Raw genomic sequence first — 144,179 nt, forward strand, 5'->3', positions numbered from 1 at the left:
AAACACCATGAATATGAACTAATATCCACTTTTAACATTCTATCTCTGTCTTAAAAAATTATTTAGTTAACACTTGTTTTAAACTTGAACTCAACTTTCATACAAAGATAGGTTCAAGTTTACTTCAAGTGGTACCTTAATACATTTTTTAAAATCAATTTTTAGCACATCGTAGTTCATATTTATCATATTTGTCTCAAAATTGCACAGTGAAGTACACTTAGATGTTCGTAAAATTATCTTAAAGTCGCAATGAAAAGTAAAATAAAAAACTGTAATTTGTTTTGTAATATTGTGTTTTTTTTTTTTTTACAAATGATTTATATGTGAGCTTCATACATTTTTTAAATTCATGTGCCCTCATAATCTTTAAAGTGCGTTTTGCAGGTAAAATTTTTCCACGAATTTGGGCAATTTGCTTGTTGATAATAAACATTTAAATTGTTATCCATTGTATTTTATGTTGTTGGTTATCATAAAACGGAATAAAAAACGAAAAAGTACAGCGGTTTGCAAGGATTCTCCTTTCCCCCTCAACGCACTGCATGACGTCACGTTGGGGAGAGAATTTGCCTTAAGAGCATTGAGAGTGACTAGAGAGATGAGTAAAGTACAATATTCAGATTATATCAATGCAAATTATAGATAAATACATAGATATAGATAGACTAGATAGATAGACTAGATAGACAGAACGACAGATAGATAGATAGATAGATAGACAGACAGACAGATAGATAGATAGACAGACAGACAGACAGACAGATAGATGGGCTAGTATAGAGAGATAGGCAGAAAGCCAGATAGCCTTAGCATAACTTCGTGTAGAAAGTAAACAAACAATTAACATACTCGTGCATGCTGGTTTGAGGGGGACCATAATCCTGCTGAAATGGGTGTATGCGATCTTCAGCACAAACGAATTCAGGCAGCATGACTCAAATCCTGGAAGCTGAGTGAGGCGTCACGTCGTCACATCTGGTCGCGAGGTAAGAGCCTCGAACACCGATCAAAACGCACACATTTCCCTACAGCCAGTAGCGGAGTTTCAGTCGGGAGAGTCGGGACTTTCCCGGTTGGCCGGTCTGATAATAGTTATACATTGGGAGTTATATTAGCAACACCGTCTGTCGGTCTGATGTGCGGCCAGTTCCCGCAGCCCGCTGGTCAAACTATGCAGCCTCTCTGCTCAACAAATATAAAAGTGCTCAACCCGTTCGGCCGGTCCAATCATGTCCAGGATTTATAAAAATACGGGGATCAGTGATTGGTTTCTAGCCTGTCATCCTTTGATGTAAAAAGCCGCCGAACGCCTGTTTATTGCAGTATGCGGTTGGATTCAAGCCCGCTGCAGCTGCTGACCGCTGCTTCTGTGTATAAAATGATCGTGTGATTCGTTATGATCGCATAAACAATATAACAAAACTTCCTTTTATTTCACATAAAAATATATTTTAGATATTATATGATAGACTAGTAAGTGTGGATTAAGGATGTTTAAAACTCTCTAGCCTGGTGGTCAGGACATGAATGGATTGAATCAGCAGATTTGCAAAGTTTTATTTATCTCCACATATATCATAAATAATAATTAGCAGGGTAACTTTGCAGTATACCACATTATATATTTCCTATTATGTATATATGATTTCCATATTATAAACGTAAGTATTAATAAAACGGCAATAAATGTCTCATCTATTTCTATGGCTCTGGCTGAGGCTTTCATCTACTTCTACCCAACGTGACGTCATCGCCGAATTGCTTAAAAAAACCGTTAATACCAAAAACATTAAAAAAAGGGTCTTTAAGACCTTTTTTGAGACATTTTAAAAATGATATACATATCTTGAGTGATTTATGTACCCATTAATCAACAGTGGTGGTTAACCTGCAACACGCCCTTTAATCAAAAATGCAAATCTCCTCCCCTCCTAAAAACGATTTCTCTTTACTTCCGGTCAAAATGTATGGCAGGAGGGCAGGGTCCGGGAGAATATCGCTGTGATTAGCAATTAGCAACACGACCCAACTTTAAATGATCCAATCAGATCTCGATGGACAAATTCAAATCCAGCCCTGCCTTAATTCATTTCAGAGGCCGGTTTTACTCGGATACACGTCACCACGGGGAAAATTAGGCAATTGATACTTCCGTTTCATGGTGACTTTAAGAAGTACTAAAGAAGATTTTTTTTGTATATTAAGTACAAAATTAGTGCACAAAAATAGAGCACTTTAAGTACATTTGGAAGTGTACTATTTTTTCACCTGGAATTATTCTGTTTGGAATGCACCATAACATAACTGGATAACCGTCACATCCAGACATATGTCAGTGGCAGCCATATCAGCCAGGGGTGCGTTTCCCAAAAGCATCGTTAGCCAACTACGGTCGCAAGTTCCATCGTTTCAACATAGTTCAAAGATGGTTTCCCGAAACCATTGTTCCAGCGTACAATCGCAAACTGCATCGCAAAGTTCTTCACCTGTCATTGGAAGCATTGAATATCTTGAAAATAAACAACAGATAACTAAATCACGATAACAAAATCAGTCTTGCAATATATGTTATTTACAGCAATAAACTGACATTAAATCGATTTGCACAGATTAATTATAAACGATGCTTTCGGGAAACAGTCATGACAAGCTAGTTCGTTTCTCCAACTATGCATCGTACTATGTTGGTTCAGCAGCGAGTTACGTCGTTGTTCGGAAAACGCACCTAAGTGCAACATCAAAAAATATTGACCCTGCATCCGAAATCTCATACTCTGACACTACGTACTTTATTCAGGCCAAGATTGCGTAATCACAATAATAAAAGCAAGGATTTCAGTCTCAGAATACACAGCTCAGTGGTGTAATGCAGGGCTTCTCAAACTATTCCAAAAAAAATCTTGAAATAAGATTTCCGTTTTCTTATACACTTAATTCAAGCTACATTTTCTCACCCCATTGGCAGATATCTTTGCTTGTTATAAGCACAAATTCACTTAAATTGTATATTTTTTTTGTCTAAAAACTAGACTTATTTTCTCATGTCATTTTACTCATCAAGAAAATACATCTTTATTTAAGAATTTTTAGATATTTCTACTGAAAACAAGACAAAAATACTAAGTTAGAAAGTCATTTTTTACAGTGTAAAAGCTTTGATAAAGTCAACAGTATAACAAACCTGGCATAGTTCGTATGTTCCCCATAAGCAAATATGCCCTTTTTAATAATACAGCACAATTGTGTAATTCATAACACATTTTTTGTGGACCCCGAGCTAGGGATCATGGACCACCAGGGGTCCCCAGACCCCGAGAACCCCTGGTGTAATAGTTACCAAGTGCCAAAACGTGCAAAATGGTAACACAGATTTAATATTACGATAAAGAAAAATAAATCAAAACATGTAAAAATCGACCGCTTGTCATAAAATCCTAAAGTGACCTCTCTCATTATTCCAGGCTTTAAAACACTGCCATAGTCTGGTCCCCACAAAATTGAGTGTTGGTTGTTCATTAGTCTTTATTTTTTTTTTTCCATTTCCTGTTTATCATTTCTTCCACATTCCGGTCTGGCTTTTCAAGCACTTTGTAATGCTAAGCGATGCCTGCCATACATTAAATAAAAAACCTTAATGCACCGCCGTTACTTATACAAGCAGTAAACATAATAAAATCAAAACGTACAGACACTATATTGTGAGAGCTCTCTATTTCAGTCATTGATCTGACCCTGTCCCCTCTTATCATAAAACATGTCCATAGTGTCTCCGTCAACAGCTTCCTCCTTAATGTGATATCTCTCTGATTACTGCATCCACTCCCCGGCCCTCCCTCCAGCCCTTTAATGCACACAGCACTTTCAAAAAGCATTTGTTTCTCTCAAGATCAAAATAACACCAGGCCTACCGTGGGGAAAGAGGCATTATGCTTCCTTTTTTTAAAGGTGCTCTCCGGGGACCGACATTGATTCATTAATGAATGGAAGTGGGCAGACAAAATGGATCTCTTCCCCATCTCAGATATGTTTGCACGCTTCCCCTTTAACATGGTCCCTCGTAGCATTGCATTGCATGTGATTACACAGCGGGAAGAGGGAGATGTTTGCATCTTTATAAAATATTCATCGCCAGGGCTGGAAGGGTTGCCTGCGTGCATCAACCCACACGGAGAGGAGGATTAAGGCAAAGATACTGTGAAGGATATTGTTTTGTTCAATCACATGACCCTTGAAACATTGGAAATGATAAAATGTATTTATTTACTCATAGGTGGGGGTGGACAATATGCCTGTGCCTGCGGGGTTGACTTTATTTACAATTAAAAATGTTACCGTTCAGTGGATTACTAAGAATTAGCATGCATGAAAACATGTGAAACATGGAAACTCTTTTTATAGGATGATATTTTTATGGTTAAACATATTTAAGCACATCATTTGGTAAAAACAGACATCATCATTAATTCATTCAAACATGTCTTAATGTGTCTTTATTGATGTGTTAATTATGATGAGTATTTAAATGTGAAACATAATCAAATTAATTGCATGTTTCCAAATGATGTCCATAATTAAAATAAATGAGAATTATAATATTTGGCAAAGATATCACTGCTTTGTTTATATTTAAGACATTAAAATGGAAGATTAAATTGAACAATTCCTAAAAAAAGACTTTTAACTCATAAAAACAAATTCAGTGTCATACCTTGATTCTCCATGAGGTTTGTTTCGTTTTCTGAGAAATTCAACATATACTTATATCTAGTATAAAATTATTTGTGTCTCAGTCATTTTTCACAATGAATAATGAAAAATACCTTTGTTCCACATTTGTCTGTTTTAATATTTGTTTTAAGGACATGCCAGTAGATGTCACTGTTCCGATAACAGCAGAACATCAAGTTTTACTGTACACAGATCTTTTGTGTGGTAAATAATATTGTGATGATGTAAATATTTAAGTTTTACAAAACGTACTTGCATTGATGTAAATAACCCGACTGATCATTTAAAACATTGCTTTGTAAATCATGATTAAAGACTTAAGCAGATCGGCATCTTACGCCATTGTGGCCTCTCTGGACAATTTCACATTATCTTGACAATCTCTAAATGAAGCACTTGACAGCTAACCCTGCTATCACTGCATATTCTTACCTTTGACAGTGAGGAGTGGGTGAGTTGATGGAGGGAGAAAAAGAAAGCAAGGCAGAGAAGCTTGTCAGTGGAATAATACTGCTGCCTTGGTATCTTCTAAATTGACTGGGTGACAAACATGTCTGTCAAAGCTGTGCCAATATAGTTTAGGGCCTCTCGTGATGGGGCACACACCCAATGACAGAAACAGGTCATTTCCACCGCCTGGCCACATAAATCCACAGTCTGGCCCTTGTCCTACTGCTGAGCCTGCAGAAGACATGTTTACAATGAACATGCATGCAGAAAGACAATGTTTAGAAACTACTGCGTCACTAAGAATACACACGCTGGGACTTGTAGATGGAAACAGGAAGTGGTGAAAACTGTTGGGCATGAAATGCACTTATTGTCATTTACAGACGTCTGTCATGACCTTTAAACTTAATTCAACAGACAAATACTGTATATAATATTTATGCAGACGTATGTAGTATAGTGTGGAGACTGGGGCTAGTTGTCACAAAGGCTAATCATAACAAGTGACAGAATGGGGCAAGTTGTCACACAACAATTTACAAATTACAATAGTATTACATAAAACAAATTGTCGACCCTTATATTTAAATGGCAGGTTTGATTGCGACAACTTACACCATAAACAGTATGCTACAACATTGTGTATAGCCGAGGTCTTAAACCTTTTTTAGTCCAAGGACCCCTTTCTGGATAGAGAGAAGAACCAAGAACCCACAGTACTTTATTTATTTATTTATTTTTGTTATGATGGTTACATTACAAATATATAAAAAAAAAAAAATTTGTATACATAGATACATACTGTTAACATACTTTATATTTGCATTTAAAATTATATTTAAAATGATTACATTTTAGTGAACCTTTCTTTTAGTAAAGTTTTATAATATTTGTGTTATTAGCCTATTAATGCATTTTTGTTTAATGCCTAATTTCACCCCCCCTCCCAAAAAATAAATAAATAATAATTCAAATAATATTTGGGGGGACCCCCAGTAAAACCACCACAGACCCTCAAGGGCCCCAGACCCCTGTAGTGTATAGCAATGGTTCTCGAACCGGGGGCCGGGGCCAGGGGGACCCAGTTTTATGACATTTTAAGCCCACTATCCAACATCACAAATTTAATATGTTTTGTTTAATTAATATGTTACATTTTATAACTGTTTTTGTCCTAAATTTTCTTTCGGGGGGGGGGGGGGGCGAAGGAATGCACCGTACACAAGGGGGGTCACACACGCAGAAAACGTTTGAGAACCACTGGTGTATACAGTAGCATTAAATATTTTTATAGGCGACAATAGTTTAAATGTGTTCAATGGATATATGTATAAATATATATAAAGTATATAAAACTTTGATTTAAATACTGTCAGTATTAGTTGTGTGTTGGAAAAGATAAGCATAATGCATTCAGACTTGTTAAATTTGGATTCAATGGTATAAAAACACCCAATTTTATTCTGTGTCAAGGTGACCAAGCAAACCAGAATCTGAATGGTTAAATCAGACTCTTTTATTCAACTCAAATAATTCTTGAGTGATAAACTGAAAAAAAGATGGCACAGATAGTCCTTATAACTCGCTTTAAAACACACATACTTACACACACTCTCTGAAATGCTAATACCTCTCCAGGTTTCACGGCGCTCCTACAGTAACACACATTGACAGTCTGTGTAGCCCCCTTTTCTCCGGAAGGCTGAAAAAGCCCACTGCAGTGCTTGTGTTTAGAGCGGAAACGTATTAATGTTTCAGTATGTACGGGCCATGATCAAATATGCGCTTAAAAGATGCCTGAGCCAGCGGCTGGTGTGGAATGTTAAAACACCGTACATCTTCAAGGTTATCTGGGAGGACAGTGCCCCTTTCTCCATATCCGCTTATTCCTTTGAACGCACGCATTAAGTTGCTTCCGAGGTTTGCGGAAGACGGCTGAAGGTGACTTTTACAAAGCGAAGCCAAGTTCCTGTCTGTGCCCGCTGCCTTGCGCACTTTTCTAATGGCGAGTAGATGGCACGAGTGAGTCGTTTACGGGGTCGGGTTGCTGTTATGGGGTTTAAAGGTGGGTCAGCTTTAGGCGGTCCCGCATACGGTAACTGTGAGGCTTTCACCCACAATAGCTGTCATCAGAGCAAGGGTCACTTTCTCAGCTTGTGCCGCGATATTAAAATTAGGTCATCATCTTTGCACGGGCCGCTGCCATAGATCACCACAGACCCACTCCTGGCTCCTCATTACACCATATTTGGTCAATAAACCATTAACATGCCGCAGAGGATGTTAATAATAAGCATTTCGCATGAGATGGGTGCAAAAAATGTGCTTGTGTCAGTGTGTATGGTGGGTGGGGGAGGCTGGTAAGAGGGGATTATTTTCTGTAAACGAGAAGATGTGCTGTAAAGGAAAGCATGGCCAAAGCCATTTCCAAATCCCTTCAGACACCCTCAGACCTGATACAACACCATGCATTTGTGGTTAAATTTGACACCAAGAAGTCACATTCTGTGATTGTCATTGGTCAATGCTGTTGACCTTTCACCCCTTTTACCAAGCAATCCATGAAACAGGTTGGAATCAGGTTTAGTTGGCTCGGTAGCGTTGTCTAGAGTGCCTTTGTGGCATTTTAATTTTATCTGGGAGAAGCAGAGTACTGCATAAACAAACAGCGCCCCGAGCTATCACAGACTGCTTACACAACCCCAGGCTCTTCTCATTTAACTGCTCCTGCACAGTTTAACCACACTGCACTTCACATTTGGATAAAAATATTCGGCTTATGCTTAAAGGATGGTTTCAACAGTCCAGTGTTTGGATGAAGGGGGCAAAACTTAATTTTCAAATGATATTGAGGCCTGCGGGAGTTCATGTAGCTACTGTATATTTGATAAATTGTCAATTTTGAGACTGTGACAATTGATTTTATGCAGGAATTTGATTGACAGGCGACCTGACCAATCATAACACCGATATTTTGCATCACCAACGCTTTTCAGCATTTTGTCTGACATTCAAACAGTTAAACCGCCTGTATGCTAAATGATTTTAAATAGCGTTTTTTGCGATATTAGAGGTAAAATCTGATCACAGTTTCTAAATCTGACAGAAACAAACCACACTAACCACACGTTATGTCGTCACAACAAGCAGACTATAGGTTAATATTACTGTATTTAACTAACGCTAGCTAGGATGACCTTTTGAATGTGACGTTATTGATGCATGTTTTTATCTTTTAAATGATTGCAATTGTGAACAGAGAGCTATATACTCAGCTTTACCCGAAAAGTGTTGCTCTTTAATGTTGTTATCCTTTGTCTCAATGGCGATGTGGTGCGGTAGATCAGTTTTACCCCGTGACTTGTAGGCAGTAGCTTCAATCTTTATTTTATTTTAATTTTGAGTTACGCTCACACATCCTGGATATATCCCTTAAATGTAAATTGCAGACCTTTCTGTCTGCTTCTGTTTGAAATCAGCATGTCATTTTCTCAGAAATTAGTCACTATTTGCCCAGGGAGTGCACAAATTGACGCTGGGAGGCATGGCTGATACAGTAAGGTTGTCGGACATAGAAGAGGGGCAAGGCTTTGCGAAAGGCCAATTGTAAAGAAACTGTGTTCATCTGAAGGGATAGTTTACCAAAAAATAAAAACCCTATGATTTATTCACCCTCAAGCCATCCAAAATAATGTCCATATGGGCATCTTCTTTAAGACGAACACAATCAAAGTTATATTAGATAATGTTCTGGCTCTCTGGTTCTCAACCCTACAGACAGGCTATAAAAACCGCCAGATCTACCTATCTCAGCAAGCTTATTGAAGAAAATCATAATAACATTAGTTTCCTCTTTAGCACAGTTGCGACATTGAAACAAAAAACAAACAGCAACTGATATTAAACTCCAACATAATAGTCGTGACTTTATAAACTTCTTCACTAACAAAAATATGGTTATTAGGGAAAACATTGAAGCTACGGAAGCAGCCACCAATCTACCCAATAGTACATAGAACACTAGATTACCACATGAACATCTTGAGTCATTTAAATAAATCACACAATCTTACTCAATAGACTTGAAAACCATGTTGGCATGGTTTAGATTGTATCTAACCAACTGCTATTACTTGGTTTTATATAAACGAGGAAGAGTCATATCACACCCCAGTTAAATACGGCGTACCGCAGGAATCAGTTCTAGGTCCTATCCTGTTCTCATTCTACATGTTACCTCTAGGAGACATCATCAGGAAACACAACATAAGTTTTCGCTGCTATGCTGATGATACCCAGCTTTACATCTCTTCACATCCTAGCGAAACCCACCAGTTTTCTAAGCAAACAGACTGTATTTGCGATATTAGTGACTAGATGGCAAATCATTTCCTTATGCTAAACTCCAATAGGACATAGATACTTTTTATTTAACCAAATCGCTCCAAACAAAATATGTCTGATAACAAGTCACCCATAGATGGCATTACTGTCGTGCCGTTTTCAACAGTCAAAAACCTATGTGTGATGTTCAACAGCAATTTATCCTTCAATAGTCATATCTCCAATTTCTGCCGCACAGCATTCTTCCATCTTAGAAATATCTGGAAAATACGCCATATGCTGTCTGAATCAGATTCAGAGAAGCTTATTCAAACTTTTATGACCTCAAGAATAGACTATTGTAACTAGTTACTCGAGGGATGTCACGCAAATTAGGTAAATAAGCTTCAGCTGGTTCAAAACGCCGCTGCAAGAGTGTTTACTCGATCTAAGGAGTATGACCACATAAGCCCAATTTTGGCATCTTTACACTGGTTACCAGTTAAATATTGCATACATTTAAAAATACTACTAATCACTTACAAAGCCTTAAATGGCCAAGCACCTTCGTATCTTCGAGAATTATGTCACGTACACTGCGGTCGCAAAATTCTGGTTACTTAATTATCCCTAGAGTATCTAAAGTATTGAAAGGTGGTCGAATCCTTTACCTACTTAGACCCTAAGCTCTGGAATGATTTGCCAAAAAAACATTTGGGAATCAGACACAGTCGATCAATAAGTCGATCTATAACAAAGCATTCACATAATTTATCTATTAAATGTACTTATCCCGCAGTAGTCAGCATGTCCGGAAAAATTATTCACATAACTCGTCTGTGTAATATACTTATGCCGCAATAGTTAGACTGTCTGGAACCCCTGAGGACAATGGGAGTAGCATTTGTGTCTTGGTGTCAATTTCCACAAAAAAATAATCTTGACTTATCACTCATTTTATAAAAACAAACTAAATTTTGTTTATAGTATACACTTATAATGTTTCAGTAAACACCGAAGGGTTAATGTATATAAATCCCCTTTTACTGTTTGTACACAATTATGATGTGGCAACGTATGCGCGCGCTTTTTGGCAACGGAAGTATGGCAAGAGTCAGCAGTGAAGCAACACAGACAAAGTTAATTTAAAAAGTTGACTTTATCAACTTTTTCAACACGGCTACCAGATCCGTGTACAATAGTGGAGTGGATAAAAGACGTTAGCAGATGCCCAAATATAAAGGGGCCAGATACATATATACCTATATTAGTATATAATATTAGTGCAACCAAACGCAACAACCAGACATTTTGATGCTGGGAAACCATTTTGATAAACTTTCTGAGTTGCTAACACGTTAGAACCACTGAGGAACAACACCACCTCCGTTGCCAAAATGCACGCGCAGGCTATTTGATCACGTGGGCTGTAAAAGGGACTATATCTACATGAACCCTGAACATTCCTTTAAATCATGTTCTTTGTCTTTACATTTTTTGTACAGTAGCTGTGTACAGTATGTAGAGTGTTTACTATTTCAGAATAAAGTGATTACACATCAGCTGTCATATAATAACCTGTAAGAGCAGCCGCAGGACTCAGGCCAGAGCAGCCATCACCTGTAACAACAGTCATTGTCATGACCCATGTTCTCGTTTTCTTTTAACACAGTTACACACGTGAAGCATAACATTTTACGACCGACTCCATCCAACACGGTTGGATTACGGCAAAATCAACCCAAACCTGGTTTGCCAACTCCCTTCGTCTGATGACTCGCTCCCGGAACATAGCACAACAACGAAAAAGCACATTATGAACACTGCCCTGTTATTTTATTATATTTTCTTCTCTTTGATTTAATTTATTTTTCCTTGCCTTTTTCCTGAGTGCCTTCTTCCTGCTTGTGAAAATGGGGTTTATATTGATGAGCTGGGTCCCAATATTGATTTCCCATCACTCTGGTGTGGACATTTTCTGGTCTATTATACTACACTTGCAGCATATTCCCACAGCAGCTGTAAACTGGATATATGGACAACCTGACCTTGGCAATATGGAGATAATGAAATATCCTTAATGACCCTCTCGCAAAGATTTTACAGGCAGCGCTATAGACTGCCTGCCCATGTACAATAATAGCACGGGGAACAGTGGCTTTCTCTTCCAATAGCCCAACAAAATTCAACAGCTATAAGTACGCTCATAATATTTGTCTATTAAAGTTGGGTGACTACTGGAGGTCTTGATTGTGTATTCATCTCATTACAAATGCTTTGACATATATGTGATGTACAAAAAAGCTAGGCCGAGAATATACATTTGTGTAAACTAATAGCATGATGTGCAAATGAAATGCCCCGGTTGTCAAAATTATACCTCGTTCCTTAACAAGCATTGGTCGAAAAAAGCAGGGAGGATAATGATAAGGTATTTCCGATCCTATTACTATCGGGAATCTGTGAATGAGAAGCATGTTGAACGCGTCTGTGCCTTGCTGCGCGAGTTGAAAACTCGGCATCGGGTGTATAGATCATTACTTGTCTGACTGTCTGACAGGCCCCTTCACTGCTCCGTGCCTATGGAAGATAATCATCGGCAGAGCGGGTAACAATGAACTCGTTCCCGTACTCCAGTATTTCCAGGAGAGCACTTCAAACGCACCTCTTCTCCCAACACAAAAGAAGCCATCTCCTTTGATGTCACTGTCAAAGACTGAGTTTTGTTTCCGTCGCCTTCCCAAACTCCACCCCTTTCTCTATTTCGCTCTTCGTCTCAACTGGAAAAAAGAAAAGTAAGAAGAGATGCGCGGTTCTGAATTGTGAGAAAGAGATTTTCACATGAAAAGTGCACCTGCGTTGTTGTAGAGGCTCCTGGATACTCCGCTGAGAGGCAATCAAACAAATACTTCACTTTTAACGTGATCGTCTGGGGACTGTGCCAGCATTGTCCGTCAAAACAAATCTGTATGGTTCAGAGAAAGAATTTTATATCTTTTGAGCCAATTAAACCTTCTGCTAATTATTCTAAGCATTTTATAGGTTGATGGAGGAGGTATTTGTTTTATAGATTGTTGTTTATTTTCTTTTTAAAAGCCAGAAAGTAGCAACAGGAGAACAAATAAAATGTAGATCTCACAACCACAAAAACAAGACAGATCCTGAGTGAAAGGATCCATAATTTTTTTATTAATATTTGTATAAACTGTTTGTATAAACATGACGTGCACATGAAAGATGCACTGGCTGTCCAAATTATACCTCATTCCTTATTGGTCGGAATAGAAGGATAATGATACTGTAAATAGTATTTACGATAAGGCCCAAATGAGCCATTTATGTTATGCACTTTTAAAATCTGCAACTTAAAGTATTTCTATAATATGGTGTTAGGAACATGCTCAATATCAGTCAAACACTTACAATTGTATTATACCACAGGACTGTTGAATGCTTTATTCTGATTGGTTGAGAAATCTTCCATGGGTGTTGATTATTTTTCAATAACTGCACACCTAACCTTTAAAATGTCTTAAAAATATATAGGCACCAGGGCCATTATTTAAAAATAATGCACACGCGTGGTGTGCTTCACGTTGTGCCGCATTACCACCTTGGGTGTGCATTATTTTCTACCTAAATAGACGAAACAGAGAACTAAATTTAGCCAATGCTTGGTAAATTAGTTCAAATTAATTTATATAATATCAAACTAATTTCTACAAAAACAGAATAAGTGTTTAGAGTTTTAGAGTTAAAAACAAGTGATAGTTACCACAAAAAAAACTGAGAATAAAAAAATCATTGCTAATGCTTCCTGACCTTAGTACTGTTGTGCCCACCAAAAATGACATCACTTCTTGGAGGAAAACATCAAGTAACCAGCTTTTTTAAAGGTATACTACAAAAATAATAAATAATTCACTAAATGAATTAAAAGATATTTCCAGGATAACATATTTTGATCTGAATATTCAGGCACATAATTTGAACTAATAATAAACTACCAACTTTTCATAATAGAAGGTGATGCACAGCAGCCACAAAATGGCAATATTAGTTGTGATAATGTAAACTCATAAGTAAGGGATATAGGCAGATGGCTGTTATAGCAGAAATAAGCCCCAAATTTATATATGATAAAAATGTTTATTTTATGATAACAACCGTCTGCCTGTACATTATCCCGCAAATTACACAGCTATTTACCTCATAACTAGAAAGGAACTAAAGGAACATTAAATATATATTAAAGCACATTTTTTTAATAACCAATTATTTAATTTGGTTTAATCATATGTTAATATATTGTAATGTTATTAATAGACACATTTATATTACAATTTTTTGTAATATTAAACTGTATTAAACTTTCAAAAATATTTGCAGCATCCAGGTTGCCGTGTGTTATTAGTTTTGAGCGGTTGTTATCTGGGAATAACAAACCTGCAAATGTTGTGACTGGCCAATCAGAATCAAGAATCCAAAATATAAAGAAAAAATATATATATTTAAACGTATATTATAAAATATAATAATAATAATAACATGTATTATGTTAATGCATAATTGAATTGACCAAGCTGCCTTCTGACTGAAATCTGGATTAGAAGTACCAAGAGAAGGAATGAGAGAGGATGTTTTAGGAAAAAGAGGAAGAGGAAGTAGATTAACTGATTCTTTCAGCCGTGGTTTAGGTTTAGAGCGAATGACATTCAGATCGCACGGGTTCCCTGGTTTTGCAGGAGTAGATATTACATTGAGCACAATGGATGCTCTCAGGCTTAGCATCCGGCTCAGATGAGCAAAAGACTAGAAAACTGTGCTCAGCCCAGCAGGCTGGATAGACCTCAGTTACACTGGGTATTATCTCAGATAACCAAGAGCAGTGTTGTGCAAAGATTAATTAAATGCTATTTTAAAAGATATACAAATTCCTTTGCTTGGATAGGGAATTCCATTCTTGAATGTGGACCTATGACTCCAAGGTTTTGTTCATTCAGCATACAGTACACGATTTTAGCATATGATCTAAAAGTCTCTTTTGCAAGTTATAAAATCTAATCCATTTGTTGTAACCAATATCTAACCGTTTGCCGAAGTTTGATTTTCGCTTCTTTTCTGCAAGGCACAGCAAAAAGTGCATTTCAACTCAGACATATTTTCATGTAGTTAAAACAAATTGATTTTTGTCGGATATGCCAAAAATTCAGATTACTGCAGCCTGTTTCAACTAAGCCTAAACAGTCTGCACCCAAGAGCTCTCATTAGTCTGTGCACCCCACACATCATCTCTCTCTTTCCCCTCGCCCACCCCACCCTCTGTCCTTCTCTCTCGTCGTGTTTTGAGCGTAAAACAGCCCGCTGCTGATATTAGAGAGATCACATATCGGCCCGCTGACATATTTCAAATGTATCACAGATTAATAGCGTATCACTGTGAGAGATCTACAAAAACCATTAGTAAGCCTGACACTTTGACGTCAGATTTTTAAAAATTCCCAAGTAATCTTTTTGATTTATGGAAGTGTGTCCAGGTTCATCGAGAGTGATTTCAGATTTATCATGTCCTGGTTAGAATTATTAATGATTTTCAATTTGTAAATCTGATGCTGGCGGTGTCTGTGGGAGCTCGGTTGAATCGGTAAGCGCTGACACCGGGGTCTGCTGCTTGTTCCTGGAGCGCCGATTACTTTATCAAACTATCGCTCGCTTTGATTTACATTTTACTTCTTTTCTGCTTCTTCTACCTCTGTCTAACCTTTCAGTGTCTCGCGCGCATTTTTATTCATCCACCCACCACCTCAGTGTACTCCGCTCTGGCTTCTTCTCTTGTGCTGTAATTACAGTGTCATCTTTAATTGTATCTCAGGAAGCCTCCAAGTCTTTAAAGTCAAATTTTATTCTTCAGAGCCTTGGGGATAAAGATTGGCTTTTGAATTTTCTGGGCATATAATAATAGGGATTTCCTCCTGAACAAACTTTACCCGCATGGGCTTCATTTATGATGGGTACTGTACGTCTCTGCTGCTTTAAACCATGGTAGATTTTGTGTCGACCGGATTATGAATAAGCTTGTGGCAGTGATTTATCTAATACAGAGTAACCAACTGTCGAGAAGAAGTATACATCTACTGATATTATAGGTGCCATTTTGGTTTATTAAAATAAGATTGTATTTAGGAAGGAGTGAAACTCAGAATCCACAAAGAACTGAAATTACTAAAGCAAGGGGTCTCCAACGTGGTGCCCGCACAGAGTTTGTGAGGTGCCCGCCAGAGCACATTCAATTAATAGTCAATTGTAATATTTATTTACTACATATTCTTTATATTAGCTTGGCTTGGTATACTATGTTAACATGTTAAACAATACTTAAACATATCAAAAAGTATAATAAAATAAAATCAACAAGTAAAGCAAAAAGTTTTGAGTACACTATATCAAAAAGTAGCCCTCCAGAATGTTTTATCAGTTAAAAATATTGGAGACCCCTGTACTAAAGTATTACCACAGGAAGGTCATAAATGCTTCTTACTCTTTCGCCGCCATTGACGAGTTATCTCATAAATCAAGAGAAAACACTTCCCTGCCAATGACGACTATTTCTGGCTTTCCGCAATACCGCTATTATCCATAAGGTGGCAACGTATAAGACCGGAAGTATCGCCCTAGGGCAAGCAATTGCATGTCTGTTTATGTTTTGAGGATCTCCCTGAATCTGATCTCTATCAAATGTCCTTCAAAAAATTGAATTATATCTAATTTTATTATATAAAATGTTTGTGTTTTTGAAGAAACCTACCCATATTTAAGAGGGGATTAAAAAAAGAAATAGTGAATGTAGGATGAAACTTTTTTTGTTCAAAAGCAGATGGTCTGTTCTTTCATTTAATATATTGTATGTTTATATCAACCTGATCTCACAAAGTTACGTGGGATAGTCATTTTTGTGTGGCATTCTCACGGATCTCCGCATTTTTCCGTGGCCCTGCTATGGACTGTCTTTTTCCGTTGCATTCTCACGGATTGGTTACTCAACTGCTTTTTCCTATTTTCAAACCATTTTCGCTTCGGTTTAGGGTTAGATTTGGTGTTTGTATGTCACTTAAACTATTGGTTTATACTATTTTTTTTCTGATTTATTCTTTTATATTTTCTAAACTTTAAACAATTGTCGCCTGGCGTTGGGGTAGGGATGTCATTTCATGTAAATCTAACCCTAAACCGAAGCGAAAATGGTAAGAAAATAGGACAAAACAGTTGAGTAACCAATACGTGACAATGACACATAAACAGAAATTAATGATATGATCACGGAAAAACACGAAAATTTGTGACAATATCACGAAAAAGATTTTAAAAAATACGAGACTAAAGGTACATAATTTCATGTGACTGGGCTGGAAAATCATGAAAAATGCTGCCGCTGGCTGGCAACTTAAAAAAAAAAAAAAACGCTGGCGGTGAAAGCGTTAATATAATTATATTAACACTTATGCAAAAATTAAGATCTCATTTTATGTACAAATATCTTGTACATCTTGATATTTTGATGTTATTGGGATATTTTGTAGTGATATTGTTTTTATATTTTTATATTTAAAAATGGCCAAATTTAATACAGGGGCCTCATTTATAAAATTCTTACTAAAAGTCTATAGCCTACGCACAAAAGCCAAAAATGGCATACGCCAAAAATATTAAGACTTATAAAATAAAGAAATGTTCCCTGTATAAATGACAGATCACCTGCAAGTGTGCATACATGGACCATCCTTATATCCCACCCTGTAAGCCCATTTTTCCATTAAGTTTGTGGGAACTGGCGTACCCACAAAACGGAGCTGGAAACGTGCATACACCAGTTCCCACGCAAAGTTTGCATGATTTATAAATGAGGCCCCTGATCTCTAGGAAAGGACATCTATTCATGAGAAAAGTATACATTTCAAATGATTTATGCATTGCCTTAATACTCATACTTAAATACTCAATAACTAAGCATTTTTGTGTCTCCAAATTCATACTCACACGTAAATGCAATCGTAAACCTGTCCATGCCTCATCATTACAACACAGCACTGAGTTTCCTAAGGCTTGCAGAGCATGGGCACAGAAACTAAGATGGCAGCCAGTGGCACAACACCCAGTCAACAGACAGACGATGATGCTCATGACAAGTCAACACATTGGTGTTTCAATCTCTCTCTCTCTTTCTCTAACCCTCTCCTCAGTCTGTGACTTAGTGCTGTATTTACTGGTGATGAAACATGCAGCGAGAAAGTGTTTACAGCAAGTCTTGTGACAGACGTGAGCGTGGATGGCACTTTAGCGAGGAGACGGTTTATTTCTTCCATTCTAAAGTCTTGCGTTGTTGTGACACTCCAGCTGAAATTTTTTTTTAGAAACCATACAGTGCTAGTTGCACACGGATAATCTAATCTCACTTTTGGTTTAAGTTACACTTTTTTAATATTTTCATTTTGAGCAGTGTTGTGAGATCTGCTTTGAATTTGTGACTTGACATTCCATAAATAAAAAATATTTTAATTATTTCTCCTAAACATCAATGAGATTAAAAGGAGACCACTTTTGCATCCCCTGCGTCTCAGATATTTCTCCTGAGAAAAGATCCAAAAAATCTTACAAATGTATCCTTAACAATATTAATAACAATGTCACAAAACAAGCTTATTTTTGAAGAATTTGCAGATATGGCAAAAATCAATATTATCCACATTACCCAAATGCAGATGAATTATTTTCTAACACTTCTCAAGGTAATGCAAGTATATCTATATCAACAACAAAGTCAAGGTTACAGTAACCAGTGAGTCTTTCCGCTAATCAAGAAAAGTGTTTTATTAAAACCATCATCTGTCAAGTTGTGGCTGCTGTGAGAGGTAAAACTGTAATGTCCAGCTGTGAAGTATTTCTGCACGGTTTCTTGCTTTTCTTTCTTCAAACATTCAGTCTGCATGAAGAGATGAACAGAAGTTTCAGGCTGTGCTGTTGACATGAACCGTTTCTTATTTAAATAGGGATTTGGTCCTATCACACGTCAAAGGTTTTGACCTTCTCAGCTGTATCTTTCATGGAAATCTGAGATTTAAAAAAACATTTATTAAATGCATGTATACATATCTAAAAACCAACCTTTAGTTCCAAACTGTGCTAAGCTCTTACTGAGTGACAGCTTAATTTGTGCTAAATTTGAAACCTTGTTACTTTCAACCTCTTTACTGATTTATTTCACCAACCATATGTTGAAAAGCAGTTGAAGGCATTTTGTACTTTGTTGGAATTCTTGGAATGTGTCACATCTATTAACACTGTGTTTAACATAGTGAATTTTCACTGACGTGCAATTGCATTATGAGCCGTTAACATGTGTTATGCATGTGATGAAGTTCTACAGGGTCGATCTTATAGCATGCAAGAACACCAAAACTGAAAAAAAACTCCACACACTTTTTCTGAGCTTCACTTCATACAGTATGACAACCTGACTGACAGTTCTCATGTGATAAACCCCCACAAACACAAACGAGTACACCAGTAGCGTCCCCATACTTACTGTATCTTTCCAGCTTGACTCCATCTCTGTGATTTTTTTTTGTCTTTCAGTCAAGTGACATTTTCTCAGCTGTATTTCTATTCTTGTCCTTAGTCAACTGATCTTCTCTCAGGAGGTGGTGTGAACTGTGATTACATTAAATTGAATGAATGTTAATCACTAAACCTGATTCTCACAGACTTTTCTGGCCGATTGCCATGTGTATAGTAAGATTTGTATAGACTGTAAAAAAATGTCTGTAGAAATTACAGTATGACTGGGTATTACTGGCAACTAGCTGCCAGTAACTTACTGTAGATTTTAAATCTATGTTATTTACTGGCGACAGTTTGTTCAAAGTTAAATGAACATGAAACATTTTCAGTCTTTATCTTCTACAGTAAGTTACTGGCAACCAGCTGCATAATTACAGCACATTTTTTACAGTGTTAGTTTTTTATAAAACAAAAGTGCTTGTGTTGGAGGGGATTTACTGTAAAAATTTAAATGTCTACAACCTTTATTAATTTGCAACGATTTAAACTTGAAAAGTATAAGCACTTTTGAGCAATCTGTGTGGTAATTGAAAATGGATTTGTGTATTGTCCAGGATTTTAATATATATAACATGAATAACATGGCCAAAACAGTACCGTTTTGAACCTTCAAAAACTAGAAAATTATTGCAATTGAATTAACTGAAATCATTATATCGCTTCACATTGAGCACAGTGTGATTATTTCATTATGGTTTCAACTGGATTTCAAATAAAACTTTCAAATTTCCCACATATAAACATGTTGGGGGTAAAGCATCACAAGTAACGCACATTACGTAATAATATTACTTTTTTGAAGAAACAAGTAAAGTAACGCATTACTTTATAAATGTACACATTAATATCTAAGTTATTTTTTTTTAAAGTAATGCGAGTTACTTTTCAGTTTAATTAATTAATTAATATTAATAAATAAAATAATGTACTAAATTAAACTGAAAATAATAACGTAGAATTACGCAGTCTCTGTGCCTGCGCCGGAACAGTTTGAGTCAGAAACAGAAATGGCAGGCCAGAGCTTGACATTTTTGCGATCGTAAAAAACACCTGCAAGGCCTGAAAGAGATCAAGCCTCAGCCAAGTAAGAAAAAGTAACGCAAAAGTAACTTAAAAGTAACGTAAGCATTACTTTCCATTTAAAGTAATGCAATTAGTTACTTTTTTGGGGAGTAACTAAATATTGTAATGCATTACTTTTAAAAGTAGCTTTCCCCAACACTGCATATAAATTATGTTTAATGTCATGAAAACCCAACATGAGCTCACGGAAAGTCGTGTTATAGTCACAATTATTTTTATTAATTTACTAATTTCCATGGCGCAAAATTCAGCTTTTATTCGTGCCTTGAGCATGAATGTCTTTTTCATGTCACTTGCACAAATTTCTATATATATATTTTTTGTGTCATTTTATGTATTGTTTTCTCATTTATTTTTTTTTATTTTTTTTAAATCATTGTTGCTTGGGGTTGGGGTTAGATTTGGGGTTTCGGTTAGGATGTACTTATGTATTGGTTTTTTACATGTTTTTCTTTTGCTTTTATAATTATTTTTGCTGGAGTTGGGGTTAAAATGTCTAAAAATGTTACAGAAAGTGATTCTAACCCCAACCCTAATGGTAAAAAAAAATATGAAAAAACAACGAGAAAACAATACATAAAATGAAACAAAAAAGAAAGTGGTGCAATGAACACAAAAGACAAATTTGTGTGAGTGACACAAAAAAGACATTCGTGCTCAAGGCACGAAAAAAGCTAAATTTCATGCCATGGACACCAATAAATTAATCAAAATTTTTGTGACTATAACACGACTTTCCGTGAGCTCAGTCTGTAAAAACCACACGCACTGAAACTTTTAAAATGAAAGGTACAGTATATTTTTGTCAATGCAAATATCAAGTGTTATCCAGACCCATCCTGATGGTAATTCCATGTATTTTACGAGTTGGCTAATTCGTATGAATTTGGATAAAGTGAATCATACAAATACTTATGATTATTATAAAAACAACAATGAAACTCCTCACCTAACCCAACGTCACATGGGTGAAATCAAATTGTAAAAAATGTAAGAATGTGGTCGTATTAATACCTACAAATTGCCATGAGATTATGTTGTCCATATCACAAAAGTCATACTTAATTTGTTACACATGTCACAGGGAGTGCAGTATAACCAAACTGTGTATAATAAGGGGAGCATCTATTTATGGTTGTTTACTTGGATTTGCATCAGGACATGTCAATAAAGCCTCTTCTGTATGGAGAGGGGATAATAACAGCTGTACTGACAAATGTTAATTACATTACCTGTGAGATATTATATCTGCCATTGGCTTTGCAAACAACATTCACACCTGTTAATAACAACAGATTTTCTCTGTACAGCTGCGCTAAATATAACTACACCACATCTCCCTGTAATGTTGTAGGAATGGAGTGCAAGGGTGATAGACATTTTCTCATTAGGGTGAGCAGACTCACTCTTAGTTAGTGCTGGGTTAATGAAAGACCCTCAGCCTTCCTCATATCCTCCATGCAATCAACTATTCATGAGACTAATTTGTAATGCTTAATCTACATGGTAATTCATTTCACGTGACATGTCAAGGTGATAGCAATATTTACATGTAAATATAGAAATCCACACTATTTACTCAGTGATGGTGTTGATGAATTACAAAACTCATTATTTAAGACATAATTATGGCAAAAAGGAAAAAAAAACATATGTGTTCAAGGTTGTCAATATAATCAGTGACTTACGGGTGGTTTCCCGAACAGGGCTTATCCTAGTCCCAGACTAAAATGCATGTTTGAGCTGCCTTAATTTAAAAACGTCTTGCACTAACATATCTTAACATACAGTATATCAGTGCCATATATTTTGTCTCAAGATGCACACCAGTATTGTTTTTTTGTTTGTAAAAACTGTCCCAATATAACTCAAGGCCTAGTCTGGATTAAGCTAAAGTCTTTCCGGGAAACTGACCCTAAATGTCTAAAATGTATTATTCTGAGCATTATTGTTAACTGGTGGTATCAAGTACAAGTTCATACCTGTCTGAGCTTTTGTTCCCATAAATCTCCTTAAGATCTTTAAGATCCTGCAATCATGGACTATTAGTTCTGAAGTCTCGATATAAAAACCGCGCAGTATTTCACAAGTATTTTTTGTGATATACAGATTTCTACAAAAAATCATCCTGAACAATTGTCAAAAATGGTCTCTAGCTGTTCACTGTAAAAAAATATATATTACTTAACAAATTAACAAGCTGTTTCAACTATTTTATAGGGTATGTCCATGTTATGACAAGTCCAAACTTAAAATAGTAAGTTGAAAAAACAAGTTGTTTTTACAGTATAGGGCAGTACCATTTAAAAAGGTCCTAATGTGTACCATTTATGGTGCTTTTCTATTGCATAGTACCCCGTGGTTTGGGGTTTCTTACTTTGGAAGTTTCCACTGGGTGCAGTACGTACCCGATACTTTTTTTTAGTACCACTTCGGTTGGGGTTCCAAGTGAGCCGAGCAGATACCACAACATGACGCAAAAACACTGTATTATTGATTGGTCTGAGAGAATCGTCACTACCAGCGTCATCAATATAATGTAAAAGATCCTTCGTGCTAGCTTGAGAATCAGGAACACCATACCAGTTTTTTCCGGATTTGCAGTTTGTGGCGGCACATTCGCGTTGCGCCAGCCGCATATATTCTTAAATGTAACTTAAATGAGGCTCAGCGGAGCGCATAGACTGACGCCACGGGTGTTTGTACAGAAACTGTCATGTGAGACAGAGGTAGTGATAAATGCGGTGTGCAAACATCTATTTGTGGTGGTCAATTTTAATTTTGTGGCGGACTGAGAAATAAATTAATTTATGGGGATGTATAGCATTCATATGATGTCATGGCAGTAGGCAACGCAAATATAACAACACGCCTATAATCCCTTCCATTCCAAAGTGTTACTTAACTACTAAAGTGAGGTGAGCTGACCCAACCTGTCTCGATTTAAACCGTGGGGTACTATATAATGGAAAAGCACCATTAGATACAAGTATGCACCTTTCAGGTATTAATATGCACTTTTTGGCATCAATATGTAACCCTCAGGTACTATGATTAACTCTATAGGTACAAAGGTGAACTTCTTGAAAGAGTACCACCCCATTGACAGAAGCATCCTTGACCATTTTCTTCTGACAGTGTAATGTAAAGAACACTGTGAAAATATAACCTTGATATCTTTAAAATATATAGTAATTTCATTACAAAGATTGAAATCAATGACTGAAATCAAACTTTAATGCTCCTAATCTTATAATTAGATTATAAGATATTACCCATCCATGGGCGGTAACAACCCAAAATAAAGCCTACTGTACATCTGCTAAAAGACAATTTCCAGTTTTGGTTTCATTGTGTATTATTGTAACTATAACTATCATATTTTTAATACTGATGTATTGAGATATAGTTTTTGCATTTTTCTAGTATTTACACGGGGTCATATAGATCCACGCATTAGTGTGCTGTTAAAACCACCAGTTCACATTCCAATCCTCTCTCTTTCTCTTTCTTTCTTTCTTTCTTTCTTTCTTTCTTTCTTTCTTTCTTTCTCTCTCTTTCTCTCTCTCTCTCTCTCTCTCTCTCTCTCTCTCTCTCTCTCTCTCTCTCTCTCTCTCTCTCTCTCTCTCTCTCTCTCTCAGCCTGGGGACATGAGACCATTAACCTCCTGCAGCCGACGCCTTCTATCCTTAATGAGGGGCTGCTAGTATGACCCACTATGTCGTTCATATTTCTCCTCTCCTCAGTCCACCACTCTGAGGTGATCTGTCGCTCTTCTGAAGAGGGGGATGGGATGTGTGAATACATCCACAGGAGAGAGAGAGAGAATAAAGATGCGTTCTATACACATGGACCTGAATTAGTAATTGACTGCTACATTAATGTTCTGTTGATTGAGGATTAATTGTGTCATGTTTATTTGGGAATTCATCATGCTGCTACATACTGAATGTAGAGTTTCCTCTATATCTAATTTCCCCTTTTATGATGGATGTCCCCGATTTGTCCTCTGGTGTCTGTGAGGGGGACCACACAGGCACTATAGGAACGTTCATATTTGAATAGCAGATGCCTTTAAAGATAGACGTTGAACGTCCGCGTGAGAGGAAATCGGATGCATTTTGTCAGGGGACTTGCCATTATATCCGACTATTAATAAAATAACTGCTATCCCTTCTCACCACCTGTAGATACGAGATCGAGAGCTTTTAATAAATACTTAATTAATATTAGTCCCTCACTTCTTCACTGCCCATTGTTGACATGTTTGCATTGTTATTGCTCTCTCATACCTCAGGATCCGAGACTTAATTAAATTCTCAGTCGTGGTTTATTTAATTATCAACTTTATGAAATAACTTTGAGTAAATAAAATAGACACAACTGTTGACATACATTTAGAATATAGGGGTGTAATTAACAAAGATGCTATTTTTGGAAGGATTCGATGAAAAAATTTAAAATCACTGATTAAACTAAGCACAATTTATTCCCGAGGATACACTACGTTCTCAGGTCTCCATTTGCAAATCTCATATCTCATTGCCGTCTAAGAGAAACAACTGAGATATTAAAGAGTTCTCATTTGTTATTTTCCTTCGGGCTCTCCTCTCCAGTCAGCCCTGGCTCCCTGACAGAGAAACAAATCTAAGATGGCTGATGATAAAGTATTGTGGTTTGAGAAGGTAGGCTGAAAGTGCCAGGACTTCATTTGTGTCAGACGCTCCATGATAGTAATGAATTTCTGTGGTGAACCCGAGACAGAGAAACAGAGAGGCTTGCAAGCGGTACATGCATGCGGCACCAGTCAATATCTGCTGATTTTATCTGCATAGCCTTGTCACTCCATATACCATCACACGACATGGTACACCTGTATAACGCTTGCATGAGTAAGAGCAAAACTTTCCGTTTTACAGCTCAGGCCCTGCCAAATCACTTTCAAACCTGCATTTTAGAAAAGACGCATATTCATATGCTCTCAAGACTTTAAAAGGTCTATAAGAGCAGAGAGACTGACTCTTTTATCCATCTCATAAAACCCTTTTGATTCATATTGTCGATGGAGCGTATCTGGTTACTTAGGTGGAATCTGAGCAGCAAAGGAGATTTAATTGCTCCCAGCGAGTGCAGTCGAAAGACTTGATTAGACCCGGACCACTTCTCATGTTCTTCATTTGTGTGGCGACGACCTTCTGCAGTGATGGACTCGAGCACGAGGGCATTGACTCAGGGTCTCCTCTGGGAACAGACCTCTTTAAAAAGAAAGAGCCAAATCACTGATAAACTAAACTTAGTTGGGGATTTATTTTGATGCAAGAGGAAAATTATATTCATGAATTAGGAAACTTCTCTCTTAGTTGTTCAATTTTTGTTGAGAAATATACACAAAGATTAGTTCAGATTGTTTGGTCTTTAATGAATTTGAGGAGCACTATTTGATATATTTCTAGAAACAACTAAGAAGCAAAAATCTTCATTTCCTCTTCATTCAAACTCATCTGAAATTATTAGCTGCTTTAAATCTAAAATACATAAAGTAGAGGAAAACTCCAAACCAAACTTTCCAGCTATGAACTGTTTCATTGATTTAAAACTTTGAAGTACTAATGTACAAAATATCTTCATCCTAGAACATTCAAACTGCCAAATTTATAGCCCATAGCTTCAGCTATGAATATTTTGTCTGTAATCTCATGAGAAAGTGTCTGGTGAACTTTCATTTGTCAAGCATAACATATGATGCTCCTCCCTTGCAAAATTTTAAGACTTTAATAAGACTTTTATTTCCAACTATATGCAAGGCAAAAATCAAGCTAACATTTTGACACGGCTGTAACATAGTCATGAATTTTTTATTCACATCATTTCATGCAGCAATATTTTTTGGGAAAAATCCACTTTATGTATCGTTTGACCATTATTAGACATTACATACACAAACAGCTTGATAGCTAAAAATAAGATTTTTATGGGTTAGGCATTGCTAAAACTGTAAAAGTGAAAAAAGAAAAAAGAGAGGTAAAGCAGAAAAAGCACTCAACCTAGCTGCCTGCCATTAGCAAGATGAATTAACCAAATTCATGCAAGTGACAATGGCTACAGAGGGAACCTGATACTGGAGCCTGAACAACCTGAAGTCCCAGACGCCAAGGAGGCAGACGGGGCAGCCCCCTTGAGACCCGGATATCAAACACACACGTATGTATTTACACAAGCACACAAATGCACATCTGCAACACATGAACATAGAATTGCAAAGGAGTTATACTTTCAACAAAACAACATGGAGAATGATGTTTTTACACATTTGAAATATATGTGGTCTTTCTGTAAGGATGATCCTTTGATGTGTTTAATGTCAAGTACTCTGCTACTCCAAAACAAATGCAGTTAGACAGTGGTATAGCATTAATCATTTATCTCCATCTTTAATCACAATATTATTTATTTATTTCGTTTTAGTAATATTCAGTACTGTTTATTTACAATTTAGCATGTATGATCGGTACTGTTTTCTGAATGTGTATATATGTGTATATAGACTTTAAACTGAATGTAAAGTAAGTAGGACTGGTTTTAAGGCCTTTCTGCTGCTCTGCACCGTTGCACAGGCAGGGGTGGTGACACTGACTACAAATGAGTTTAAATATTGAATTCAAGACTGGCAGACCCTGGACCCCACTCCATTACCCTTGGGAACCTGGCAGTCACATGTAGACATGTGTATCAGATCACACTGGAGAAGTTTTAGAGAGAAAAGAGAGAGAGAGCGAGATTAAGAGATAGGTAGGTAGTGAAGTGAATCTGTGGATTTTTGTAACAAGTGCCAAACAATATGACATTTGAAAGACTTTATGAAAGGACTGTTAGAGGTAAATTGAAAATTAATATTTGATTTCTTATTTTATTTTTGCATACTTTACGTTCCACTGAAATATTTCCTCTTTTCCCATTACAGTCCTAGATTTGGACAGCAGGAAAATACAGTTTACAGTCACAGTTTAACTCATTATTTACGCAAATCTTAAGGAAGGAAACAACATCGATGATCATAATTAAACATATCAGTTGTACAAACTTATATATAATCCATAGCTGCACATCCTTACCACAATGCATGTGCTAGCTATCACAAAAAAAAAATGACTTGATAAGAGTAAACCCCAGCACTTTGTCTCACACTCTGTTTAGTCTCTGACACATTGTGTCTCGGGGCCAGCGTGGTGTCAGTTACGGTGTGTTTGATATTAACACATTGTCTTTGTCATAATGGCATCCTCCTGGTTTGTGCCGCACCGCTCGATCATCTCCGATGGACAACGGGTCTCTGATGAGCCTTGACATGTGAAGTATGACATCATGCCAGTGGGTGGCCTGTCGGACGGCCCGCACCAGTGAGGTCACGGGTCCTGTAATGACTTCCTCGGGGTTCAACAGCAGCTGTGGTAGAAAACCAGGGCCTTCGATTCTTTCTGTGTGTTTCCTCTTTCTCATTTTCTCTCTTTTTGTACTCAGGTGTTGGCCTTAACTCAAATCTCTCTGTCAATCGATCGATTGACAGAGAGATTTGAGTTAAGGCCAACACCTGAGTACAAGAAATAAACAGTATCGACAATGCTTTATTTATTCATACATTTTTGCAAAATGCAAACCAAGATGGACTAAGTGAGTAAGGTTGACATCAATGATTATTTTTTTATCTCAAAGTGTCCAATAAACAATTTGCAGAACGATTGTTTTATTGTTTTTTTTTTTCTATTGACAAAATGATAAATAGTCATTAAACTACAAAAATTAAATATGTATTGTTGTTCAATTTTTTTGTTTGTAGCTTAACTCATATATCGCACTTGTAGTTTTAAGGTTGTGGGTTTCATTCCCAGGGAATGCACATACTGATACACTGTGAAAATTAAGTCATTCAGATTTGCCTCTTTTGTGACGTAGGTAGCAAGTTTAGTTAATAATACCGCCCCTTAATCTGCACTATCCAATCACGGCACTGCCATTTAGTGCAGTTAGAAAGAGAGAGATAAAAAAATAATAATTGACAGCACAACTGAGTTTTAATTTCAACAAACCATGATCAATGCAAACGGTGTTTGCATTTCATTAGCTCATTTGCATTTTAAAAGACACACCCAAAAACAGCACATTTGTGCCCACACCTACAAAGTGGCAATTTTAAAATGCTGTAATAAATTATTTGTGGGGTATTCTGAGATAAAACTTTGCATACGCACACTGTTGACACCAAAGACTTGTTTTACATCTTACAAAAAATCTCATGATATGACCCCTTTAATACCAAGGTGTATGTTACACTGTAAAAAATCTTTGCTGCATTGAATGTTTTGTTGAATCAACTCAGATTTACAAGTCATGTCAATTTACTATTATTTTATCATATTATTTATAGACTTTTTTCAACTATATTTATTTATAAGTTATAACAACTCATCTTTAGTTATAACAACTCATCTCTAGTCAAGATAAATAATTAACCTCTTGAGACCTGGATGTCAACATATGTGGACATGACATTTATTTTATTGTTTGCACCATAATACTTAATTCTGTATAACTGGACATGGATAATTACACTGCTTCATGTTCAAAGGAAAATATTTGGTTATTATATTTATTGTTTCTTCCTAACCCAAAATAGCTGAAAGAAATCTGAAAAAAAAGACAAACTAAAGCTCGGGCCTTAGGAGGTTAAGTAAGTAAGTTGAAATTACGTGAAAATCTGAGTTGATTCAACAAAAAAAAGGCAGCAAAAATTGTTTACTGTACAGTGTTTAGGTACTATAATATGTATTGTTAAGATAGTTAAATATAAACTATTTAGGCGCAAGTGTAGTTTTTGAAACGGTACCTCGCCAGTGACAGTTAGGGACAATTTTTAGACCATTTTTTCTGACAGTGTACAAGAATAGTAGATAATTGTAAAAAAAAAGGCTGAACATACTAAATGCAGATTTAAAGCATCTGCAAAAATCTCAAGGACAATATTAAAAAATATATCCTCAAACTGACATTATCTAAAAGTTCAGTTTAGTGGTGTTTATGTCAGCGAGATCATGTGACATTTGCAGCAAAGACGCATCTACAGGTCACCCTCGCCGACTTTCATCTGGATTTATTCTGGGCTGAATCATAGCAGGCCCCAGGCTGTCTTGATAAATAGCTACTACAGGCAAACGGAAGAGTGTGCTCTTTGACTTCGTAGGTCATGTTGCCTTGTTGTGGGAACATACTAATGCGATCTGAAGTGTTAAGTTATTATGGCGAAAAGCAGACCGGCGCTCTGTAAGCGAGGAAGTCAGCAAGGAGGAAGGAGGCGGAATGGTGGATGAGGAAAAAAGAGAAGGTCACCAGTGAAGGAGAGATAGCGAACAAATGAGCGGCTGAAGAGGACATGTAACGCTCTGATGGTATTAGAAAGAGGTGAAATTGCTACCTGATGACTGGAGGGCAAGAGATAGGTAGAGGAAAGAAAAAAATTTGAAGGAAGAGGAGACAGTGATATCCATAGAGAAGGCGAGTTTAAATGAAAATTGTGAGCCTGTACTACACAGCGTTGCCTTGTTAGGGTGCATTGTTTGTCGGAGGAACGTTGTTTGTTTATCCAAGCTCACTTGAATAATGCAGTAGTAACTCAACTCTCTGAGTCTCCAGAGCAAAAGCTTCAGCACCTGTCAGAGATCTGCTTTGCCTGTCGAGAGAGACGCGAAGACGAAAACACGCCATTGTTACAAAGCCAAATAAAGTCCAAGTAATCGCTTACAGATGGCAAAAACAAATTGCAGCTGTTAATTCTATGTGAAACAGAAAATATGAAATATAAATGAAGCACGGGGGGAATTCGGAAAGCAAATCCAACGCCGACGTATCTTTATTACATAGGAGAAAATGTGATTGACTGTGAGAAACACAGTTTTGCCCTTCAGGCACTTTTGGTTTTTAATGTCAGTGGCCTTCTTGAGGTACTATGAGAGATGTAGTATGGATAGAATGACAGAGTAATTCTTTCAAAAATGAAACTTTTGTCAGTACTGTATTTAATCATTCTGTAATTTTTTTTTTACCATAACCGAATTTTCATAAAGACATGGCATAGATGCTCTCTATTCGGATGTACAGTATAGTGTTAGAAAAGCTTAAAAAATGACAAGAAGTACTGTGAAAGTATTGTAATCCAACACAAATTTTCTCCATACTGCTTTTATGAATGATCCAAGCCTTCTGAAGGGATATGATAAATTTAGCACATTTTTAATCGATGATCCTCTGCTGTAGCTCAAGAGCGCAAACCAATAAGGATGTTTGGTTTTTAACTCTTACGCCGCCATCGACAAGATATCTCGTCAATCAAGAGAAAACGCTTCCCTGCCAATGATGAGATTTTCCGTCTTTCCACAATACCGCTATTATCCACCAGGTGGCCCTTCCGCAACTTTTTAAACCCGGAAGAATTGCCCTATGACAAGCGGCTGCATGTCCGTGTTTGTTTTAAAGATCGCTCTGAATGGGATCTCTATGAAAAGTCCGTCAAAAAAATGGATTTATCTTTTTTTTTGCTCAAAATGTGGTGTTTTTGCAGAAACCTACCCATATTCAAAAGCTGATTACAAAAGAACCACTGAAGGTAGGATGAAAGTTTTTTTTTTTTTTTTTTTTTGAAAGCAGAGGGTCTGTTCTTTCATTTGGTATATTGTATGTTTATATATTTAAAGAAGAACATTTTCTGGAAGGCATTAAACTTTGGTGAAAATCATGAAAAACGCTGGCGCTGGCTGGCAACTTTTTTTTTAAAACGCTGGCGGTAAAAGAGTTAAGACAAACAACAACTAGAGGTCTGTGATGTCCACTGTGGTTGTAACCCAATCTCACTGAAATTTGTGTTATAGTCACAAAATATTAGATTCATGTATTCGTGTTATCGACACAATTTTCCGCTGCTTTTCGTGTCATTTTATATTTTGTTTTCTTATTGTTTTTCCTATTTTTTTACCATTGTCGGTTGGGGTTGGGGTAAGAATCACTTTCTGTGACATGATAACCCAACCCCCAATTCTAACCCCAACTCCATGCGAAAATAGTTTTAAAAGAAAAACATGTAGAAACCAATGTATAAAGTTACATCCTAACGCAAACCCCGATTCTAACCTTAACCCCAAGCGACAATTATTTAAAAATAAGAAAAAAAACATAAAATGACACGATAAAGGAAGTCGTGTCACAGACACGAAAAACTATTTATGGAAATTTGTGCTGAGTGACATGAAAAAGACATTCGTGCTCCAGTGGCACGAAAAGCAGCGGAAAGTCGTGTCAATAACACAAAAATTGTATTACTATAACACGACTTGCTGTGAGATAGGGTAGGTGGTTGTTCGTTTTCTAAAAAAAAGTAAAAATAAATTATGAGGTTGTAACATCACAAGTGCATGTAAATAATGACAACTTTTTTAAGTAAATAAGAGACAAATCTGGTAAAATTGATGGAGAAAAGTGAAAGAGTTGGATGGGTGTTGTGCCTGTGATGTCAAGAGGATTTTAAAGCTTTGCTGTGCTGTCTGAAAAACCTGTTTAGAGCTAAAAGAAACACCTGTCTATGTACTGTCACCAGACTCCACAGCTCTCCCATTGTCCAACACATGAAGATAAGTCATCAGAACAGTAAGAGTCGTCATATACTGCCTATCATATTGCTACAACATGTAATACAGCTAAGGGTTGAGGGTGAGAGATGCCAAGTGAATTGCTGTTGAAGGGAATTGTTTAAAATCTATTAGAATACATCACTTAGAGAAGGAAGATGGTGGCATGTGATAATTAGCACATATATTTACATGAGCCTGAAGAAAACAAAACGAGGCGTTTTCAGATCTTAAAAGTTTTAATTGGACTCTTGTAACTGTGTATCCCTTAGCAAGTCTTACAATCTTTGTTTGGCAAGCTGTGAAATGCACCTGACAGATAACATTAAAACATGTATACATGTGAAAAATCACTAGCAGAGGCAAGAAGGCTATGACTACCGAATTCATAGTGTTTGAGACGAAAAGTATCTGGATGTCCTATTACTTCTGGCTAGATATTTAAGTGTACATTCAATGGATGCTTTATCCTGTGAGGACACACAAACTGAAGAGACGCCAAATTCAAAAAGTGATTATAATAAAAATATCTGTAATATATCAGTTATATTTAAAAAATGTCTGGGTTATTTTTGACCCAAAATGGGTAAATTTTGGACAGAACACACTGCTGGGTTAAAAATAACCCAATGCTGGGTTTTATCCTAACTGCTGGGTTATTATACCCCATGGTTGCATAACAACAACCCAACATTGGGTCATATTTAACCCAGCATGTGTTCTGTCCAATATTTACCCATTATGGGTCAAAAATAACCCAGACATTTTTAGAGTGTATTAGTAACAGTGATATCTGTATTTTATTTATTTTACAGTTCAAGAATTTATCTTTTAGAAGTGTAAGGCCTATAGGTTTTAAATCATCAGCCCTAATTTCACTAGTTCAACTGCGCATTCAGTCTAGTGAATAATGGTAAAGGAACTTGGCCTGCTGTCCTCGGGCTCGAGCCCCAAATTCAAATCCCCCCATGGTAAGAGAGAGGAAAGAGCAAAACGAAGAAGGAGATTGGGAAGGAGGAGGGCTGCCGGATTAATCGTCACTGGGAAAGCGTGGAGACTGACTCGCTTGAATAGGCTCTTAGTGTGATTGACCAGCCCAGTTTCACAAAATTACGTACCTATAGTCGCATCATTTTTTTTTTTCGTGATACTGTCAGGAAAAAGTTTTCGCGTTTTTTCATGATCGTATAACGAATTTCTGTTTACGTGTCATTGTCACGTCTTGGTTCCTCAACTGTTTTGTCCTATTTTCTTACCATTTTCGCTTAGGTTTAGGGTTAGATTTACATAAAATGACATCCTTACCCAAACCCAACTCTAACCCTAGCCAGGCGACAATTGTTTAAAAATCAGATAATATAAAAAAATAAATCAGAAAAAATAATATAAACCAATACTTAAAGTGACATCCTCACGCAAACACCAAATCTAACCCTAAACCGAAGTGAAAATGGTTTGAAAATAGGAAAAGCAGTTGAGGAACCAATATGTGACAATGACACGTAAACAGAAATTTGTGATATGATCACGAAAAAACAATTCGTAATTTCATGAGACTGGTTTGGATTGACAGGCCGAATGTTAGGCTATACCCCAAACTGCTACTTCAGACACTTTGTCAAAACACACCTGTCCGTATCCACAGTCATCCAAACTTAAACATTTCTCCAATGTCTTTGACAGAAACTCAGGGAACATTACCCATCCACTGTATCCATCAGCCCGGATGTCCTCCATCACATTAATCAAACAAACTTTGACACCATACAACAGCAAGCAAAGTGTGAATTGAACTACGTACAGTAGCATCAAACTTCAGAGCTCACTTCAACTCCCGACCCCAAAGTATACTTAATTTGACAAAGTATCTGTAATAAATCACACACTCATTTTAAAATAACCACTCCATTTATATTCAGATATTAAAGAGCTGGACATTCTCCTTTAAAATGTAGGGTTCACTTTGAATGGAGAATAAGAGAGTCCACTGTAATGACTTCCAGATAGCTGTACTTTTTGAGAGAGCCATACATCATACTTTAACAAGTACCAATCAACACATCTCCTCTCCGTTCGCCCTCGCCGTTCCTTTGTTCAGTCTGCTGGCTAGGTTGTGGGAAGGTCCAGATGATGTCCTTTGTGTTATTGCTGTTGATATTTTTATAGTGTCAATGAAATGGACAAGGGTACAAGCGTATAAGCACCTGTTGGAAATCTGTTCTGTCTGTCTAGAGAGACGCCGGAGTAAACATATGGTATTGGTACAAAAACAGATAAAGCGTAATCATTTACAGATGATAAAATAGGGAGGAATCTCAATCCTGCACCAGTTGGGGTGCAGGGGGACCCCTGTGACGTTGGGGTTAGGGGCGGGGTTAGGGGGTTCATTTTCGATGTTGTTGTTGTTTGTTTCATGAGAATTGTACAATTTTGCATGATTAACTTCGAATGAAATGATACAAATTAGCCAACTCGTAAAATATGTACCGTTTCTTGTGAGATCAGGCTGGATATTTTCATGAAATTTGATTAAAATATGTTTGATTCAAATGTAAAGTCATAGCAGGTGGCGGCTTTAACTTGATGCAGGCTATGTGAGGTTAACCAAATACATAACTTGCTGAATTAATAAATACAGTTCTGTAAGTTTGTAGTATTTTTTTTTTTTTTTTGTCACACTGAAGTCTGAAAATACATAAAATATTAAGGTTTGTTGTCAGAGAGGTGACATTTAGTTACATTTATTTCACAACAATATATTGTTTGGCTTCTCATGAATGTTGAAGCGTTGTTACAAGGAAAACAAAAATATAGTTTAATTTTAAATATATTTTGAAGAAAGAGAGTGAGAGAGCGAGAGAGAGAGAGATAGAGAGAATGAGAGAGAGCATCAGTGGAGTGAATGAAATATTAAAGGCCTCTAATGAAGAATAGGAGGTTTGCTTTTTCTTTTGCACTTTCAAATGTGTTTATTAATTTATAGTTTTTTAAATCACAGTCATTTCATTTGGAGCAGAGGAGCATCAAGCAAAAAAGATGGTTTAGAATTTTAATGAATAAACAATGTCCTTTCTCTGAAATGTTACATGGGTCTTTGAACAACGCACAACCGGCAATTAATCAATAAGAGAAGAAAATTACATTTCATATTTAACAGAATATGAACTCTGGCTTAATAAATGATATCTTCTTTTAATTTAATTGGCGTCAGCTCAGATCCAGCAGATTGCTAATAAAATTCAGGATTTCCATATTTAATGATGCATGCTTTTCATGGTGAATTTTACAGGGGAAATGTTGTCTTTAATGAACCTTAGATACAATCCTAATAGACATTGTCTTTAACAAATGTAACTTCCCTTACATTAAAGGTCTTTTGGCCGATTTTGCTGATTTAAACACATTTTGCCTGTTAAGGAGGAACGGAGAATTATGATGTTATTTTGCCTGCTGTTTTTGTTTGCTAAATTACTGCAGCATTATCCATTATTCAGATAGCAAAAAAAATAAAATGGAAATAAATAAATAAATAAAAAATCCTCCCTCGAGCTGCTTCATCCTTTCCTCGGTTGGGTTAAAAGGCATTGCTCATTTTAAAGAAGTCTGCAGTGAAAATGGGAATAAATGGTTGTCAATTTCCATTTTAAATTGGTAGCCAATGACCCATGGAGGAAGCCCTTTCCACCACAGACAGACAGAATAACTCGAATTAGAAGCGGCTGACATTTCAGTTAATTGCTGCGAGTGTGGCCGGCTCCTGCAGTAACCTCCAAACCTCCAGGTTCAATTAAGTCCTCACCTTTCCAGCCGAGAGTTTGGAGGGAAGGCGAGACCGACGGCACTCAGATGGAGGAAGACTGATGCTCGGACCATCGATAGTGACAACTCGAGTTTCTTCCACAATGAAATCTCAATAGATGTTTCGAAGCGTGAATCTCGCAGTTTGCCGAATTGGGGTGGTGTGAAAATTGACGCCTCGGATACGGCAGCCTTTTTTTAATCATGTCTTAACTTTGTTGACAGCGTATTTCAAACACGACAACATCTATCACATTCCTTAAAATTTTGACGGGGTGAAGTTGAACGCTATCCACATGCTGTGATCTGTTCCCAGTTTAAACTCAACTAATGCAAGCGCTTTAACCACAAACAGGCGACGTTACAAACCAAGCACCATCTATTATACCTAATAAGCTACCGTGCCACTTTAAGCATGTTTCTTTACCAATAATCGCCTTTCACTCGGGAGAAAAACACTCATTTTCTTTAAATGAGCACAAACAGACACAAAGACCCTCTTGTAGAAGTCAAACCCGTCTCTGTTCCCACATTACGTTAATATACAAAAACACTATTGCGACAAATGAGGCTATTGAAGGCTTGCATTGGCAGGTAAATCATTCTGGTAGGATCAGAGGGGGAATTGTTTAAATTGGCTTTCATTATTCAAGGTCTGTATATGATTTGTACTGCCCTTTCTAATTACTAGAGGTACTGACCGCTGGGAGCATTTGACTGAGGCGATGCTAAATAGGTTTACCTGCAACAAGATCTGAAGGTCAAACTGTTTATCGCCCGTGCCTCTCAGATTGCCATCTGAGGAAAAAGATAGACACGAAGGGAAGATGATGTGTTGAATATGTGCAGATGGTTTGGCAAGCTATAGATATGTTTGGTTGTGAAATGATCAAAATAGCCTTACATTCATTATGGCATAAAGCAGACTTATTATATAGGCTCATGTCTTCCAGGTATTAGACACATCCAGTTCACTCTTTCCTCAGAGCTATTATTTCTTTCTCTGTTCGCAAAGTCAATCAGGTCATTAGTCAGACAAAAGGTTTTGTATAAGTGCATACACTACCTGGTCTAAGAAAAGACTACTTTAGGTTAAATGTGACACGGTGGGGTGGTGCATGACCTTAGTAATGATAGCTTGGTAATGGTGCTGTCGTTTTCCCAGCTAATACTTGGTACAGTCAGTATTTGAACAAGGTTGTTTAAAAATCTGCTCTGCTTTCTGGAGTTCATAGGATTCACAGCTGATATGGCAGTTTTCTCCTGTCCCTGTCCAATCCAATCTCATTTAGTTACAGTTTTTGTGGTTTAAGTTTGTACTTAAATTTTTGTATTGTTGTTTAAGTTTGTACTTATTTTTTTTTTTTAACTTTTATTTGTGCATTTTGGATAAAAATGTGAACCAACTCAGACCACACTTGCTTAAATCGCAAAATGTTAATATACACTATTAAAAGTTGAATGGCAAATTTGAACACATGATTTTTATGTAAATTATGGTTCAGTGCGTAACAAACATAACAAACCCATCAAAAAGAGTTGTTTGCAGCAATGTCATACAAAAACTACTATTTCCTGCAGAGAACAGGTTCTTAAAATAATAATTTTCTTTAAAAAACATCTTTCTTACAATTTTATATTCTGTACAACCTTTACCTTTATTACAAAAAGCAACAGAACGTTTCTGTGGATGTAAAAGTTCCTGTAATGTCAGATATTAAATGTGTTTCCAATCAAGCTGATAAAAATAAAATCGTGGAAAAATAGGCAGCATTCTTTGCTCTCAAGCGGTGGGGGCGTGTCCCGTGTCTGTGCTGAAGCCACGCCCATTCTCTGGAAAGCTGACGTCTCTCTTAACTTTCAAATAGCTCTACAACCTGATTGGATGCTCGCGATTGTATTAGGGGCAGAGCCATGCGTGATGGCTCAATAGGGTATATGCACAACTTATGTCTGCATTCATGTTAACCAGAGTACATCGCTTCGGCTTCTCTATGCTCTAAGCTGACATGGTGTTGTTTACATACATGAAGCCAAAGACGGAGCTACCAAGGATGAGAATACAGTAACTGATGTTCATTGGATATGCTCATTAACATCTTAAACCTAAGTAAATGTATTTTTTTAATACTTTATAGCTTTTGACATTTTCTCCTCACATACATTCATTAGAATAAAAAAGAACATAACACAACAAAACATAACAAAACGAGTTAGCACATGCCAGCAACCGGAAGCGATCAACTTTGTTTTCCGATTTTCCGACATATACCGTATTGCATCATTAAGCCACCATTATAGGCCCGTCTTAAAAATTCCGAATTTGTAAAACACTTGTTTAAGGATCTAATTTTGTACTACATTCAGTACTACAAAGACTCTACAGTCTTTTTGGGGCGAAAGTAGCATTTTTCAGAATAACTTCATTTTTAAAGCTAATGTTTTAGATAGAAATACATTTTTGCTATGGTCAATAACTCACAAGTGTGGTCTATCAATACCAGGTGGAATTATGAAGAAATGGAAAACAACTTCAGTATAATTTCAATTTGAACACAAGTAAAGAATTGATACTTTTGACCCTGTCAGCTAGGACGAAGGTAACACAGGTGGGTTAAAAGTAACACAACAAAACGTCTCGGTTACGTATTTAACCCTCGTTCCCTGAAGGAAGGGAACGGAGACGTCACGTCGTGACCGACGAATTGGGAACCGCTCCGCGGGTGACCTATCTACTTCGAGAAACTATAAAAACGCCAATGAACTTGGCATGCAGGTATTTGCATAATGCCGGCGCCGCCCCGCCAGGTGCGTATATAAGCCGCAGGTGCACAATACCAAATTAGCTATATTATTGCTGAGAAGCCGAGCAACAGTGCCCGGCCTGAAAACAGCAATGGAACAGCAAACTGTGGCGACGGGACGTGACGTCTCCGTTCCCTTCCTTCAGGGAACGAGGGTTACATACGTAACCGAGACGTTCCCTTTCAGTCGGTCACTACGACGTCACGTCGTGACCGACGAATTGGGAATCCCTACCAAAACGCCACTGCAGCTGAACCCTTCCAGTGTCTGTGAAAGCCCTCCGCCCTCCACATAAGGGGCGGAACCTAAGGCGAAATGCAGAAGGCCGGTCACTACCTGTTCCCTAACCCACGATAGTGAACCAGCGAACTGGGGAAGCATCTAAACTGAGCGGAGCTAGAACACTGCGGAAGCCATCTTAGCCAGCAGCCATATCACCCTGTAGCCCAAGACAGCTTGCCCACTGAAGCTAAGCAGGGCTGAGCCTGGTCAGTACTTGGATGGGAGACCACCTGGGAAAAACCAGGTTGCTGCTGGTAGAGGTGTTAGAGAGACCAGTAGGGGGTGCTCACCCTGTGGTCTGTGTGGGTCCTAACACCCCATGACAGGGACACTATACTGTCAACAAGCACCGTCTTTCGGATGAGACGTTAAACCGAGGTCCTGACTCTCTGTGGTCATTAAAAATCCCAGGATGTCCTTTGAAAAAGAGTAGGGGTGTGCCCCGACATCCTGGCCAAACTTGCCCATTGGCCTACTAATCATCCCACCAAACTAATTGGCTATATCACTCTGTCTCCTTTCCACTAATAAGCTGGTGTGTGGTGGGCGTTCTGGCGCAATATGGCTGCCGTCGCATCATCCAGGTGGATGCTGCACATTGGTGGTGGTTGAGGAGATTCCCCCATTCACATGTAAAGCGCTTTGAGTACTGAGAAAAGCGCTATATAAATGTAAGGAAGTATCTTTAGATTGATCACTACTGTAACACATGAAACGTGAAACACAACGCGTTATAAGCAAAAAAGCTACTTAAAGGGACACTTCACCAATTTGCATTAAGCTTTGTATTGTTAGAACCCCAGTCATGTTTTTGAATGATCATGCATAATTTTCTCAGTTGCCGCTGAGACAGGAGAAATACAGATTTCAGTCTTGCACTTCTTTCTTTCAATGATGTAAAAATCATAATTTTGCATCACTGAAAGAAGGAAGTCCAATATCTATGTTGAGGGGGTGAGACTACAAACACCCATTTTATCGGTCAAATAGGCACTAAATTCTAAATGCATGTTACATTTCGACTACAAATATGACGCACTTTCAATAAAGATTCATGTTTCTACGGGTGAAATGCTCCTTTAAGGAATTTACCTATTATGGTCAAAAAACAGCTTTTTGAATTCTAGATGCGTGAAATGATAATACAATACTGTAGCGCATCCTAGCCAATTGGCCTACTAATCATCCCCTCATACTAATTGGCTATATCACTTGGTCTCCTCTCCACTAATAAGCTGGAGTGTGGTGGGTGTTCTGGTGCAATATGGCTGCCATTGCATCATCCAGGTGGATGCTGCACATTGGTGGTGGTTGAGGAGAATCCCATATATATATATAAATGTAACAAATTAATATTATTTTATAAATAATTTTTACTTCGTTTAGAAACAATTTTCAAGATTGACTTTAGACTTTAGTTATTTCTGACTTTAAAGGTTCTTGAACTATACAACCTGACAAAGAACCTTTCAGAAACCTTTATTTTTAAGAGTGACGGCTTTACATTTAGGATCTCATAGGAGTACACTCTTAAAATGCTGCCAAAGGTTCTTCACAGAAATGCTATCAAGGAACTAATTTGGTTCTCCAATTAACCATTTAGCCAAATGTTTAAAAAAAAAATCTTTATCTATTTACATTCTCAAGCATGCACTTCAAAGGACATTTTGTGAAACAGAAGGTTTTTTGGATGTCAAAGGTACTTTACGAAACCATATTCAACACACTTTTTAAAATAAAATCCTTTAAAGGTTCTTCACAGCAATGCCATTAAAGAACCATTTCTGGTTCCTCAGAAAACAATTCAGTCAATGGTTATTTAAAGGTCCATTATTTTCTTACCATTTTGTGAACCATTTTATTTCTGTTTTTGTGTAACAGAAAGCTTCTTCAGTTCTACTACGGCATTTCATATTACCTTAGCTACAACATGTTCAACTTAAAAAAAATTTTACACATTTTTTTTAGTTTACTAATATTTTTTAAGTTAAATTAACTCAAAATCTTAAGTAAACCGGTAACTTACTTTTTAAAGGTCAACCAGCATTTCTTTTGCAGTGTATGGTATTGCAGCACTTTCATTTATTGTAAGTAGGACGTATTGTCCAGATTTGTTTATTTGGGATAATCTCAATATTTGGCTAAAGTGCAAATCTACAAACAGGCCAATTAAAGGAAGTCATTAATTTAGTTGCATTCGTCAAAGCGCTCAGGCAACAATTAGTACTATTAATGCAATCTTGTCACATGTCGCCGTGCCACATGGAATAGCTTCTCACAAGCTGTTGTATGGATCCCTATCAAACCAAATAATTCATTTGGCCCCAGCAGCCCTTGCTATGCTAAAATCTCACTCTTTCTCTCTGACAGAGAACAAGCCTGGGGGGGAGTCGTGATTTCTTTGAAGGGACTGTCAATTCTTCTTAGTGGCTTTGTCATGCGCATGTGCAGTTTGCATAGACATGTACTAATGCATGCAATATACAGCCGTATGATTGACTGAGTAATGTGACACAAGCATTTACGTGTGAGCAAAATGGGGTGTTGTGTTTAGGATGTATGCTTGATTTAATTTATGCGCATTGGAGTAGAATAACATTTTTAATTTCGTTAAAATTTAAGAGGTATTCATGCAAATAAATTTGGGTTTTAAATGTAAATGGATACATCCATGTATATGTTGAACTTAAGTATTAACTTTATTTCATAATAATAAAAGTTATTACTTTTCCAAACATGCATGTTTGTGCATATAAATAAACTAACATTTTAAGCTTAAATCTGTTAACAATTTGATAGATAATTTTATTGTTAATTGTATACGTTTGTTTGTGACTTAAACAAATACGACAATAACAAAACATTCTGTCATCATGAAAGGAAAACAGTTTATTCATGTTTGAAATTACACATAACTACCACAAGGAAGACTTTTCAGTCCAGGGTGTAGTCTGGTTAGAAAGAAACACGAAACATCTTTAATACATTAGAACCACTGCCACAAATAAATTTCGTATGATTTTTTATCAGTTTCAGAATCACATACGATACAAAAAGGAGAAAGAAAGTTGGAACCCTGTCACACAGGGTTTGAAATGTACAATTCTGAATACCGTAACCTCTATGCATTACAGGTCTTCTTTTTTAATCATGGTTTTTATTTATTAATTTTTTATTTCTTTTTTGCATGAATTAGTAACAAGATGAGCAACATTCAAAATGTTCTTCAGTATTTACAACAGTTTCACTGTTTGTTGTTAATGTAAATGACCGTGTTCCCCCTTGCCTGTTCCTTTAGTCACAAAAAACCCTCTCCACCAGCAACTGTACTCTCTATACTCTCTCCATGATATTCATTTTATTATTATTATGGTTATTTTTTCTTTTTTTCCATTTTAAAAGTCGCAACAAAGCAACTTGGTTTTCTTAGAAGGTTAAAATATACATTAGATTACATAACAAGTGAGTGTGAGAGAGAAAGTTTCTTACAAGATGCAACCGAACTAACAAAAGGAAAATATATTTAAAAGTCAAAGAAGAAAACGGCAGAAAGTAAAAGACAAAAATGGCGGTGTCGATATTGTTGAGAGGTAGTCAGTGAGCACTATAAGCTAAAGAAATGCTTTAAATCTATTGGTTTTCTATGAGTTTGAATGAGGTAATAAAGCTGAGTATTGATTGGTGAGATGTATAAATACTCTTAAGCTAATTCATATACAAGAATGTAATGGAATGGAAAGTTGACTGCAAAGTTGCCAACAAAAGTACTGTATGTGCCAAATTTCCAACGGTGTCTTCTACGCTTCCTTCATTAGTAGTATTGTACTGAATATTTATTACCTTTCTTGTACCTAAAAAAAGCCAGATATTTAAAAATCACCCCCCAAAAATTGGAGTGGATTGCGTTCTGTATATGGTCTTGATTAAATCAATGCAACCACAACATATGACATAAAGAAACAAAGAAAAAAACAACAACAACACACAAATAATATCAGAAATGAATTCCCCAAGCTGCCTTCTGTAGCATTTAGCCCTGTTAAACGGGTTAGCATAATCTGAATATACTTTGTAGACATATGTTCTTGTGTTCTTGCACTAAAGCTTTGCTGACAGTCAGTCAAAACAGTGGAAATCAGCTATGAACACGAATCAACTCAACATACAATCTAAGGCATGAAAACCTAAAAAGAAAAAATGTGGATTTGAAGGATAAAAGAAACGAAACATACAGATACAATATAACCGGAGGAGAGACTGTTAGTAGAAACTGCACTGGACCGATGTGACGGATAAGAAATGCTCGGCATCCAGAACTGTTAAAGTACAGAGGATTTGTACGCTTGAATATTCCATGAAGATGTTTCTGGATTAGCTGCGAGAGTTTTTTTCTGTGTCTCTGATTGGTCAGTCTGTGGTTTTGTAATTCTGTGATTGGTTATCCACAGCTTGGGGAGGGGCCATGTCAATGACGAGATCAGTTCGAGGTATCAGAGTGCACACTACCAGGGCCTTCTGTAGGGGAGATCACAGAGGATGGAGTCGTAGCATCCTGCCACCCCCCGTTACCCTAAAAGCACAATCAGAAACATTTAGTGAATTTTCATCCAGAAAAAGTAAAATATATTTATATATATATATATATATATATATATATATATATATATATATATATATATATATATATATATATATATATATATATATATATAAGAAAATCAAATATATATTAATCTTCCTGTAGGAAAAAGTGTGACTATTTGTGAAAACCAAGCTAAAGTCATTTTTGGTAATTTACGGTTTCCTACATAAAATCATCCTGCATAATGTACAGAACATTCAGTGATAATATAACCTTAATATCTTTAATATTGACTAAGATCATAGATTTAAATTAATGTGAAATCAGTGAGTTAAAGGGATAGTTCACTTTAAATGAAAATTCTGTCATTATTTACTCATTGTCATGTTGTTCTAAACCTGAATTTCTGTTTTCTAATGAACACAAAAGAAGATATTTTGAGAAGTGATGGTAAACACACAGCAGTAAGTGACCATTGACTTCCATAGTAGGAAAAAATATTGTGTATTTTGTATTGTGATAAATAACTAAGAAAATATTTTGATAAATAATGGTTAGCACAGTTGACGGTACCCATAAAATTCCATCATATTTTTTTTATTCCTACTATGGAAGTCTATGGTCACTTACTGCTGTGTGTTTACCATCATTTCTCAAAATATCTTCTTTGGTGTTCGTCCGAAAAAATTAATTCATACAGGTTTAGAACAACATGAGGATGCGTAAATGATGACAGAATTTTCATTTTAAAGTGAACTATCCCTTTAAAGCAAATGCTCCTTATCTCATTATTAGAGATTTTAGCCCGGATTTCAACGACAGGGTCACAACATTATTCAAAAGTTATTCTTTCATAGCATAGTTACATATATATCTTTTAAAGGATAAGTCTATTTTTTATTTACTCACCACCATGTCATCCAAAATGTTGATGTCTTTCTTTGTTCGGTTGAGAAGAAATTATGTTTTTTTTCATTCCAGGATATTTTCCATTTTAATGACTGTAATAGACCCCAACACTTAACAGTTTTAATGCAGTTTCAAATTGCAGTTTCAAAGGACTCTTATCGATCCCACACAAGGCATAAGGGTCTTATCTAGCATTTTTGGCAAGAAAAATAAAAAAATGCACTTTTAAACCACAACTTCTCGTCTTCCTCCAGTCCTGTGACGCGCCAGCGCGACCTCATGCAATACGTCATCACGTCAAGAGGTCACGGATGACGTATCGAGACTATGCCCCAGTGTTTCCGACGTTATTGTATGTGTAATGATACTAATTAATGTCTTTGTGTCAGTTTATTGTTTAAAATCGTTCGCAAATGTGCGTTTCATAAATGTAAAAAGTGACCTTTCAACATCATTACGCAATTACGTGAGGTCGCCCTGGCACGTCACACAGCCGGAGAAAGAAGAGAAGTTGTGGTTAAAAGTGCATATTTTTTATTGTTCTTGCCATAAATGACAATATTTTCGCTAGATAAGACCCTTATGCCTAATGTGGGATCGTTTAGAGCACTTTGAAGCTGCAATTTTAAACTGCATTAAAACTGTTAAGAGTTGGGGTCTATTACAGTCCATTAAAATGAGAAAAAATCCTGGAATGTTTCCTCAAAAAACATAATTTCTTCTCTACTGAACAAAGAAAAACATCAACATTTTGGAAGACATGGTGGTGAGTAAATTATCTGGATTTTTTTAAGAAAATGGACTGATCCTTTAAGTATCACTTTAAAAAAAACAATTATCCCAAAATTCTTAAGGATCAATAAAAACCACAAATGAGGCAACTGGTGACATACAGTACAGTAAAAATACAAAGCTATTAAATTAACCTGGACAGTATTGCTCAAATAATTTGATCAGGAAAGTTCATATTTAATATTTAAGTTCATATTAAGGTTGCAAGCCTTTTTAAATGCATGTAACATTACAGGGGTCCTTCTCTTAGGAGAAAATCTGAGAATGTGATCTCCATATACTCTCATTGATTTTAATCATTTATCTAAAAGAAGGTATTTTTTCAGCAATAATAAATGCACAGTAGCATGTGTGGCAGAAAGCGCGTGTGTGTGTTTGTGCGTGTCCTGATCCTGGTGGGTACGTGTGAGGCATGCATATATATGCATACTAATGCATTAAGAAATTAATAAGAGAGCGTGTCTCTTCCGATCTACTGTCTGACACGCCGACGGCCATCTTGCCACGTTAAACTCGCATGGGCTTCTCCCTCCCTTGCTCTAACGGAAAACAAATTCGCATAAATGTTGTGGCCAATGGGAACGATTGCTGAAATCAATGTCTAATCAGATTTCAGCGGTGGGTCGACAGCTTGTCGCTCCATATTTTGATGTCAGTCAAGAGGCGGGAGACCGGGGCGGGGATTGGGGGGGATATCTGGAAGGATGCTGAGTGGAAGTGACGGTGCAGGCCTTTCCTTCACCCTGCTTGCCCGAGCGCTCCCAAGCGGATTGCTTGGCTCTTGCCGAAAAACAGCCTTTGCTGTGTATCTTCCCGTCTTAAAATACGCAAAATATTTCCCCCCTGCATCCACAACAAAAGGATATAGTTTGGTAATCTGCTAATGATGCGTTGGTTTATCAAAACAATCCGTATGTGTTTCCCTGAAAACCCGTGGGGAGAGTGTGTGTGTTCTTGCGTCTTTGTTTTCACGAAATTAGGATTTTGCTGATTTTGAGTTCCAGGAAGAGGTCAATAAATAGATTTCGTTGGTCTCCTCCAGCCACAGTGTCTGGACTGAAGCTGAAACGCGAGCATTGTGAGGAAGTCTGCTGTACCCTGATGACATGGATCACTCGCATTCAGCCTGACACGCGGGCACACAAACACGCCGCCCGTACCCAAATGATAGAGTGAGTTCTGACTTGAGCGGTGGACCGAAGTGAGAGAGTGTGAAAGTGTGGCGTTTGAGCCTGCGTGAGGCTGACACTTCATCTACACAGCTACGGGCCACGGAGACCTCCAAACACGCACACGTCGACACACAGCGTTAGCCACAGATACACTGCCATGTTCGAGTCCCGCTGCTCCAAAACATCGGGCATACGTTTTGACTTATGACATTTATTGTGTTGAGTTAATTCATGCAAATGGAGCTCTAACAGTCATCAAAACGTACACATATGACAGAGACGCTCTATTAATTACCTCACTGGAAATTATTCCTCCATCTGAATGCATCTGTTTCTCAATAGAAAGTGATTTGTTTGGCTTTTGGAAAGCTGTTTATTTTTTTTAAACAATTTGAAGCTACAAATATGCAGTTTTGTTTCAAAAATGTATCTATTGATATTGTCAGTCAGTAGAGTTTGTACAGTATTGTAATGGTTTAGGATTAACAAATCTAAGCGTATGCATTTATAAACAGCACCCCGACAAACAGCACCCTAACAGATATAACATCTAAACCTGTGTTTTGCTATGTGTAATACACAAGGAAGATATATGCCTGTTCTCTCTCTCTCTCTCTCTCTCTCATCAAATAAATGAGTCTTTACTCTGATGGTTTCAGATTACGCAGTGTATGGGGAAAAACACCATATCAAACCTCATCAAGGAAGATAAAATTCATGCCTGCAGACGGCTGCAGGCAATCATACTTTCATATTTCATCATGTTGATAAGGATATTGCAAATTCTTTGAAGCATTTCAAAACAGGCAAACAGAGGCACGACGTGCTGGTAAAAGCCTTTTCATCTTACCACGTTATAGGTTACTGTAATATGAACTGTTTACACAGGCAGCAAACAGACTTAATATATTTCTGAATCTCATTTTCATCACACCACTCCCAAATACTTCAGTTTTTACTGAGCAAAGCATTTATTCGCACTTTGTAAAAAGCATCACATATTCGGCTTTATGCATATTATGGGATAGACACGTCTGTCACACTTTGAATCGTTACTCTTTTTGTCATGGAGTTCAGATTTACGCTGCTTTCTTACTGTCTGACTTAGAACCTATTGATTTATATTACTATAATAACAATACACAGTACATTATAAAACAACATTGCTTAGTTCATATCAAATTCAAGGTTTGTTTGAATACACACCTTGCAATTTTAAAAGAAATACATTATTAAAAAAGCAATGGTATTTGCATTATTATTTTATATCTTTTTGTATTTGTTTCTATTTTTGTTTAGGGCATTAACAAAGAAAAAAACATCTGAGCCAGAGTTGATACTTAGATAAAAACTCCATTAGGCCTCCAGAGCTATAAAAGAGACACCTCTGAGCAATAAAATGCATTTCTCATCATTACACGTTTCACTACCACTTCATGGCTGAATAAGACATTATTACTTACATTCAAGCCATGTGGACTATACATGGAGTTCCCCCCCAGGGCATCATTGTATCCTGCCGTCTGACTGATAACATGGCGCAGGGTATCCACCTGAAGAAGACACAACAGGGAGTCAAACTTGTCAACATTCTGAAAGACACGAATATAAACACACAGCTATGTATGGTTATGTGTGGACAAAGCCAGTGGTATGTATGTAAGGCTATGTGGTTCACTAAGTGAATCATACTAGGTGAATTACACAGATGAATGAAGTTAGGGATACAGTAAAAGTGTGGTTTACATTTAGGACAACATATGCACATCTGGGAACGATTACTCTATTTCCAGAGTACAATAGCTTGGAAACACAAAAATAAGTATTTTGATTTCAAAGTAAAAATATCCAATGTATACTCTTACACGACAACAGTTGGAGGAGAATACAGTGTGTAACACATTAAAAGAATTAAAGTCATGAGCATGTTTCTGAAAAAGTTACAATCAAGTTATTTTTGTCTCTCTCCTTCAAATGATGTCTTTTAACATGAAAATGACATGAACTTGGAAGAATGGCAAAATAAGGAAGAAAAGAAGACAGAAAAGGATATAGTGGTTTGGAGAAAAAACTGTACCATACACCCAATACTAACCGAAGAGCTCAAGTCAGAGCCAAATGCATTCACAACATCAACTACAAAATGGGGTCTGTCCCAGGATCGATACGCTAGCATACTGCTGCAACTAATGAGTGCCTATTCAGATGGGCCTCTTATGGGCTGTGATATGATAATTTAGTCGGAGTCCAGTCTGGAATTTTGAAGGATCCATCCATAGCCAGACTAGTGATCATTAATCTTCCATGGCTATAATGAGACTAATTGTTGAAGGGGTGATTGAATCTATATCACTGGCTGTATGTTGGGGGAAGAGTTTATAATGTGGATGGTAGGCTAGCTGACAGGTCTTCTCTGGTTCACAGCCCCAGTTCCTATGCGTAGCGCCTACCTGTGACTGCATATTGGCTCCAACTTGTGCCCCTTGGTAAGAATCCCCATTCAGATTCTGCATGCTCATGAACATGTCCCCCGAGTTTGGGAGGTTAAAAGAACCTGACGAACCTAGAAAGGAAAAGATGAGGCTGAATAGGGTGAGAAGGAGTAAGAGAGGCTAACACACAGACTCACACATACACACAACGTCTACAGTGACGTACACGCACCACAACTAAGATGCGATGCTGAAAGGGCAAGCAAAAGAGGAAAAGAAATCAAATGGAAGAAAAGACAGAATGGAGATGGGCTAATCTCTAGGAGGACATGGACGAGTCGCACCAAAAACAACGAAAAAATGCAAACTAACTGGGAGAAATCACAAAAAAGATAAAGATGGCATATGGAGTTGGTGGTCAAGGTTTTCACAGGGGTTCACAGCTACACCTAATCTAGTGGACTAGTTCATACGGGGGATAATATGCCAATGACAATAAGGACAATAAGAAGCTTATGGAAAAGGCCAGTACCAGTGAACATGTTGGTTAATAGAGTGTTTTTGTTCTCTGCAGAGTCCAGCTGAAATTCTTCATCTTTCATCTGGAATCCTGGGTGCAAGAAAAAGGTGACCCCTTAAAAATTGCTTACCCAAATCCTCAGGGTCTAAGCCATGTCATATCTTCTGCTTATTATGTCTGAAGAACATCCATTTAAGCTACACACTGCATCATGCTGCTAATCAAATATTCATCATTATTCCATACTGCATATTTGTGTAAGAGCATAACATGCTCCAAGCAAGAGATTTCCATCAATTCACAGCGGGAGTAACACTGTCACATATTTATGGATACAGAGGGAGGAAAGTGAGTATCTCTTCTACCCCCACCCCCCAATACTACAAACATATTCAGCATGGGCAACCAGCTCACGCGATTTCTGCATGACTTTGCTCATCTCGTTCAGCATGTATAGTCTCAGAAGCAGAAGAGTGAGTTTCAAGCCCCGACCTGGGACCTCTCACTGTCACAGCAGCCAATCAGCATGCCAGAGGGAGTGGAGGATCAGAAGCAACCAAGCTATGGTTGAGGGATGGCTGGTGGATTTTTGGGGATAAGTGTAAGCTTACCAGAGTTGGGTGTGGTGGGCGAGTTGGTCTGACTGTTCTGGACGGCAGCGGCTACTGCATGTGCGGCAGTCACGGCTGTCTTAGCGGCATACAGGTTGGCCTCCTCTTGGAACTTGCCAATGTTTTTTTTGTAACGGATCCTCTTGTTGCCAAACCAGTTGGATACCTGAGGGAGAGATGGAAAGAAAGGGAAAGGGAAAAAAGAGGAAGGGGCGTCAGACGTCAATGCAGACGAGGCACTGTGCACTCAACAGAGTGATTGTTTCAAGATGTCATGTTTGGGTCTATCAAGTCCACAGTCCCCAGCCTCCTACAGTAATATCCGCTGGGCATGCAGACTAATTAAGCGATTATCAGACAGGGCTTGTGCATTATTGCGGATGGAGGCGTGACATGCTCTCTGTTTGTCTCTAGACAAAAACCAACACTCGGGGGGCTTCTTGTCTGTGGCAATGTTAAGATCACTGTTGCACTTACAAGATCAGGTGGTTAAACCCAAAAATGAAGGTGGCACTTTTCCTTATAAGGTTAGCTGAGACCTTGTTTTGTGTTGGTATTGTTCTTGTTCCCGAGCCCTTATTTCATATACGAACAAATTCCCTGTAATCGTTTTAACATAATGCCTCTTTTTTGTTCTCCTCTTCTTTTCTTTAGAGATAACTTAATAGAAGATTTATCTGACTGCCTCGATTTCTACAGCAAGGCTTTTATGCATCTTAATAACACTAATGTTCATTTCTTTTGCATAAAACCACTTTTGTGCTCTTGCCTAAAGACAAATAATAGACACGCTAATAACCACAACTCTGATTGTACACCTAAAAGCGATCGTAACACCTCAACCCAATACATTAATAATTACAATAACGCTAATTTCACTAAAAAACAGCAGCCAGAAAACAATAAGATCTAGGTCACATGGGGGGTGGTATATGTGCAAATGCTAGCACTGCATAATTGTGGAATAATAAAGAGATTAAGGGTTGTTTCTTAATAGCCCTATAAATTACGGTGGCCTGTCGCCGTGGCGATCTCTCCTGCCGTATTCCGGCTCTGGCTGGACTGGAGGACCAGAGAGCCTCAGCCCCTTAATGATGCTTTATTTAATTTCCACCTCTCTGCTTCCATTTTAATATCTCCAGCAGCTCGGGCCACGCTACGCTACAGCGGCTGAATTTACATGACATCAGATCATTTCTACCCCCACCATGCCTCTGCGCTTCTAAATCTTTAATATCTAGGCAATTAAAATTAATGACCATTCGACTGAAGCCACCACCGTTGGCAGGCTTTTGCCTTAACATCAATTGTTTGATGGGTTTACCTAGAGGTTAAACTAACAAGCAAGGTTTAATTGGAAGCAATGAAAGCACTAGCTGCCATCCTTTTTACTTAACCTGCTTATGAAGCAGCTTTAAGGCCATGGAAAATAGGCTAAGCAAGCCTGCGTCCAAAGATTAAAGATCTGGATCTTAACTCCTCCTAACCCACATATTTCATATTTGGCTTACAAACTAACCAATTTTAATGATTGTTCTCTTGTTTGCTGTCTGCTTTGCATTTTGAGTCAATTGTGTAGCTATACAGTACATACTTTTCAGAGTTCCTTATTTGTTGAATTTCACACACCTACATAGTGAGCACCACGTCTACACAGGATGTCTATGAGGATTTCGTACACTACTCATTCACTTTTATTTGTTGTAAGACCGAGGATTGACCAAACCAGTGCAACGTGCTAGAGAAAACTACAAACGGAATAACTACTTTATAGCTGACCAAGAGATAAGAAGGAAGAATCACTCTAGAGATGCAGTAGTCCTCTATGTCTGGAACCCAATACCTGGTTTGTTTGCTCTAAAGCAATGGAGAGGAAAGCCTGTGTAGGTGTAGTAAATAATTCACCACTACTACCTCCCCAAGCCTGGGTCAATACGCCGCTGGTGTCACTGAAAGGGGATGGATGATCTTACCCAGATCTCAATACCACCCGATTTATACTGCTTCTCTTGCTGAGATCGGAGCTTAAATGGAGACCCAGACCTCATCACACACACACACATTAGATGTCATGGATGTTTGCAGTGGGCAAGACTGCTGATTTTATCAATAATGAAGCGGCCTGCATTAATAGTTAACACATTAACCTGAGGCAGAACTCTGCTACATGTATAATGAGCTGAAATATTGATAAGTGTCGCTCGTTTGAACCGCAGGAAGATCGAAGCGGAAGAACCACACTTAATTGGATGACGGGCACCACATTTCGCGCCCGCTCATTTGCAGGGAGCACAATATCCCCACTAGATTCAAAGCCTAAAATGATAATGGTTATGGAAACGCTTCCGAAAAAGCTCATGTGACCCTGTGTGCTGTGCTCGGTGCTCATTTGGGAGGCTGAGCGTCACACATGCACAGAGATTGTGTCCAGATAATGAGGTTGATTCTGTGCCGTGGTGTCTGATAAAGGCGACTAAATTTCATTGACAGTACCATTAACAGCACACATCACTTCTAATCAGAGCATGTCTCGGACATGGGAAAAACAAAGCAATTTATCCTTGTGCTAGAATTTGTTGCAATAAGACAAAATTTATTAGCTAACAGGAACAAATTAATATTATAACCAGAACTTCCTAATTGGTCATATATTTAATATGTAAATCCATGTTTGTATTAAAGGAAAACACCACCATTTTTTAATATTTTCTATGTTCTTACCTCAATTTAGACAAATTAATACATACATATATTTTTTCACTGCGTGCACTTAATCTTTGTACAGCGTGTCGTGAATGTGTTAGCATTTAGCCTAGCCCCATTCTTTCCTTAGGATCCAAACAGGGATGGATTTAGAAGCCACCAAACACTTGCATGTTTTCCCTATTTAAAGACTGTTACATGAGTAGTTAAACAAGTAAGTATGGTCCCACAAAACAAAAAGTGACGATTTTTCAAGCGAATAAAAAACGAGAACTATATTGTATGGCGGAAGCGCACTTATTTTGCAGCACTTCGACCTCGTTTTTTATCTGCTTAAAAAATCGCCACATTTTATTTTGTGCCACCATATTTACTGCTGTAACTACTCATGTAACAGTCTTTAAATATGGAAAACATGGAAGTGTTTGGTGGTTTCTAAATTCATCCCTGTTTGGATCCTAAGGCATGAATGGGGCTAGGCTAAATGCTAACACATTCACAATGCGCTGTACACAAATTAAGTGCACGCATTCAAAAAAGATAGGTATGTATTCATTTGTCTAAGTTGAGGTAAGAACATAGTAAAATATTGAAAACTGTGGTGTTTTCTTAAGATTACTTAAATGTGCTACAATATGTGACCTACAGTATTTAGTTTATCAACTGAAAAATTGCTTTTCAATTAAGTTAAAGTGAATTTTGAGGAAATTCTCATTGGGCTGTATCACTTGCTGGTTTACCAGTCCCAACAAACAGTAACATTTCAATGTTTTAGGAAAGAACAGAATAAAATAGACCTTTATTGTCATTAATCAGAAAACAGTGATAGGCCATTTAGCAACTCTTCAGAATAAGAACAAACATTAAACAATAATGCTAAATAAATGTTAACCACACTAATCCAACAAAACATAAACTATCTGAATTTGATGTTGCTCTTTGTTTAGGTTTGTTGGGGCAGTGTAAACTTATCTAGCATTGAGAATGCATTTTCCAACATACAAATTAAAAAAATCCAATATAAATATATCCTGAATATATGTAAAACACACTTATCAAATACAATGTGGGGTAAATATCTATCACACGCATGTCAAAATGTGTAATGACAAGACATAACACTAACATAAAGGACATACTTTAAGTGGTTTGACAATCAGGTGAGTGAAATTCTCTAGGGAAGAGTGGAGGGGTTATATATGTATTAAAATATAAGTATTAGAACATAAACATCTGATTTCCTTTAAAAAAGTACTAATAAAGATGCACTTTTATTACTACCCACTCCAAAAGTAGTGCTACCCAACACTGTTCAGTGTTATAGTGCAGAAAAAAAGTTAATATAGGAACAGAGTGCTGAGTATGTAACATGTTCTAAAGTGTCAGTGAACATACACAAAGGGGTGAAAGTATACAGGAAAAGCAACAATAAAGATAAAAACAAATGGCACAACAAAAGTGGAGCAGAAGTCATGACATACCTGTGCCACTGTGATGGTGGTTCCCACCCCCTGAAGGCAAAAAAGAATGGCTTTTACAGGATCTGACTCTGAACAACCCTCCATAAGCCCCTCCCCACAGAGAAAAAACATTTATTCATCATCACAGAGTACGCAAATATACTCTAAGACCCAATAGGTTAATATTTCACATTTGACCTTGACCACCTCTGTGACAGTTTGACAAAGGAAAAGAGTTTTGTCTGTGGGAAGATGGGTGTGGGTGGGTACTCTTGCCTTCAGGTGGATTCTGAATATTTGAATTATAAGAGTGGGAAAACACTGTGATTCTCTAAACACCGCATTGACATTTTGTGGCATTTGTCTGTTAGGTTTGAGCTCAACTAGACTCAAGCCGAGCAAAAAGACTCATCTAGCACTAAACTGGTACTACTACAATACGTTTCCAATTAAATGCACTCAATTTCCACCTGCTGGAAATTACTAGCAAGGAGGTTCGTCGGTGTAGGATAACCAAATTCAATTTGCTTATTTTAAAAGAGATAAACCATTCAATAGTGACGTACCATACATCAACACAGGTCAGAAAACTGCTTTAGCTGCTTTTCAGGCGGTCTTTAAATACTTTGCAATAGTGAGAATTGTTTAAAGGAAGAATATATTCCCTAAAAATGCGTGACTAAAAGTTTGTCTCTCATTTCTCGGCTCTCTCTGACACACAGACACTCTCAGACACATACACACACACATTTACTCTAAAACACAATGACTGACACAGATCACCACAAACTGTGGCATCCATCCCCAACAGGGTACACGCTGTGTCTTTAGGCCCTGCTTGAGACACAGCTCAGTGGAAGTATCAGACTGATGTGTTAGAGCAAACAGGTATGCATGCTAGACAGTGACAAGAGGAAATAAGGGGACAATGAGAGTCAGTGTGCTAGAGAATGCTGATCTGGCACCATACCTATATTTATTATCATCCTGTTTTGCCTTGTTTAACCTAGAGTAATTGACTATCACCCTTAACCTACCCTGCTGGACAACTCAGCTTAAGATGGGAGCTGGTTTCTAGCTAGTCCAAGTTGGTTGTTAAGTTTTTAGACCAGCCAGTTTGCTCTTTTTTTACATTTATGCATTTTGCAGACACTTTCAGCCAAAGCGACTACAAAGTATATATTTTGTCAGTATGCAGGTTCCCTGGGATCAAACCCGTGACCTTTTCTGCTGCTAATGCAATGCTACAAGTTTCTTGCTAATAGCCAAGATGGCTAATAGCCAACTAGACACCAGCTACCGTTACAAAACACAGCTGGGTTTTCCAGCAGGGTTTATGATGGGAATCTAGGCCCGGGGTCCCCAAACTTGTTCCTGGAGGGCCAGTGTCCTGCAGAGTTTAGCTCCAACTTGCCTTAGCAAACCTTCTTGAAAGATTCTAGTATGCTTAGTAGGAGCTTAATTCGCTGCTTCAAGTATGTATGATTAGGGTTGGAGCTAAACTCTGCAGAGACACCGGCCCTCCAGGAGCAGGATTGGTGACGCCTGATCTAAGCAATGACTTGTTAGTCATTTTTTCCCAAGCTATCCAATAAATATGGAATATGCTACATGGATGGTGGGCTCACCTGTGATACTGTTATGCTGCACTTCTTAGCCAGCTCCTCTTTGGCCTCTTCGCTGGGATAAGGGTTACTAAGGTGTGAGTAAAAGTATTCATTCAGGATCTCGGTGGCCTGCTTGCTAAAGTTCCGCCGTTTCCGTCTGGAAAAAAGGATAAAACGATTAGTGAAGAATCAACATTCAACTCAGCATATTGATTATAACCTGTCATAACTGATACAGTCTTCGTTGGCCTTGGTTCTTAGTTCTTAGTATCTAGAAAAACATAATGCCCCCCTAAAAAATAAACAGAAATCAGCAGAAAAAAACAAAGCTTTACCAATAAAAGTTGATAAACACTTGGTCAATATCATTATCTCATTTTTGACCGAGGTGGCATTTAGAGGCTTTTGCATCTGAGTTTCTCATATGCAGTTTAAACTTGGAAAGGCTCTGATCAGCACAAACATGAGGACACCCAAACGAATGCAGTCACATTATTGGTTGATCTCTAAGCGTTTTGGAGCTAGCGGAGTGACTTTCCATCACTTGTTCTCCCTGTTTCTTTCGCTCTGATGGGGACATTTAGAGGTGCTCAAGCATTCTCAGTCAAAGGCGACATTAGGGAAATCAGGCCATGGGCAGCTAAGCACAGTTCCTCAAGTACCAGGGCAGGGCCTGATGGAGCTGCACTTACCGCCACTCACCCAACGACCCCCCACCCCCTCTCCCCACCACGGGCCCACCACTGTTAAGCGCCGGCTGCATTTTCTAGTCTTGTTTAATGCCTTTCAGAAGAGCGGCCGGCTGAACGATTGTGCATCCGCTCCACTTGAGCGTTCTCCAAGAGACCTCTTCCATGGCTCGCTCTTTCTTGTTCTCGCTGCATCATTTCTCTTCCTTCTCTGCCTCTCCAGATCTCCTCCACCAACTGTTTGTGATTACAGTAATCTGGACCACCTGCCGATGACCTCCTACCCACCAAACGCAAATGACTTCATTTCCACTCTATAAAACTCTTAACTGCTTTCAGGTGCTTAGCCTGATTGCGTTCAGTGGATGGCCTCTAGGCTCAAGAGCTCTTGTCTTGGCAACAGAACATCTTAGGCCGCTAATGGTTGAAAAATACAGCATGATTTTTGTGCTCCACTGATGCACAAGCAAACAGGTGCTGTAGGGTCAATGTCAGTGCCCGGACAAAACATTTATTGCATAGGTCAAATTAATGAATTAAATAAAAAATCAGGTTTAAGTTACAAGTCACAATACTCACGTTGTGGTGTATTCGATGGTTATTTGAAATGCATAGAATAGATCACATGTTTGTACTAACCTGGCATCGAGGAAGCGGGATCTCAGGATCATTACGGCTTCACAGGTGCTCTGTTTAAGCTGCATTTGGATGGAGCTGAATTTACGGTGGATGATGCTGACCATACGCTCGATCTCTTTGGGCGAGATGGGCCGCGTGCGAGACTGCTCCCTCAACAGGTTCATGACGTGGGTGGTGAATTCGTTACATGCCTGTGGAGAAACACAAAATGTTTTAAATACGTCAAGCTGGGGATATAGCTTTCCTGTACAATGAGTAGATTCCAGGTGAGAACGTAGGTGTAAAAAATCTAAATTAACCAAGGCTTAAATTATGTCTCTGAAGTCATTAGAACCCGCTACCGAAACTCAGCTGCTAATAAATAATCTTCTAATTTACGATTCATGAATCTTCTTGCATATAATTTGAAAACATCCAAGAAATCGACGCTCTGTTTGAAGCAGTTACGTGCTCTCGGCACAGTGACGGAAACGCTCGTTGACATTACTCTGCAGAAGAAACGCTTGCAGTTCAACGGCATTCGTTTGAAGCTCTCCACAGCAGCAATCAGCAATATTTGAAGCAAGTTCAAAGCTGCTCCTCTTGCGTGGAAAAAACACATTTGCAATGCTACCGAGGACTCAAACGGCGTAATAGTCGAAGTCATCTATGAACGCAAATTCCGATTTGCAATTTGGCATCTGTCCAGCGCCCGTAGAATTCCAACAGCTTTTCGTTAAAGCAGTAGTTCATACATGATTAATTAGAATAACTCATTTAGCTAGTGCACACTTTAGCTCATTACTCGAAGTAAAATTCGTTAAGTATTTACATTTAGCTAATTAAAATCAGGGAACGCCCTTAAGAAAGATGCATTCACTTTGTGCCACCTTTTTAAACAGTTGGAAGTTAATCAGACTAATTTAGCCCATTGCCTGGCGAAGTCATCAGCTAATACAACTTCCATATCATTAAAAAAGGATTGTTATTTACAAACAGGACTCTTCTACCCACCTTTGCTTACCGTTCACTGCGTAAGTACTGTTTTTATGGACAGCTGGGGCACAAAGACGTGACTTTAATTTCTAGGAATGTCTCCTTAAAGCCAACCTTTACCCACAACATATCTGAGAAAGTGATGGAATGGCACTCGCTCCACTCATCCTTGTTTATGAGGAAAATAACTAAAACGCTGAATCAAAAATTAATGTCAGCTCCATTAAAGAATCAATACATGACCTCAATGAAGCAGCTCCATAGCAACACTTTCAAATGCACTATGCAATCAAAGGCTGCTCTCCACACTGTAACTAAAAGCATCTGCTCAATATTTATAAGAGGATGTCTAGACTACCGCTGTTCTGGGGTCAGGTAAGTTGAAGATGTCCTTATGCCTAAATATCACCATAAATCACATCCACTCTCAGCTGTAATCGTGATAGACAAGACCGTAAAACAAGAAGTGCTTGCTCAAGATGGACCTTCAAGCATTCATATAATTTTAACTAACTATTCTTACAGCACCCATAATAACGCATTGTGTCTGATCAGCAAGCTGGTGAAATCTTAATGGACAGGTCAGACAAGGTGCGTTTTTACCTGCTCATACTTCTCCAGCTCGGTGTGGTAGATCTGTCTGATCTGCGAGAGTTTGGCCCTGTAGTCCGAGTGTTCGATGGAGTTATCGGTGGGACTTCCTGCCGCTGCGGCCGCCGCTGCGGCTGCTGCCGATCCTCCGCCCTTCTCCGGTCCTGACACGCCCTCAGCCAGAAGCATGTTGTCAAGACGCATCAGCTGAGGATCGGGCGGGTCCTCCTCTTGAGCCCCGCGGATACTTAGACCTAACAAAAAACAAAAAGACAAGACGGCACTGGTCAGTGACATGGTACAATAGAGGCTTTGTATGTTCTTAAACTCTTTTGGAATAATTGTACATTTAAAACATAAAATGATGTTAAACAAAACATACGCAATATATTATAAACATGGGTTGATCATAAGGAAAAGTACTGGCAAAAAATTGTGCTTAATGTGAAAAAAAAACTTTATTTTTGTGAAGGAATAAGTGGGGACTTTTTGGTGCTTGACTCTGACACACTTTAGCAAATCCACTATGAGCCTTAAATGATGAAATGTAATTAATAATTGACAAATGATTGATTTCCATCCAGATGTTAATCTAAAACAATGCCATCATGCTGGTAGCAAGCTATGCAATCACATCTTTGACAGTCAGCGAATGCGGCTATCTGTCACAACAGTAACTCCAGATAGCATTAGAGCAAAAATTCATCGTCCACTGCGAACCATCGCAATGCTTGAGTTAAAGTGAGACAGATCTGGCTACTGGGTGTATTGAGAGAGTGCAAAAAAGGCCTGTAGGTACAAATTTGTTTCTCCTCTGGTTTGCAATGCCACCTTCTTGAATTTACACAACGCACACGCATAGTGTGTACGTGTAAGCCATACATGACAGGGACGTAAGGCACACGTGCAACAGTATTTCTATGACGGCAAACTGAAAGGTATGCGCTCTGTGTGTGTGTGTTTGTGTGTGAATACGTGTGCACGTGTCTTTGTGTGCGGGCTCGCCTGCTGTTCCGAAATCATGACAGCAGCGTAATAATGAGCAGAAACTGTTCTCACAAGTGCTGTTATGTTTTGTTGTTAACAAACTGTTTTATTATACAACGCGGTTCTTCTCGCCGCAGAGCCGAGGCTGCTTGAAATGTATGTAAATTTGCATAGCAATCGATACAAGGGTGAAAGATAGCTCATTGTGTTCGCTTGATATTCATAATGAACCTTGGAGCAGTAAAGAGCCATTAAGATTGATTACAAACTTCCTCATCAGTGCTTGCCTCTCTTCCTCTCTCTCTCTCTCTCTCTCTCTCTCTCCCCCTCTCTCTCTCTCCCTCTTTCTCGGTATGTTTGTGTAATGAACTCCATTCATATAGGAAAATAATGAACCAGAAAAAAAGATTTTAATCAAACATTTTAATCTTAACATGTATTTGTAATAGTGCCGCTCTAAGATGACACAGTCATTCTTTGTCTCCGGCTGCGGCCTTCTGCCTTTGTTATCAGGTCACGTGGTCTGTTCTGCTCTTTGATTTTTCCTTCGTTTTTTTTTCTTTTTCATTTCTATCTTTCAGTGAATCCTAATTAGTTCTCATTCAAGACCTGTTCTGGCAGCTCCAGCTTTATAACAAAAACAAAAACTGGAAATGGAAAAGAACTATCACTAATATAGATAGTTAAACCTTAAAAAAGTAACTTTAAAATTAAAAGTGTGTATTTTTAAATGCTGCAATTGGTCAAAAGTTATTATTTTACTTTTTTTAAACATATTTTAGCATTAAATAGTAATATGAAGCCTATATAAATAATACATGTGTTAGCAGTGCAAAGGTTGTGGGTTTGATGCACCTAGAAATACAAAGACTGATAACATTTATAGCTTGAATGGACTGTAAGTTGCTTTGGATAAAAGTGTCTGACAAATCCATAAATGTAATTGAAATGATTTTGATAAAAAATAATAATGTAGTTAAATTTATACCCACAAACACCAGGCTGATCTCATAAGAATTTGTACATATTTTACGAGTTGGCTAATTCATATACATTTATATGAATATTATGAATATAATGTATATAGTATTTATGCATGTGGCAGACGCATTTATCCAAAGCGACTTACAGTGCATTAAAAGCTATACATTGTTAAAAGTATTTCTGTTCCCTGGGTTCGAACCCATGACCTTTTGCACTATACAGCTATACAGGAACAAACAGGAAGATAATCATGCAAAAACATACAATTAATAAAAAATAAATAACAAAATCCCTCCCCTAACCCTAATGCCACAGGGGCAAATCGTACAATTCATACGAATTCCCATGAGATAGCATTGCAAACAAATACAGTAAGTTTCAATGCATACCCATATTTATATACCTGACTATAGGATATACATTTGTAATGCTTTATTTACGCTCATGTACTATTCTCGCACACATTAAAACAAATATTTACATGTCGGTTTTGTGGTTTTGCAAACATACTTCAGTCTTAACTCCCAAGTAGCACACTACAAAAAAACACTACAATCCATCAAGGCTCTCGGCTATCACACCCCACAAACAAACAACCCCCACCACGCTCGGACACTAAAGCTCACCCGCTTTTTTAAATAAACAAAGAAAAGATGCTGTCAAAACAAGGAGACCATTTACTTCGCTTACACGACAAATCTACAGACCGGTACCTCTATCCTGGGCCCGATTGAGGTGCTGCCCATCCTGTGCGGTATTGATCAGGTGTTAGCTCACGTATGTGCTGTTGATATTAGGCCACGGGGTGTAATGGTGTGAGAGGCAGAGGATGAATGAGGTCATTTGTGTGAGACGCTCAGCTGGCCGTGTTGGACAATGCAGTGTCAGCGTGGAGAGCCAAGGCCACATGAGGAACAACATGACCCTGCTCCAGTGACTCCATGAGCAGTCAACACAAACGCTTATCTACACACATACACAAAGCAGAATTGCTACCTGTATATCGCCTTTGTGCCAAAATAGCGGCAAAGGTGGTACAGAGAATGAATTACAATAATTTGTGACTGTCCAAGCTAAAGTATCATAAACTAATTATGACGAGATTAAGAGCATTAAAGTTTTTAATCTCTTACTCAGTCAATATTAAAGATATCAAGGTTATATTTTTACAAAATGTTCTTTACATTATGTAAAATGATTTAATGTAGAAATATTAATTTACCAAAAAAAAATGACACATTACAAATAAACACATTAGCCATTTGTAGTTTTCTTTATTTTGGAACTTTCTTTGATCCTGTATTTAAAATTAATTTTGACTTATTTAGTATTAACTTGTACCTGTATCACCACATTTCTACATTGATAGCACGTGTACGTCATTGAGCTAGTTAAAATGTACCTTGTCAGATGTTTTTGTCGAACAACAATTCCAGTGTCAAGTCTGTTGGTGTTGGCTTGTGCATCTACATACTTTAAATGTTAGTATTTATTGATATACTGTGAAGTAAAATATCTTTCCGAAACGTTTGTACACAAATACGACTGTTGAAAAAAAGTGATATATTCCAGACGACGCATACTTTTCCGCAGACGTCATCAATGTACGCTCGCTTGCTAAGCACCATAGGTATGTGTATATTTTAGTTCGTATTTGATTTGTGTTAAGTTAAGGTGCTAGCGGCTACGTTTAGTACGTTCGTTTATTTTTTCTCATCGCTGTCAGGTATATTAAATATACCACAGCTGACACCCCTCCACACCAGCCCCGCTTGTCACTGCCATTCCGCTCGGTTTCTCCTGAAGGACCAGAACAGGAAAACGCAGCTGGGGGAATTTACTGAGCTTTTCACTAAAACAGACATAAATCAGCACTTTCATTCAAACCAAATAATCTGAGGCCGTAAAGAGCTGCTTGTCTCGCACTGTATATTACCGCCAAGTTCCTGTGAGCAATAACACAGCGGTTCGCGGGCGAAGCGCAACAGATTGGGACGTGAAAATGTGACGTGTAATGCGGTTAGAAGCTTCTGTCGCCCACACCGGCCCTGACACTTTTATCATACGTGTCCATTTCTATTTGGGAAATGGCGAGGATAAAAATGATTACTCGGCTGTGCAGAGAGCGCGCCGGGCCCCTCCAGGCTGCAGACGGGGTGCGTTGGTGCCACGGCGGCCCAGGAGAGCCATCCATAATGGCCGTGTTTTGTAGACACATACCCCCATTCTTTCTTCCACCTCTACCACCTGCAAAAGCTTCAAGCAAATAGCGCTGTGGTTTATGGGCCACTTTCTTTTAACCACCGAAGTAACTGTGAAGTTGTTACATGTTATATCATCCAGTTCTCTCCAAAATGCTCAAATTCTTTTTATTAGCTGTTGTATGCCTATTTATCTTGTATATTTTTACATGTTTGCATTAGGCAGATGCTTTCACGGCACCATACAGTGCATTCAAGACCCACTCCCATGTTCTGTGGTAACATTTGCCATCTTTTTACTTATTTTTCTGACACATTTTATTTCAGCTTCGCTATGACTTCCAGAAATTAAAAACAACCAAATCTCCTTCTGTTGTAGCAACACTTTTATCATTTCAAACTAAACCCCAATGTGTCTGAAATGAATTACCACTATCATATCCACACAGCAGGTTATTTTATCCCGAGGCCTGTGATTTTCTTTAAGCTAAGGAGCTAATAACACTTTTTAGGATGAGCAGTGTAAACATCATGCGGCGATACTGTTAAAATAGGCTTTGCGGTGATTAAATCTCTCATCGGCAGCAAAGCTGCAAATACGCAGTTGAGAATTTCCATCGCTTTAGTCACAGATATCTGTACTGGATTTACCTAATACCTCACTCTCAGCATAAGCCTGACGGCAGGTAGACGCCACGCACCTCGCACATTCCTTCATCCAGCGGCTTTACCCTTAAACTGATGCAACAATCCAGGTACCGGCACAAAACATTCGTTTTCTGCCTTTAAACTTTTTTCGTCTGACTTATACTCCGAGCCAAGGCGACAGATAAAGCTCTGTTCCACACAGCTGGGTCTGATGCAACGTTGCTGGTATCACAGTAAATGGACAAAGGGGGTTTGGAGCTCGTTTGAAGAATGGAGGCCAAGCGTCAACTTCCCTAGTTCCCAAAAATACGTGCTAGAAACACGGAAGAACTGGTCCCAATTACAAGGAAAGCTGTCACTTGATTTCGTCAGCTTGAAACAATGAAGAGAGAACTGTAGCATGTTACTGGTCTTGTAAAAATGATTGAAAAACTAATCAAAAATACATATTCTCAAAGTACACATTCCCATAATTCCCACAATCTAAATGCAATGCAAATTGCTTTGTATTAAAAGTTTAACATTTATGGTGCTATTAAAACATTACTCTGCTTTTTTGTGCATATCTTACACACATCAGCTCCTAATGCTTTTTTAAAAATGTCCTACAGTGCTGGACGGCTATATTAGACACATGCGAACCGTCACAACAATTACGGCAAATTTACACCATCTCTCTCCTGTCCTTCTTTCCCAATCTGTCCCTTAGGCACTAGGCATGCCCTTACGACTGACCTCTGACCCGTACCTTGTTTACTCCCATCACTTAAGAGTGGCCATGAGAGTCATAAAGACTCATCCTGCTGTTTTAATGTGCAGCTTTGAGCTCATAACACACACATACACACACCACTGAGAGTCATTTACTACCCAGTACTTGGTGCACTTGTGAAGCCGCGTGTTCGTGTTTACACACGAACACTGGCCAACTAAGTTGTTTATTTTCTGTTCGACCACTTAACAGAAGGCTTGAAATTCGACTGTGATGCGCTGACAGCAGAAGCGCTTCCCAGTGTTAGTCCGAATCAGAGCAGCTGAAGCAACATGAAGAGACAGGGAAGAAATTTGTTGTGATTCAGATATCTACCGCGTTTGAGTGATTTCTTCTCGCACACTCTTTCATGCATCCATGGTCTGAGAGTTTTGTTCAATACACCTCCAACTGACCTCTAACCCCTTATTCCCCCCTCTCTTCTTCTTCTTCTTCTGTTCAATGAGTTCCTCTGCAGGAGACCAGAGGCTATCGACACCTTGGCACATCTAATTGCATCGATCTGTGCAGGTCTCCCAAAGCTAACTAATCGAAAGGGAATTTATTTCCTGTCAATATTTAGAAAGGTCATCTCTCTCTCTCTCTCTCAGAGCAGTGCAGTGCTTTGCTGTTCGTGACCATGAAAATTGTGTGGGTGTCAGATTTTGCCTACATTGTGGGTTAGTGAGAAAAAATGGCTTAATAAACATTCTAAAGAAAGTGTAAAACTGTGAGATTCAAGTTTAGAAGTATGTGCAGGGATACATGTTAGGTAATAAAACAACAAGAGTCAATGGAAAGTCACCTACATGGCAGAAAAACATCTAAATATTATATATATTATGTCTACCTGAATTCACAGAAATGACTACACTCACCTAAAGGATTATTAGAAACACCTGTTCAATTCGTCATTAATGCAATGGTGTGGGGGATGTTTTCTTGGCACAATTTAGGCCAATTGGGCATCATTTAAATGCCACGGCCTACCTGAGCATTGTTTCTGACCATGTCCATCCCTTTATGACCACCATGTACCCATCCTCTGATGGCTACTTCAAGCAGGATAATGCACCATATCACAAAGCTTGAATCATTTCAAATTGGTTTCTTGAACATGACAATGAGTTCACTGTACTAAAATGCCCCCACAGTCACCAGATCTCAACCCGATGTGGTGGAACGGGAGCTTCATGCCCTGGATGTGCATCCCACAAATCTCCATCAACTGCAAGATGCTATCCTATCAATATGGGCCAACATTTCTAAAGAATGCTTTCAGCACCTTGTTGAATCAATGCCACGTAGAATTAAGGCAGTTCTGAGGGCGAAAGGGGGTCAAACACAGTATTAGTATGGTGTTCCTCATAATCCTTTAGGTGAGTGTACTTCACGAGGTTCGTAAATTTTGTATGAATTCGGACTTGTTCAAAAAACATATGATTGCATACGAGTACTTACTGGTACTTACCTAAAAATTACAAACTGTAATGAACCTGAATGGTACATATAGTATTAGGACCATTTCAAAGCATGCCGTCAGTGGGACGGGTCTTGTAACTTTTTCGTATGGTGCAGAAACTATTGGTGGATCAAACTAAACTACCCATAGCTTTTACGGCGGGCTGAACCGAAGTTTACAAAACACCATTGGCATTGAATCAGCAATTACTGAGTGCGGGTGACATGCAAGCACACACCGTGAGACGTACTCATCGCAGACGGCACAATCCACCTCCTTTTCATTATCTGACTCGATCACGCCTGTCTGAGAAACTTGAAGATCAGAAAGCCGCCAAACCGCTGAAGTGGATCAGATCGCTTCTGAAAATCTTTTGTTCTGCCAAGTACAACAAAAAAGTCTGCCACGTTAAAACATCTCTAAGTGTCTCCCTCTATCTGTAGTCCATATATGAGTCTTGGCCTGTATCCACATGGCAATGAAAACGGTGGGGAAATCGCCTCCGGGCTCTCTCTCACATGTAGGGTAATTAACATGCCATTAACACATTAATACACATTAGCTATTCCCAATGTTAATGACAGACTAATTACCATACCTGAGACCGCACTGGGGAGGCCAGCGCACTGTGCCCTCCCACCAAATCGACTCGAATCAGAGCCCCAGTCAGACACTAAAGGGACTCTATTTGACCATAGTCGGCCAAGGATGACAGTAGTAAGAAACTCCTCTTCATACGGCCCGGCCTGCCCGTCATATGCGACAGACAGAAAGTGCTACATTTAGTTACATTTACAAGAGGAAAAGAGAGAGTTAGTTAGATTAATGTTTCACATAGACTTTAAACCAGTCTGCTAATCTTTAAGTGTAACACCTAGGCTGCTAAAGTAAAAATCATATTGATTTCTTAATAAAGAATATATTGTAGCCAAAAACATTGAGCTTTGAAATGCTTAAGCAACTGTATAGAGAGAGAGAGAGCAAAGAAAGCAGTACGACTACATTTGTCTGAGAGGACCGATGATGTTGATGATACACAGTATCTCTCTCCCCTTCGTGCACAATGATAAGCTAATCATGACCGTTGACAGTGATGCGTGACAACATGCACACACCTTAGAGCTGCAGCAGGGCATCTGAATCCCAAACATCTGAATTTTAAATGCACAATAGCAAGAGAGAGACAGAATGAAAAACAAAGAGCGAGAGACGGAGACGTGACTAAAAGTGGCAGCAGTCAGAGTAGAGGATTTCCTGTCAGTTCAGGTAGCCCGTGTCCCTGGATGATGATGCGTTTCCTCTCCCCGGGAGAGAGGTTTCTGACAGCGTGAGGGAGAGGAGGAGGCGAGGGAAGACAGGGGTGGGAAAAGATAACCCAAACAAACATCTTGTAGACATTTTGCCAAGCACACCAAAATTAATCACTGTCCCGTTGAGGAGCTGACATTTGTCTGAAGTGACACACAGCGTGATAGTCCAGGGGGAGAGGACGGAGAATGCGAGACAGACACAGAGAGTGAGACTGGCTAAACAAGAGCGCCTCTGTCACTGCCGGATTGTAAGTGTGTGTGTGTGTGTCCTCCTGGACATGGAGTCGGCCCTAGGCCAAAAACCACAGTGGTCAGCGACCAGGCCCACTTGTGTGTCTGCGTGGAGGCTGGCCAAACCGGAGCACAAGGCCGAAGTGACTTAGATTGACATACTTGCTCACACACAGTGACCTGACGGGACCCATTCAGCATGGGCTCCTGTGCTGGATCTCACGGGGTCACTGACTTTGGCCGGGCTGAGCTTTATTCAATCATTTGTTTAGCCTGTATGTATAATTACTCACTGGTCAAGATGCTGAATTGGGTGCACATACTGTAGTAGAGGTCTGCTATTTTAGATATGAATCTTTATTACTTATTAATATGCTAAAGTATGGTTGTTTTACCATTTCTTTTTAATTTACATTAATGCATTCAGCAGACACTTTTATCCAAAGCAACTTACAGTGCTTTACAAGAAATACGTTGCTGACACAATGCTTTACCACTGAGCTATACAGTGATTAGTTTGACCTATATAACCTAATGGAAATTTAGGTAACTCAATAAAAAACCTTGTTATGAACTGCAACCCTGAATTGTATTTTACTGTAATGCATTTGCAAAATCAGTATTTGAATCAGTTCATTTAAATGAACTGTCCAAATAAACTATTTGGTCTATTGCTGATGCATTTTTCCCCCCAAAAAAACCCAAAACAAATTAATGCATCTTCTTACCGGCACTGCATGAAATATGCATATGAGCTTTAAGCATTGTTACATTTCAATATTCTACATTTCCAATTCGACTCTCTCAATTTCCAGCCTGTTTTGGCTTGTCATAATTCATGTTAATATCTGCTTAGGTTATTTGTTCTTGTCTTATTAAGCTCCTGGCCTTCATTTGTGGCCAAGGTAGTGTGCCTCTTAATGTACACCCCCAGCAAATAATGCAAATGTGTCATTGAATGGCACTTATGAAATACCCACGGGCAACTAATCTATGCAAGCCGCCTCGTCCTTCTCCAGCACCGCCTAATTAGGCAACGGAGAAGTATGTAAAACCAGGTCACACACACACATATACAGTACAAAACAGGACGGCAGGTTCTGGTGTAAGGACGGCGGCACGCAAAGCAAGAATAAAAAGCTTTGGGAAGACGTGAATATTGCTGTGATATGCATGCGCACTAATCCCAGAATCCTCTCTGCTGGGTCTCGTCATTTCTCTCGGTGCGATATGCGCCGGAGCTTTCGCGCATGTTAGATGCCCACATGTGCATCTGTACGCGTGCCTTTAACAAAAAAAAAAGACGCGTGTGTGAGGGCGTGTTGATAAACAACAAAAGCAGTGTTAGAAACGTACAGCTGGGCCGTGATCCACTGCCAAAGAAATGACTTTTTGCAATGGTGTCCTCTGTGCCAGATTTGACAGTCCATCATTTAAATTTGGCTGCTGTGAATCCATAGCAAAGACTCTGATGCCTAGAGCGAAAAGTGAGCGAGAGAGAGCAAGAGCAAGAGCAAGAGAGAGAGAGAGAGCTCTGAAGGGTCTCTTCTTTCTTTCTTCAGACAAGAACTATACACCAAATTACAGATTAGCATTGCCTTGTCTTGTGCATCCCGAGGCAAGAAAACCTGCAGAGCTTCAATCACAGAGGATGCACGGCCAACCGGGCTAACACACAATTATTTTCCCAACGCTGCTCTACAAAAGCCTTTACATATCACACAAAGCCGGTGTAAAGAAACAAGACACGTCATAAGAGGGTACGACAAGGCAGTGTTTCCTTAACATTCTTTATGTACACCCATGGGTTCATCAGTAAGAATCAAGTGTAATGAAGGTATAATAATGTACAGATACTGTAAGGATATCTAATTGTTTTCAACTCTCATTAATTATGCACAAACGAATGCAGGTGAAAGGAGTAAAGGTGAAGAAGGCCGTTTTTAATAAAAGTTATTTTATACGCAAGTGCTAATGAGGTCTCTGGCATTTAGCTTTTACCTCTCTATATTAATATTATAGTCACAAATAATCACACCTTTCCAATCCAAACTGCACTCAAGCACAACATTAAGACCTTCTGCTTAATGTTAAATGCAGGAAAAAAAACAGAGGTAGCACAAGCGAGAGAGAGATAGAGAGAGAAAGGTCTTGCTTAGCTAATTACAGTAATTAACAGTTACAGATTTAATTGGAGGGGAAGACATTAGAGGGGATAACGTTTTGTCGGTTGTGGTCGGGGTGGACCAATGTCTTGCCAACGTGCTTTTGTCTCGGGGCGATGAACGGCACTGGTTGACACGACATGCGTCAGGTTGAGATGCCGGGGCTCGTCAAGCACGCGCAACCGCCGCCGCTAACAAGCTGGAGGGTTAATGAGAGCACGCGAGCTCTGCACAACAACAGCACCATTAGCCCGGCGTGCCAGCAAACAATTCAATCTTCATGCATCCTTTCTTCACAGAACTTGATGCTTTTAGCAACCTCACTTCAGTGCTTCCAGCCTGCAGATGAAGAGCTTTGAGTGCATTCTGCGGGCTGGAAGCTGTTATTATTATCCTTTTGTTCACTTTTTTCCTTTTTATGAAACAGATGAGGGGAAACATGCATTTCGTCTCCATTTTTCGAGCCGGCTGCGGTGGCGACTGACCTTTTCAGATCGGATTGCCTCGTGTTTCTGTTTCGCATGTATATCGTTTCTGCAAAAGATCACGCAGCCCGTGCAGTTTTGGGTCAAACACGAGGCATTACGAGCGCAAAAAGCCCACCCGCTCGCTGGCAAGCCCCCCTCCCTCCCTTCCCTCGTCTCTCGGCTTCTTAAAGAAGCTGGCACTTATACCGTAAAGTGCTCGCTCGATTCACTGGATCGTCTTTCAAAATGTGTTTGTGAAACCCCACACTCCTTTGAAATGCGAGGGGATTTATTGGAACACGGTCCATTGAGAGATTTCGAGACATTCTCGCTCTTTTTTTTTTCCAGCCCTCCAAAGCCCTTTATCTCCTCGCACTCTCTCGCTCCCTCTCTCGATGCTTGTTGTTCGCGCCAGTCTGCGTCGGGCAATTACGGCGCGGGCTGAAAAATGAGGATCCAGCACTGCTGTGTCCGTCTTTTTAATAAGCTTTGCTAAAGATGACGTGTTTGAATGAGTTCGATATCTTCACAGTGGGGCAGTGGAATGGCTGATTTTAAAATATGAGAGCAGTGTAGTAAACAGTGTTTAAGATTGGGGAAGAGGAGGGGTTGCCGCTGTCTTGCACGCTCTCGTTGTTTCCTTTCAGATTTTTTTTTTGTGCGCCCTGTGTGTTTGTGCATATAAACTCAGGGGCTTAGCGGGAGAGGAATGACTTTTGTCTGCATTTTTTGGAGCACAGCGGTCAGTTTGCAGATTTGAATATAAATGTGCATTGTAAGGTTTTATATTAATAAGATAGGAATGCACTGCTGTTGGGTGTATATTTGTTAGTGCTACTTGACAATACACAGTAAAGGGATAAAGTAAGTACCCTTGCAAAATTCACCATGGTAAATTCATAATAGATACCACCCTGCTAAAAAAACAATAGACACCATCAAAGAAATTCTATTGGTTTTATTGGGAATTTTATTGGTTCTAATGGAATATGGCCCAAAACACACTACAGTGTAGTGGTTATAATGGTAAAAGCTAATGGTTCCTATGGTATTTTAATGGAAACAATTAGAATTTTCTGTAATGGTTTTATTGTTTTTTTCAGCAGAGGAAATAGTTAATAAAATTATTATGAATTCAAATAGTGTAAGATTTTATTTTATTTTGTTTACTTTTTTGCAAAAATTGTATTTTGTCAAAACTGTCTACTGTTGTGAATTTTTGTAACGCAACATAAAAATCAAATTTTGTGACCGTCATTAAGTGTTGCCATATTTGGTTGTATTCAAAGGTTCACTGCATATAATGTACCGTACAGCTTCAGCTTTCAATTATCCCTGCTGCTTTTATTTTTTACATGACAACGTAACTCAAAGTGGAAATAATGTAAATGTCTGAACAGCTCTGAGCAGAACGGTGTAAAAGCGCCATGTTTGAAGCCAGTAAACCAGTCCATAAATACAGGCGGTGCTGAGTGAAAAACTGAGTCTGGGCTGCGTTTAAAGGAGGCGGGGTGGATGGAGGTATGCTGCTTCTTTTCAACCTCTGTGTGTACAGATGACAGCCACATTATGGGCCCCTCAATCCGCCCCAGACAGCATCCACCCGAAAACCATATCTGTCAACATTAAATACACCCGCATTACCCATATAAACAAAAGCATCCGCCGGTACAAGTGCATCTACGGCCACAAGCGTGAAAAAACGCGGGGGTTAGCGTGCACGCTACAGGCTGCGGCTAACACAGCTAGCTGTTTTGTCAGGTTCTGAACTCTCTTTTGCCCTCATTACTCATTATGTCACGACAGACGAGTCCATTTTTTGTTTCTCTCTCTCTCTCGCATTCTTTCTCTCTTAACCTATGTTTCCTGTTTGCTGTCTAAATGGACAAGCGATGACACTTTCAGTCAAAATGGAAAGCCCATTAGATAAGCAAACACTTTGCTAAAACAACTCTCACCTGCTAAGCAGGTACATGAGGGTATGATTTCATGGCTCGCTCTTTTTTTATTTCTCCCACTATAACACCACTTAAGCTAAGCAAATATTTTAGTGACCACATCAGGCACTTGAGAAGTCTGTTTATTTCCTTTTTTCCATCTTGCACTATCCCAGCTGCAGTCTTCGCAGGAAGTGTTTACAAATGAAAGGATTCCTCCTGAAAATGGGAGATGGGGGCTTTTTCTAGGGCAGTATTTCACAATGGGGCCACTGTCTGGGTCTACACACTTTAGATTTGACTGTCTAACAATGTGAACATCGCAACAATGTGTAACATTGCTATCCATTTGAACAGAGACATTATATGGCTTCATGCAGTACCACTTAACATAGGTATATTAGGAAATATATTTAGAGAAAATGTTTATGCATGTGGTGTCCTCGACCCATTTTAGGTCTTTCTTAATACTGGTAGCTGTATATAGACTGGATAGTTCAGAAGCACGGAGAAACCCTAAGTGGTACAAGTCCCGAGGACCAAATGAAATGTATTAAACATGTGGACTTTATAAATCTCCACTGGCTCTGAGAAGGGTAATAGATGTGTGTGCGCACCAGGTTTCCTGATCACAACACCTCAATGAACACAGCCTATTAATGCAGTTTAATAAGAATAGATTTAAAAGAAATATTTTTTTTTTCCTATTGAAAACTGCTTCAATTTATAGAAAACCTATAAGACATGCTACTTGTTTTTACATGTTTAAAAATAAATATGTCCTCATAAATGTGAAAAAGTGCCCCTGAAGAACAACTGCAGGGCACAATTACTGCCCCTAATGAGAAAGTTCCTTTCGGACACTGGTGGAAACTAACAAAAATGCCTTCATTAACATATATTACAGACAAGGGCGAATTTAGCAGTTTTCATTTTTCTAATCTTTTCCCCTCTATCTGTCTGCACAGCAACCATTTGGAGGGGCAGAGCTCAGTAACCCTGAGGGGACGCTTTCACCTTCAGCAATGGATGAAAGGTAGAGAGAGCCTGAAGGTTTTGCCCGCTGCTCTCGGCGTCATGCCCTGCAAAGCTGCTCGCCAGCCGGGCACAACCAGGCGCACGTACACCTCCCGTGCCAGGCAAATAGGGTGTGAAGAAATCGTAGGATAGATGTAGAGTCATTCTAGCTAAAACAACCTGGGCTAGAAACCTTCCATGAGTCGGTTATTAAATAAAATATCAAGGTGAAAAGGACTCAAGTGTGGGAATCCGTGTTAAACATTCTGGTCAGCCCCTAAGGATTATGGGTACAGTATAATCTGTCCTGTTCTCTGTAGATGAGGCATTATGTCTATCTTGTGATAGCTAATCTGTGATCAGAAAAGATCAAGCGCGCTAAAAAAAGACTCGCACATTCAAGCAGAAAGGCATTCGCTTCGACCAAATCCTTCGCTTCCATATTATCCAAGCAAAAACAAGGTCAATAGTGCAGGCATATGTTTTAAAAGCACTCACGAAATGTCATCGGTCATACACAGCGCTGCTGAGTGCCGAACCGCGCATGTGTGTGTGTGAGCAGACCCATGAACTCCATTAGTATAGGCTATGGTTTGAAACCCCCTGTCAGCTTCTGTATTGCAGGGCAAGAGCTTCACACAGGGAATGCTGGTCTCAGAAATCACCAGGGAGTCCGGCTTTGTAATGCCGAAGCAGAAAGCTCTCCGAAAAATACGCAAGAACGCGAGAAAAGTCGTCTGTGTTAGCCTCAGCTTATTACTCGTGGTCCTAAAACAAATAAGAGGCTGGCACCTTTTAAATCACTTCAATTCGCATTTCAAAGTATAATTTAATCTTTTTTTCCCTCTCTCCCTTTTGCCCGACATGTGACAATTACTTCATCATGGCGTAGTGACGGATTAAAAAGTTGTCAAATTAAATATTTAAGAGGTCTGTGGGCGGGCGTGAATTTGTTTAAGGAATAACAGAGAGTGAAGTTAAGACATAAAAGCTATACGCATATTTCATCCCTTGGGGACCGAATCCATATATTTTCCTTTGGGGCCACCTACTTCTTTCCATAGAACAGCGCAGTCTGGGGATATGTAGCTCCATGCTGTGTTGGGCCGCTAATATCTGTGAAAGATTGCTTTTATACTTTGCCGTCAAAAGGAATATGGTTATGTATGATCACGTGGAATAAAGAAAAGAATACATTCAGAGAGAGTGAATAATTCGCTAATGGTTTCAATTGCGATGCCTGGGAGTAAAGCAACTAGTTCCTTTTCATGTCATACGAATCAAACAGTAGTTAACAGCATTTATTTTTCAATAACTGCAGAAATCTGAGGAAGGAAAAAGGAACGCCCCTGTGGAATACCGTGTAATACAAGATATGTTCTTTTGTGCTCTGGAAAAATGGAAGTGACAGGTGACAGTAACGGAACGACGGTTTTCCCGAGATCAAAATTGTGCACGCTCACAAAGCTAGCATGCCAGATCCAGCAGGGTTAAGTCTTTATAAACACGAAGAAGTTCTCACAGTCAACAAGGTGCCTAATCTATACACCAAAGAAAAAAAATAGCTGTGCAACGTGATGAAAAAGTATTTAATGTACTCAATTGAGAGCATCTTGGGATGAACATGATGTGAAAAGTCTGCTGTTCAATATTAAATATCCCTAAATATAAAGGAGTTCCTGACAGACAACGATTCAAACCCTGGAACGCTTACAGAGCAGAAGGCTGATGGCAGTGAAGAGTCATGAGGCATCACCTCTGAATTATGGTGCATGATGTAAAATGACTGACAGGAAAGGAGACAGCACATTGAGCTGTATGCCTGTGCACCCAGGAAACTGCTGTGCTAGGCTGTACTAAATCTAGGACAGGGTTTAAAATTAGCATTTCTCACAGAGAGTTGCCTGCTGTGGTGATTCGCTGTCACTATGTGTCCGGTTCACTTTAGTCCATCTTAAAAAAGCAGAGTCATATCATAAACACAGCTGGCCCCGTCTACACAACATAAATGTCACTGTGCCAAATGTAAATACGTCTCTAATATTCAAATGGGGATTCACTTCAAAGTATTCACAGCTCATTTACAGTACTTAGCACACAAATGGCAGAGAGCATACAATGAATCATTCAAAAAAGGAAAGAAAACAAGTCCTACAGCGAATCTCCTACTCCTAGTTAAAATGGACTCTAGGGCTATTTCTTAAGACACAGTTTTTTTCGTTTCACTGTTTGTCCTGTCACACACACATCTCCTTTATCTTTCTTCATTCTCATTTCTCTCTTCCTATCTCTTCGTCTTAGTCTTACATATTCTCGGTCTCGTACTGCGGCCCCAGGCTGCATAATTAATGCATGCACTGACAGCAGTGTCACCCGCTGACTGAGGACTCCTCTGCACAACCGTCATTTTACCCTGGAAGAGGAACTCGAGAGAGGAGCGTACAGCTCCACAGCCCGGCACGGAGGACCGACCGCCTCTCCGCCGCCCTCTTCACGTTCGCTGTTGTTCCATCACTGTGATTGAGCAGGAAACAGGAGCGTAGCAAAATAGCGTCTTATGTTCGTATACATTATGCATTCGAGTTCTCGGAATTTATCATTGACTGATCCTCAAATATTTCTCTGCTTTTAGCCCCATTCTTTTCGCCTTACACTCGGCTCCCTATTAGGCATGAGTGGGCCGCGGTTGCGCACGCGTGACAAGGAGCCGAAATTATGAATTGCTCCTATCAAGCGAGAGCTGTTGCAGGCTGATGAAGGGAGCGCAGGTGATTGCCGGTCGACGGGAATGCTGTTTGGAGACGCAAACGGAATTCTATCTCCGGGAACGCTCCCTCCGGAATAGTCTTCAACGTAAAGAGGATGCACCCCATTCCCAGTGCGGCAAATTCATACATTTCAATAGAGAGCAGTTTCACACCGCAGACTTGGTGATTAAATGCAGAAGCCTGCCATTTTGTGGGACTACATAGAATTCCCTTGGTGATTCCGTGATCGTTTTTACCTGTCAAAAACAATTGGCGGGAGGACAATACGAGGCGCTGTGAAATAACACATAGTTCCTGCTGAATGAAACCTGGGGCGATGAATGTACAGAATATTGCAAAATCTGTCTCTTCGATCCGCCCCTCCACCTAGCATCTCAATCTCTATAACTTTCCCCTTTTTCATCTCTTCTCCACTTTGAAACCCATTGCTTTGGCTGAGACACAGATTAAGTGACTTGATCCTGCAAACATTCAAGGAATTCGGGCTCACAAAGGGGTCAGCGAAGGGGCGAATGGATAGTTTTACACACATATACACACGTGCACCCAACCGCACACACAAACACACTCAGACTGCTCCATTAGCCCGTCAGTAGTGCTGTCACTGTTGCAGCCTAGCAGAGTTTTCTCAGGGAGAAATAGCCTCAACAAGCTGCACTTATTTCCCCTAGTAGTGCGGCTCTGACTCACGACTGCAATGGACAATTACAGCCCAAGAAAAATATCAAGAGAGGAGAGAGAAAGAGAAGCAAGTGAAAAGAATTTGCTTCTTTTACTGCTATGAAAGTATATCAATACAAACGTCTCCATGAAACTTGGCCATTAAAACAATTGGACTTCAATTAAACAATTCAATTCTTTTTGAAAGACACACAAAGCCACCAAAGCACACGTTTAAATGTCTGCTAATGGTATTACATATTTTCCACATGAATCCCCCTATTTTTGTGTGCCCCTGGATGATTAATTGTGGAAGGGTTGGATTGGAAGGAGAGGATTGGGGCTAGACTTGGGGCATCGGCCACTTTTCACAAATTGCGTCCTTATTCGATTATGTTTACATATCGTGGTCCACAGTCAAACCTCTAATGGTACATCTACCACAAAGTTTGCTTGTTTGGAAAAGCCGCATTAAGCAAACACACATGCATATCGCCGTCTCCAGTCTTTACCTCAATTGGATTTTCTTTATCTTACCGGGCTCTGACACAACTATACAAAAATGTAAAATTGCAGTTTCAGAGCTTTATTTGGGGGGGGGGGGGTACATTCCCTGAGTACAGATGAGCTTATTCATCATAGTATTTCTTAGTATTGGTCTAGTCTTAGTTTACTGCATAGCCAAACTCTTGATTTGTGTGATCCTGGCTGTGGCTTCTGGCCAAGACAGGAATGTTTGTTCATGTAGAAACCTACTACAGTTCATCTGATGAACTCACAAAAATAATGAAAAATGTGTATGGATTGTGATGAGAAGTATTATTATAATATATAGTTCTGCTTGTGGATATTACATTTACATTTAGGCATTTGTTTAAGCTACGCAACACGGTGCTTCCCTGTTTTCTCAGTATTTTCTGTTTTTAGCTACTAACTGCCTTGTTAGCATCGAACCAATTCTGTTCCATCTTGCTTCCTGTATTATCTGAATCAATGAGCTGGACTACATGAGTATCTCTGCTTTCGTTGCACTTTTCCCAGACACTTTAACAGAACGTCTACCAAGCTTAGCCTACCAAGAGATTTGAAGGCGTGGCAGCCGGCACTTAGCCTTTAGCATCGCAGTGACATGCATTCCGTTAACGGCTAACACCGCCTCATTTATTTCACTTATCCGGAAGATTCTGTACAGTGTCGAGAGAACCTGCTGACCTTGTCACTTCACCACCACCACAGTCTCTCTCTTTCCTCTATCTCTGTATGGAGCTAAAGGACCTGCCGGTGCACGGGTACTGTACGATTAGGAATGAAAATAAAATATAAAAGATAGAGAGCAGATCCCTGAATGTTACAACCGAATGCTTAAAGGGTTAACGCATATGAGATTTAACTGTGACTGTTATGTGGAACTGAACTATTTTTCCTCTGTAAATTGACAAAGAAGGAAAAGACAGCCGTGCCATCATTAGAGAGCACACATTCACATCGTCGGCGCTCCAGCCTGCTTTCCGCTGCGTGTCCTGATAAAAGAGAGGGGAGAGGTAAAGGAGGTGTGCAAGGAGCATCTTTGAGCTTCTCAATAAATTCTCATTATTTGAAGTGGAGTATTTGAGAGCTAAGAGTGGGGTGGTGTGTGTTCTCTTAATCTTGTCGTCGGTGGCAGGCTATGTGAGGCAGGGTGGGTTAATGTAATATCACAGTTGGGTGCCTCACCATGCCACTTAAACCTCCTATTAGTAAAACACTCCCTTTCTCCCTCAGTGTTATAAAAATGAACCCACGCTGCCACTTCAACGACGCACAGGAGAAAAGACTGTCAAAAACTGGTAGCGAATTCAGAAAAAAACGAGTCTAGCCTCTCGGTTATAATTATTCCCATCATACCTAAACCTAAGATGAAACAACGGGAGTTAGCATTAAAATCCATGTATATGAAGTTCTAAAAGCATTATTAGGGTGTTTCAGACAGGTAAACTTAAAGGTAAAAAATGATGGGGTCCAGTGTACACCCCTGCGGAACACCTTGAAACTTTAAAATGTAAATTGACCGCAGGCCAACATTTAAAAATACAGGTCATATTGTGTTAAAAATGGGCACAGATAAAACCCAAGGCTCATCCAGAGGCCCTGGCACTCACATTAGTGATGGGCATAACAGTGTAATTGGAAGTAACAGTAGAAGAAAGGAGCTGAAATTCACACAGGCAGCCATGAAAAGACGTAAATGAGCTCTGGACTAAACAGGGGAAAAGCAGACCGGCGTTTCCTCGGACTCCCGTCTCAATTAACGGCTAACACAATCCAAACATCTCCCCATGTCCACTTGCTCCAATAAAAGCACGAATCTGCCTCTGGATCATTTTTGCGCTGTCTGAATAATGAGTTTTTATGGCTGTACTTTCTTTCGCCACACACGACTCTTATGGACCCTCGCTGGCATATCGAATGAGTTAGTGTGCCGCCCGGGTTTCTCACCTGGCACGTGAGCTTTACAGCCCAGGTGCTCGGAAAGCTCATAAATTTGGATTTTATTAAAAGAGAATTAACATGAATGTCACTCAGATGGCTATGGGTCTAAGCTTTGGGAAAAGGCTGCGAATCGGTGACTGTATTTGCAAGGTGCGAGAAGAACGATAGCTTTGGATGGAGGGATGAATAAGAAATGTTGTTGACATCAGATGTGTATTGCTCCCTTCTGCAAGGTGGCTTTATGCCCGCTGAGCATCTGTGTCACCACACGGCACATGGAGGCTGCCAATCTCGCATGGGCACACAGCGGCACTCGCCGAGCCACCCTCTGCCGCCTCGGCAGCACCGCCATGCCACGTTCGCCGGCGCGTCCTCCCCGCTTCTCCTCCTTGACGCGCAGGGCCTCTCCAGCTGCAGCTTAATTTCCTGTGACTTGCCTAATTACTGTAATTAAGGATTAATTGCCATTAATTATTCACACATAAGCTCATCGCAAATCATGGGGTAAATGTCTTCTGAAAGCTGCCATACTCACCATGGATAAACACACTGGGATACTCCAGGCAGCTGAATCTATCACTCCACCCCGCAGCAAAAAGTCCGCCTGGCCCGCCAGTCTTACCAAAACAGCTATAACTCTCCAAGAAAGAAACGTCGGGTCTGACCCATGAGAGGAGAGGTTCTGTCGCACCTAGGATGTTCCGTTATCAGTGCTTACATTACTGTAGAAATGGATTGAGGCCGGCCGAGGCGCCAGGCCAAGAGCGCTGGAACGGTTTGTGTGTAAATTATCCAAGTTTAACATTTGAGGAGAAGAAAAGGAGGAGAAGAGCTCTTGGAGAGAGAATTCGGGCAGCTGAACTTTCAAGAGCTTATCGGCTAGTTTAAACAAACAGCTAATGCAATGGTGCAGACAGGGATTTGTGGATTTATGCTGTTTGTCATGCACAAGGTTATTGTAAAAGGGGATTTTCCTAAGGCTGAAGCACACAGGTGTCTTTTATCACCCTAAACTCACTTTTCAATTCCTTACAAAATGCAAAGAGTCAAACTGAAAATACTGTCCATTAGGCTTGAAAATTGAGTTTATTTAAAGTTGTAGCTGATTTTACAAAATTTGTAGCTGGATTGGTTCCTAGTCACATTTGCTTCAGGTGGTTGACTGCATGTAATACCAGCTGATGGGGCTCACATCATATTTTTGCCATCTCCAGAGTAAAAACCAAAATGTGGGTGAGATTGATTTATGAAAAGTGGCCATTACATTTCAAATAAACTAAATGTCATAGCTAAAAAAGATGTTGATTAAAAGGTATTGTGCCCGATTATCATAAACACCGAGTATAAGTATTGAGTAAGGAGTAATTTGAAACTAAAATTGTTTGATGACTTTACTCTGGTTCCACCTGAACCACTCAGATCACCACATGACACTACAACAATATCTTAACAGACTCTGTACCACAGGCTTCTCATACCGTTCTGAGCTTCGCTCTTCAGTCTTTATGGTCTCTTTCAGTCAGGAGCTTGTGAACTCTCCGAAATTGCCCTAGCGTTTCTAAGGCAATAGTTTTAAAAGCTCACGCTTCATAAAATCATAATAATGGCCATCATGTAAATCTGCTGAATATGAAATGTCTGCCGGGAGGCGGCATGCAAACAGTATTTAAAAAGCAGACACTTTTACAAGGCCTTAAATCAAGCGAGCTTCGCTCTGGTCCTCGAAGCTCGAGGAAAGCGAGAGAGCCGGAGAATCGAAGAGACTCACAGCTGGTCTGTGAAACTTCACAGTTGTCTGACAAACTCAGTCATAATACACCAGGCTGACAATTACTCGCTGACTCTTGAAACAGGGTCTCTAAAGCGTCTGTTGCTTCGCCACTAATAGGCGACCGGAGAAGAAGCGTCCGTGGTCTTTAAACATAAACACTTAGAGAATGAGAGGGAGGGTGAGAGAGAGAGAGCGATCGAGCGAGTTGGAGAACAAGAAAGAGCGAATGGGAGAGGCACTAATTGTTCTGCTAGAGCCTTCTGCTCCAGATTAATGCAGGAAAACATTTTCATTTGGGTACATAAGTTTGTTTGTCTGATTTAAACATTTATGCTAATGGCCCTTCTGCCAGCTCTTTAATGCTTTACACACTGTTGTAAACAGCCCCTGAGCTTATCCATCACACTAGCTCTCTCTATTTCTTTCTATCTGTGGATTCCAAGACAACACGAGAAAGAACACAAGTACAAATACACACCCGTTTTTCTATACACAAATACGCACACATTTACTTAGCAACATTAGACTTTTATTACTTTTATATTAAGACAATTATAAGTAGTACACAAAGCCTATTCGAAACACGTAACCATACAGAAAACTTGAAAATGAAAAATGTATATTATTTCTAAGCGATAACATCCTCAAAAGGAGGTTTTATCTCCAACTCCCCCTAATTATTATTTTAAATTCAAAGCTCATCTCTGGCACTGGGACCCAAAAGTACACTAGTACAAGTATGATTTTTGTACAACGGCATTTTTGTTTTACTTTGGGGTACAATAAAATTACCATGTTTGTAATCTTTGTCATTTTAATTAGCATCATATACTTATTTATTTTTGGGTGAACTATCCCTTTAACTAAGTACTTTAGCACAGACTGGAGCATTTTTGAAACAGCATCAAAATGTTGCGCTATGTTTGGGCTGCGCTGCCCCACTGCGCTCATGTTCCATTACGGGCGATATTAAGTGACACAGACCCCATGGTGCATTCCCATCTTTGATCGTGTATACGCGTGTGAACGCAAACTCTGACACCTTTCAGAGCGAGCATTCATCAGTATCACTGTCACTTTATTGATACTTACTAATTTCTTCTCCTTCTCTCACTGGCACTCTGTGTCAGCTGCCAGGGGTCTCAGCATCGCCTTCATTTGTGGACATCCAACGGACTCCACAGGGGTAATTACACTTTACGTGTTAATTGGTGTAAATACAAAGATGGAAGCTACACCTGCATCGCAACTGGAAACTGGATGTCTGAATTGGTGAGCAGATCATGCAGGGATGAGTGCATGCAAAAGTAGGAACGGTTTTGTGGTTTAGATTTAAAGAGATAGTTCACCTTAAAAATGAAAATGTACTCATCTTCATGTTGTTCAAAACCTGTATGAATTTCTTTCTTTTTGATGAACACAAAAGAAGATATTTTGAGAAATGATGGTAAACACACAGCAGATAGTGACCATTGACTTCCATAGTAGGAATAAAAAAAATATGATGGAATTTAATGGGTACCGTCAAATGTGTGTTTACCATCATTTATCAAAATATTTTCTTCATCATTTATCACAATACTTCTAAAAAAATGTATTCCTACTATGGAAGTCAATTGTCACTATCTGAAATTCATACAGGTTTAGAACAACATGAGGATTAGTAAACGATGACAGGATATTCATTTTAAGGTAAACTATCTCATTAAGATGTCTTATAATGATTTTAATGATTTTTAGTTGGTTCCATGTAATTGTGGAAGGGGCGTTCTTATTCTATAGAGCATTTAGTTGGACAAAATCTGTGCAGTGCAAATCGAGTTATTAATTTTCCCAAAAGAGAAAGACTGCAAATGTAATTTAACTGTAAGTTTTGTAATACTCTCTCTCTCTCTCTCTCTCTCTCACACACACACACACACACACACACACACACATACACAAGTTGCTACTTTTTAATGTTTTGTTTCACCACTGTGGAGCCCTTTGGAAAGTCTCTGTTGTCAGCAGATGTCATTCCACAGGAGACAAAGGAAATGAGAAGGGCTTTGGATATCATCAGCATAAAAATGAGCCTCTCTCTCTGTGTGTGTCTCTCTCGGCTTACACCGCAGTCCTAGCCCGGACCCCGGCCTGCGGCTCAAGCAACTGTGCTACCTTTTCAACTTGCAAATGACAGTGTCACCAAACGCTATCCTTCCATCAATCAAGTCAGGAGGGTCATGAATATACAAAAGGCAAACGTGGAGACTCGGCCACCACCCGCAGCTTTGCTCGGCCCAATTATAAAGCTCTCTCACTCCCTCCCTCCCTCGCTCTCCTTGTACGTTGTTTGTTTTCATTTTAAAAGGTATGGTCACGTTCAGCCGTAGGCTACAACACAGTGGGTCAGGCACGGTGGCCCTTGTCAGAAGAGACTGCAAATGGAGTTTTAGGCTGGATAGCCAATGTCGTCTCTCTTTTGCGTCGGTATATCAGAAAGCTGGCCACATTAGGGGTACGAAGGGGTGCTCACGTAAAGAAAAGCACATGATATTTCTATTATTATTATTATTATTATTATTATTATTATTATTTTTGAATAATCTAAGAATTAGACAAACAAAATATAATTGTTGTCTAGTAGAAACTATGCATTCTTTAAAATAGGAAAACACACAAGTGGAAAGTCCACTTACACACACACACACAAACAAATTTAACATGCACTCCCTTGATACACACCTCCTCAACACAGGAACAACCCCACAGCCACCCCACTCTCTCTTTTTTCTCTCCCCCTGGCCCAGCTGTCAGCTCCTAGCGTGTGCATTAGCATTCTAAGTGATCCACGGCTGCCTTCTGATGAATGAGTGTGTGTGGGTAACTAATGACCTCCATGCTGCAAGTGGAACTGATAGTCAATGGCTGCCACTGATCAATAGCACAGAGCTGGGCCTGGCCACCGAGAAATCATTTCCAAGGCCAAAGACATCTCTTACACACAGACAGCATGACTATCAGCAGAGGGGGGGGGGGTGAGGTACAGTGAGGGGTATTGGTCAGTTTCTAAGGAGAGAGAGACTGAAGAGAAGGAATGTTTTCATGTGGAATCCTAATGTACTAATTTATCAAACGTAAGCTGTGCACTTCCCTGTAAGAATAGTCTCAATCTAAAAAAATGGTGCTAAATAGTACTAAAAGTGCATAATTATAGGGGAACAATTTTTAGCAAGAAAGAGCACCTATAGCACCTCTGTAGAACCATAAGTGGTGCTTAAGGGTGACTATACCACCACTTATGGTTCAACATAGCACAATATGGTGCTACATAGGTAATGTTTAGCACAAAAATTGGTTTCCATCTTATTGCAAGCCAATGCCCACTTAGAGCTATTTAGCACAATTTTTTACTATGGTAACAATAAACATTAAAGAATTTACACAAATGGACAGCTCAAAAAGTAGTAATTTTTTTTCAAGTTAATATATATATTTTTGTCTTTTAATGATATAGTACGGTAGCGATCAATAGGACAAGACTAAGGATAAAAGTTAACTGTTAACTGTTTTCAAACCACTTGTGAAAAAAACAACAACAACATAGCTTTAGCAACTTAAAATCACTGCAAGGCTGTTATTCAATCACCTCAATCGGCACTTAAAGGATTAGTCTATTTTCTTAAAAAAAAAACAAGATAATTGACTCACCACCATGTCATCCAAAATGTCTATGTCTTTCTATGTTCAGTCGTGAAGAAATTATGTTATTTTGAGGAAAACATTCCAGGATTTTTCTCATTTTAATGGACTTTAATGGACCCCAACACTTAACTCAACACTTAACAGTTTTTTCAACAGAGTTTAAAGGACTCTTAACGATCCCAAACGAGGCATAAGGTCTTATCTAGCAAAACAATTGTCATGTTTGAAAATAAAAATAAAAAATATGCACTTTTAAACCACAACTTCTCGTCTATCTCTGGTCATGTGACGCACCAGCGCGACAAGTGTGGAGAAAGAGAACCGTTCAGACGTTGTTGTATGTGGAATGATACTAATTAATGTCTTTGTGTCAGTTTATTGTTTAAAATGGTCCGCTAATGTGCGTTTCATATATGTAACACATGACCTTTCCATAGCATTACGCAATTACGTGAGGTCGCGCTGGCGTGTCACAGGTCCGGAAATAGATGAGAATTTGTGGTCTAAAAGTGTATATTTTTTATTTTCTTGTCAAAAATGACAATCATTTCGCTAGATAAGAGCATTAAGCCTCGTTTGGGATCGTTTAGAGTCCTTTGAAACTCTGTTGAAACTGCAAGTTAAAACTCTTACGTGTTGGGGTCCATTAAAGTCCATTAAAATTAGAAAAATCCGGAAATTTTCCTCAAAAAACATAATTTCTTCTCGACTGAACAAAGAAAGACATCAACATTTTGGATGACATGATGGTGAGTAAATTATCTGGATTTTTTTTTTTTTTTTTGAAAATTAAATCAAAATGGTTAAAGTTCACTTGATTACCTAATGTCTCTGAATATCTCATCTTATTTAATTATCATAAATAACCGGTGTCAACAGAAAATGTTCACAAATGTCTTTTACTTAAAATTCTGTTACCTGAAAAAAATATCATCATAATACCAAATATTTTATTTTACTATTTTATTTCACCACATTATATTTAAGGGACTTTATCTGCTAATATGAAAATAATGAAAAGACAAGACAAGGAAAAAGATTAAGCAATTCCTGGTGTGAGAAATGTGTGAGGTCATGTTTGGAGCTCTGCCCTCCGGCTTTTTAGGAAGCGCAAACGCGACTGTTAAAACCACAGCAGCAAAAACACACAGGCCGGCAGAGAAAAAAAAGAGCACCAGCGTGGGGTTAACGTCTGGCTAGGGCTCAGGGAAAATAAATTGCTTTAAATATGGAAGTGGACGTCGGAATGGTCCCTGCAAGAGTGGAGTGGGTTTGGGTAAACCAACAGTCTGTCGAGCGTAATTTATAGACAGCTATGATAAATACTATTTGTCCATGACAGTCACATGAAATAATAAACCTTGGCTCTGCTATAAACATTACCAAATCCTGACACTATTGATTTATAACGGCTAACACTGACATCAAACCAAACAAGTGACAGAAACAATGCCCGGGCTTTAGGCGCCGTTTGTCAACTATTAATACTGTCAGAGGGGGCTTTCGTTTTAGCTGGGAAAGCCTGTCGCCCAGTTGTCAGTCGACCATGCTGAGGAGGACGAAAGAGAGAGAGAGAGAGAGGAATGTGTTGGAATTGCCAACAGGGGTCCTAGCGGCACGGCTGCGTTAGCCCTAATTACCCCACCGGCACGCCTGAACCCCTCCCGTCCCTTAAACGCTTCCTGCTCCGCCAGCATCAACTTAAAATTGCATGTTAATTATGTAAATTATTAATTGGGCTGAGACTGTTGTTTATGGGATTTTGAGCTTAATAACTGGATCAGCCCTCACCCGGAGTATGACCTGCGACAAGCCACAGCCAGCCAGCGAAAGTGACATTTTCCGAAACATTAGCTCCTCTACACACACACACACAAACACGCACACACACCTCTTCAGAAAGCCCGTGGCATGAAGAGAGAAGAAATGATATTGTGCAGGTGGTGCTGTGTAATGTTGTATTCTGTCTTTTTTGTTTGATTTGGTCTGGAGGAGGTCAGAGAGATACAATAGAGAAAAAGAGAGAGAGACACACGAGTCTCATTTCATGGGACCATCCGAGGACCTGTACGCACACACCTGTGACAGGCCGAGCTTGAACCCTGTCAACACCTGCCACGAGAAACCAGCTGAACCTAGAGCACACAATCTGAACCCTACTGGTTCACATACACACACCACAGTAAAACAAGTATCACTGCTTATTTTGAACCGAAGTATACATACAATGAATCCAAACCAAGTTGCATGTAACTTTAAATAAATTGTGTGCCCAGAACGATTGGCACCTTTCTTAGTCACCTTTACAATTATATAACTTTACATAAACATACAAAGTGTATATTTTAGGATATCTTAGTAACTACATATGTAGTATAATTGCATTAACATAATCCACTAACTTAACTAAACTTTACAAACCTAAGATGTGTGCTATATTTGTGCTATAATAAATGCCACTGGCTTTGATATGGACACTGACATTCATGCATATTTAAGCACTCCTTAAGTGTCTAAATTCTTCTTTGGGGCCACTGTCCTGCCTAAAGCTTTGGTGAACGAATAACTTTGAAACTCAAACCATCAGATAACTCTCGCCTGGAGCTCTGTCGCAGCAAACCAGGCCACAACAAACAAGCTATTACAGATCACCATGTCCACTTAAGTCTACTAAGAAACTTCACACTTCAAAAGAAAATTTTTATAAACTTCAGTCTGGGTTGCCAGAACACCATTCTGAGAAAGTTTTCACCATCATAAACCATCACTGTTAACACCCTCAATAAAAAAGCAAACCGAGAAAAAAGGTTGGAGTTAGGGAAATTCCAGAAGTGTACATCACAGACACACACGCACGGTGCGCGAGTCATATATCAGGTCCTGTCCGCACTAGCAGGGCTTAACTTGGCCGCTGCCAACAGCTTGTCTATGGCTCACCGGACCCTGGAGAACTGCAGCAGGGCTTCCTGTACAGAGACTGAGGCTTGATTCAGCACACACAGACGGACATGCATGAGTGAGAAAGCGCTACACGACACCCTCGGGCTCCTGAAAAGAATCTCTGTAGCCAAAAAGTCTAACATTAGGGGACCGCATAAACATTTCTTTTCTTGCTTTCAACGTTTGTACGAAAATGCCTCGAGGTGATTTTCCCCGTAGAGAAGTTGGATGCTGTTGTGAATTATGTGACCGCAGGTGATTATGTAAACAAATAAACATAATTATATGGGAGACCGGGGCTAGTTGTCACAGTGGCTATATATCAGTACAGTGTAGACTACATAAATGTATTTTTTCTTAGCAGTGATTTTGTGAGTTGGTTAAACATATTTTTGTACTAGAATGATTTGTGAATTAATATTCATTTAACAAAACAATTTTAGTATGTGACCATTTACAGTACATTTCTGCTGTTTGCCGTTATGTGTTATTTGCATTGTTGACTGTTTCTTAAAGTTAAAATTTAACTTAAAAGCCTACAGATTATCCAACGGCTTCTTAAAACTTTAATAGATGCATTTTGTGACTTACCCCAAATAGTGTGACAACATGCCCCACTATAAGTGGAATAAGGTTTGTGCCTGCATATCATTTAAAAAAAATAATACAATAAAAAATTAAGAAGAATATAAAAACAATAATACAGTTTAACCACTATATAAAGGCAATGTTGTATCTAAATATTACTCCACTCCTCACCCATATCGAATTCAATTCTGAATTTAACATCATGTTAAAGCATGGTATTGAACGAACAGTTTGTTTTGTTGTTGTAACTTTCCAGTTAGCAGCGACCAAAGGTTTTGCTTTCAATTTACAATGTTAACATGTAATCCGAGCTCTTTCCTGAGAGCCGCGGTCATTCGCGCAAAAGGAGCGGCAGCAGAAAGGGAAAACGACCGGCATGCTAAAAAGAGCTGAAGTGCACATCGGCATGTAAAGGATCTCTCCGCAGCTGAAACGGCAAGACAGCGAGGTTGAGTTGTGCAATGGCCCTTGACCAACATAAAAGGCAGATGAAATTACATCCTTTGATTTATATACTAAGAAGACAAACTTCAAATAATTACAAATTCAGGCTTTCAAAGGGAGTATGTGTTGCTCGCTCGGTCGAACACGTATGTGAAATGGCATTCGTACACGGATGGGGCGAGAAAACAAAGGACATCGAGATTTGGTGATGAGGTAAAAACACGTATGGGTGTGTGGGATATTTTAATTTTGGCTCAATTGTTCACCGGGTGAATTTAAATTATAGTTTGATTAGAGCTGAGCGTAAGGTAACTGTAAATTCTCTTCTCCTTGAATGTTTGCTGCAATTCCTCTAAAATGGGAAATATTGATCAGAGTGATTTCCCTGGACACCCGAAGGGGGGAGAAAAGAGGGAGATAGCTTAAGACGCACAACAACAAAACAAAATAAAGCAACACAGCCTCAAGCCATGAGAGGGCTATAAAAGTGTGATGTTAAAAGCTTACAAGTCATTGTTGAAATCAATAAATAAGATAATTCACTAGATATGCAATCTGGTATGTACACAACATGTCCTATATCACGTCTGAGGTTAACTACAATAAAACAACTTCGGCATGGGAAAATATCAAGTGTCGAATGTAATGTGATTTAAGCTTGACGATCAAATACAAAAAACTAATAACTGGTTCATTATCCTTCGTTCAAACCCTACTCGGAGAGGAGATGAGGTAAACAGGTTTGGCAAGCCTACAAAAGACCATATCATGTGCAGACACATCATTTGATCAAAGAGGCTGATTCTCGCAGTGCCAATCAATACGCTCAATCGGTTGTGCCGTGGATGTTAGTCTTGGCTGAACTTGAATGGAGACACATTTTTTTGTTGTTTTTTTCCCTCTCAGACAGATGAGCTTGCATGAAAGGCATCAGTCTGACAAGTGCAGGTAAAGGATGGCCGGGCAATTGCCTGGGAATCGGGCAGTTGTTGATTTTACATTATTAATTGGAGACGGGCGAGGCCATTGGGGCCGCCGGTGTCATGGGAACGGCCATAGGCGACGCTGAGCGTTGCACACACATTGACTGACATGCCGAAGGCTGAATTGATTGTTAGGAAGTGTGATCAATGTATAGAAAGCAATAGGCCTCCATAAAAGTTTAACATGTTTACAAATTGAAAACATGAACAAACAATATTCTGAACCTAATTTAATAATATTTTAAATTAGAAACATCTGTTTAATAGTTAAATTTTTGATTGACATTACATATAATTTATGGACCGAATTAAACCTATCAACAATAAGACATAATTACAGTTGCAGTAAAATAACACTGAACATCTGAGGTGAAATTACTGACACAACAGCGTTTCTACTTTGAGAGACTCGATACAAAAACAGAACGGCCACAGCATCGAGCAGCTGGCATCAGGCAAATGCTTCTACTGAGACCGGTGCCAGTTTCCAATCGCCCTAAGCGCCAAGCCCGCGCCAAGCCTGTAAACAGCCTTTATCAGCAGTAATAGTGGCATAATCCCAGCTAAAGAGGAAGCAGCATATGGCCCGGGCTTTACGAATGCAGTCCCAACAAAGTAACAGGATTCACAGAGGAGGGGTTAAAAGTAATGGCTACTTAAACAAAACCGTGTCAACGGTTTCTTTTCATTCCCTGTGTTTGGAATTCACCCACTCGCTGCCTTTCCCTCAATAACCACGGCCCGACAATGAGGGCGGCGCGATGGCTCGGTGTCAATTTGAGAGAGTTTTGGGCCGGCTGGCGGCACTGTATCTTACGAGCATGTTTTTTGTGCGTTGCTAATGAATGAATGACTTATATTGGAAGTTAAAGTGGTTTGACACGATAAACAAATCAGCAATGTTTCATTTTCAAGCGAAATAACATGAAAAGTTGGCAGTATAAACATCACACGCTGACTAAAACTAGTGCTCGGGGTTTCTCAATATCTGTAGGCGCATCAACCGCCTAATCAAATCCAGCACAACAGAGGATTCAATCACTTTCTACTGCCTCTGCACATTTGATTAAGATGTATCCTCAATAAGTCACACTGACAGTAGTCTGCTCTGATGTGCGAAGCTGAATCTATATCTGTATTGTCAGCTTTCTTTGGATCCCTCCTTCATTAAACCCATCCAGCGTTCTTTCTTGATCACAGATCCAAGTCCGGGAAGATGGATCTTCGGCCGTGAGATGGCAAGCACTTGCCAGGTCTTTCTCTAAACCCCCCTCCCTGTGCACACACGTACCCTTTGCCATTGATTTTTTTCTTCACGACTGCCGCAATTCATTGTTTGTGACATTCCGCTGTCGACTCTTTAACACCCGTCAACCGAATCAATTTCATATTTTTTGTCGATGCCTGGCTAGATTCGAAGGGACTGACATCTGATTTAGGATGTTGATTTTCAGCAACAGTTTCAGTCGCAGATTTTATGAGAAAGTCAGCCAGATGTTTTCATTTGGGAACACATAATGGAGTGAAATAAAGCATTTGGGGTTCGGATCTGGTGAGCCAACTGGCGGGAAAATCTCAGATTTGGGTCATCCTTAACATGATGACAGTATTATGCACTTACCAAGAATCGTCATGAATCAATTTCATTTGTTTTCTTTTAACAAATAAAAAAAACTTGTCCAATCCAGTCAGTGTTTTTTTCTTATTAAACTTGAGATACTATAGCGTAATGATAAAAGCAATGCTTGTTCAAACCGACCTTGACGTTTCCTGAAGAATTTCTTCGACTAATATTTAATAAGGACATTAAGAGAGGCGGGTAACGAGATGAATATTCTTCATTCAGCTCATTCCGCCTGAAGACAAACTTTGAGAAGGGGATACAGGTCGCTCCGGGTACGTGCTGGTCACTCTTAGTTGTCAGGACTGATTTATTGCCTCCTAGCTGTTCAATTTCGCATTTCGTCCTCGTCATATCCCCTGCCTCGTGATCATTCGTCGCTGACCCTTGTAGGGCAGCTCGGGAATATTGATAAAACAATTATCTGCTCGCCGTTCATTTGATTTTCCATTTCAATTACGGATTGGAGAAAGCAAAAAGAAAAAGATTGCGCCATTGATTTTTTTCCCCTTCTTCCCTCTGCTCTCTCGTTCTCTCTCTCTCACTCTCTCTCTCTCTCTCTGACTGTGTTTTTCCAGTGACATGACATGAATGCGGGGCCTGTGCGCTTAATGTACGTAGCATTTTCATACTTAGCTTTGCGGCCCGACATTAAATTACGATGCTTTGCTGCAGGCTCCTCGCCTTGTTTTTCAAGGCAGCCACAGAAAGAAAAATCCTCTTTAGTATGTTTGTCTTGTTTTCCAGCAAAAATGTATCTAATTCTTAAAACAAGATAAATTTACATGGATAGCATAACTGCATTAGATATTAAGATATCCAAAAATACTGGATCTCTTGACTTAAGTTTACCCTGTTGGCAAAATATTTGTAAGAGCATAAACTTCCCAAAATGTTGTTAGATTTAGGCCTACAACAAGAAGAAAATTCGCAATAGAGTAAGAAAATAAAGTTAATTCAATATATATCCCACAATTGTGCATCTCAAGGAAATGTATCTTGTTTAAAGAATGTTTTTATTTTTTTACTTAAAAAGAAGCATGACAAGCATTCATTAAAAATTATATTGTGCAAAAAAAGGAACAAAATACAAGGATTGCACATGGTCAAAAGAATAGCCGACTGAACGAGAGAGAGAAATCGAGCGACACACACACAAGAGGAGCGACAGAGATGAGAGTAATTCCTTTCATATCATCCACAGCATAGCTGCTCTAAGCACTCGTTCACCTCTCTCAATCACACATCTCACATGAATGCAGACACGGTGTTACACAAAAGAGAGGGCAGCCTTAATCTCCTCATCTCTCAACCAATGTCTGCTGTGGGGAGATAAAGAGAAGGAGTGGCTATCCCTAAAGACAGGGGAAGATGTGTGCTATACAGCCTGTAGATGGCCTGACACAGGGAGTGAGATCTTTACACTGACTCCAGATTGGGAGGCCTTTTGATGGGGTGCAGAAAGGCTGAAAATGGGGAACCCTGGTTAGATCAACCAGCACCAACCAATATAAGGTTATGAAGGCCTATCCAGGATCCTTAGCCTTTGACTACCCCTTTACTACTAAATGACTTAAAAAGACCCATCTGGTTATAAACAATCAATTCGAGTTAGAATAAGAAACCTAAGTAAAATAAAAACAAGGATTGTTGAAAATGTTATAAAAAATGTTTTATTCTCCAAAGAGCCAGATTACAACAGTAAGAGCCTTATACATTGAAAAAAAATTGTTTTTGATAGAGAGCCTGCCGAGAACCACAAAAGCACATTCATTGCCAAGAGTGTAAAATAAATCTCTTTTAAAACAAGTGATGTGATCAGAGTTCACAAAGCCCAGTTCATCAAACTGAAAGATATCAAAGCCTACATTGATTGAAATCATTGAATCGTCGGATTTTTGTGCCCAAGTCAAAGCAAACACGGACTTTGGAGACAGAGCTAGAACGTCAGACGAAAATGGAGAAGTGGAGTTGAGGGCAGCACTTTAGTACTTTGACTTTCAAATAATAGGAGAGAGCGAGAGAGAGAGCCATGAGAAGTGAGTTCATTACAGTATAAGGCTCAATAGATTCTCTGTAAATGATTTGGAACATTGATAATGGGTTAAGGCCCAATGGGAATCATGCTGAAATAGCCCTGTGGGAGCCTGGGAAAATCTGCTTCAGCTGAAGTAGCCGGCTCCCGGCCAAAACCCTCAACTCAGGAGGAGTGGAGGACACAGTTTGTGTGTATGCACGAGGATATGAAAGGGACGGGGAAAGAGAGGGAAATTTGCACGTGCAATGACAGCGTTTCACAAAGTGAAAGCCTAGGGTGCAGGTTTCAATATGTTTCAATATAAAGTGTACAGTATATGCTTAGGCTGAAGGCATGGCAAACTGTATATGGAAGTGTTCATCAATGCATGTACCCTAGTAGGAAGGGAACCATTCCTTGTGATGACATTTGACTGATATGTGATAAAATAGACCAGCATTTATTTCACATCAGTGAGCCAATGCAACATAGGTGTGTGTGAATACAGTATAAAGCACATATGAAGTGACCAACAGTTAAGATGCACACCTAATGTTAACTAAGCAAATCATATCTCTTTACATATTAAACATAAGAACATAATTTATTACTACATTCAAGGGGTTTGAACAAACCACATATATACAGTACCCTACTCAGGGAATGAGAAGTAGTATGCACCCTATGAATCAAAACGCAGCTGAGATCAGACAGTTGAGAACAAGTGGTAGGATACTGGACACCAGGCTTAATCCAATGGATAGTCGGTGATCCAGCACGGTCACTTCAACTGTTCTCACTCTCTTTCTTCCCACACACATTCCCTCTCTTACCCTGCACTCCATTGCACACTAACACTCCTGGGGGAATTCACATGAATGACCCCAAGGAAGTTTGGCTTTGATCAAAGTTTAAGCTGGACAATGTAGCAGATCAACCTTAGAATGAATCTTTTTTCTTAATATCCCCGGCAATGAGAAGCTCCCAGGACTACAATTAAAATCCCTCTCCATCCCCAAAACAGGATTACCGAAGCAATTTGACTAATGAAGTAGCTAATACTAAAAGTTCTTTACTTTCGTGGTACATGAACCATTTTTTAGATTACAAAAAATGTCAGCAAACGCTCAGGGACAATTTTGCATATTCTGCACCACATCACTTTTCCTTACAAAAGAAGTTGCATATTATGCATATATGGCTATAAAAACTATGCAAATAAACAAAACAATCCAAGTTTACTGGATATACATATCTGAGCTAACGTAACAAAGTATAAATATCAAGTGTCATTACAGTTTTTTCTACCACTTAAGTAAAGACAAGCCCAGGCCAATGCGATGTTTACCCGGGCCGTAATGTTAAACATATGCAGGGTATTGAATATCATAGGGCCCTTGGTGCTCAGTTTCAAAGCAGTCCTTCAAAGTGGCATTTCATGTTGTCATACTCTCATGTTGGTGTTTTCCTTGATGATACAGGAAATGATTTCATGAATGGCACAGCACAATGAGGCACTTTGTCCAAGTCGGTGCTCAGTAAAATAACACATCCTCCATGGCGCTGATGTCATCAAGGCAAAGACAGGAGAACTGTTGTTTTACAAATGTGCTAAGAAAAGTACAGACTGAAAGAGCAAGAAGTCTATTTGTGGGCCTCCAAGTGTTTTGTTGGTGTCACGGATCTCTTAATATTTCCCACCTTCAATATCACCCCAAAACACATACACAAACCCCACATATCAAATGCACACACTCCCCATCTCCTGCTTGTGTTTAACTTCTGTTCACGGCTGCCTTTTCCCATTTAAACACATTACACGGCCCCAAATTTCACTCCGATATCACCTCATCTCTCCATAGTACATTAACCCTTGCCAATTGCCTCCCAAATGACCCCATTACGATGTAACTGCTTTCACACTCTCTAGTAATTCTGCTCCATTCATGACACACACACACACACAACGTCCTCATTCCATGTACTGCACCCCATTGAGTGGTATGGCCACTGACCACAGGCACGTCCACAATTACTCCAAAAGCTAGATGCGGTAGGTGTCCGCGCGCACATGCTTGCACAAGACTCATGTAGGGAAGCTTAATGAACTTTTAGAAGTGAAACTATTTTCGCACCGCAGTTTGATGTTAGTGCACTGTCATCAAACTGGTAATGTAAGAGACTTTATACAGAGTGCTTAAAAGTCACTTTATGACTTTCACTTTCCTTCTTTATCCTCTTTTATCTACTCTTATCCTGAGATTGTGCCACAAACTATCTGTTGATGAACCATGTGATATGCATTGAATACGGCAAGCTACAACCCGATCGGCTAGTTCTGGAGCCACGTTTACGTGCTACCAGGCCTCTACACCCTTAAAAAGAACCATTTCTGGTTCCCCAAAGAACCTTTCAATCTTTCTTTTATAGTCTGTTCAATCTTTACAGTTTCCAAGGTACAATAAAAACATTGTGGGTCAATTTCTTGCCAACTGCGTGGCGATACTTCAAAGTCTGGTTGCACGAAACCATAAACCATTGTCTCGATCCAAGAACCCTAAACAAGCTGGCCAATCAGAACCACAGGCATCCGCAGAGCCGTGTCCGTCACAGTCGGTGTGCTCTCGCAGGTAAACCTCTCCCAATACTGATGCATTCACATCACCCCATGGATAAAAAATAAAAATCCTCAGCCTTCCATTTGAATGATATTTTGAGCGTGAGAGCAGTGGAGGGTGGTGAGGGGACCTGGCATATCCATACGCACCCTCACCTACAACTGCTCCCCCCGGAGAGAGTGTGTCAGGAGCGCTCAACTCTCCCTGTACACGCGTTCGGATGGGTGGGGAAAACGGACCTGACAGTGATGTATTGCAACTGGTTGCAGGTGTCGAAGACTCGACCAGTCATGGGTGGGTGGGCGAGAGAGAGGGACGTGAACCGCGAGAGGGAGAAAGAGAGAGATACTCTGCAGGGAATAGAAGTGATAGCCCAGTTTACATGTTGACCCCCCTTCACTCTTGTCCTTTTCTCTTTCGCTCTCTTTGCTCTTACAGCATTTCTATTTATTTTACATGTTCATTTTATTCTATTCAGTTCTATAAATACGATCTTATTTTTGTGCCGTGCTATGAGAAACTTTAAAGTAATTACTTTAAAATAAATATGTGAATACTGTACACATTGCCAGCTGATGAATGCATAAAAAAGTCAGGTAAAATATTTATATTTTTAACTAATTTCTTTAAATTTGAGGCTGTTTACAACTGTTCACATTCCTTGCTTCCAATGAAGCACACAAGATGTTTTTGGGATCGTTCTCAAAATCATGCTGGGATAACTTGAATCATAAGGTTTTGCACATACAGCAAAAAGTAAACACACCAAATACAAAATCACACTTTTCACTTACATTAAATTATATTTATAATACAATTTAATACTAAAATCTGTACCATTTTTAGTAGTTGCCCAAGACATTTAGAGCCCACAAGCTTCAGAGTAAAGCTAACATTTGCTGTCTGCCTTCATATTCCTCACCATCCACTAAAAATATGTGCTATATGAAAACGTGCTAGCAACAATTGTTCACACACGCTCACACGAAATCAGGAACAATCTGTGTCTCTCTCTCGGCTGTGTTTGTTAAAGCGTCGTTCATGTGAGATCTCTTATGTGAGGCACTTTGTTTTATTGTGGAATATGGAGGTGTTTTTGTTGCGAAGCCCTAACTGATCCTGCGGGATTTGATTCCTGCAGGCTGTTCCCCTCTGCCTTTCAACACCAAACTCGGCACTCCAATCAAACCCGACCACGAGGGACCCCCGCCCCCCACCCCGATTACTCCCGTCCCAGCCGTGCTTCCATTGATCGTGGGGGAGATCTGAAACGTGCGCTATAAACAGCGGTAAGAACAAAGGCCTCGCTGCTTCCTCCTACACTTAGTGCATCTTTTCATGCCCTAGTATCTCTGTTTAAACAAAGGCCTGGAAGATCTACGCAGTTAAAGGTTAATCAGGTTCTTTCTATGTTCTCTGTTCACCCTGGAGTGTCAACAAGAAGCGCGTCTTTGTGTATTTCAGTCCACACAGCATGGTGTATTTCATAATCTGCATATTTGTACTTGCAATCTGTGGTTTAGGTTAAGGTTGCAACATATTATATGAAAACGATATGAGATCAGTCGTCGCTAACACACCTGTACCAGACTTGTTTCCTGGTTTGAAATATAAAAACATCTCAAAATCGAGGTCAATTAGGGAACTTGCTTGATTATGAGAATCTACAGAAGTCACATGACCTCAGATCATCTCAGCGATTGGTGAACCGCTGAGACTGAAGTGCTAATTATATCCGAGAAAATGTGTAACTCTTCCTGGCGAGGCTTAAAAATAACCGTGCTATAAATACAAGGCATTCATTTAATCAGAGGCTAATTCACTTCTGACAGGAAGTAAATTCCACTATTTTCTGTAAGGCTTTCTGAAATTGCCATCATTTTTAATTAATTCTTAATTAAAATATATTACACCACAGCTTCTGCCCATCTCTCTTGATATTGTAACATAATCAATTCAGAACCATTTACATATCATTAATTAAAAGCTTTCCCCTCTCATCCTTAAAATCATAATGAGGCTCTATTTCTCATTAAGACGGCATACGAGAAAAATAACAATGCTACAGAGAACGCGAGACACAGAGGAAGGTCCGTCGTCACACAAGTTCAACACACTGTTTCTCTTTTACCTTTATAAGGCAGAATGAGATTTCAAGATGAGATTTCTTAATAAGCCATGTGCTTGAATTGAGCAGCTATACATCAAATATGCATCTATCACTTTAAAGTTTACAATATTTGATCCTGGACTGGGAACACGTTTAGATGTTAAACACATAAGAATTTTTTTATAAACAAACTTTGAAACTTTTCGAAATAACTGCACACTGTAAAGAATTTCTTGTTGCACTTTTAATTAACTTGAATTTACAATTAATTTCAACTTTCTTGACTAGTGAGGAGTCGCTAAAAATTATAAAAATAAAGTTGAACTAACTTCAATTATAAAAATAAAATAATTCAACTTATTTTAATAATTTATAGCAACTCCTCACTAGTCAAGAAAATTGAAATTAATTGTAAATTCTAATTTAAGTTCAACAAGGAATTTTTACAGTGTAGCGACTTTACAAATTTTAAACATGCCTCTGTTAAAACATTTATGCATTTGGCAGATGCTTTTATCCAAAGCGACTTACAAAGTATACCTTTTAACTAGGGCTGTCAAAGATTAATCGCGATTAATCGCATACAAAATAAAAGTTTGCTTTTGCATAATATATGTGTGTGCACTGTGTGTAATTATTTTGTATATATAAATACACACAAACACACACACACACGCATGTATGTATTTAAGAAACTTATATACTATATAAATATTTATTTATTTATTTTGATTTTGATATATTTTATATTATATATAGATTTAAAAAATATATACATACAGAAAATGTTTCTTAAATGTATGTGCATATTTATATAAATACAAAATAATTACACACAGTTCACACATATATTATGCAAAAACAAACTTTTATTTTTTGTGCGATTAATCGCGATTAATATTTTTACAGCCCTGATTTTAACAGTATTTGTTCTCTGAGTTAAACCTATGACCTTAAAAGTAATTAAAAGTTAATTAAACAAGTGATGTAAAACAAAAAGTTGAAGTGAAGTTCACAGATAAATGCAAAAAATATATAAAAAACGTTTTTTTTTTTTTTTAAGATGTCCTTTTTACAGTTTAATTAAACATTTACGTACAGAGTAATACTAATGAACAATATGCACATACTGTAAATTTAGGTTAAGATTAGGGTTTGGTTTAGGGTTAGCTGCATGTAACTATGCATAATTTACAGTTATTAGTATCATAGTAAGTGCGTGACACTGTAAAATAAACTGTTACATTAAGTGACGTAAGTATTTGGGGAAACCTTGGTTTAAAAATAAAAATGTTTACTGTTGTAACTTTATAAATGTGCATTTAATATGTTATAAAAGTTACAATTTAAAAACATTAAATAAAAATAATAATACGTGTGCAAAATAAAATAAAAGGCCAAAAAAATGTTTCATTTAAAGAATTGTAGCAAAAAATCTAATTCCAGAAGTAACATCACCGTCTTAAAATGGTTGTGTTAAAACAACACATTTTGTGTCTAGTTAAGGACAACACATTTAACGTGTTGTCCTAACAAGACACATCTTATTATTGGAACAACACATTTTGTGTTGTTTTAACACATCTTGTTTTGTCCCTTTTATTTATTTAAACACAAAATCAACACAAAATTTCACATAATGTTAACAAGCAGCAGTGCAAAATATACATGATGTCACATTCTGTCCTAGGCGTGTCTGGTCACATATCACTACACACACGTCTCTTTTCTTACGTTTCTAACATCAAGCACTGATGAGTGCTGGCGTGAAACGGATCAGGCGGATTCTGATTTCTATCATCTCTTGCTCTCTGTCACAGGTGTCCTGCCATTGGCTGTCAGGGAGTCCTCGGCCCATCAGATAAAACTGCAAGCCGGCGTTTGCACATACTGACAGCAATTTATTTGAATGCTTTGTCACCGCTATGCTGCTTTATATAAAGGCGTACACCAGTATGCACATCTACCCCCTGCTCACTTGCATGTGGACACGCACATGCACAAAACATAACAACATGTAGCTATTGTCACTCTCATCCACACACTGCATACATTTATTGTATACAAAGGCGGCAGTTGTGCCCATGTAAAAGACTTCACACCTGAGATAAAATACGCCTTGCTGTTCTTTGTTTCCTGTAAGTATGGCAATAACAAAAAAAGTTCCACATTCCAGTTTTAAACAATTAAAGCCTCAAACATAAGATGAAACATTGCAGATTATTAACAATTCGATCTTTATATAGTATTAAAGAAAAAAAAACACAAAAGGAAAAATATAGAATAAGAAAAGTTTCTATTTACACTTCAAAGAAAGGTGCTAACATGTTCTTAACACGATGCGTGATATTCCTGCAGGAGGCGACGCATATTTTCCCGCCTGACTTTAGACAGCAGTAAACACACCGAGTCTACTGTAAACTGGTGTGTGTTGGCAGCAGCTGTGTAAGTCTTGTTAGGGCAGCGTTAATGCTAAAACACACCGTCAGACGTAGTTAGCAGCTGTTTCAAGCGTTTAGAAGATCGCCTCTCCTATTACATTGTAACACTTCCACACACAGCCCTCGCTCAGCAGACATGCCAATTACAACACAAACCTCCTGCTCCACACAAAAACACCAAACAACTCGGCTTTATTTCCCAGAGCCTCTTTCTTTTCCTAAATATACATACAACTTGCATATATACACATACACACAAAGAACTCGTCCGCGCACACGGTGCACGAGTCCAGGCCGGAGAAATGATTAATTCATCTGAAACCACAAGCACATTAACAAGTCTCTAAGGTTGGCTCAAAGTAGGTCTGTGTAATACTAGATTTTGAACAGCTACTTAGCCACAAGCTGTCTGGACTTCTATCGAACACACTACCTACATACACACACATATTTTTGTACATACACACACACAACCAAATATTATTGGATATATAAATGAAATGTGAATTTCTGTGTTTCACAGTTCACGCCTAGTTTGAATGGGTTTGGGATTGTTTGTACATTAAACAGGAGATGAAAAGAGGTCTTGTTTACAATTGGTGCCAGTACAACTGTACACCACCATTCTCCAAGTATGTACCCCCGCCCCTCAAAACAAAAAAACTGCATATTTTGATAATTAAGTGTAACGATAATTAAAGGACCTCTTCCTTTACATTGTAAAGATAGCTGGCGCCAATAAGGACTGCAAGTGTGATCTTTACGGTGTGTTTCTGCACTGAACTAGTTCCTCAAATCTTATCTTTCAGCGTTGCGAGATCAATCAAAGATCAGGTAATGAAATATGCTCAGTCCCGTTTTGTTATCTATTTATTTTTAGCATGCACCCGGAACCCCTGACAAATTGTGCGCAATCGCAAATCTCCATAAATCATGATTATAGACAAGTATATCATCATCAGAGCATATATCTTCTCCAGCCTGACCCGTTCACTAATGAGAAAAGGCCCTGGACGATCTCGCCTGATTAATTAATTCAAAATGTCGGCTGTTATTCAAATTTGAGCCTGGCGCTATTTGAATAACACTTGACAGCGAATGCCTGAAGAAATAATTTCAAGTTTGTGTGACCCTTCACTGGATTGCTGATGATGGCTTATGGAAATACTATACATACAGACTCTCTCTCTCTCTCTCTCTCTCTCTCTCTCTCTCTCTCTCTCATCCTCTGAGCTTTTACGTTGTGTTTTCATTACTTCACTTCAAGTACAGGTTGAGCTCAAGGGGCCACTGCTTCTATTCCACTATGGCCCCTGTGTGCCCTGCAGTCTGGGCTGATCAGTGGTGCCTGGCCGGACAGGAGGAGAGAGGTGGAGCATCACAGACTACTGAAGCAACAGACTGTTTGTTTGGAGCAGAGCAACTTGGGAATGAACAATTATAAGAGTTTGACAAAAGGGTCAGTAAGACAGTAACATTGACTGCTATTGAAGATAACATTTACTAAGATTTTGAATTAGAAATTATTTTCAGGAACAATGAAAATCTTTGTTTTAAAATAATATTTAAACCTGGTTTTATACAGAAAGTTTAAGAATTAATAAATTGTAAAACACATAAACACCTTTGTACAAAAGGTCAGATTTCTTTTTTTACTGGCTTGGATTCTTTTTAATTCACGCTCGGAAAACATGAATCATATGGTTTTGCCAGTCCATGCCAGATCAAATGTGATATGCAATTAACCAATTTTTAATTTAAAAAGAAATCGCATAATAAAAGAGATCTTAGCATTTTGGACCCCACTTTATGCTCAAATACATTATAAAATGCATATTATACAGTAATGTGCTTGTGTGTGTGTGTGTGTGTGTGTGTGTATCTCTGCTTCTCATCAGGCGGGCAGAATAATCAGGGCTCAGGAGATGGCAGACTCTTAGTCATTAAATAAATTAACTCTGCTACACCACCATCCCTCTGCACGCGCGCAACTACGACCGTGCTCTGCATTCACACACACACGTGCACATGCACGCGAAGAAATATGATGCTTTCATAAATATCTCAACCAAAAATACTGCTTAAATACCGCCTGCAAAAATGCAAAGTTTGCATTGGAATCAGCAGACGTACACATGCCAAAATATCCATATCCTCGCTCACATCGCCACACTAGAAAGAGTGTCTAATTTAAGCAGGAAGTTGAGAAACGCCCTCTGTCCTCAGTATTTAATCTTCATTTGCATGGGTTCGAATGCCTTACACCACAAGATTATTATTTTAAAGCTCAGGGCAAATTAAGAAAGCTGTGAAGTGCTATGTAAATAAAAAAAAACATAGTAAAAAGAAAACATAATTCGCCCACGCACGCACTTTATCTATTAATATGTTGCATACATAATAATTAAAGTGTGGACAAAAATATTTGCTTGAAAGTGGGCTTTAATGCTTAAGGTTGTAGTTTTAACAGCAAACTATTTTACTACATCATCGCAGTCAATATCTGATATGTTGAAATTCACTGTGAAATCAATGAGCCCTCTACCAAACCCTTCATACCGCTTGTCTGTCTGTTAACAATAGTACGTCTTTCACGAAGCTCATTGCTCCACTTCTAAAACTCTCAACTCTCGATCTTTGTAAGGCAGTCAAGGGAGTGAAAAAATTTCAAACTGTGCCACGTAAAACAAATCGCTATCAATCATTCTGACAGAGTTGCTGCTTATTTGAGAGGCAGAAGTGAGCTAAAAATCTAGCTGTCAGCAGAGTGGCCAGTGTCTAAACTCACACTTTACATTTCTGCAGCACATGCTCGAACTAAAGGCGCTAAAACTTAACGTACATGGCCCTCTTATTTTCCTGGACCTAGATGAAACACAAGAAAGGTCGATGGGATACGTAGGAGGAGTGAACCGAGAGGCGTGCCGTGTGGCTGATTAAAAATGCATGCCATCACAGGCAGGACACAAGAGATAATGATACTGCGACCACAGTGTGTCGTCGAATTGGGTAGCCTATGCCTGTTCCGACTTTGATGCGAAATGAAACCGCGAACTGTAACTTTGGAGATCAAAAAGAGGATTAAGTTATAGTTTCAAAAAGGCGGTGGGGGGCGTTTGATATTTGAGATCTAAATCAAAGAGCCGTCGACTGAGGTATTGAAAAGGTTCAGTGACTAATTAGCGGGAATATAACTTATGTTTCACACTAAACAATCGATTTCGGGCACAAAATTATATTGTATTATATCAATGTCTTAATACTTATATTTATTAATGCTTAATACTTTCGTAGGCTTAATGCATTTTGTAAACAAAAACTCAGTTCTCTTTCCTGATACCCGTACCCATCAGAGTTGCATTCACGGTGTTGGTAAGGGCAGATCCGTCTGCATCTGAACCCTGCTGGGCACCGTGGAACAGCGTGTGTATTGACAAGGCTGAAAGTCTCAGGTCGCGGACATGCGGTTTCCTCTGCGCCTCTCTCTAAATAAGATTACTGCACCAGCCAGGAGAGGAGCAGAGTGCCAAGAACCCTGATTAAATGAATTAACAAGTAACTGAGGCGATGTCCCTGGGACCCAGCGGTTGCCAGAGAGAGAGAGAACCAGTGTGAGGGAAGAAAAATTGTGTGACAGTAATTAACCTCACTATCTTAACCGATATGAAGGCATGAATACATGGTGTTCAGAAAGTCGGATCTGATCAAATCCTTTGTGGTTTCCGTATGAATGATTATGCCTGTTTTTATTCAAGCGCTGTTTCACATTCTCTAGGGTTATACAAGTAAGACTATTTCATATATTATATTTTAGGTAATAGCTAAAAATGTATATATATATATATATATATATATATATATATATGTATGTATGTATGTATGTATATATATATGTGTATGTATGTATGTATGTACTGTAATGTATACACAAATACACAAACTTTCTTAACACACACAGGCACTAACTTTTGACTATACATTACTTTTAAGTAATAAAAGCAAACCATATACAAATCATATTTACATCTGTAACATTTTAATAACTTCAATATACCTTTGAGCCTATACGAATATATATACTGCACGCCTACTTTTTACTGACTGGTATCTGCATAAGCCATTGAAAACCCCATATACTGTAGGTCAACCACAACTGTCAACACCTCAGTGAGACAGAAACACATCTAAGCTGGCAGAGGTTTCCATCCATGAGGACCTCTAACCACCAGGAACCCACAACAAAGACAGCAGAGAGGTGAGAAAAGGAAAGAAAATATACAGTGCGAGAAAGCCGGGGAGCGGAAGCGAAGAGAAAAATAGAAATAATGTACTCGCGGATGACCTCCGCATTCGATGAGAAAATAAAAGCCTGACCCTTTCCTGTTCTGCTTTTCAATCCCCATCAAAGTGCAGCAGAATGAAAGGAGCATGTTCCTCTACTCACTGCCATTAATCACTACTTTCCCAGGAGCTGAGTAAATATTCATTTCTGTCATACCAAACATCAGCAAGTATTGTTATGGTGCTGCACGCTCCTCATTTCGGTAACATGCACTGGCCAGGTTTCAACGAGCAGAGGAATTAAACAAGAGGAGAGAGGGAGAAGGATGGAAGAGAAAATGGGAATAGAAATAAAGTGAGAGGAGATGAATTAAATGAGAGAAGATGATGGAGAGACGAGGCAATAAATGAGAGAAGAGATCTGGATTTGCTTTTTTTGGAGCACAAGAGGAAAGGAAATGTGGAGAGATAGAAAGAGGGAATGGAGTGAAAGAGCAAGATAAAGTAAAAGAGAGAGAGAGAGAGAGACTATCCCATGGGCTCTGACACCAATTAAGCCATTTCACCATGAGCCCAGAAAAGGATCTGCCCCCTCTCACTGAAACATGAGACAGCACCTAGCTTTGACTGGCCCTACGCCATCTTTCCGTTGCTTCAGCTTACAAAAATGAACTTCAAGGGCTTAGGGTGAAGAGACAGAGCAAGAATAAAAAAGGAAAGAGGGAGAGAGAGATGCTATGTTTGGATGAGGCTTTTTTAGACTACTTTAATATATGGATGTATAAAGATGAGAGAGAGCATTATCCTCAAGCACGCTTCAAAACCTGAATGTAAATCCAACTCGTTCCATCATAAATTAAATACAGTGCAGTCTTTGTTAGATGTAGTGCATCCGAAAGCTCCCATGATCACAAAAACATGAGCATTTAAAATGGTAAAAAGGGGCATTAAATGTGAGCATTAACTTAAAACACAGCGGTCAAAGTGAGCGATTGCATTAGACCGGATTCTTGATGTTAAATAAATAAGTGCAAATCAATCGATATCTAACCCCTCCAGCGATTAAATCCAAAGAATGCCTAGTAGTCGATTTTTAGAAACCACTCTTGAGGACGTTGCCCGCCGGCTTTCGGACGTTTACATCTGCTTATAGTTTTTTTAAGTCACCAATAACAGCAGGCGAAACGAGGCTTGTCAAACCGTGGTAGAATAACGCCAGCTTTGTTATGAATTAAATATTAGAAATCTTAACACAGCGACCAATAAGAATTATTTGCCTTGTTAAAGTAGCAGAAGACGCTGATTAAAATTTCATTGCATTGCAGTCTTTTTCCCATTTCTTCTTTCAATATATCATTGTAACGTATGAAAGGCTGAAGGAACAATGGCACGTGGGCTTCATTTCAGGAATGCAGATAGGCAGAGCGGAGGATTGAGTGGCGCTAGGGGAGAATGAGACCCTAAAACGCTGCTTTAGGCTAAAAAAATAAAACTGGGGGGCTTACACTTGACCCTAATTTTACCTTTAAAGAAAACATTTGGTTTCCTGCAAGCTTTAAAATTGCATAGAGCAATATTGCATGCACATTTATTGGATATTTCAAACACATTTCACTAATGTAAATTGCTTTTAAAGTATTTCTTAAAATCTGTTTCAATTTTGTAGCTGAGATTATAAACAAAATTCAATATACAATCACTCAAAGTGATTTAAAAGTTAAAAGCATTATTTGCATAATACCAAAACTTAGTTATTGCTACAAAAATGAATCTATACAATTTAAGGGCCCCATAAATTACAAAGAACAGTAAATGTGACTCTACATTTACATATTTGTAAATGTAAAAATTAAAATCAGAGGCTTCTAGTTCTGCCCTAGAAAAGAAGTGTGCATGGACAAACACGGCTACACATGCATGTATGGTGTATGAGAATGTATAGACTTGCATTCTCTGCCCCTTGAGGAAAACTCTCCACTGAAACAGAGAAGGCTAATGAAATGGAGATCTATAAATAGCGATGTCATTACAATGAGAGGACCACTCTCCTCCCCATCCCTCCCACCTGACCCTCTTTGTGCTAATAAGCATTCTGACAGTGATGCAGGTTCTGGTGGATAGCCCGACCGTGCCGGTCCAGCGACCGAAATATGAGGTGAGACCCAAGAACACCTTTAAAAATATGCAAAAGCTTTGAGATAAGCAAGTAATGTAGATATGTAATCGCATGTAAAATTAATAATCATGTCAGGTTTATTTCCAGGTCTTAAAATTTTCAGTATCTTAAATATCTATACAAGTATTGTACAATTGTAGTTTATGGTGGCTACCAAACCAAACCTTCTGTATAACATCTGGAAAAATATATCAATAAACACAAAACCATTTCCTGCAATATCAAAAACATCTATACGTACATATAGCAAGCCATCTACATCATGCCAATAACAAATGGGTCTCGTGTTAGACAGTGCCATATGAATTGAGTTACACAAATAACCTATCGAGAACGTTTGGCCAATGTTAGCATAGCTCATCACATCACGCTTTGCTCCGTATGCGAGACAAACACTGCTGTGGGTGGATGGTTGTTTCATGGCTTTTACGCCCTGGTGACAAAATTATTGATGACAACGTATCACAAATTGCACTTATTTCATATACAGATGACAGGGCGAGGGGAGATGTAAAATATTAAAACAGCGGCGCCGGGTGGGAACATTTACTCTTTCTTTTTTAAATGAAAATTTAATGTTTCAATACAGAGCACAATTTAGTTAAACGGCAAAGGATAGCTGACAATTCAAAGGTGATGTGAGATTCATCAGAGGTTTGCATCAGTCACCATGTCTGAGGAACATAAGTGTGTGTGTTTGTGTAGAGAGAGGATGGGTGAGTTTGATGACATTGGTCTGGGGCTTCATGGGGAGGTAAAATGGGGTAAAAAAGCACAACTTCCTAGAATTAGACTTATTTATATATCAATAATAAAACAATGAATTTGTTGTGGAAATAGTGCTCTGATTGGCCAGACCCCCAGTCTGATCGCCATCAAATATTTTATGTCAGCTTCTTCACAGACATGCAAGAAAAGCAATCTGAAGTCGGAGATAATTAAATGAAACATGGGCTTGTGTTACATGGGGTAGAGCGGAGAAGGGGTAGGCTGTGCGTGTGTGAGTGCTGGGGAATCAAGAGGCAATTTATGAAAAAGACAAGCAAATAAAAGACAATGCAGCTAATAGCCATACAGATGCTGGGAAGGTGGACATTTCCTCTCTTACAGAAAAGACCACATACAGGGAAGCACTACAGTGGCTTATTAAAACTCTTCCCCATGTCACACTTTCTATCACAACACTTTCCTTTTTATTGAACCCAGAGGAGGTTCAGGTGATGTAGACAACCCATCACATATTCACCTGAAGCTCACACATTAAAAAATAAAATAAAGGCAAACCTGTCAGAGCAGTGGCTTAGCGGTTACCATATGCCTTATATACACCGAGCCAGGGTGCTCATGTGGGACACATAGGTTCACATCTGTCCAGTGTCTTCCTTATTTTTTCCCTCTTTTGTCTCTCTCAAAAACATATACATACGCCCATGCAAATGTGTTCACTTTTCTAGCTACTGTATGTCTACTCGCGTACAAATGGGAATTTTCATAATAAATCAGCGATAATTTAGGAGACCGTCATTTTTATGGCAATTGCCATAAAGGCTTATTTGCATAACGAATGTGTCACAGAAAACGGAAACAGGTCAAGAAATCATTTTGATGTAAATGCATTTGTCTGCACTTGTGTGCTTATTCATGTCTACATGCCATATTTGGCCAGACAGCGACGCATTGACAAGATTATCCTCATATGTGTAAAAATATGACTAAACAAAGGTACAGAGCACAAACATTTCATCTCAAAAGACAAATATGCATGTTTTCTCTCTCTTTAGCCTGACATACATCCTATTTATTTTTTTTAATTCTTTGATCTGCTATGTGCTTTTCATGCACACCTTCTGAAAGCTCAAAGCAAAGGTTTCTATGGTCCTCGTGAAGGCAGATAGCAGCCACCGTTCCTCGATTTCAAACACCAGGTCTACTAAAGGAAAGAAACGGAGAAAGAGAGAGAAAGCGAGATAAAGAGAGAGAGAGGCCACAGCATTCAGGCGTCCAGACACCCTGCTGAGCAAAAGCCATTCTGCCTTGCTCTATCTTGTCAGTGCAGACGCATCGCTGGGGCAGACGGGAACAAAAAACCAGCCCAAAGTCAATTGTCTCCACCGCTGAATGGCTTTCTATTGCAGGCTGCATACATTTACTGGGGCATTTATGAAAAAGAGGCTGCGCTATTGTAACTAAAGGCAAGAGAGGAAGGCGATGCTCGCTAATATTTACTTTGGATCTTAATGACCGGGCTCATGATGATGTCATAAAGAGACCGAGAGGCACAGCTTTGCACCTACTGAAATGTAGATCACGAGCCGCAGTCAATTTTTCATAGTTTCATGGTTAAGTGCTCTTTTGTTATTTTATAATTACCAAACAATTAATGAGTATGTTCTCTCATTAATTAATAAATCTGTAATTATGGCGTATTATAACGAGCCGTCGGGTTTAGCCTAACGTAATAATCCGATCAAAAATATTAACGTTGATATTGTAAACATTTCCTCTATATACTACTTAACGGAATGAAAAAACGATAAAAATAAATACCAAAAAACAAAATGATAACAATACAAGTAATAACAACAATAACCCAGCAGATGTCAAATTAACTTCAGGGTAGATTTAGTTGGCTCATTACCGCTTTGTCGGGGCGCCTCAAAATGAATGGTCCCCGAGGGCTTAAGAAACGCTTACTCTCGAAATCCTTGCATTCCATTTTTTCAAGGTAATGCTTTTAGCCAGCCTTGCATGTGGTTAATTACGACGGTGGCTACAAATTAATTCAGCCGGTTCAGAGTGCACAAAAAAGGGGCTTGAAAATAACAACACACTGCTCTTTACTGAAAAATAACCAGTGGTGTGTATGTGTGTGTGTATGAAGGTAACAGCACAGCGGGGGCCACACTGCTGGCTTCCTGCAGTCTCTCCTCCAGACCTCCCGTTTCTGAACTTGATGAGTCAAAGGTCAGAAAAACAACAAGTCAATAGGCAGGCAGTCGCCGGCGAGCCTGCAAACAGGAGAAGCGAGAAGCCGAGAGAGAAAGAAGAGCCTATGATTTTGGCCCGTAATAGTTTTCTGTAATCTCTCTGTATTGATTAAACCTCACTTCAGGACGGAGTGTTGCTTCAGAGCGCACCTAACCCCCCCATACTCTCTTTCCTGGTCAGAAATGCCATATGGAGGTAATCTTTCACCTTTGTTATTCCTCGCCGCATCTGCCACTGCTGCCGGCAGCCCTGCTCTCTACCGGCGGCGAGAAAGCAAACAACCCGAGCGCGAGAGCCCCCCCCCACGCGCGCACGTACGCTGACTGATTAGCACACAGTCGCCCCAGCAGAGGTCTTCCTCGATTCGGTGCCGCACCTATGTATTCCCTCTCGGAAGTTTATTCTCTGCACGAAAATCTTTTCACCTTTCCTTGCCTAGGTCTTCTGTAAACCAGCTCCATGGAAAATCACCTAAAATTACCTGTTAATTATGCCACCAAATTAAAAAAAAGTTTATTTTTGTTGTTTATTGACAATGAAGGCATCTGCATACATACAGTTATTATGCAGAAAAAAGTTAAATATGATAAAATATATTTAGCTATCACGGGGTGAATCTCAGCCCCTATAAAGAAAGACACAAGCGTGAGACCTCAGAAAAACAAATAGGCTACCTGGAGGAAAGTGACAGAGAGATGGAGACCGAAAAAGACACTGAGAAAGCAAAAAACAGCATCTGCTCGCAAAAAAATGATTTTCAAGCATTCTGCCACATTTCCTTCATTTGATTCATTTAAATGCAAAAGCGAGAGAAAGTGGAAGGAAAAAACAAACCCCTCCTGCTAAAAACACTCAATTTACTGACAGGCAAATGACTTCACGCTGCCACTTAATCTCATTTCTTGCATAATGCCCTCTAATTAGCATATCAAAGTGAATTAATACTTCTAGGGCATTAGCAATGGGGAAATCTACTCAAGGCCTCCAGTAGCAGTTAGCGTAGTGCCAAGAAGGCTCCCCAACACTACAGGCAGCTTTGCATTGCAAAACGCTTCTATCCATTTATCCGCCATGTATGCATCTCCCTCCTTTCCACCCACAGTCTCTCTCTCTCACATCATTTCACCCAGTGACTCTTTGAAAAAGAGAAATTTTTCATGCCAATTCTCCGCAGTGCCCCGAGGCCCCCACGAAAACATCTCAAACCTATCGGCCCGACACGACTTTGAATTTGCGGTAATCTGCGGTTAATCTGACAATTAACTCAGCGTGTTCATTTGTCAACATAGCAGTTGTCTTTCACAACCTTCAGAATGAGTGATAAGTGAGATCCAGAGGCCCTCCGCACATCTCCCCTCATCCTTTTCTCGGTGTAAATGTGTAACATTCTCACCCCTCCAGCGATGGTGACATGACGATTATGCCGAGAGAAACGTCTAATGTTCAGATAGTCAAGGCGAACACGAAATCTAGGGTACGCACTCAGACACGCTCATAAACCTATTACATACCGACGTGTGGACACACACGCACACACATACACTCATGCAACACATCATCTCTCTTCACTCTCTACACAAACAGATCTACATACAGTGCTTTTCCTTCTCACTGTTTACATAGTTACAGTACAAACACTTCAGGTTTGATTTACCCTTTTTCGCCTTCAAGCCCCCTTTGCATCAGATCCAAAAGCAACAATGAATGTTTCATCTTTTCAAAGCTCCGCTACGATTCACAAATAAAAGGCCAAGAAATCTCTCCGATAGGAACTTTTTCATACATCAGCCCTGGCAGTTGTTAGTATTTTCTCTTATTGTATAAAGAGAGATAGATTTAGCAACGTCTGCATGGAGCAAACTGTACAATATCAAAATCACACACGCAAAGTTCGACAATGAAAAGTATAAAAATGCAACATGATGGAAACTGATAACTACTAAATGCTATGGGTTGGGATGTTAGCAACCAGTTACATGTATGATGTAACTTCAAAGCTTTGTTTTGTTATTTTATTGAGCACTTAATAAAAATGAGCTAGTATATTAGCTGACTGATCTCCACGGTGATCCTAAATTGTCCGCACTTTACGGCATGCAAAGCAATTCGCCATATATGAGTGCGCAGAACGTGTGCAAGGCATCTGATAACTTGAGAAATTATATTTGCATGTGGTAGTTTTCCATTTTCACAATTTTCCTCTTTTTGACTCTTAACACGCAAACCCTTTCACAGGACAGATTACCTCACTGTAACGGTATCAAACCCTAAAACAGACCCTCAACCTTTCATTTCTGCAGAAACACATCTGTTGAGTACGATAAGCGAAATGTACATACTACTCTGACACTAAAGGTGCACATTAGGTGTGTGTGTGGCGTGTGTAAGAAAAAAAACCTCACAAAAAATGTGTTTGGCGGAGAAACACAAGGAGCAGCAGTAGCAGAATGCTTATCAGTGGAAGTCACTCTTATCAGTCTGATGAGACAATGTCCTTCAACGAGCCCATGGAGAAAAAAGTCTCATAGAAAAAGAAAAAAAAGATGGCTCGTATAAATACCATCATATAGAAGGTAGATCTGAAAATTGCTATTTTACCAAATTGCCTCTTTTCAAAACAACATTCTAACTTAAGCCAATACTATCTCAGTTATCCCTTGTTTTTGCATCATCTCTAATTATCCTAGTGAATGATTTTACAAAGCAGGAAATAATGAAAAGCAACTTACATGTACAAAGTAAAAAAGAGCAAAATATAATGCTTGAGAGTTCAATTGTGAGTTAAGAAACAAATTAGCAGAGAGAAGCTTGTTAGGAAATTAGTCCGGATGCGTTGAGAAGGAAAAAAGAAACCATTCAAACAGGCAGCGTCAGAGGGATTACCCGAGATTACAGCAAGTGAGCTAGTAAACAAGCTCATTTAAATAATTAGCATACTTAGGGACTCTACTCTTTATGCATATTTAATTAGAGCTATAATGTAATAAGGGACATAGCTGTATTAAACGAAACATGATAGGTGCACATGGAAACTCAGTAAAAGCTGCAGGTGGGTTTAAAATAATTACAATTTACGTGCAATGCAAAAACAGAGGGAATAAGAGTTTTTTATAAATGAAAATACATTTCACAAGCAGTGTTTTAAATGTGTTTGCTAACTTTTATCTGTATTTTGCAAGACAATTACAAGCACTGTTTACATGGAAAAACTAGAATAGACACACACATACAGACATAAAGGCCAGTCACAAAAAATCAGTTTGTGAGCTAGAAAAAAATATAACAAATGTACTGACAGTATTAATGCTCCAGTAAATATTAATTGAAATATCCAATCCTAAAACACCAAATCCTAATACTTTGAGATACAAATGTAGTCTTGTCAGATGGGCTAAAATTACAACGTGTAGAAATAATTTCTTTTCTGTTCCTGGACAGACATAAAAAACTGCTCAAGCAGATCGGGCATTGGAGCAGGGCCTTGCCCTCCCGCAGTCGAGACCTCCAACGGCCGAGAAGTTCATTAAGTTTTATGATCTTCCTCTAGTCACTTCTGCTTATAAGCCACACAAAGGCCACAAATCTGGAAAAGCACTGTTCTGCCTGCCACCACACTGAGATGCAATAAACACATGAACTTATATTCCAATGCCACTAAAATGTTGTGTCTGTCAGTTCAAAAGCTAGCTTAGACTTTAGTATGTAAAATTATCAGCTCATTGCTTTTTAAAAATTACATGAAATGCTATGAAATGAGTAGGAGCCTATAAATATTGATACATTATTAATGCTTAAGTAAATATGAAATAAACTATATTATCATATAATATAAATTCATATCCATATGAGAATATTTAATAATAATTACACTTTTAACTAAAAGTGAATTTATTATTTTAACGTGCTATATGATGTCATTTCTTAAAACCAACAATAAGAGTATCAGTAAAGACAAACCCACAAACTTCTTATTTGATCCAATTGAGTGCGCGTGCCATGGTGTTTTAGGCTCACCTTGTGAATTTCGGTCTGCTATTCTCCTTCCGCATTATCCCAAAATATATACAGCACATTCCTGGTAAAAGCCCTTTAACTAAATGTCTCTCTGGTTATGTGGTCATTCTCCCTTTATACCTGCATAATAGGAGAACGCGCGCGCCTTTGCACTCATTCTCGCCATATCACGCGCGTGTGTTAAGCGTCCCTTTAATAAAACCGGCGACTGAACATAGAGGAAAAACTGCACATTAAATTACATCCACTAACCTATTGGATGTACCGAATTGATTCCGTGTTTCAACGGGTGCTGATTTCACCCTCAAAGAAAAAACTATCTTTTGGGAGACAGTGACATATGCTAATGCTGTTGTCATTGGGGCAGGCGGTATTGGTAACGCACGTGCTGAATTGATGTTGTATCTGTCACTGGACTTCATTTGCAAACTATTTCAGTGTGTCGTGAAAGTGAGGATAAAATATTTCTGTTCGAGGGCATTAAGATGCGCTCATGTTTAGGCATATTATTTTTAATATATTACAAATATTTTCTAAACACATTTCTAATTTTGACACGCACAAAGGTATGTGTGGTCATACACATGATTCCTGAAAAACTTCAAATGCACAAGATTTTGCCCTTTGAACTTTACCACAAAAATCAACAAAAATATCGTATGTAAATCAATGTAATTAAATTTTTTATAGAGCTTGTCAGTCAGTTCAAAGCTTAGTTTGGTCTACTCACATACTGAAATATAATTGTAAAAAATTAGCATACTGGAAGATCCTCACCAGTGATTGTAGTGACCGAAACTGTACATTTTAAAATCCCAACTGTACGTTTTAAAATCCCTTTCTACAAGTCAGTCTCACGTCAAACTACATAAATGGGCTCCTATCAATAATAAATGACACGCCGACTGCTTTTAGCCATAACAAGTCATTTTAACCAATAATGAAACCAACATGCCTTGCGTCTCTGAACGATATAACCAACATTCACAATTTGGTGCAGTTCATAATAAAATTGGGCAATAATTAACAACGCGTCCGTCGATGTTCCCAATAATGATCTAGTAAAATGGTCGCATAATTAGGCAGAGAAGCGCAGGAACCGGACCGCTATCCGAACCACATTTCTGAACAAGCGTATAATAAGATTAAACAAAACAAGCTGAATCTACAGCATAAACCCCCTACATAGCATGCCCCAATAACAAATACACAATATCCAGATGATGCGTAATTTACAATCAATTCACTAGGGGTTTTGAAAGATTAAGTGGATGGTGTGAGAATAGCGCGCTGTAAACAAGGGTAAATGACCGGGGTGCTTCTCTCGTGCACGGCAGGCGCTCAGTTCAGCCTCACGGTGCAACGGAGGAGATGCAACGCAGAGGGGAATTAGCTCATTGTCTTTTTCGCAGTCTTGTGCTGGCAAATGCAATTATTGCTATCCATTTTCAGATCTGAGAATCAGAAACGGGATGCTTAATTTGGCTCAGTGCAACTGGATCCCGCAGACGAGCAAATAAAAAGCACCAGTAAAGATGGCGGTGTCTAAAGGATTAGTGGCATTGTACTGTTGCTTTTTTCCTCACGAGATGTCTGTGCGTAATTTTGCCTTTGCATTATCTTACCTGTTTTCTCTTTGATCTCGCAGAGCACACTGAAGAGGGCAGGCTTCATTCTGTGACAGTTCAGTCCATGTTTCCTGTGCCATTTGGGAGCAAGAGATAAGATTGATATATAGTCACTTAAAACTCATAATTGTGTCCCATTAAAAGTTTTGTAGTCATTCAGTACTGAATATGAATTGCATAATTGTGATAGTCTACTGACAAACGCATGCGGGTAAAGATTGTGGTTTTCTTGCATTATTGTCTATGTAACACAGTAAGAAGTTTTAAAAGAAGCTAAATAAAAGAAATACAGATTATTTATGTAATGCTATAATAAGGTGCAGGGATTGTTCACAAAGGTTTCTTGTGCTAACTTAAGGGCCGTAGAAGGCCTCTTTGGTTCAATAGATAAAAAGTGTGATGTTCAAACTTTTAATGAGATGCCCACATGTGCTCACTACTTTCTCTGTGTATTATTGTCAATGTGAAGGTCAAAGAGACCTTTTAAATTTTACAATACACACTTGTCGGTTAAAGTATTGTTATATTCTATCTAGAATGGCTATGAATAACTTTGGACTTTAATAATGTTGTTTTAACCTGTAAAACTGCCAAACGAGATTTCCAATGCAAAACATGAAGGCGTGAAACTCTTTTAGTATGCTACATTTGTAAAAACATCAATGTTAGTGTTTTCATTAGTGGAGGGCACTGTATAATAAAAGTTAACTGAATTTGTCTTTATTGTAATGTGTATATGACAGCATATTAAACCATTTAAAAGAAACGTGACTATGAGACTTTTTCATCAAACCAGCCACAATGAAAACATTTATATTTAAATTGCACCAACTTTGCTTGCGCCTCGTCCAGGCTTTGGTCGGTGATAGTCATGATTTGATGCAGAATGTCACCGATGTCTTGTTTTCTTCCATCCCCATCGGTTCCGTCGTGTCCATGTGGAGGCGGCAGAGCCATGCCTCCCTGTACCGAGTGACCAGCTAGGCTGACACCGCCGAGAGCCTGCATGATCCGGGCTTGCTCGTCCATATTCCGCCGCAACACAATCAATGCGCTTCTGCTCAGTCACTGATAGAGATGAAATAAACTCGAATAATGCACATGCAAAAAACAACTTGATTATTTCATGTGCGGTGTTTGACGGGTCCGTATCATGTACAAAATATTGTCCGTGCGCGCAACGCAGCCAATACAATAAATCGCGGATAAAATATAGTGAAATTGATGTCCCGGGAATCACTTTATGGAAAAGATTTAAATTGTCTTTGATCCTCTTGTAATAATGTCCATTGGAAAAAAATTAGTGATGGTATTTCTTGTCTATTATTTAGGTAAACTTCAGCGTTCAGGTGACAGTGTTTGCCCGTTCAATCCTGTCCGAATCTTCATGCCAATTTGTCTTTTTCTTTGAAGAGCTGGATGTGATTGTTGAGGCTCCTTTGCAGATCTCTGGAATTCTTATTTGCTGTCTTCTTAGGATAATTACGCCTTGTGCACTTCTTGAAAACTTGGAGAAATCCTTGGTATCACAAAGAGTTGCAAACAAAACATCCCAATGTCTCTGATGGAATCTAACAATTAAGCAAAATTTTTAATTTTGCAATTAAAAAATAAACGCATAGAACGCATTAAACATAATTATGTGGCAAAGTGTTGCCTCTGAAAACAGTTTCCAAAAATAAAATCTGAGAAAATAAATGAAGCCAACTGAAATAAATTAAATCATCAGCACCGGCGTTCCGAAATACAAAGAGTGTAGGAAAAAATATAAAAACGTATAAAAAAGTTTTCTCAGTTTGAGTAGGGAAAATAGAAAAACTGGCGGAAAAATTAATCACGCGCCATAAAGCGATGCGCAAAAATATCTGCTGGCTGAAATTTATGAGTCGAGCGCGCGGGCTGTGTGTGCTTTATGTTGTTTGATGGCAGCAGTAGTGAGCGATTGACAATGTGCCAATGCCATTCACTCAGTGCAGACGTGTCAGAGGAGAAAAAAAGATACAAAATCGACATCAAAATGCACGCTCCGCCCTGCAGAGGAGGGGTCTCGGATTCTTGTCACTTCTCGCCGGAGCCCCCCGAAAACAAAATGCCAGTTAGCTACTAATGATACTGGTGGTGATGATAATGATGAGAGCAGAACATCAAATCAAAAGCGTTTAAGTCCCTGCTTTACGTGTGCCTCATTTCAAAGCGTGCCCGTGTACTCAAATGCCGTTACAATCTCAATAAAACAAACAAAAGGCAGTGCATAGCCGGAGTTTTATATTGTCTGATTCAAAACTAATAATGAATTGCACGGGCACCCTCGCTTCCTTACACCACAGTATGGTCGCCTCCGACAAGCCGTGCTTGCAGGGGCAGGCGAGCAGAGGACATGTTTATAATATTGGAAACAAACGACTCGAACCAATCAGCGAGGCCCAACGTTTGAGTGACGGCGCGCACGGCCAATGCGTGACTCCCACTGGCCGCCAGCACCCTCCTTTGGAGCTCAATACCTTGCTACGGTTGTACAGAGAGATATCAACTTCTGATTGGTCGTTGCCAAGGGTGACATCCACTGCACAAGCAGGCGGCGCTGCGCAGCGCTCCTCGGCAGTTGCTATGGTAGCAGACTGCTCGGTGAGCTTCAGGCTTGAGATACATTGAAACATATCTGCGCCTTCCTTCGGCGTGGTTACGCGTTTTGCATACGCCTTACTAAGCTTTTTGTGGTCACTATGTTTTTGATATTAACACTTGACGTGCTCGTGTAATTCTCGTGTGAAATACTTCATCTTTGGTTTAACGGCTTAAAAAGCAACTGAGTGTGCGGCTACTTTTCATGATTTCAGTCTCTTAAGATCTTTTAGACCTACATTTATGGCAAACATGATTATTATTACACTGTCTAATTTTTTATGTTTGTTTAACTTATTTTTAATCAAAAAAGTTCCTATTTCTTACGAACTTTGATAGTAATTAATTTTTCTAAATCATACAGAGAATTTGATATGCTATTCATCATGTCAAATGAAACGTTTTAGCTTTTATGTCACAAAGTTGTATGTAGTATTTAGCCTATTTATTTTTCTGTTAAAAAATCTCATTTTATTCTATAAAACAATTAGTGATTTTGATTATTAATTGTTTATTTACTTACAATAAAACACAGATATGACTGCTGCACCCAACAATTCTGTGTACCAATGCACAGCACCCTTAGCAACATAAACTTTAAGTGTGTCTCATTTCAAAGGCTGCATCCTCCAGAGTTATCAGGATTTCCACTCACCATGCCTGTCACCACAAAACTACATTTCCCATGATCCTCCCTGACCATCAATCACCACACCTGTTAGTCATCAAGCTTCATCAGTAACTCTATTGAACGATCAAACACCTATGTATTGTTTGGTCCCATCTTGTTTAAGGACATAACTATTAGAACTTATTATGGACTTACCTACTTACCTTGCATGTTTTCACTCTTTAAAAGATTTTGTGATAACTACACATTAAATGACTAGAAAAAAAACCTTTTTGTTGTTTTTGGAACAACGCACTTTATGTTGTTTTAACATGTTTTGTGTGTCCCTTTTATTTATTTTAACACAAAATCAACATGAAATGACACATAATGTTAAGTAGGATAACACAAAACATGGGTCTCATTCACTAAGCATGCATATGCACAAATTTGTTCGTAAAATGTGCGTACAGACATTTAAACTTAATTTTTTCCTTATGCATGATTATTGCGGACGTGTGGTCTAAGTTGTTCTAACGTTATTGCAAACATTTAGAAGAAATTTTAGTATAAAAGTTTTTGTTGATTCATGATTTGTCAATAAAATGTCCGAACGCATATTTCACGAACAAATTTGTGCGTATGCATGCTTAGTGAATGAGACTCAATGTGTTAAGTCAACTCATCCTTTGTTATAGTGTACTTATCTTTAGCCAGTCCTCAGCGATGGTGATCTCCAGCCTGCTTCATTCAAAATCCAGTACTTGCTAACAAAGGAGATCTGTTATCGTGTAAGATAAGTAATCAAGACGTGTTTACATTTCTCTACCTACCTGTCTTGTGAATAAAACCATGTGTGATTATATCCTTTCTGAGTCTTCTTATGTACATGTGACAGGATGTCGCATTAAAGGGTTGCATACGTCATTTGATTTCAGAAAGTGGTACACTCTCAAATGCAACATTCTTTCGTAGGAATTTGGAGGATGCATGAGATGTATCCTTCGCTGCTACAAATAACCCACAATTCCTTGTGTTGCAGCGAACAACTTTATTTCTTAAAAATATAATGGGTCTGGCAGGAGCAAACACAGGCGACTTTAGTAGATAACCTTTAATTAAGCAACTTTATTATATCAAGGACACTCTCAGAGAAAAGGTACGAAAGTTGTATCTTTTTGTCACTGGGATGATACCTTTTAAAATGTCCTATGTCTGTGTTAATGTACAGATGTGTACATTTGAGGTACCAGTGTGTAACAAACTAATTTCTTCCTTTTAGATACAAGTGTACGTTTTAAAAAAGGTAACCCAGTGACAACTTTTCTACCTTCATATACCTTTATTTTAAAGAGTGTAATAAAAACAGTTTTAGACTAATAATGAAGTAATGCAGCTTTTCTTAAAAATATATATATATATAATGAACAACAATTTAAACTTTATTCTTCTTAATATTCTCCTTCGTCTCTTTAACAGATATCTGAAGTGTGTATGCTGAAAACATTGTTCAAATTAAAACGTAAACAACTGAATTTCAAATTGCACTACAAATGTAGAAATATTTTTCCTTTATTTAATGGGTGTGAGAGTGCGCCAATGCTGTAAATGTGTTGGCATAGCAACGTGATGCTTCCTGTTTATTTCTGCTCGTATTATGTCCTATGAAGGACACACCCATATACCAGATCCTTTAGAGGATGCAACCTTCGGAGGATGCAAAGCCTTCTGAACGAGACAAAGCTATTGTTGCTGCACGGTTGGTCAGGGACTATTTTTCCAGGGGAAGGAAGCCTTTTGTTCTGTACCTTATTGCATATGTGTCAGTGAAAAAGTCTAACATTGCCAACGTACACAGGATGTACTTTACATACATGTTAAGATTCAATATTAAATCCTCTTGTACAGTAAAGGTTACTTCAGCAGGGTTGCACTTTTGACATGACAGCCTCTGATGTAATGGGACTAATTACCAAGAATCAGAGGTACATACAACGGAAACAGAGCTGTTAATTTTTGCACAGTACGAAAGTCAATCAGACACCCTTCCAAAACAAAAGCAAAAACATGTGATGCTACGCTGAGAATTTGTGAAAGCTGGCACCAGAAAGTCCCGTTTCATATAGTGCATGAACGGACGGAAGGCCCTGTGGACCGTCTCCATCACTGACAAATCAACACGGGAAATTAACACAGGCTAATTAAAGAGTGAATAATCAGATATGCAGAAAATCAAAACTTCCTCAGAGATAAGACGGCTGAGGATAAACAATAGAAGAAGTACAGAAGAACACGTACTGTAGCATGCCTGAAGCCTGGATTTCTTCATGATTTTCAAAACATTTGATCACACAAACCTTATTTTTGAAGTTTAAAGTATCTTTGGTGGATGTCCAGAAGACGTTAAATGTGACATTTTGGCAATGTGATTTGTTTAGTTTGATATAAAGTTTCATTTCTTCATACTAAATGCACAAAGACTGGTTTTTAATTTATACACAGCCGCGCCAACAATACAGATCAAACAGTGGAATTTATAGTGGCATATTTGCTTAAACTCTTGTGTATGAATAGGTGTTCAGAGCAATTGATTAAATTCTTCGGGTGCAATAAGTGGGTGATATATTAGTCATGGATCACGTTAACGCAGTTACTGGATCCTGAGCAAGAATAATGAGCTCACCTTTAATTAACCATTTCACACATATCATGGAGTAAGACAACAGAGCCCTGTAATTCAATTGTTTTGGCTGCGACACAGTGCACTGTGCATGTACATTTGCATCGCATTGAGTTTCAACTTAATTCTTACATAAACATTATCATTTTTATTTTTAGTGTGTAAACGATTTGAATTTCATATACATTTATGTTTAGGTTTATAAAAGTATGCAGTAATCAGTGCTGTGTTAAACATTACATTTATGCATTTGGCAGGCACTTTTATCCTATGCCTTCATACAATTATTGTATGGGAATCAAACCCACATTCTTTGCTCTACTAACGCAATGCCCTACCCACTGAGCTACAGTAACGTTTGCCATGAATTGAAGCATCATATTTTAATGCTCATTCATGACCAAGTCGCTGCAGAAGCTGCAGCAGGAAGCGTCTCGCTTTCTCGCGCTTTCTTTTTAGCAAGCTGTGTGGTTCCGCTCTTTCATATTCACTTGACCTTGAAGCATCAGCCCAGCACACTCCTGAGTTTAGTGAATGGAAGTCCCAGACCCACTGCATTTATCACTGAAATACTGTGCTGTCAGGTGGCTCTGTATACCTGTCACAAAGGGCTCAAAGGAACAGCTCCAGATCCTCTCCTCCACAACGCCATGATTCTTCATTGCCTTGCGCTGCATCCCTTTTCACCATTGTTTCAGCCGTATGTCAACATAATTCATTTTCCCAAGTATGACAGCAAGGGAGGGAAAAAGACACAAGTTTATTGTGGTCATGTTGCCATGTTTACATAATGATATAAACACAGTTTGTATTATTGGCCAGTTACCACTCACTTGTTTCAACTTACTTTAAAAGTGAATTTATGGTGAATGATTCATAATTCGACAGAAGGGGAAATGTTTGTATGGTATAAACATTTGGAAAGTGGATACGGAAACAGTGTGGGGATATATAGGCTGAGTGTCTTAATCATACACTCTCAAAAAAAAAGTACAAAATTGTACCTTTTCTGTTGATGGGGTGGTAAAGTACTGTTTTGTACCATGTATACTAAACATAAGACAATGTTGTACCTTTTTAAGGCAGGGTTTGAATCACACAGTGGTACAAAATTGTTTCGTATAGAGTACACAATAGGTCCTTAAGGTATAACATTGTACACCAAAAGGTACATTATTTCAATTTGTTGTATACCCATAAAGGTACAAAAATGAACCTTTGAGGATACCATCCCAGCGACAAAAAAAAAAAGGTACAGTTTTGTAAAAAATACAATTCTGACAGTGTGTCAGTTGTAGTTTTGCCCCCAAAATGGCAACAGTAACTTTGTTGTTGTTGATAATGTTTTTGGTAAAAAACGCCCAGCGTATGGTTATTTTTAAAATCAGAGCACCAGGCTTTTTTTCCTCTAAAGGGGCAGCCAGTCACATTACTCCAGGGGTCTCCAACATGAGTCTGTGAGGTGCCCGCCGAAGCACATTCTATATTTATATTTATTTATTTATTGCATATTTTTTATATTAGCTTGGCTTGGTTTTACGTATGTTAACATTTTAAACAATACTAAAACTAAAGTAAAATCACTAAGTAAAACAAAAAAGTTTTAAGTAGACTATATAAAAAATAGTCCTCCAGATTGTTTTATCCATTGTGTTAGCCCTTGCTCACAAAAAGGTTGGAGACCCCTGCACTACACTTTTTTCTCCATTGACTTCCATTCATATGTGGAAACGCAAGCTCGTGCGAAGATATTAAGCATTTTACTGCTTACAAAAGTATCTGAACTTTAATTTGCAAATTCGTATCATGTGTGCCAGTAGAAAATCTGTACGTCATGGCATGACCATTCTTTATTGAAAAGAAAAGCTGGACGAAGCACTATCCCAAGTGGTTACTTTTGAAACATAAAAAAAGAGGAGATTGCCCTAAACAGATAATTAAGTCATACTTATTTATGTCCAAAAACTATAGAAAATGTCAAAAATATGTGTCACTGCCTGTGAAATCCAGGCTAAGCTCATAATATAACTTAGGATTAGGAGCATTAAAGTTTGATTGCAATCACTGATTTCAGTCTTTTACATGACCTTACTATAAGTCAATTTTAAAGATATCAAGGTTATATTTTTAGAGAATGTTCTGTACAATATGCAGGATGATTTTATGAAGAAAAAAATACTTTAGCTGGGTTTTTATAGACAATGAAAACAAACCATTTAAAATTTTTACTGATATAAACTTGATCAATAGCAGTCGAAATGCCTGTTGCATGTGCAGTTCATTTGTCATCAAATATATAAAAGGAAGGCACAAGCGTGATACAGTGGGGCACCCTTTCATCCCCTCAATATATAATTAACATTTAATTATCTATCGCTTATTTATGCATATAGGGATGCTAATAAAAAGTCATAAAATCATTCTTATCTGACAGGTTTAATTGACAGTCACTCTTAAAACAAATAGCCCCTGTCTAATAACATAACACACACAATTTCCGGGAGAATTAAGTTTTTTTAAACTAAACAGGCTGTCACCCCACTTTTTTGGTGACAGCCAAAAAGGGTCCCACAGGTGTCTCAGAAAGCAGTGACTGTGTTGTCATAATTCATTTAGGCATCCTTCTGCAAAGCCATAATTACCTAATTAGCTTGTTAATTAGGAGATTAGCATTTACTGATAGAGTGGCTTGTTTAGTGAGGGGTGGAGTGAAGTTCCAGTACAGTAACTTACGTGCGTGTTACCGTAAAGTGCCTCCCAAAGCATTCCTCTGTTGTTTTTAGGTTAAAGATCAGTCTTGAAGAAATCCTTAATACAATTTGAAAAAGGCATGGTTGTTATAGCCATAAACAATTATTTAGTCGATTAAAGGTGGTATCAGGGGGAGGGACATTCTTATTCTAGAAAGCATTTAATACATTTTGTGTATCACAAGATGAGTCATCAATATTTTTGATTCATTGTCCTGGAAGTGAGAGACTACATCTTAAAAAATTTACATCTGCTAAAGGTCAAGTTTTTCGTCAAGTGTTTTAAAGCTGGGGTACAGAGAGTACCCTGCCCCCTCAATCCAATATCCTATCCTATATAGATAGAGTGGCAAACTGACAAAATTGCCAAAACAATAAGCCAACAAATAATACTCTTTTCTTTTAGGTCTGCCAGCATACATGATAGGTGATTAAGAAAAAAATAGATGGATTTGAATAGACAGGTTTTAGATTAATCCAGGATAGCATTGGTTATATAAGGACATTAAAGTAGTTTTTACAAACAAACCTTACAAAAACAATACCGGAGAAAAAACAATGGCACTAATATATGTTGAGTTTTTATATTAAGGCAGCTAAAATATGAATTTTAGTCTGGGACTAGGATAAGCTCTGTCCGGGAAACTGACCCTTAGTGTTATGTTTTAGTTGTTTAAGTTTAAAACAAATCTGTGAACCCAATTGAGTGGACTTGTATCTTTGTATTTTTTGGAGACAAACAACTCAAATGTTCCTTTTCACAGAGTTTAGGGTTTGGGCTAAACTGTTAAGTGCTCCACACTGTTTCATTTCCCGGGTTACAGCACGAGTAGTCTAGCAACTCAATAGTCTATCGTCTATGTGTCGCCAATTCATGTCCTGTTGCCGAGGAAGACTGGAGGAAATGAGTTGAACGGACAGTGCCAGAGACATTACTAACCATGTTAGCACCAGTCTCTTATCTAGTTTATGTGTTTATTTATTTTCCCGATATTCCCATGTATGCCATTCATCAATATTACCATCAGGCATGTTTTAGAAATGAGTTAGGAAATCGATCCAATGACCTTGGGATTATTATGATCATACCCTACGAGTTAGGCTACAGAAGTAACTTTTCTCTTTTTTTCTTTTGTTCTTTCTATCTTTTTAAATAAATAAATAAAAGAGATTTGTTAGGGTTACAGTTCTAACATATACATATATACTATATAAATAAAACAGCTAAATCGTCTAACCCAGCAGACATTCCCTTTCATTCACGTCAGTTTGAGCAGCTCTGTCTCTCTCCCAGGCCAGGTTGATAAATAAGAGGGAAATATTGCATCTGCCAGCGCATGTTGTTAACTCTCCCCCCACAGTCATTAACTCATTTCAAGTGCAATCATAGAGTGGGAGGTAAATTAACAAACCATTAAAAATGTTATAAATGCACAATTAGCATGCCAACATTTACAGGACACATTCATGGAGCTGCAATAATTTTTGATTGGACGGTTTCACTTCTTCCCTCTTCTCTGTCTCTCTCTCTCTCTCTCTCTCTCTCTCTCTCTCTCTCTCTCTCTCTCTCTCTCTCTCTCTCTCTCTCTCTCTCTCTCTCTCTCTCTCTCTCTCTCTCTCTCTCTCTCTCTCTCTCTCTCTCTCTCTCTCTCTCTCTCTCTCTCTCTCTCTCTCTCTCTCTCTGACTGTCTGTCTGTCTTTGCATACATTTTGTTCTGGTGCCTGCTTGGCGAAGGGATTGCGGGAATAAAGGCTGATTTAATAGGTCATTGCTGGTGGACATTCACCTCTTACATCATAGAGCAGAAGAAAAGAAAGAAAAAAGAAACGATAGTACAGGGAGGATTTTTCCCTTTTGTCTTTCCTCTCTCATTTGCTACATTATGAGTTGCGTTGGCTGAATGAATTATGTGCTGGTTTCTAATGTAGAAAAGTGAGATGATGATACAGCAGAGGGCAGCGTGCATGAGCCACAGCAGAACCTGGAGAATCTCTTTCTCAGCTTCCTGGGTCGATTGTAATAGGGTCATTAGCTAGTCGGGATCATATTTTAACATTTAGCCCCGGGTTATTGCAAGTAACTTGCTTGATGGTCTCTGATATGAGATTACTGCTAAATCGATGAGCTAATGAAACCATAATGGTGTATTTCAATCAAATATCAAATGAATGTTTTTTATAAAGTATCGCTTCATTTTGACAGGTTAGTAACAATGTCCTGGCCGCTCAGGTTGTAAAAGGAGATGTTTAATATTTCTTAAATCATTGAGGTGAGCCTGATAAAGTCTTTACGATGATTTTTTCACAGATTGGAGAATGCTTTATGCTCTAAATGTATTCATTTAATAATTGCAATTTAAAGTTATCAATTTTTTTTAATTAATAAAAAAATGCTGAAACATAATTGTTTGTTATGCAAAGTGTAACACATTTATAGTATTTTTAGACTAAAAGGTATTATTTTACAATAAGGTTGTGTTTGTTAACATTAGTAAATACATTAGCAAAGATAAACTTTGTTAATGTTAATGTAACTTTAATACAATTTGTTTATGTTAGTTCATTTAAAGTTACAGTTTAAAAAATGTATTAGTAAATTCTAAAATGAACTAGATTAATAAATGCTGGAGAAGTATTGTCCATTGTCAGTTCATGTTTGCTTACACATTACAACCAATACAACCTTACTGTATAACTGTATTTAATTTTATTGTATTTAATTTATTTTTGTATTTTTATTTTATTTATTTATTTATTTATTTATTTATTTATTTTATTTATTTATTTTATTTATTTATTTATTTATTTTTATTTTTTTATTTTTTTATTCAGAAGCATCAAGCCCATTTAGATTTTTAGCCAAGAATGTTTCAAAAGCACCTTTCACACATCAAACATTTAGTGTTGGTCATTAACCCTTTTCAAACTTTTACTTTAAAGCGTAAATGCTGTCAATGTTTTAAATCTCATATATTTCATACTGTATATATCTCATGTCAGCTGACAAGGTTGTAGCTGAAGACTTGGCCAGTGTTTTCTGAATACCTCTCCCTCATTCCAGAGTAAAGGAACATCTGAGATAGATCCAACCTCCTCCTCCTCCAGCTCAGCTAAAGGCAGGCAGATGTAGGGGATCAGGGGCAGACGTGGAGCCTCGCAGGGGGAAGGTGAGAGGTACACAGCCTCTCCGCTCCTAGTGATCAATCATTCTCTACTTGTCCTCCTCCCCGGCCCACAGCTGTTCCTCCAACATCTCCTGTGGAAACACACTCTTCACTTTGCTTAAAATTATTACACAGACCATAAACCCAGAGAGAGGAAGCTCTGTTAACACTAGTGCACAGGGTAGTCACTGTAACCTTAAAGATGAGCCAGTAGTGCTTTGGACAGGAGCCATGTATACCAGCCGGCGCTGGATCGGAGGGTTTGGCTCGCCTCTTTCGTACCTGTGGAAGTGATGCTTTCGCCCTGGAATTTATTTGCCACTTGCAGTCCAGTCTCAGGAGAAGCATTGATCCCCTTGATGGCTGGCCTAGACTACGGCCTTCATTCCAAGGGGAAACTATTTGAAAGCTTTGACAACGTCATAAAACAAGCAGCCAGAAATTGCCGAGATTGTAATAATGACTACAATGATTAGGGATATTATTTTACTTTTCTTTCCTCTTTAGCTGTGAAGTGCAGAAGATTTTGCTACAATACGTTTTTTTATTCTGTTTTGTAGTAAAATAGATCTCTTGTAGCCCAAAATATGCCAAGTTATGATATAGTAAGTGTTTATTTTATCAAGAAAGAACGAACATGACAGCACCTTTCATGCAAACAATTTTGCACAATAATTGTACCGTATACCAGTGGTGGCTCATGACTGCTTATCCGAGGGGTGCAAATTCAAAATATGTATTCGGAGTTTCATGTGTGTTGCTTGTGTTTTCAAAATATGTGTTTGTTGCGTCATGTGAACCATGTGCATCATGTGTTTTGTTAAAATAAGTGCCTGCTGCACATGCGTCAAAACCATTGATGGTAAAAGAGACACTCACGTTCACAAAATACAAGCAAGACACTCCCTTAACAGTAAACTCTGATTACGTATGAGATTATGCGAGTATCTGGCAAACGCGAGCGTCTCTTTTATCATAAACCCTTTAGATGCGTCTGCAGCAGGCACTTATTTTGACAAGACACGTAATGCACACAGAATCACTCGACGAGCAGAACACATACAGGTATGTTGAAACTACATATCACACACATGACGGGCTACATACATGTTGTGACAAACTTCGCATCGAGCACCCTCAAAAAAAGAAGTCACTGGCCACCACTGCCGTATACACAACATACTTTCAGTTAACTCAGTAAAATATGACACCCATAACTAATTGTTATAGGTTTGAATACCATGGATTGTGTTCAACTGTGGCAACAAAATGCATTGTAAGCCACTTTAGATAAAAGGGTCTGCCAAATGCATATACACTTTGGTTTCTGAATAAAAATGTAGTTTGGTAAGTTCAGAAAACTTTTTACATGATTTACAATTTTAAATAAAAATCATTCATGCTTCTGTACATTGTGACTCATTTACGAAACACAGCACCAATATTTGTGTGTGTACACTCTTGGAAAAAGGTACATGAAGGTACAAAAGTTGTCACTGGGGTGGTATCTTTTCAAAAAGTACACTTTTGTACATAAAAGGTGCTTATTAGTACCTTAGAGGTAAATACTGGTACCTTAAAGGTACATATCTGGACCAAAATGGTACTGTCCCGGTGACAATCTTTTTTCTAACTGTATAGTTTATTATATTAAATAGATAGTTCACCCAAAAATGAAAATTCTGTCATCATTTACTCACCTTATTGTTACTAACCGTTATAAATTGCTTTGTTCTGAGGAACACTTCCATAGTAGGAAAAAATTATACTATGGAAGGGAATGGGGTCCACGAACAGTTTGGTTACAAACATTTCTCAAAATTAATTCCCTTGTGTTCATCAGAACAACGAAATGTAAACAAGTTTGTAACAACATGAGGGTGAGTAAATGATGACAGAGTATTAAATTTTTGGGTAAACTATTCCTTTAATAAATTTGACAGATGCTTTTTTGCTAATGCAGTGCTCTACCAAGTAAGCTATGTAATCTCAAACTGTAAATTATTTTAAAACACTTAATCTATGTAACGTCTTATTTAGAAGTTATTTTCAGAGATATACATCATCAAATGGTATTCATGTGGCCAATTCCATACAAATGTCATTATGAAAGTAAAGTTTTTTACTAACGTTTATTACTATATCTATGTTTAAGAACTTAAAGCATTTTTTTATTATTTTTCAAACTTATATATTTTCATAAATGCAACATTTAAAATTGTGATGTCCATAATGGAGAAATGTCATGCATGTCCATAACGCAGTTTCTTCCACATAAATGTGCATACAAAATTAAGATAAAATAAATAATATTTGTTCTTTGAAGACCCATCCCTTCTTCATTTGTTGGGTATTATTGCTTCTGGTTTGTGCCTTTCAATTTACAGAATTCCTACAAAGTAAATTATCTCCCAAAAACTTGTGTCCATTTTTGTCACATCTTGCATGCATGTTTCCTCGTCTAAAATACAAAACCTGAGTATAGACTGATATTTTTCTGATGTCTGGACTTTAGAAAAATATAATCAAATGATTTAATATATCAGTAATGAATGCATTTTCGAAAAATTATATTTCAAGTTACGACTGCAAATATCACATGCATAACGCTGTAATTGCTCATGTTTGGTATTTATTAAAAGTTAAGAAATATGTCTTCAGTTTCTTTATTTGAAGCCTCTTCCTGCTCTGTGTACAATTCTACCCAACAGTGTGTTCACAGATATTAACTCCACCAGGAGCAGGAATGTGACTGGCATACCAACCTGGCCACTCCTACCCATTTCTGCGTTAAACACTGATCTAGAAACAGTAATCCATCTATTTCTGCTCATCTGCTATGAATTAAACATAGACGCAGGTCAGCACACGGTGTGTCTAAATCACGGCAGCCCGGCTGCCCTTAGCTCAACTTCTCTATTGACATAATGTCAGATATGACACTATTACTCAGCGAGTGGCGATGGTCATTTGATAAATAGTACCATAAATTGTTGACAAAACAATTTGTGATGTATTATGTTCATGATGGGTTGTACTGCTTATCAAATCAAGTAATCTGGTGGCGGACACCATTAATCAGCCTAATGTGCATAATCCTAGACCTGATGTGAGACAACCTGCAGATTGTGGGTTGTTTTGTGCACGGTTCTCACAGGAGGATTTTTTTTAGATTTAGGCCAGGTGCACTGAATGATAACAGATTATGCTATAATTTATTATCATCATATTGTCTTACATGCTTTTTATGTTAGATTTTAGTTGCTTTTTTATATATTTGAAATAATACTCATCACTCTTATTTAGCTGTAGCAATATAATATTTGAAGTTTAAACAAAAAATGGTTTAAAAATACCATTGAGTTTAAAAAAACTGTTTCACTCAAACCAAGAGGAGACCTTCTGTATTCTATTACATTCATTGTCCAATCCAGTGTCGTATTAACACAGAAACCTTTACATTATTCTCTCTCCTCCATAGACTTCAGAGAGTCCTGCACTCTGTAGTGCCGCTGTGTGGTGTGTTGGCAGGCAAAGTGAGCGGCTGATATATCCGCTATCTCTGCTAGCAAATTTGCAAATCTGTTCTCTCTGATGCAGATGACAGCAGGACTTGTTTATAGTGTGACAACATGCTGTGGTCAGCAGAGCAGAGCTTCATTTGTCCATTTGCAAAGGCTTAACGACTCAAAGCGTCTGAGAGAAAGAGTAACAGATACAGACACAAGTCCAGCACAACACCAGAAAAGCAGCTTATCAGTTCTTGATAAGAGTTAAAAGAGTTGCTTTGTTTTTGCTCATTGCATGAATAGGGAGGGTGTGATGTTGAAGGGAGTGAAACTAAACCACAATTAAGACCAAATGATAGTCATGCCTATACTTTTATGACATATTTAAGTATCATGATGTCTTTGTTATTTTTTTTCTTGCTTTAAATAATTGCTGTAGGTTTTCTCAAATGCTGTAGGCTTCCAGACATCATCTTGCTCAATCAAAACTTGTGAATATGTTTTTTTCTGTACTTCTGTAAATTACTATGTGCATTGCATTAAATAGCATCTGCTGTTTAATATCTCTGCATTTTATTATAACTTTCATTAATAATATAAACAGACATGCTTACAGCTCTTTAGTTAATTAGTTTTAAATTAATAACATTACATGGATTCTTATATTAAATATATCTTGTGAATATGCAATATTAAAATATTACTTTTTAAAAAGTACATTAATTACTTTTAAATATATATATATATTAACAAAGAACTAAAGAATAACAATTCTGTGTATTTTTTTTACATCCAGGTCCTATTACTTACAGTGTGTAAAACAAATCAACTGCATTATAATAAAGGCATAAAGGTTAGACTCGGAAATGACTTGTTCCAGTACGGGATATTCAGTTTGCAAAGATCAGCCCTGGACCACTTGACACTTTATAACACCCATGTATGACATCACCTGTTTCACTTTTTCTTATTGTTGTAATGTATTCCATGATGAAAAAGTGATCACAAGGCTTCTCGCCCTTTGCTAATTACTATCCAGCTAGAAAAGTCTAAGGATTTATGAAAGGGTTCAAACATACACCCGTAAGTCTCTCATGTACATGGGTTTAAAGTCAAGTAACCTTGAGATGGAGGGAAACAGATTGCCTAAAAAAAAAGAAAACATGCTCGTGCGGCACATTTGGAACTAAGATTAATTAAAAAGTCAATTGCGATACATATTTTTTACAGGGAGCTCTTCTACTGATGCACAAAGTCCACTTGGACAGAGGAGATTTCCACTTTAGCTACAAAAAAAGTCGTTTTCAGTGTTTTGTAAATGAGAGAAAATGGGATTTAAAAGGTCTGCTGCTTTCTGGTAAATGCATCTTTAAAACATACCAATTAACCCAGGCTGTCAATCACCGAAGGGCGGTCCGGAGGGGGGTATAGTGGGTGGGAAAAAGGGGAGGGAGAGGATGGTTAGAATCGTACTTAAACAGGAAAAAAGACGTAAGTGATGGAATCTAGGGATGTAACCCCTATTTACATGCATCTTATTTTATAAAAGAATAGTCATTTGCATGTATGTATACTAGTGTTGTACACGAGATCGGTCTTGAGACCACTTTTTAAAGGTCTTGGTCTCGTCTTGGAATCGACCGCATTTTTCTCAGACGAAGAGGACACAGAATTTTATTTCAAGATCGGCCAAAACCACAACTAATACCATGTCATGAAATTATTTTTTATAATTAATTATAAAATAATATTATAATTATTATAATTTACTGATTTTTACAGTGCCAATTTATTATTATTTTTTTGTATTATTTAATCAGTTTCTCTCATGGCACACACACACACACACGAGAAGTGCCTAATCATATGCATTTTCCACATTTAATCATAGTGTTTTAATGCAGTGACTTGGACTGGTCTTGGTCTTGACTTGGTCTCGACCCTTCAAAGTCTTGGTCTTGTCTTGGTCTCAGCCTGTCTTGTTCTTGGTCATTACTTGGTCTCGGTTTAGGTGGTCTTGTCTACAACACTAATGTATACACTATAAAAAAAAAATGCAGCATAAAGTTAAAACAATAATTTTACGTTTTGCACTGTGATATGTTGACATAACTTTCAAAAACAAGTTGAAATTATTTAAGTTAAAGTAACATAAAAAAAATTGTTTACAGTGCAGCTTTATCAGGTGAATTGATGCATGACTAATGAATGCTGCTTTGTCTACACAATAAATAATATTGCATTAATATAAGTCAAATTATTACACTTACAATAAGGCTGGAAAATGTATGTAGTTTTGTGTTAGCTTGAACTTCACTGAATCAAATAGGCTAATAACCGACCAATAAGGTAATTGGCTCTGACTCTAATTTCTTGGCTCTTTCTGCCAATACATGGACTATAAATCTGAGGGCGTTTTTCAGGTTACATTAGTGCTATTTTTACAAAACGAGAAGGAATTGAGAGCACGACAGCCCATTTAAACGTACTAACTTTGTGAACTGAGCAGAGCGCATAATGCAGCACGGTCGCCTGTTCATCTCTCACAAATGTGCCGTTTCAGCACTGTTGAAGTCATTAACAGTCCCTCCGGTTTAATGAGTGAACACAGTCTAATCTAACATTCACCACCCCATTTTCTCATTTAATACTCAAATTCGTTTTAAAAATGGATAGCTGTTACTTTGCTTTTTTCTAGACACAGGAAGAAGAATAGCAATGTGTTTATGAAAGTTTGTTCTCCCTTAATGAAGGCTAGAGTCTGCGTGCTAAATAAATAACTTAATGAGTTAAAATGACAACTAGGGGACAAGTACATTTTATGATTCATTATTTAAAAACAGAAATAAAGATAGGTATTTTTTAATAATTCATTAAATCAGTTTCCCACTTCAGTTTAAAAAGATAAAATTGAATTAAGTCAAAAATAAGCAAATAATGCAATCAGAATTGAATGGCAACACATGTAGAGCATCATGATACTGTATAGAAATAATAGTTTATGTAGGCTATTCAATTTATATAAAACATACTATACTTCATATAAATATTGCTCTGATTGTCTTTTAAAAGGTTTGTGCAATAGCAGCATCACAAAACTCCAAAGCTGTTTCATCTTTAATCTTTTGCATCTGTAAACATGTAAGATTTACATTTGCTAAGTAATAAAATGCAAATAAAATGACAATAATAATAATTCAAGTAATATAAATATTCAAGCAATATGCAATACACAGCCAACTTTTAAATTACATTGCAAAGATTTGGGAATGTTTATGAAAAGAATCGCAGCGCATTATCTATTTACCATCATGCCAAAATGATTCATCATGGATTTGTGTAAGTACGCCCTGTGTTTATCTGATTTCCATCGTAGCAGAGACAGCTAACCACATCCAGTCTGGAATCTGTGGCAGACAGAGAAACAGCCTATACATGGGAGATGACCTGTTAATGTGGTTTGTCCTGTATGCTTTAGCCGCAATTCATTTTAATTGTGCGTATGAAGTTTAAAAGTATTAGTGTCAGGTAAAGATTCATTGCTGCGGTTTGATTTAAGGCCGGTCTAATCGGAAGCAACCGTGTGTTCTGGCAGATGTTTACATAAGCCTCACTTGCTCCTTGACAGGAGTTAAAAAGTACAGTTGTGGTAATCAAATTGTGGTGTGCCAAGTCAGATGCACGAGGCAGATTGAATTAAGCAGCCTCGCAGATTTATGTATGAGGAGACGGCAGGCAGGGATACAATGTTCATCTGAGTCTGGTTTGGGGGGGATCCCTTATATCTCCTTGTTGTATATGTTCCTGTAGCTGATTGGTGTTTCTGTAGAACACAAATGGTAAAAATTGCATTGGCAGTGCAAAGGTCATGATTTCCAGGTAACACACATACAGTATGCATAGCATGAATGCACTGCTTTCACCGTTTTGGAAGCCAAATGCATACTGCACTTTACTGTAATGTAACTGTCCTTGTATCTCATTGTAACACTGGACTGAAGTGTGATATAATCGTCAACAGAAACATAAGAAAATGTTTAAGGTCTTTAAACACATTACGATTGTTACTTATACGCTCAACACAAAAAAAAAAAGAGTCTGGACTGTCAAAAAAGCAATTGAAGTCAGATTATTAGTTTGGTTCAACGGCGACAATAAGACGGTGGATGAGGGCGTGATTGGTCAGGGAGGGAATCATTTTCATATGTTCATCAGAGTCATGTAATATGACTGAATCACTACATCTAGCAGACCTCCTCAATTGATTTAAAATCACACTACTCATATATACGGTATAATCTGAAGGACGCACTCACAGATATGCTTCTCTTTGTTATAAAAATGAACATAACCCAAACTCAAAACGATCTGACATAAATAGGCTTATTGACCGTAAAAAGATTTTCTCCCCCCTCCTTTCTCCCTTTTTTTTGTCAATTCTGTCAGTACAACATATTCTTCAATGGAACAGGTCAGCATTAAATTAAACCTCAACCAGTTTCCAATAGTAATTAACTTGAGTATATCGCAAGGCTATTATTCACATCTAAGTAACCTTTTAATAGCAGTACTCTTTAAACCCCACTGCAGGTAATGACTTTAAAGAGGCCTTATTAAAAGAGAAATGGTAATGAGCTTTAATAAAGCAGAGCAACTCTGAAATGAAGAAGCATTTTGTATAGAGGAGGACACAGGGACCAGAGTCTGAGCTTCATTAATGAGAATGATGATCCCAGCGGTCCCTGTTCAGTGTGTACATGAAGTTAACATTAACCATGATGGAGGACAGATCTATCCAAGTGGAGAGAGAAATGGATTCCTCTAATCAGAAAAGAGGAACCTGAGTAAATTCAATAAAAGGCGAGTCCTGATAACACAATTCGTGTGATCTGCGAAGCAGCAAAGACTTATGGGACACTTCTCAGCGAGTAATTATAGCGCAACGGAAAATCGCGACTATTATATAATAATGGATGTGAATGATGCTGAATCAGATTGAATGTCATCGGTGAGTTTTAGTTGAGCGTTACTGTTCAGGGTCTATATTTGCTCTTTAATTCGGCTAAAGATAATTAGGCTCTGGGTGTGTGATGTATATTTATAATTGCGAGCCTTGAAGCGGGCACAATTATGGGAATAAATTGCTGTTTTAATATATTTATGTCCTCTGCCTCCCTCCGTTTTCGCCACTCAACAAAAGTTTAGAGTAGCAAAGGTAAAGAAAATTTTTCGATTTAACGTTCGCCGATTCACAAGACAAGCAATTAAAGAAAACTACAGAGAAAACTGGGGAGAAAAAACAGGGAGGCAGAAGAACATAATGAAATCAATCTTCTCCAAACAGCTGGAGTTGAATTCCAGCTGACATGAGCACCTGGAATTGCTGCCGGGTATCCAGCGTATAGGCCCGGAGATAGCACACACACACATACACACACACACTCTTGGTGGCACTTTGACTGGCACCCCCTGCCGCCCCGCCCCCCCGCCGCGAAACGTCGCAGAACGCTGCGGTGACGTTCCTCCTACTAATTAAAGGGATGATTTGTGCAATGCTGACTTTTTATTTAATTAATCACCTGCACAAAGCCATAAAAAGCCATCATTTAAAAAGATTCCTGTTAGTTTGCCATGTGCCTAATAGATTATGGTACATTAAAGAAGTGACATGATGATGTATTTTAAAATATGGCCACCTCACCATCCTGGCAAACTTCCCAACTTTTATTTTATATATTTATTTTGCGGGAGATGACTCCTGATACAAATGAAGCGTCAGCACATGCTTGCAAATGGTTTCTTTTACCTACTAGGGCAATTCGCTTTGTGTAAGTCCATCGCAGCTGCTGTCTGCACAAAGCAGCAGAGAGAGATTAACGTGTAAATATGAATAAATGATTGTAGGGAAAAAACCTTCCTTCTTCTTTGTATTGATGTATTAATTAGCACAAAAGAAAATGAGTTCATTTGTAAGATGAATAATGTTATGCATGTGTGGGTTAGTTGCCTTGGCTGACAATGTGTGTACATGCAAGTGAGAGAGTGCGTATGTGTGAATGTTTGCGTGTCTCAGGTGCGCTGTATGACAAATTGTAAATTCATTTTAATCAAAGCAATTAAATTCATTAAAAAAGTTAAATTGTTGCTGTTTAAAAGAGGAAAGTAATTCATATTTGTATAATTAATGCATTGTTTTTATTAATTGCAGTTCCTCTATAACAGATTTCTTCTAAATATTTTGTTAGAAAACTAAATTCACAAAGCTTAAAATTTATCACCAGATGTTGACTGTTTAAAACTTAAAACTAATTTATTCATTTTAATATTGTATAAGTGTCAGGATATAACACCAATAAATATACCAAATAATATTTACCAAAAACTTTGAAAGTACAGTAATTTATCATTTAAAGTAGGGATGCACGAAACAACATTTTTGTGCAGATACCTATATCAAATTACTTACCTATAAGTGCAGAGTGTACAAATTGCACAAAAATTTTAAACACAGCATGAGTTCTGATGTGTTTTTCCACTCCTTTTGAATCCTAGAGGCTCTCCTGACTTGCCAAGTGGTTGATGTCCTCAGGGCAACATTTCAATCAACCAATTAGATTTTAAAAATAAGTTTACAGTTTGTTTACAACCAGGATTCGCTGCTTCATTATGGCACCGATCTAGTGCCATAATAGCGCCGAAAACCAGCACTTGAGCGGGGTCTCTCCGTGCTTCTCACCATTTAAGGTGAGAATACAGGAGGATACTTGCCCGACCTTGTGAATATGTTAAGGCCGATTTATAGTCATGCGTAAGGCTATCCGTAGCCCGTGCGTAGCTCTGCGTAGCCTGACGCGCACCTCACAAAATTTCTAACAGCGCGTCGGCTCTACGCGGACAGCAAGCATTGTGATTGGTCCACCAGAACCCCTCCCGTCAGGTAAAAAAAACTGCGTCATAGGTATTTCCCTTTGTGACGGTGAAAACAAAGATGAGCCAAGTTGAGGAGTGCTTTAACTCAAACTGCAACAAAAGACACTGTTTATTTACTTCCATCATTGCTGGTCTTCTCAAATCATACACAACAAGTTGCTGTTTCTTCTTGGTTTGTGGGTTAACTTGCCAAGCTTCTTCTTCTCTGACGGTCGCAGTGCTACTGTGGTTACACGCGTGGATACTGCCTACCAGCGCATGTGTTTGCACGTCGATGCGGAGGACGACGCAAAAGTATAAATGAAAACCGACGCGGAACCTACGCCGTCGCGGCTACGCCGTAGGACCTACGCACGACTATAAATCGCCCTTTAGGTGTTGCTCAACCTGCAGCTCTACAAATGTCCATTAGCAAGACACTGCATGTCAGTGCCCAGGAGGAAGCAACACTTCTGGTGGAGTGCACTGGCATGGTAAGCTAGGGCAATAGCGTCCACTATCCAGTGAGACATCCTTTGCTTGGAGACAGCTTTTCCCTTCTGCTGGCCTCCTTAACAGGCAGAGGGTCCTGAAACTTTCTGTTCTGTCCACGTATATCTGCAGATTGTGGACAGGACAGAGCAAAGTCGGGCTGGGTCTGCCTGCTGCAGGGGTTTCTAAAGAAGTGGTAGGAACCTTGCTCATGTAGCCAGGCCAGGGTCTCAGAATTACGTAAGAATCTGCAAACCTGAACTCAAGGTGAATCACTGACCTAAAATGCAAGCAGGCCCCCTACCCTCTTTATCAAGGCCAATGCAGTCAGGAGCAAAGTTTTCTTTGAAAGAAACTTAAGCTGCACTGACTGCAAAGGCTCAGAGGGGGCTCCTTGGAATGGGACAGGTCCAAAGAGGTTATAGGGGGTGGACAAGGTGGATTTAATTACCTCGCCCCCTAAGGAACCTGGATAGTAGGTTGTGCATACAGACAGACTTACTGTACCTGCTATGGGATTGTGGTAGGCAAAGATCACAGCAACATAAATTTGAGGATGCAGGTTGACAGCCTTCACTCTGGCCCATGCTGTAAACAAGCATGATACTGTCCGAGCATTTTCTGGGGTGTTTTCGTTGAGGAGAACTCCAATTGGTATTACACTTAAAGGTGTAAGCATGTCTCATAGACGGGTGCTCGCGTCGAACTGACAGTGTTCACTACCTGCTGGGATAGGCCACTTAAAACATCAGTGTCCCATCCAGGGACCACACAGGGAGTTTTCAGGAGGTCCGGATGTGGGCGCCACAGGATGCCCCATCTCTGATATTGCGCCCGGGAGGGGCTTTCATGAGAAGTACAAGTTATGGGAACCAAGTCCAGTTTAGCCACTAGAGTGCTACTAGCAGGACCTGCTCCTCATCCTCCCTGATCTTGCTCAATTTCTGTGCAAGAAAGGCTAACTGGGGGAAATGCATATTTGCGTAGGCCCCATGTCCAGCTTTGTAACAGTGCATCCGTGCTAAGTGTTCCCTCGATAATGGAATAAAACAGCTTGCAGTGAGAGGTTTCTGGAGAAGCAAACAGGTCTACCTGCGTAGCTCCGAACCATCTCCATATAAGCTGGACCTTCTGGGGGTGGAGTTGCCACTCGCCAGGGAGCACTGCTTGTGAGAACTTGTCAGCCACACAGTTGACCATGCCTGGGATGTGAAAGGCTTGAAGGGACCTAAGATGCTTCTAACAGAATGAGATGGTGGGCAAGCTTTTGAATCCACAGAAGGAGATGGCAGGCAAGATGTGACAGGTAATCCCTCACTGTAATCTTCCGGTCAGGGCGCCTGTGAGGGTATCTTTGTCTGGGACATTTGGACAAGAACTCCACTAATATTGAGTCTCAACCATAAAAACCTCAAAGGTAATGCCCCCGCAGTTGGAGCACAATTCATCCACAAATGCTGCCTCTGCATGTGCAACACCTAGGCACAAAATGCAGCGATCGCCACCAACCGCAGGTGCCAGATATCTCAGCATCCAGAAACACACTGGTGGAAAGCAATCTTTAACAATATGCAAACACACCGTCTACACAGAAGGCATTTTGTCATTAAAAAGATTCAAATACAGCTTTTAAATGGGAAACTCTCTTTTAGGTGTTGAATCTGAGAGGGGTAACTGAACAAAAAACTCAAAATAAAAAGATGGAAAGCCTTAACGCCTTAACACCAAGACACATGCTGTCTATTTATGCTTCCCCAATGGGGCGTGGTCAGCAGGCACACATACTGCATGCCAATATTCATTGGCTCTTTCTAGTTACACTCAAAGCGGATTGATCTGTCTAGCAGAGGGTCCCCAAACTTTTTCACACCATCGAACATTTTCAGCTTGAAATTTTTTCACGGACGGGGGTGGGTGGGTGGTTAGTGTGATGCTGTGCGAGTGAGACTCGCGTGTTCCACATACCTGCTCCATCACTTATTTTTAGTGGCTGTTAGTGCTGAAAATACTACTTTGCTAAATGTATAAAGTTTTAAACTGAAGTAAAGATCAAAGAACTATCCATGAGGAAAGTTAATAACGGCTTTATTTTAGTTCAAATAAGGATGCCGAAAGAATTGCTAATGCTCTGAGGCATATACTGCGCCTTGTATGCTTTTGGTGGTGATTGACACAGGACTGAATGTTTACGTTCCTACCGAACCTATGTTTAAAGTTTACACGGTAAACTATGGTTACTGCAGTAAAAGAGTTTATTTTCATCATGATGCCACTATCACTGTATAATAATGTATTTGTTTTCCAGAAGAATTAAGGGGTGATACTTTTTTACGTCATTTGCGATGTCACAGAGTTGAATGTCTTCACGTAGTGACATGTACATTTGCAAATGATTCATTAAGCCATTCATCTGCAATTCTTTGATCGATTGTGCTTAGAAGTATCCTCAAACTGTAATGACTGCAATCCTATGTGATCGCGGATGCACTGGTAGAGAGAAAGAGAAAGAACATGGGCCGGTACAAAAGTGAAAGCGATCAAGGTCATCTGAAGTCGGCTCTTAAGGGGCAATACACCTAAAAAAGCTATTATGTAGCTATTATACACATTTATTACACACAACGTTATTGCGACCCGGTGGGTACTTGCCCACGACCTGGTTGGGGACCTCTGCTCTAGTGAGTTCCCAATTCGTCTGTCATCGGAGTGATTTCACTATAAGGATTTCACTATTAGGATCTTTTGTTAAACAGAAAGATTCTTCGTATGATAAAGGTTCTTTATGGAACCATACAATTCTTCTCATTACACTGGCAAGTTATTTTGACAACTTCTAGCATGCAGTTACTTTAGTTGTGTCACTAATTTCAGTTAGTTTCTTGTAGTTATCATGGCAACACTAAGCAAGTTAGAACTATTCTCCAAAATGTTTCTTTGTAAAAGTTCACTTCTCACCCTTTCATGTTCAATGCCACATGAGTTTTGTATAATTGTCCTAAAAACAGCAATTGACCATAAATATTTGTTCAGCACTCTTTGCAGGAGCGCTGTGTGAAACTGAGGACTAATGTAATTTGGTCTCTAGCCTATCAAGATTAATTTAGCATAGGACATGATGAATGTAAGTGTGACTGTGTCTGCGATGCATCAGTGTCAGGAGGGCTACTTCGCCCAGATTTTTCACACCAGTCCAGCGTTTGGAGAGACGGAGCGCTGTATTACTCATTGTTTTTGGGGAAGAGGCCCATGCACGCTGATTTACTGCCAGACATTCAGTGGAGGAGGCGCCATTAGCCTTGACAATCCTTTAAAGCTATAAAAAATTCAGACTGTGTGAATTTGATTAGCATCTCTCTTGCTTGGTGGGAAGCTGAACTGAGCTTGTTTTATCTGGGTGGTATTGAAATTGACACACATTTTCGAGTCATGCCAGTTATATTCCAGCTGTAACATTTATTAGTGTTCTCCACAGATGTTAAGGGTGCTTTGGTAACTAACCAAAACAAAATGTTTAATTATTTATGTACCCATCAAAGACATTTTCTATGGAACACAAAAGGTTTGTTTTTTTATTTTAAAATGATGTTCACATTTTTACTTATAATTAGAAATAAACTATAAAAATTAAATGAGGACTGAGGACATAATTAAAGTATAAACAAGTTCCTATTTATATAAAATATGTTATACTAGAAGTCTTCTGAAGCCAAACCTGTGTGTAAACAATTGAGGAGCTCAGATGCAAAAGCTAAACGCCACGTCCTTCAAAAAATAAAATAATGATATTATCCGAATGCTCGTGGCATGTATTATATGTTTATCAAATACAAAATCTCGGCCTGAGACCTTTCAAAAATACCAGTTTATTTGCAAATTCTTTTAAATGGTAGATGAATTGGATAAACAACGGAGGGCAAAATGATTGTGGATCACATTGAAACTTGTTTCTTTTGTGAGTACTTGGATCTGAATTCAATCTGACATGAATCACAACACTCATTTATATTTATCCATTCTGACTTTTATCATTTGCAATGTTTTTTAGTTTCATCTTTTGTGTTTTGCAACTTTATACTATGTGTTGTCCAAAGAAGTTGAGATTTTTGCTAAAAAATAAAAACTATTGTTTTAGATTAAAAATCTCAGTTAAACACAATTTTCTTGATAACTTTGAATCCCATTCGGTCTCATTGATCACATGCTTCATCACAAGAGACACAAGAACCAATATCATTATCGATGTGCCGCCGTATCAAAAGTTATCACACTGATCTGTATGTTTAAATTAATACACAATCTATGGATGGCTAAAAATGATGAATATTTATTATTATGTTCTCTCACATATTAGCCCGCCAGATTCATTTAAATTGTTTTAATGATAACAAAACATTTTAAAGGTGTCAAAGAATGCATTGAAATAATATGTTAAATTGTTTTTTTATATTTACATAGAAGGTATGCAACTTTATTAAGCGCAAAATTTGTTTTTACATGTCCATTTACAACCCTGGGATTTGTCCTTTGAATGAAATGGTCTATTTTTGTCCTATTTGGAAGGGTCATGAATAATAATGTTGAGCTCTGCTCTGATTGGCTCTGCTCTGAGGCTCATGCCAGTAGCTCACATTAGTAAACATGTTGGTGCATACATCTGGACTGTTACATCACAGTTGGTGTTATGTTGAGATTGGCTTGTTTTCCAGCAGTCTTTTGCATGCACGAGGTTTACAGTACATAAGAATAAGGAAACAAACGCGTATTCTGGGGCAACTTTAATATAAAATTGTGTAGGTTCAGCTGAAGAAAGGAAGTCATACATCTGGGATGGCATATGGGTAAATTCCTTTGATTTAATAATATGGACTGATATGGTCGCATCAGTTAGCACAGTTCATTGGAGAAAAATACAAGTCAATAGTGACTTCTATTTTTTAACAATAAGCCATCACATGACTCTAGAAAATACAGTGCATATGTCCTATAAAACGCTTTTCTGATTATTTTATGGAGCTTTTCTGACATTCTCAACATGATCTCACGGAAAGTCGTGTTATAGTCACAAAACAATTGATTAATTTACTCGTGTCCATGGCACGAAATTCAGCTTTTTACATGCCTTGAGCACGAATATCTTTTTTCTATCACTTGCACGAATTTCTATAGTTTTTTATGGCTGTGGCACGACTTTCTTTTTTGTGTCATTTTATGTATTGTTCTTATTTTTAAATCATTGTCGGCTGGGGTTGGGGTTAGATTTGGGGTTTGGGATGTACTTTTATGTATTGGTTTCTACATGTTTTTCTTCCATGTTTAAAACTATTCTTGTCTGGAGTTGGGGTTAGAGTTGGAGTCACAAAAAAGAAAGCCATGCCACGGCCACGAAAAATATTTATAGAAATTTGTGTCAGTGATGCGAAAAAGACATTCGTGCTCAAGGTTGAATTCCGTGCCATGGACACGAATAAATTACTAAATTACTAAAAATGTTCTTGATTATTTCTGTGAGATTAGTCTGCAAGTCTTTCTTATTCACTTTCATAATATCAAAAACAAACAACAAAAAATGGCCAGGATATTAATGACTGAATGATTTTTTTTTTTTTTGGTGAACTATTTTTAAGAAGATTTAGGAGTCAAGACCTGAGTGTCTTTGCTCCTCAGTGGCTGTAATAGTTGTAGATGTAGATGTATAGTGCTCTTACTGAATGTAGATGTATAGTGCTCTCGCTGAATGGAACGACACTAGCGCCAAAACAATCATGAAACAAACTATTTGTTTGTGAATTTAAGAACACATTAAACCTGTCTAGCTTGAAGCAGTAGCAAGGGGTATATTACCTTCGCTGAAAATGATGAAGAGAAATCATTTTACAGAGAAATGATAAAAAGCGCCTTGAGCAAGCCGAAGAAGTAGGCTGCCCGCACGCGAGGAAGATGAGCATGTCTGATTAAAATTTCCATCTTTATCACCAGGCGATCACCCCCTACAACGTCTGTACCTCACACCAAAACCACACAGCGCTGACACTCCTGAGGATATCAATAACTTTTATATGATTGTTGGAAAAGGGCTTTCTTTGAGAAAATGTCACACTTTTATCTCTCTCTCTTTTTCTGTTTCGTCTTCTGAGGTGCTGTCTATAGAGACGTATGAGAGAACAGAGGCAATCGCCTGTCAGGGCTGATACTCACTTCCTGTGGAAATATGATGTTGAAATACTCCCCAAGCAGATAAGTGTCTTTACACATGAGCAGCACATTTGATTGCCTTCTGCAGCGAGCACAGAAAGTGGATTACAACTCTCTTTTTCTTACTCCGGCTTGCACACACAAAATATCTCTAGCACTGTATGAATGCATCTTGCCCAATTGTTTTGTTCCTCTTGTGCAGCCTTTTACTTTTTCCCTTTATATCAGACGCATATGCTGTTTTAAAACCTATTGAGCTGAATATGGAGGGAGCATGCTTCCAAAAGGTTGCTCTTGAAAGGTACACAACTTAATCTACACCTGCCTATGCTATGTACCGCCTTATTTATTCTTGCAAATAAAATATGTTGATTATTAATTAAACAAGATAGATTAAATAATAATAATAATAATAATAATAAATAATGTCCTATGTATTTTATGCTATTTTA

At 38.6% G+C, this 144,179-nt stretch overlaps 1 protein-coding gene across 8 annotated transcripts; it reads right to left on the minus strand.

Moving 5' to 3' along the window:
• Window positions 1–41,619: 41,619 nt before the first annotated feature.
• Window positions 41,620–117,141, minus strand: pbx3b (pre-B-cell leukemia homeobox 3b). Of its 8 annotated transcripts, none has more exons than XM_065247290.1 (11): window positions 115,632–117,141; window positions 114,797–114,870; window positions 58,451–58,692; window positions 56,873–57,063; window positions 55,566–55,701; window positions 53,959–53,988; window positions 49,775–49,940; window positions 49,176–49,253; window positions 48,662–48,774; window positions 47,675–47,764; window positions 41,620–43,326 (listed from the first exon to the last, which is right to left on the minus strand). In XM_065247290.1, the coding sequence occupies exons 1-11, from the start codon at window positions 115,826–115,828 to the stop codon at window positions 43,234–43,236; spliced, it is 1,410 nt and encodes a 469-aa protein (XP_065103362.1). In that variant the 5' UTR covers window positions 115,829–117,141; the 3' UTR covers window positions 41,620–43,233. The 8 variants fall into 8 exon arrangements, with proteins under 8 accessions (XP_065103362.1, XP_065103361.1, XP_065103364.1 ...); XM_065247289.1 differs by having other exon boundaries at window positions 114,797–114,875; window positions 115,631–117,141; XM_065247292.1 differs by lacking the exon at window positions 53,959–53,988.
• Window positions 117,142–144,179: the final 27,038 nt, after the last annotated feature.

Source organism: Paramisgurnus dabryanus, chromosome 11 (assembly GCF_030506205.2).
Source record: "Paramisgurnus dabryanus chromosome 11, PD_genome_1.1, whole genome shotgun sequence".
NCBI classification, from domain to species: Eukaryota; Metazoa; Chordata; class Actinopteri; order Cypriniformes; family Cobitidae; genus Paramisgurnus; species Paramisgurnus dabryanus.

What these genes read in the sequence shown, in the direction of transcription:
- pbx3b (XM_065247289.1), bottom strand. Translation starts at nt 115,828, where the DNA reads ATGGACGAGCAAGCCCGGATCATGCAGGCTCTCGGCGGTGTCAGCCTA. An exon ending in TGGACGAGGCGCAAGCAAAG is followed by an intron (nt 114,876 to 115,630) that starts TTGGTGCAATTT and finishes GCTCCCAAATGG; the next exon opens with CACAGGAAACATGGACTGAA. An exon ending in GCAGCATAACAGTATCACAG is followed by an intron (nt 53,989 to 55,565) that starts GTGAGCCCACCA and finishes TTTTGCCTTCAG; the next exon opens with GGGGTGGGAACCACCATCAC.